Source organism: Eptesicus fuscus, chromosome 4 (genome assembly GCF_027574615.1).
Source record: "Eptesicus fuscus isolate TK198812 chromosome 4, DD_ASM_mEF_20220401, whole genome shotgun sequence".
NCBI lineage: Eukaryota > Metazoa > Chordata > Mammalia > Chiroptera > Vespertilionidae > Eptesicus > Eptesicus fuscus.
The window spans coordinates 86,620,050-86,764,228 of NC_072476.1; the positions used below are offsets into that span (position 1 = coordinate 86,620,050).

The 144,179-nt window shown below is 41.5% G+C and overlaps 1 protein-coding gene across 1 annotated transcript; it reads left to right on the forward strand.

The window, feature by feature from the left end:
- The first annotated feature begins 725 nt into the window (after window positions 1–725).
- On the forward strand, window positions 726–102,652 carry ADAMTS16 (ADAM metallopeptidase with thrombospondin type 1 motif 16). Its single transcript, XM_054714312.1, has 23 exons — window positions 726–785; window positions 875–977; window positions 7,609–7,934; window positions 28,460–28,742; window positions 30,550–30,749; window positions 34,171–34,254; window positions 36,374–36,533; window positions 38,037–38,142; window positions 45,870–46,007; window positions 56,198–56,351; window positions 59,871–59,966; window positions 61,489–61,637; window positions 62,889–63,061; window positions 64,832–64,962; window positions 66,890–67,013; window positions 67,443–67,687; window positions 69,371–69,509; window positions 72,085–72,211; window positions 92,759–92,960; window positions 93,128–93,322; window positions 95,986–96,210; window positions 101,647–101,794; window positions 102,537–102,652. The coding sequence occupies exons 1-23, from the start codon at window positions 726–728 to the stop codon at window positions 102,650–102,652; spliced, it is 3,684 nt and encodes a 1,227-aa protein (XP_054570287.1).
- The last annotated feature ends 41,527 nt before the right edge of the window (window positions 102,653–144,179 follow it).

Consider the following 144,179-nt stretch of genomic DNA (forward strand, 5'->3'; position numbering starts at 1 on the left):
CAGGTGTCTGCGCCTTCCTCTGCGCAGGCAAAGCCCTCGGGAAGGGGGTCCGGAGAAGCGGTGCTCAGCGCAGCTAAGCCCGGCCAGGCCAGCAGCCAGACAGTAGGTCTGGAGGGCAACGGGGGGCCATTCAACCTGCTCCCTGCCCAGCGTCTCCAGGCCCCTCTCCACCCTCGTGACCACCGGCGCCCTTTGAGGATCTGACTTCGGACAGGCGAGCATCCCGATCCTCCCAGCCCTCAGTGCTCTCCTTCTCCACCCCTTTTTCCCTGCCTCTTCCCTCCCCCTCTTCCCTGCCCTCCTGCCCTCCTCCTTCTCTCCCCTCCTCTCCAACTCCCCTTTCTCCCCCCTCTGCTCCCCTCCTCCGTCCTCTTCGCTTCTCCCTCCCCTCTCCTGTCCTCTCCTGCCTTCCTTCCAACACCCTCCCCCATTCTCCCACGATGCGGGCGGGTGCTCCGCACCGCCCCCGTCGAGCCGCGGTCGCCACTCCGCCCCCCGCGCGGTGCGGAGCCGCAGTAAAAGCCCCTCGCGGGTGGCGGAGTCACGGAGGGGAAGGCTCCTGCACTCCAGTCGGATCGGGTCCTGGGTGCCCACTTGCACGCCGCCCGGCTGGGGACCACCCCGCGGTCCAGGACCCTTCCGAGCTTCCCCGAGCGAAGCCGTGCTTTCTCCCCTCGGGGGCGCTGCTTGGGCGACGGGCGTGGGGCGCGCTGGGCGGTGAGGCCATGTGGGGCCCCGGCTGCGCGGCGCTCTGGGTGCTGCTGCTGGTGCAGGTGGGTGTGCAGGTGAGTCCCCGACGGCGGGGCAGGGTCCCCCGCGGCTCCCCTCGCGCAGCCCCCAGTCTGACCGAGGTGTCGCCGCTGTTTTCCAGCAGGCACCTGCGTGCGCCTGGAGACCCCCAGCGGCCTCACCTGGGAGCCCGAGCAGCCGGCGTCCTCCAGGGCCTGCGGAGTGGCCCGCCTGGCTGAAAAAGGGCGGTAAGTCCGCGAGCGGGGTTCCAGTCCTGGCAGGGTAGCCGCTGGTGACCCCTAACGCTGTTTTAGAAGGCGCCGCGAACGTTCATCACTTAGGAACTCTCCTAAGATACCTCTGCTTCCTGTGAGGGAGCACCTGTGTCCACTCTCACCAAGATGTACGTGATATTTCCGTGTGAACCAGCAAGAACTCACCAGCGTTATTACCACCAACACTAGAGGGAAAGGCAAGGGGATATATATTTTATTTTAAAACATGAAAGAGCCAAGGAGGAATCTAGAGGTTGCATCAATGTGAGCATTGGAGAATTTTTATAAAGAGCCTATTACTCAATTCTCCACTCCGCCTCTCCGCACCCCCTCCTGCTTTTTAACCTGAGCTCTATCCTAGACTCAGAACCCGAGGCAGAGGTAGTCATTTCTGCTCAGCACTTACCATCTTAGTATCACAGTTGGTGCTCTTCAAGAGCGTAGTGTGGCATCATAAGCAAGGTCCACACCTTGTGCCACCACCTGTCATAAAAACAAATCTGATCCTTTCGCAATGCGTGGCTTTACTTCCGCGGCTCAAAAGCAGCATTTCACAAACAGCGTTTGGGAATTTCACATTTCCTGGGTGAATGGGAAAGCAGGTATGGAACATCAGTGGCTAGATGGTTATTATTTGAACCCAATCCATTGGGTATTATTCAATGTTGGTACTTCACATCATTTCCAACAATGAACGGTCATCTTAAATGTGAAAAAAAAAATGACTTTTAGAGGAGAGAACAAGCTTTGATTTTCACAGCATAATTTCAGAAAATTAAAGGGGCAATAATTCAAAATACCTGAATGTTATTTCTTCACCTTGATAAAATTACATAAAGATAATAATTTAATGTCTGCATTTACTGTTGAAATTATCTCCTTTTGGCCCTGGACAGTGCGCCTCAGTTGGTTGGAGCCTCCTCTCCATGTAACAAAGGGTCACAGGTCTGGTTCCTGGTCTCGGGACACACCCAGGTCTGGGTTCAATCCCCAGTTGGGGCACTATAGAAAGCAACCAATCGATGTATCTCTCTCTCTCTCTCTCTTCTCTCTTTCTCTCTCTCTCAAATCAATTAAAAAACATATCCTCGGGTCAGAATTAATTTTATTTTTAAATGACACCTTCTGAACGAAGATGTAAATCATATATAAAGTGATAAAACAGATGAATGCGGGAACAGAGGACCTTTTCCGGGACCACCAGAGGGCGCTAGATGTAAATGATATAAACTATTTAAAGCTCAGTTTTCACTGTGTATTTAAAGCTCACCTACTTGGGGTTGCCCTAGTCGTCTCTTACCATGCATTATGCAATATCCTTACCCACATTAGAAGTTAATTGGCCCCCCACACTTAAAAAAAAAAGATTTTTGTAAAAACTTTAGTTCTCTAAAATTATGAAAATTCCTAAAGGTCTCGGGAGATTTTCAGAGTACTTGATTACGTTTCCTTTAAGATAAGAGTTTTATAGACAGAGAACCATTTATTTCCAGGAGGAGCAGCCAAGGCATCCTGCCTAAGCGTGCTTTTCCAAACCCTGGGAGAATAGATCCCTGTGAGCTGGACTCCCGGCTGGCTGGCATGCAGCTCCCATCATGGGGCACCTTAGCGGGCGTCACAGCCCAGATTGTCCATGCCAGCCACTCACCTGGCTTGGTCAGAACCTGAAGGGGCAGGTGCAATCCATCATCAGTGAAGTCCAGCTTAGTGGACAAACCGCCCTCATCCTCATCTGCATTTGTTTTAGGTCCTTAATTATAACAGACTCAGCTGAGAGAGTGAGTGTCCAGGGGCGGCTTTCACAGAACCAGAGAAAGACTCTTTCTCCTCAGCAGTATTACCTGCTTCCATAGAGAACAGCAGAGCTAGAGTACACTTTGGGTGATGCTGGCTGGGGTCAGTTTACTGTTGGAAATCCAGGCATCCGTTATGTAAGTTGAAATAACTCTTTTGGTCATAATGTTTGTTTAAAACATATTTCAAACTACTGGTGTACTGCAAGTTTTGCTGGCTATGTGAAGTAATTATGCCTCCATACACACTTTGAGGCAACAAAGGGTAACTAAATTGAGATAAATTCTATTTTCAAACATTAGGAACACCCATTTTATTTTGGCTGATTTAGCATTGCTTTTCCTCCTATTATTGAATGATTTTTTCCTACAAATTTGCCACTGTAATAAAAATGGTGGCTCCTTTTAGAGCAGAGACATATCACAGATTTGCTAACTTTTTAATTCTAGAGTAAGTTAAGCTCCTAGGAAGGTTTAAAAGATCCTTAGAACTTTGTTTCATTGGGCATAATAGGTCTGTGCTTGTGCTGTGGAAGTTTATATTGATTTACATTCAAGCATTCACATCACGGGAGGCAGGGCAATGTCCTTCAGGTTGGCCCAGTGGTGTAAATGTTTAACAAGAGGCTCTTTGGAGCTCTGATTTGGAACGTTTGCTGGTTAACATGGGGTCATTACTCCCATCATGGCAGATCTCAGGCTAGCGATGGGACATCACTAAACACAGAATGAGGAGACAGTGTGCAAAATCAGCTCTCTGCAGCTGGTCAGCTCGGCCCTAGCACATGCACAGATGGTCCACACCCCATGCCCTGCGCTTGAAACCAGACTGTTCCTAGGCTGGCTGCTGTGGTCAAAAACCTTTTGACATCCAGTAGTTCAGGGTACTGACTGAAGCAGCCATGTGTATTTTTCCTTCTTAAAAAAAAAAAAAAAATCTGTATAGGACCAAGGTCTTATTTAAAGGTTTCTCAAAGGTCAGGAATCACATTGACTATTTCTCAAAATCACAAACCAATCGTTTGGGGGTTATAATCTTAAAACGTAAGATGAAAAGTTAGTTTAGAATTTTCAGTTTACTGCAATTACATATTAACTGCCCTCCAAATAATAATAAATGTATGATGAGATTCTATAGTTATTTTGTTCATTCATTGAATTCTTTAGCTATAACCTTTTTCACATTGATTTGCTTTTTTTCCTTTTTACTGAATTTAGTGGTGACACTGATTAACAAAATTATATAGGTTTCAGGTGCACTATTCCACAATACATCATATGTACACTGTATTGCATGTTCACCACCCCAAGTTAAGTCTCCTTCCATCACCATTTATCCCCCCTGTAACCTCCTCCACCTCCCACCACCACCTCTCCCCTCAGGAATCACCACACTATTGTCCATGTCCATGAGTTTTTTCTTTCTCTCTTATTTTTCTTTTTTGTTCAGTCCCTCCACCTACCCCAGCCCCTTAACACTCCCAGATAACTGTCAGCCTGCTCTCTATGAGTCTGTCTATGTTTATAAGGTTACTAGAGGCCCAGTGCATGAAAATCGTACACTCGGGGTGAGGGGGGCATCGCTCAGCCTGGCCTGCACCCTCTCGCAGTCCGGGAGCCCTCGGGGGATGTCCGACTGACGGCTTAGGCCTGCTCCCCATGGGGAGCCATCAGTCGGACATCCTTAGCACTGCTGCAGAGGTGGGAGAGGCTCCCGCCACTGCCACTGCACTCGCCAGCCATGAGCCCGGCTTCTGGCTGAGCGGCGCTCCCTGTGGGAGTGCACTGACCACCAGGGGGCAGCTCCTGCATTGAGCGGCTGTTCCCTGGTGGTCAGTGCGCATCATAGTGACTGGTTGTTTTGCTGTTCGGTTGATTTGCATATTAGCCTTTTATTATATAGGATTTGCTTGTATAGCATCAGTAAGGTGGAAATAGCATGTAACGGTCTGCTACTATGCATCTCTTCTAAACTCCATGTTCAGTGATTCACACACTGGTAATCAAAATCAGCCATGGTGGGAGTATTTACACCAGAGAAATTGGAAAAGGCTGCAAACCAGCCTGTTTTTCCCCCCAGACATCTGGTTGTCACACATTTATCAGCACAACATTGCATGTGTTCATGTAAAAGGGGCTTATCAGTCATCGTTTAAAAATATAGATAATATCTGCCATCCAAAATAAAGGTCGTGAGAATGTGGCTTATATCATCTGGAAACAATTTGATTTTTTTAAAATGGTAATCATCTTTTTACGTGCAATAAATTTGAGGGTTAGCCAGTGTTTGGAGCAGTCCACGTGCTTCTGTCCTCACTCCAGGGCCTCTGTTGTAATGGAGACAGACTAGTGGTGACTGGATAGTATACCCTGAGAGCCCTGGAGTACAGGATGACAGGTGATAACCGGGCCATGTCACACCAGCCTGTCCCCTTAGTCCAGAAATCCAGGGATGGGGAAAGCAGGTTGGGCATGCACTTTTCACTTTTGTCTTTCAGAATGGCTCAGGCTGTGATCACATACTTATGCCACACACACAATCCTGACATGTTTTCCCTTTCTGCATACAATTTAACTGGGTTTGTTTTACTCGCTCATTCTCCTAAAAATTATGAAATGATTCCATGTATTTTACCCTATGCCACAGTGCCCTGCTTTGACATATTTCAATGGTTGGTTATCATGTTGTCTGCTCGAACCTGCTGCCTGTCTAATCTGCATATAGCCCATCTCATCAGTCACCCTCAAAGTGCCTGTTCATTTATATAGGGCCAGGCCTGTGGGCCCAGCAATGGGCCTAGAGGGGTCGTACACCAAAGCTCTTGAGCAGAGGAAACAGAAACCTGGGGTCACAGAGACCACAGCCAAGGCCTCAGTTATTCTGCCTCTTGTTCAGATTGGCCCTCTGGCCTCAGACCCTCACCTGCCATGGGCTTCAGCACGGGAACTCCATCCTTGGCTTCTCTGCCTTCCCATCCTTGGCTTCCTCTGCCTCTCCCAAACCTGAGGCATGCCTTTTCTGACTGTCCCTGGCTGCCACCTTCTCTGCTCCATGTAACCACAGCTATCTGCCAGGACAGCACAGGGACATGTGGACAGTTTCATTTGTGAATAAAACCTTCTTTTTCCAGAAAATAAATAATTACTCGAGTACTGTTCAGTTGTGACCAAATGCCACTTCTGTAGGGAGATGTTTTATTTTATCTTATGACTCCAAGAACCGTGTTCAGTTCACATAAAGGCTGTATAGAGCCCCAGTTTTAAGCATCTAACAGAACAGCCTCCTAATGGCATATATTGGTAATCATATATACATACATATATATGTATATATATATATATATATATCTCATTAGAGTCTGTATGAGAATATTAATATTGGGGTCTCATTAGGCATGCAAGAGGTCTTTGAAGACTTTGCAGGGGTAGATCTTCCCATCCCTTCCTAGTGCTGCAGCCTAACATCTGTTTCAGGCCCGCTGGCATGCTAAGCTGCTATTTTCTGATCATTAGAAAAAATGTGGGGTAGGCAGCAGGCCCTCTTGGGGGGTGTGCAGGCCCATCACTAGCAGGCAGATGGAGGCACATATACCATTGTTTAAGTATCTGAAAGGTGTAAATCAAGCTAACACGTCATTAACTAAGAAAATTTTGACCCCAGCCTTGACAAATGCAGCTTCACGTGGTCTCAAAGCCCAGCTCCGAGTGTGGAGGATGGCCCCACAGGGAGAGCTGCCCCTGGCATGCAGCCACCCCTTCCTAGACAAAGACCTGTCCTGCTTGGGATAGCAACAACTTTCCCGACCTTTGGAGAGCAGAGATGATATCATTAATGATGATACTGAGAGAACAAATCCTGGCTATAAAATAAAAATAAGCAATTTTCTATAAGGGAGACACTCTGTGGAGAAGAAAACTACAACGTTTCTAGGAAGCCTCTCTCTGTACTTTTCACAGAGAGGCAGTGACTCAGGTGTACACGGAGTGCAATTGTAAGACTGTCCGTGATCAAAGCTCTGGAGACCTATGTGGATGCCCAGAAATCTTATAGCTCCTTGGAATTTTCTTGATTTAAAAAAAATCATTTATTTGAATTTGTTTTTGGCTAAATACTCTACATTCCAGTGGGAAGAGGAGTGTGGCACATGTCTTTGAAAGGCCCTGGAGTGTGAAACAGGATCAAGCACTAAGAGCCCAGGCCAACTGGAGGATCAACAGTGGTTTTCATTGGGAGCAAATACACAAATAAACATTTACAAATGTTCACATCTGGGAAAACTGCAAGTGTGCCTTCTGCCTTTTCTCCTAGATGTTCATTGATTTAGTAACCAAATATCAAAAAATAAGCAGCAAAGAATGCCCATCATATTTGTCTTTTGAACTGTTTTCTGAAAATTTGACAGTATGATTAAGCCAACATTTCTTAGCACAATGAAGATGTTTGTAAAAGACTGAAATATATGATGAAAGAAATGTTTACTGCTATAAAAATTACAGTAAAATTATTAAATATAATAACCAAAGTCAATTTTTTAATTTTATTCAGCTTACCATCTGTTTTCCTTTTGAAGTGTTACAGAATTTGCTGGATTGGTTCTAGGAATAGCAGTGACTTCCCTTTGAAAGGCCACTTTTAAAGTATTCCCTCATCTGTGATTTTTGTGCATTGTATAGTTGGGACTTGTGGATGGGTTGATATTGAAAATTCCTCCATCATTTTGTACTGAGTGAAAGTGTCATCTGGTAACAGGTTATATTTGAAAAATTTTGCGTTCTTTTTGAGAATTCTGAAATTACTCTTCCACTTTCAGAATATGACCTGGTGTCTCCCTATGAGGTTGACTACAGTGGCAACTACGTGTCCCACGAAATCACACACCCTCAGAGGAGGAAAAGGGCACTGGCCCAGCCTGGAGTGGACTCTCTTCACCTGCGGCTGAAAGGCTCCAGGCACGACTTCCACATGGAGTTGAAGACGTCCAGCAATTTGGTGGCTCCTGGATTCATTGTACAGACACTGGGAAAGGGCGGCATTAAGTCAGTGCAGGCTTTCCCACCTGAGGATTTCTGTTTTTATCAAGGCTCCTTACGATCCCACAAAAATTCCTCAGTGGCTCTTTCAACCTGCAAAGGTTTGGTGAGTACAGCTCTTGCTGCCTACAATGAGGTGGCGGAGACAGTGATGTGTGAAAGAGGAAAGATGACCCATTTCCCTTAAAATATTTGAGCTCGATCTTCTATTATTGCAGTGAAGACTTCTTTGATCTGAAAAGCTGGAGAAAAATAGCCAAATAATCAGTTTAAAATACATCATGCTGCCTTCTTTGGCCCATTTGAAAATAGCACACACATGTCTAGCCTTTTGTTGCCTCTGCTGTTCTAGAATAATTGTGGGAAAGCACTGCACCTTGAAAATTGTGCCTACGAATTTATGGCCACCTCTGAAGGCATTGACATCTGAGGATGGCTGCACTCTAACTGCTGGTCCATTATCAGTGTCCTAATTTTTAATAGAATGCAGTACTCAGCTGATTGGCCATGGCAATTATTTGATCAGTTGCTTGAAAGCACTTCTGTCATTCTGAAGAGGATAACATGCTTGCACACTTGGGCGTTCATTTCAAATGGGTTGATGAATTCATGTCAGGGCATTGCTGATCTTATCGGACTGATGGTTCTATGGATGCATCCCCCATTTTCTTAATATCAGATTGAGACATTAAGCATCATTTAGGTACTTCATGTGGTCCCCTTTGCTGGGACTCCTAGAGTGAGGGTCATCTGGGCAAGTTGAGAAGATACTGGGAAAGTATCCTTCAGGCTGACCTAAGCTGAAATATTAATGGTTTGTCTTTGACTTTCCTTAAAATATCTTAATATTTTTAGGAAAGAAAATATTATTAGATTCCTTAGCATAAGTTAATCAGTGACACACACAGAGATATAACTTAGAGTGAAAATGTGTGGTCCAAATACCTTAAGGTCTTGACCATATTAAAGGTTTGGCAAACAGGTTTTTGAACATTTATTACATATCTAGAAAGTGCTTTAAGTCTGCCTTGAATTTCTTTCCCTTTTTTTGAAAAAGGGAAATCAGACTCTATATATCAGAAGAATTTTGTCTATGTATGTGAATAGTGGCTGCTGAAAGAGCATTCATAACCAACTTCTTAAGTACTGAATATTTGCAAATGCTAAATCCTGTTCATATTTTTAAAAAATGTTAACTTCTGCTTTTTAGGGGAATTCGGTATGGGTTGGTCTCATGTCTCCTTTCATTTATAAAAGGCTTCTGGTTTGAGAATGGATACAGTAAGGAGTGGCCAAGGATAGGGTGGTGGTTATTTGGCAAACTTGTTAAGCATGAAGAGAGTGTGGCTGATTTCTTCCATGCTTTCCCAAGAAAAATAGATCTTAATTACTGGGCTAACCTCTTCACATAATGCACTAAAGGAAGATAACTCTTCCTTGGCTTTCTTCAACAAGGGTTCAGACCAGAAATGGAAGCCATCTGTGTGGTAGGGAGATGTGCCATGCCCTTCAGAGCTCAGTATGGTTGGATTCCTTTGCAGAGATTGGGCAAGGCGTTCCCAATAACCCAGCAGGGGTGCAGGCTCATTGGCTCTAGGGTCTCTGTGAGACCAGGCTCTCCCAGGACCTCTGAGCTGTGCCTGGAGTCTATCCCATGAATTGCCTTAGCTGGCAGCATTTTTGAGATTTCTGGCTCTCTTTAAACTCATTGAGAGTTAACAGTGAAAGTTGTAAATTGCAATTACATGAAAGATAAAGAATTGAAAAAGAATAGGGAAAAAAGCCTCTTCTGGATAATAAACACTGGAATTTAATATTTTGGTCACTAGAATAGATATCTGTATGATTTCACCATTAATCTTCCAAATACATTAATTCCGACTTCACTGACACTTTGTCTGTAGATGACCATTACAAACATGACCTCAAATAGACTTTCGAGTGTGAGGTTCAGGGGATTTTTGCCATATGATAAGACAAATCAAAGGCATATTTAAGGAAGAAAAAGGGAGGATAAAGAAGTCCTCTCTCTTTAGCCAGATTAAAAAAAATGTTGAATGGGAATGTCCCTCCTGTGGCTGCCAAGTCTGTTATCTGTTTTCTGATTGATGGTTACCCAGCCCTCATCTTCCAAATCTGTTAACATATAAAGAAAACTAGCATGTGTTTTAAGTTAGATGATGGGTCTTTTTTGTTATTGTTGTTGTTCTTGGTTCTTTCAGATTCTAATTAAGTCCCTGGTAGATCTCAGTTAAGTATTTGTTTATTTGTTTGTTTGTTTGTTTGTTTGTTTTAACAGGGTTTCGAGTTGACCCAGCCATCTTATGGGAGTCTGGAGTCAGTAGAATTCTCTTTTATCTGCTTTGTTGTAGCTTAACACACCTTTGTAGACCCTAGTAGAGAGCGCTTTGAAAACAAGATCCCTGATGATGGGAATTAACCAATAGTCCATTCTTCTGATTTCATCTGTAGTATGGAACTATTACCTTTAAGTGAAAATATATTGTTTAAATAAGAGTTTAATATGTTGTATCATTCAACTTGAAAAAGTAGTTTATAATTAGCAATTTCCAAACTGATAAATAGTTTTTCTTCCGGTTACCAGATATGGAGTTTGGGAACATATTGCTATAGTCCTCTAATAAGTGATTTGAGGAACACTGTGGAATATGTTTGGCTGTTGTGAGTAACGCTGTTATGAACATTTGTTTACAAGTTTTTGTGCAGATATATGTTTCATTTCTCTTGGGTTTATACCTAAGGATCATATGGGTCATATGGGAATTCTATGTTGAACATTTTGAGGAAATTCCAAACTGTTTTTCACAGTGGCTGTACCATTTTGCATCTTGCCCAGCAATGTACAAGGGTTCTAATTTCTGCCCGTTTTGGCCAATTCTTATAGTCCATCTTTTTTATCATAGCTGTCTTAGTGAGCATGAAGTGGTATCTCATTGTGGTTTTGACTTACTCGATAGGATAGAGAGTATTGGTTGACAGAATTGTTGTATTTGTGATGTTTTTTCCTCAGTACTTTGAATATGTCATCTTACTGCCCTCTGGATCCCATTGTTTCTAATTAGAAGTCAGCTGTTTGTCTCACTGTAGTTTTTATGTTGCTGTTTCAAGATTTTCTCTTTGTATTTCAGCATTTTTTACTATGATATGTATTGATATGGGTATCTTTGTGTCTATTCTTTGGCACTCCCATTATGCATATGTTGGTGTGCTAATATTTCCAACATTTCTCTGAAGCTCCATTTATTTTACTACATTATTTTTTCTCTGTCTTCAGATTGCATAATCTTTATAGATTTATCTTCAGGTGTACTCATTCTCTGCTGGCAGTTAAAATATATTGCTAAGTTTCTGTAGTAAATTTTCAACTTATATATTGTACCGTTCAACTCCATAATAATATCAAGTTCTTGGCACAAATCTGAATGAACTTTAGTTCCTCTTGCATAAAACATATTGTTAGTTATGGTATTAATGTATAGAATTATATTGAAGTGATATAGAAGTCTATCGGTACATCACTTCTCCTAATATGTAATTATAAACATTTTTAACAATTTTGGAATACTTGTAAATGCCACATTTCTCAGGTCTCTTTAAGAATTTCCTCACTTGGTTGGAGACTTACTTTGGACCCTGGTTTGAATTATACAAGGTTTTATTTCCAGCCACAAACTCCAGGGATTCTCTGGAAACTTTAGTCATTGAGAGTTTCTCTAAAGCACCCAATAAATCCTAGGAAACTATCTGAAATTTTGCCAAAATTTCAACTGATGCTGAAAAATATTCATGAGTTAGAAAAATAAAATGGGAGTACAAAGAAAGAATCAACATGAAGATTTTCAGAAGAGATAATATGAACTTTAAAAGAGAAGTGTCACTATCTGAAAAGGCTGGTGATAGTAAATCCAGTGGAAAATATGTCAGCCTTGAAAGACATGTGAGAGAGTTATAGAAAAAGTAAAGTTTTTAGGTAAAGTATGACCAAAATTTGTGGATATTAGGAAACATAAAAAGTGAGGGTGGAGAACTGAATAAAAATACTTGATAATTTAATAAATTTCTGCTAATTAAGAAAAATATAGTTAGAAATTTTAAATTTACAAAAATGAATTTATTAATCACTAGAAATAGATCAAAGGAACATTTTATAAGATAAACTTTTATACTTGAAAGGACCAAATATTTTTCCAATAGTTTACCATTAGTTGTAAACAAAAATTAGATGATTAGAGAAAATTAATTATAAAACTTATTATTTTGTTTCACTTTCCTTATAGATAGGAAGTAAAATGGAGATGATTAAAAGCCTATAGGAAGAAGACAGGAAGTCCAGAGGGCTGACAGAATGTCTACAGGTAACCAAAAGGAAATCCACAGGAAACAGGGAACAGGCAGAAAGTTTATAGGGATCAGACAAGAAGTTCACTGTGGGCAGACAGGAAGTTCACAAGGAGAAGGTAGGAAATTTATAGGGAGAAGATAAGAAGTCTATTGGTATAGTTAATTGACAGTAAATCGATGTATCCAATATGGCATTCACTGTCAATATATAAAGAAGTTACCAGAGAGATGCCCCAATGAAGGTTGAAAAGCAGAGTTCTGATCTTGTCATTATCCTACTCCTTATGCTCTCATTATACTCAGAGTAAACCCTTACATCCTCATATGGCTGACTATGCCCTGGAGGTTTGCCCTTACCTGCAACTCCAATCTAATAAGGAAAACTCTCTAGATTGAAGCAGCACCAACTTATTTCTTTCCAAATAAGGCTGAACTCCTCACCCTCTCTGGGCCTTAGAAAATGCTGTTCTCACTGCCTGGAGCACAATTCCCACCCCTCTTCAACTGGCTAAATGTCTCAATTGGAAAATTACTCCCAGAAGTCATACTTCTCTTCTAAGCAAGGGTAGGTTCCCTTGTAATACATTCATGACTCTCCTTGGGTTTCTCCTTGAAATTAATTATTATAATTTAGTTCTTAGGTTAGTATTTACCCCTCCCTCATAATATACAGTGAGCATCCTAAGGGCAGCACTATAACCTTAATGAACGATCCCTTCAGACCACCAGCACATAACAATATTCCTTGCCCATGGAAGTAACTGGGTAGATGGTAGAAGGAAGAGTGGTTGGATGAATGGATGATTGGATAAATGAATGGATGGACAGATGAAAGTTTATAGTTTCAAATACTAGTTTCATTAATGCTGGAGAGAATCCTTGTATCCAGACAGAGGGTGCAGTGATTGTAAATAGCCATGTCTAGAAATGGTGCTGTATAAGTTGTGTTTAGAAAGCATGTGTTTCCTAGACAACCACCACACAGATCCAAGCCAGTCTATTGAGGCCTTGGGAGCATATTTACACAGCCCAAGTGCTCTTCACATTAACATGGTCTCAGGAAAGGCCATCTGCAAGTGAGTACTTTTCCAGTCATAACCCTATAAGCAATTTTTTCAAAGGGTAGCTAGAATCTCTAAACAAAATTCTAAATAGCAAATGTTGCAATGAAAGGTTATGATGCAATTTATATAAAGTATGTTTCAAGAAACTAACTGGCATTTGTTCATTGCTTAGCCTTTTATACCTTAGTGTGTGCTCAGATACATTGTCTCCATTTCTTGGACATATTTCTTGATTCTCAAGCTTATGACAAGGGTGAGTTGTCTATTGCACATTCAGAATTCTGAGAAATGGCACTCTTACCACCCTAAATTCTTCACAAAAAGTGATGAAGCCAATTTATTCTGTACTAACTTTCAGAGATAAAAAGGTGTCACTTACTATAAAATAAGAAAAATAATATATTTATTTTACTTTATTTTATTAAGATAAACATATTAAGTAATTGTTTTTATCAAAATCCAGAACCAACTTAGTCAACAAGCATTTTGGAGCACCTATAATTTAAAGGCTGTGGTAGTTACCCTGATAAATAAAAGAACAGACATACATGAACTCTTTTCATGCAAAGAAAGGTGCCTATACATTCAAACAAGAAACAGAATAAAATAACTTCTTTTTTAAAAAATATATTTTATTGATTTTTTACAGAGAGGAAGAGAGAGGGATAGAGAGTTAGAAACATCCATGAGAGAGAAACATCGATCAGCTGCGTCCTGCACACCCCCTAGTGGGGATGTGCCCGCAACCAAGGTACATGCCCTTGACTGGAATCGAACCTGGGACCCTTGAGTCCGCAGGCCAATGCTCTATCCACTGAGCCAAACCAGTTTCAGCATAAAATAACTTCTTAAAATAAGCAAATGGAAAATACAATGGGGAAAAAATGGCCTTTAGAGTCAGACAAATCGAATGCCTCTCACTAGCCACGTGGCTCACCACTGTACAGTCCAGTTTTCTTAATTTGTAAATAACAATGGCCTCATATAGTTGCATAAGGATTAAATTAGACTATGGATATATATTTTTAAAAGCCCTTTGCACAGTGCTTGGTGCATACTAAGGGCTGAGCAAGTATCTGTCTTCTTCCTCCTACCCCCATTATTAAGCTATGTAATTTGGATTAAAAACTAATTAGAGAATAACTGTGCATGTTGTAATACAAGCAAGTTCAAGTAAAGTTAAAGAACCAAGAGATGGAGTTACACTGACCTTCAAAGAAGCTCCACAGACGAGGTAGGGAAAGGATTAGACCATATTTTGGTTACAATAGAAACTTTTAGGTGATTTATTGAAAGCACTTTAGAATGATAAAGAGACATAACATTTGAGCAAGCAATTTAAAATGCAAGAGCATTGTTTATGCAATTCTTAGAACCATTGCTTATGCCCACGTGGTTGATAGAAAATTTTCTATTCCCAACACCTGGGAGATTACTTTGTGCTTAGTGAAGTACCATAAATGAGGGAAGTGCCCAGAACAGCTGACATTTTGACTTTGTATTCCCCCTGCAGCAGCCAAAGGAGCTATAAACCTTGTTTTATGTGCATAGATTATCTCTAACTGCAGATTGGGAGTCTTAACTATTCCCTTTGCAGGTCATCATTAGGTAATAAAACAAAAAGTGATGGATTGCAGAATAATTAAGCCAAAAGAGAAGCTAGGATGTTTTATATCACAGTTCTGTTGAGATGTACAAGTATGTGTAGAAGAGTTGGGAGACTAAATATTAGATGTTGCAATATGCAAGGGCTGTGCCGTGTAAGTGTGCCATATGTATAAACATAAGTCAGTATGTGTTCTTTAAGAAGGTCTGTAATATAAGGCAGCCTTTTATTCACTATTCAGTATCATCACTATTAATTTTGACTATTGCTTTGATGCACACTGTAATTATTTGTTTACTACTTGAAAACTTTTTTTGGATCGAAATGCAATCATAATTTCTTACCTCTGCCTCTAATAATTTAATATGTTGTCTTTTATGAGTAGTTTATGAGTTTATACATTTAAATAAAGTTGAGCTCACTAACCCCCACCACTTTTGAGTTTCTTGTTATTAAACCTCTGAAAATATATAATAATACATGTGCCATACCCTCCACCAGTGGAGGAAGGACTAGATCCACTTGGTTTATTAAATTTTTGTAAGAAATACTGACACCCACGTATTTGCGGTGGGAACAAGTCTAAAGTCTTAGAATGACTGCAACCCAGACTGTGGTCAGTGCAATGACTTTATGGGAAACAAGTGTTTTCTCTGAAATTGGGTTCAAAATACTGACTGGGTCATGCAAAATTTTACATTTACTTAGAATAATGGATGCACTCCTTACTTAAACTAAGCATATCCAGCTTCACCTCAGGCCTGCGTCACATGTGTGCACTAGTGGCTGAAAGAAGGCAAATACAGCTTTTAGCATCACCAGAGTGGCTAACTGCTCCTGGATGCCTGTGTCCCTATTTGTATAAGGGGACACACAGTGTTTAAAATTACCTGTGTCTTAAAATATGAAGTAAATTAGTGAGAATAATTTGACAGTCTCACAGATTGCAATTTAAATGTAAAAATGTCCTAAGAATCATAACCTAAAATTATATTGTTGAATGGCAGTCCTCGGTTACATATATACCCAATAATTACATATCTTATTGTATATGTATGCTATAATAAAAGTATTACTATATACACTGTAATCAAGCATTAACATCCATTCTAGCCAATATCCTTACCCAACTATGAAGGCCAACCATATCAATTACATTTTGACATTGTATCATGTTCTATTGTATAGTTTGCAAGTTAATCATCTCATTTGGCAATTATTCACAGTTTAGATTTCACCCTCATCAATTTCACCCTCATGCAATTTAAAATGGATTCGATTTGGAAACTTCCAAGATGTCTCTTTTGTTTGATCTTAGTTTCAAAGTCAACCCAAACCAACTTCCTTCTCTGATTTCAGCCCTTTCATCTACCCTTGGTCAAAGGTGTGACCAGCTCCAGGCGATGCAGTGGCCATGACGTGGCTGTTGCACATACAATGCACATGTGCATGAAGTTATAGAGTAAGCATAATAGATCATTTATTCTTATATTTGGCTAGACATAGAGACAAAGATGCATGAGGGGAGTCTGGTTGTCATTGCCATAATTTTAGTTGGATCCTGTATGGAGAATTTCTTTTATGATGAGTTAACGTCCCAAATTCCTATAGTGCTTTGATTCACTTTCCATTCACATATTCTTTTTGCTGTTTTTTATGTCAATAATCTCACAGCACACATTTATAGCTCTTGCCCAGGAAGGTAGCCTGTAATAATATTTTTCTGTCATAAGAAAAGTAAACACATCCTTAAGGCTTTGACATGCTTCAGTTATGGTGGTTCTTTGGAAATGGTGGTTCCGCTATTCACTGTAACCAGACAATGAGGAGGTTTGTGACGGTTTCACGCAAATGTTGTTTATCTCACCTACCCATCGCTTTTCTCCAACACCTAAACCAGAGCTTTGGGGAAAAATTCTTAACCTAAAACTGCTCTAATGCTTAATGTACTCAAGTAATTGGAGTTAAAACTGTTCCAATGCTTAATGTACTGAATGTGTCATTATTTTGAAGACTTAGTTGCAATCTAGTCCATGTTTAGTTGTTACAAAACAAACATATGGTGAATTCTGCTTCTTTATCATAGGATGATATATGTTAAAGTATGTGTCAGTGATGCAGTTTGAATGATTTCAAGAAATATGAAAATATACCCATTATAAATAATGATGAACATTGGTATTAAAATGAGCACTTACTGTATGCCAGGCTGGGCATTTTTGTAAGCAAATTAATTGCATGCATTACTATTGCATTTCATTCTATTAGCAATACAAGCAGAGGTTCTGCTCCCGTTTTGTCAAAAGGAATCTGAGGCTCAGACAGATTATGTAGCCTGCCGAAAGCTGCCATCTAACAAGGGACAGAGGCCAGATTCCAAGGCACATCTATTGGATCTCAGAACAAATGATGAGCTTTCCACACAACACCCTTGTCTCCTTCCAGGGTCACTTGCCATCCGTATCCTTGGAGTCTAATTGATTGGTTGGACAACATTGAATCTTGTCAGTAAAAAACAAACATACAAAAAAACTTAGATGTACAAAACCTGTGCTTTTAATTACTTTGAGGCCTGCAAGGGGGACAACTGTGCAATAATTCAGTACCACCTCACTCAGAAAACTGTGATTCCTCCAGAAAATTTGTGGGGGAGGGCTTTTATAGCTCTGGGTTTATAGCTCTAATGGTTATCAGCTCACATGATGATAACATTTGGTGACAAAGGACCAGAAAGAGAGGACAAGACAGAGAACATATGTTTAAAATATTTTTTAAATCCCACACTAATCAAGGAAGGCTACAGAAATTTCCCATTGAAATAATGGTGGGTCTCTCTAATCACCCTAATTCTCACTAGCAGGCACTGTGCCTTCCTAATGGACAAGACAACAGTGTTTACAACAGCATTACTCCCTTTCATAGGGCTGAGTCAGAAATGAATGTGAGAATTGGCAGAAAGGCAACTTCAGAGAGCATTGTGATCTTAGCCATCATTGGCTGACCAAGAGAAGTGAATGTCTCACTTGGAAATGACTAGAAAACTGATTTTAGCATATTCGATTTTTATTTGAAGAAAATATGTAAGAAATCATGTAGATATCCCTTATCTATCTTTTGGGATATTTTGTAGTTGAATGGATTGAGGAGCCTAAATTAGCAGTAGCATCCAGTTAATATGGAACCGTGTATTTGCGTGATGCAGGATGGCTGTTTACCCCTCATGGGGCTGCACACTATTTTTATGGCCACAGAAGAGGAGGATGAAGCCGAGCCCAAGCTTATTAGGAATTGCTCTCTCTGAGCCACAGTGATAATCGAATTCTTTCCTTACTGGTGGGCAAAGGTAACAGCTGACTGCCAAGTGATGGTTTAGACAAACCAGCTGTGAATCACACTAAGGAACCAACCTTGCCTGTTCTTTTCATTATTTGTTTTGCTTTTGCTTCCTTTGTTTCCCTCTGGAAGTGATGGACCTGCCCGACACCTTTCCAACAGTGAGCTCTCTCCCCTTGTGCTGGTGTTGTTTTGAAGACCTCTACATTCTCCTGGACTGATTTATTTCTACAAACAAACAAACAAACAAACAAAAAAGATGGCATTTGCTTAATAGATTCTTCAGCACAGCGTGTTAAGAAGGCAATAAAAAATACACCATTTTGAATATGCATTGCCACATTATATAATGATCATAGGATTTGATCTGGCGGCCTGGGAATAGGACTGGTCATAACTTTTATAATCCCCTTGTGACTCTGGCATGTGTATGAGAGTAAATGCAGTCATATATATATATATAACTGAGGCTGGAATATTGTGAACGGTCCAATTTGGTATCCAGAGTAACAGATGTTTAAAGAAGCTGCCTGGAATGTTTCTTGCCTAACAGAGGTCATGTAGAACAGACAGTGTTGGTATAAATGACCATCCCCAGGCCCTATGTTACAACAGCAATTATTAGGCATCTTTTAAGTCTATTCCAGTGCACTTAATGGATAGTGTTGTACTTAGCACTGCTGTTGATATTTACTAACATACCATCAGGAAATATTGATGTCTACAGTCACACTTCATTGCTTGAACAGAAGGAAGCTTAGTAGTAACAAACTTTACACCAAGTCATATTGTGTCCTAGCAAGCCAGCCAATATGTGATAGACATTGACAAAAATGGAGGGGTTATGTGTGTCCTTCTTCCTGCGCTCTTGGCTGGGAAGTGAAAGATGACAGTTAAGCATAGGATGTGCGGGCCTTGGCCCTCAGGACTCATGCCCTGGTGTGTCTTGGTGGTGGTTTTGTGAATCTTATTAAACAAACCTGTTTTCACAAACTCCCTGCCCACCCCAGAGCTGCTGAGTCAGAACATCCAAGGGTTGAGGGTAGAAGGAGCATGAATTTCAATGAGCTGTTCAGATACTTCTCATGGGCAGAAAGTTTTGAGAATCATGGCTGGATATGCAAAGGTTATCAGACTCTGTGAATAATACTGTGATCTGTGGGCCCTTCTTCAGGGAGAATCCATGAAGTGCCTACTGTGTGCCCACACCTGGACACCCATAGGTGAAGTACATGTGTGGTCCTTTTCTTTTGGACTGCCCAGTTCAGTGGCAGTGGGAGGAGGAGATGAACAGATTTCAAATCTTAATCATCTTTTAGAGTTGCCTTGGTGGAAATGAGACTGGACAGATTACTTTTCTCAGCCTTGCAATTTTCCACGCAATCAAGGGGAAGGAAGCTCAGACAGCTGCCACGCTCCTGGGGCTTTAGGCATCCTCTTGGCTTCATTATTTGCCTCTGTTTTCTTTTGCAAGAAACCTGACCTTTAAATGGCCTTGCAGTCTGTGCTGCACTGTTTGTTAGGCTGTCGTTTCCAAGAACACATCTTCGAATGAACTTCATCCCACTGTGCACCTAGGAAGCACCCAGGTGTGGAGGGAATGACCATAAAAACTCAGCAGGTCTGGCCTCACGTCCTAGCTGTGCACCCTTGTTCCTGGAGCCTCCATCTTATTTTCTTAATGCTTTACTGAGGTGTAATTTACACAACAGAAACTCACCAATTTAAGTGAACAATTCAGTGATATTGTGCAGCCATCTCCACAGTCCAGCTTTAGACCACTCCCACCACTCCATGCCCAACTGCAGTATTCTCTGCTCCCAGCCCCAGCTTGCAGTCACTGTTCTGGTTCCTGCCTCTATAGTTTTGCCTCTTTTTCCTTGGCATGTAGTAGAAACAAAATCAGACAATATGGGGTCTTTTTCTCTGGCTTATTGTGCTTGTCATGATGGTTTGTTTTTTTTTTATTTAGCTATGTTCAGTAGTACTTCATTGCCTTCCTTGCTGAATGATATTCCATCATAAGGAACTACCATGTTTTCCTTATTCATTCACCAGTTGATGGGCATTTGGATTGTCCTTTTCCCCACAAAAATGTAGCTGTTACTCCCTACCTTGCAAATCTGTTTTCAGGATCATTGATAATAGGGTATTCAGCCCTAGAACAGAGGCAAAGCACATAGTAGGTGATCAATAAATGAATGCCATGATATTAATATGATTAACAGGAATATGATGTGACCTTCCTGGAACCTTCAGCTTAAAGAGCACTAGATAACAACACCAAAGAGACTAGATATCAACACCAAGACCAGTGGAGAAGGGAAATACCCAGTGGCATAACTAAATAGAAAAAACAGCTGACTCATGAGCTAAGTGTCAGCTTGATGATTTCATAGCCCAATTCGCCTCAAGCTGGTAACCTGCCACTGCCAGAGGGAAGGAAGCCATGGGCTTGCACACTGGGATGGATCGAGTGTGTGTGGAAAAAACATGATAATTTCAGCAATGACTTATAGATCCAGGTGACAACACCCTGGGGTCCCATGGCCTCTAATGAGAAACATGTGTGCCTGCCCACATCATGACTGTGACTTACTTCTCTCTCATGAGGACAATGGCTGTCCCAATCTGCTGTGACTCTCTCTGTCATGACACACTGGTAGTGGCTGTCTAGCTCTGTTGTGACTCATTGCCTTTGGCCTTTTGATCTTTTTCTTTTCAACCTGCACAGAGTCTTGTACTCACACAATCTCCTTTTTTTTTTTTTTTTTTTTTGCAGTTTTCTATATGCTTCCCTCATTTAAAAAAATATGTATATGTAATCTTCACAGCCATGCTAGGAAATAGCTGTAGATGTATCATCTGCTTACAAATATAGAAACTGGGTCTTAGGACACACACACACACACACACTCACGCACACATACACGAGTTCACCCTCTGAAGAGAGGCAGATCCAGGACTTGAACCAAATATTTTGCTTCAGGAGCCACTGCTTGCCGTTATACCACCACAGCTGTGCCACAAGGCCGAGACTAACATCTGATCCATCATTAAGAACAACATGATGGCAAGCAAGTCCCCATACCTCACATGTCACTCCAAACTGAGTGATGAGGAAGACCCAGGTCAGTGGAGGTCTGGTGGTGGTATGTACAGGAAGCAGGATGAGTGGGGGTGAAGGCTTTGAGGCTGCAGGGAGTTTGTGTGTTTCTGGAACAGGAGCAGTGGCTGGCAGAGCAGAAGCATCCTGAACCACAGGGCTTCCCTCTGGTGTCCTCACAGCCAGCTCATGTCATGTAGGGCTTTGCTGAAATGCCACCTTCTCAATGAGGCCACTGGCCACCTATCTAAAGCCGAAACCCCCTTTCCTCCACTCCTGGTGTCCTTTGTCATCCTGGGTTGTTTCATTTTTACTTATTTATTTTATTATGGTTTACATTCAGTATTATTTTGTATTGGTTCTGGGCATATAGCTTAGTAGTTAGATAATCATATACTTTACGAAGTGATCCCCCAAGTACCCACCTGGCACCATATATTATTACAATATTACTGACTATATAGCTGTATATTCCCTATACAATATAGGGAATGTAGTCTTTATTTCAAAATAGACTATACTTTTTAGAGCAGTTTTAGAGAAACAAAAATTGAGCAGAAGGTACAGATATTTGCCATTTTACACCCTGCCCCCCACACTTACAGCCTCCTCCATTATCAACATTCCCCACCAGAGTGATACATTTGTTACAACTGATGAACTTACATTGACACATCATAATCACCCGAAGTCCATAGATTACATTAGGGCTCACTTTTGGTGTTGTGCATTGTATAGGTTTAGACAAGTATATAATTACATGTACCCATCATTATAATATCACACAAAGTGTTTGACCTGCCCGAAAAATCCTCTATGCTCTGTCTAGTCATTCCTCTCTCTATATTAACCCCTAGTAACCACTTTTCTTTTCATTATCTCCATAGTTTTGCCTTTTCCAGAATGTCATATGGTGAAATCATAGAAGATATAACTTTTCATTTTGGTTTCCTTCATTTAGCAATGCTCATTTAAGTTTATTCCATGCCTTTTTATGGTGTGATGGCTCTTTTTTTTTTTTTTACCATGGAATAATATTCCATTGTCTGAATGTGCCATAGCTTATTCATCTATTCATTTACTAAAGGGCATCTAGGTTGCTTCCAAGTTTTGGCAATTATGAAGCTGCTATAAATATCCATGTGCAAAGGTTTTTGTGTGAATATAAATTTTAACTCATTTGCATAAATACAAAGGAGTGTGATTGCTGGATCTTATAGTAAGAGCTTGTTCAGTTTTTTGTAAGAAACAGCTAAACTGTCTTCCAAAGTGGCTGCACCATTTTGATTCTCACCGACAGTGAATGAAATTGATGTTGTCAGTTTGGCTATTCTAATAGGTATGTAGTGGTATCATTGTTTTAGTTTGCATTTTCCTGATGACATATGATGTGGAGCATCTTTTCATATGCTTATTTCCCCTCTGTATATCTTTCTGGTGAGGTGTCTACTAAGATCTTTGGACCATTTTTAAATTGAATTGTTTGTTTTCTTTTTTTAAAATGGGAATATTAATCCTCAGTTTACATGTTTGTTATTAGGATAAGAGTAATATATAGAGCAAATCACATAGCACATTATCTGCCACACAGATGGTGCCCAAGACAAAGTAACTGTTATTTTTATTCATATTTATATACATAAATAGAGGCCAGGTGCATGAAATTTGTGCACTCAAGGGGTTCCCTCAGCCCGGCCTGTGCCCTCTTGCAATCTGGGAGCCCTCAGGGGATGTCTGAATAACAACTTAGGCCCGCTCATGCAGGAAGCGGGCCTAAGCCATCAGTTGGACATCCTTAGCGCTGCAGCGGAGGTGGGAGAGGTTCCCGCCACTGTCACTGCCACTGTGCTCACCAGTCATGAGCCCAGCTCAGGGCTTCACACTGACCACCAGGGGGCAGCTCCTGCATTGAGTGTCTTCCCCCTGGTGGTGGTCAGTGTGCATCATAGCAATCGCTGTTCAGTCGATTTGCATATTAGCCTTTTATTATATAGGACTAGAGGCCCGGTGCATGAAAATCCATGCACTGGATGGGGGGTCCCTTAGCCTGGCCTGCCCCTCTCACAGTCTGGGAGCCCTCAGGGGTGGGAGGCAACCCGACGATCAGGGGAAGGTGACGCCCCCATCACACCTCTGCTGCTGCCATTGCCGGCAGCACAAGCCTCAGGTGGCCCTGGTTACCTGAGCCTCGGGTGGCCCTGGGTGGCTGGGTAGCCGCCATCAGCGGCTTGCGTGTGCCTCAAGCCTTGGGCAGCTGGGCAGCCGCCATCTGAGGTTTGCCTGTGCCTTGGGCGTTGGCTGGGCAGCCACCATCTAAGGCTTGCCTGTGCCTCGGGCTGGCCCTGTGTGGCTGGGGGGCCGAGGGGACTGGGGTACTCCAGAGGCAGGCATGCGGAGCGGCCAGGCCAGCCTGGCCTTGCCGTGTGCCTGCTGTCTCGGCGGGGCTGAGGGGACTGGGCACCACCATCTTGTGGCTGTGGGCGCCGTCATCTTTGAGGGTGTGGCAGTCAATTAGCATGTTCCCTCCTTATTGGCTGTGGGCACCACCATCTTTGAGGCCAGGACAGTCAATTAGCATATTCTTTCCTTATGGGCTGTGGGCGCTGCCATCTTTGTGATGGTGTGAGGGTCAATTAGCATATTCTCTCTTTATTAGATAGGATAGTATACATAATAATTAGTCTATTAATTCATAAACCTCTTGAGAGCAAAAAAAGAACATTGGGTTTTGAGATGGTCCAATACATAGCTTACTTTTTTTCTTACATTTTTCTTTCCCTTTTTGTTTTCCATATATCCTATATTCTCGGTTAATTATAAAATGTGAATAAAAAGAGTAACTTAGATGGTAGATCTATGTATTTTTAAATCATTTTTGGATAAAGTGGAATATTTATACAGATGAGTGGATTTCCTAAAACTAGGCTCCAGTTTAGACCTATGCACTGAGCTGCAGGAGGTGCTAGGTCCGTAGAAGTGACCATCCTGGGATAGCTTCTCACCTGTTCTGCCCATCTGGCAGCTAAGCTTATCCTATGATCAAGATCCATTGAGTAGTTGAGCTTCTCTGGGACACTGTTCATGAGAGGAAAGGGCTATACTACTCATGCCCAGTTTTGAGTTCAAATTTGCAGATAAGGCATTTCCTCCTTGGAGAGGAACCAGTGAGGGGCAAGGAGTGCAGTGCTCCTGGATCCCAACATGCTAAAGAAATGATAAAGTGGGGGAGAAGTATTTACCTCCAACAGTGGCTCACCCTTCACTCTAGGTTTGTTGTTCAGCCAGGCATGCTACTGGGAGTCACAAATGATCGTATTTATCTAAGCTCTAATCATAAGTTATGTCAGTACTAAGATTAGATCATAGGGTAAGGCAAGAAATGCTGATAATTTAATGTTCAAGTGAATTAAATTAATATGACAAACCAAAATATGAGAGCTTTTCAGATTTTAAGGAAAGGTGATGAAAGATGAGCATTCACTGTGCTGCACCCTTGAAGCTTCAGTTATGAGGTTTTAAGACAAAAATCATGTGTCAAACACCAGATGAAAGCATAGATTCCAGAATAGTCTTGAATAATTATTTGGAGTAGCCAGGGATCATTCTAGTGCAATGATTAATTGTACTCTAAAATTACAACTCTGCTTCCTCCTGCCATAAAATTTATTCAAAGCCTGATTGGCTAAAGGCTCAGGTGTGCTCAGCTCAGCTGTGCAGCCATTCATCTTGTGACGATGTGTGTTGGCACTTCATCCGAGTCCCACTTGTTGTCCATCCTCTGCTAGTGATTACACCAGTGATGGCGAACCTATAACACGCGTGTCAGCACTGACACGCATAGCCATTTCTGATGACACGAGGCCGCTGAGGCGGCCGCATGCCGAGGATGAAACATTTGCTGCTCCTGAGGATGAAACATTTGCGAAATAATGTTTTTTCCTCAAAGTGACACACTACCCGAGTTATGCTCAGTTTTTTGGCGAAGTTTGACACACCAAGCTCAAAAGGTTGCCCATCACTGGATTACACTGACCCAATTTGGCCAGGTCACACAGTCCAGGTAGAATTCAACAAAGTAAATGAATTTGTTTGAGTCATGCAAATGGGGAAAGGCATAGAAAAAGTCTTCCCCTTGGAAGACAAACCCTTCTGTGCCAACTCTCCAGTCAACCTCCAGCTGATTCCTTCTGCAGTTCTGCTTCTCTTGCCTCCAGCCCCACCTCTATTTTCCTTTCTTCCTCCCAGGTGCCAACAAATGCTCAGGTGTGACATGTATGTCCTGATAGCCCTGTGGTAGAAATTGGTATTTGTGAGAGACCTAGGCTCAATCCTCTTTGGTGGATTATGATGACTTGAATAATGCAATAAATAACAAAATTTACAGCATTTAACTTAATCCACAAACCTCATCCAAGTATCGAAATGTTAGCCTTTTCAAACTGTCGGTGAGCACTAGGAATGTGACCAGTGACCAACTTTGAAACTAAGCAAATGACTGAATTTTGAAGACTGGACTGATTTTGGTTTGTGATGATGGGTGATTCCTATGACCAGCACACGGCCCCATTATCCTTGAAGGCAAGAGGCCCAGTGCCCAAGCCAGGTGCAAGTAGGGACAGAAATAATAGGAATCAGATGCAAAATCTTCTGGGAAGGAGAGAACCTTTTGGTTATTTAACTTCTTAGGAGATTTTGGCTGAATTTTTATTTTCAAAGTATCACAAATAATCGTGCAACAAAACTTACTGTGATTTTGGGCACGTAGCAAGTGATGGACTGGCCTTGAGCCAGGTTCATGTTTGACCCTGAGGTATAAGGAAATAAAAAACAGAGTTTGGCTTTTATAAAAGTTCTATAAATGTTAAAATTGTCTTGTGTTTCTGAGACATCGTTAAGAAGACTAGAACAAGCAGAATATTCTCAAAACAAATAACACTTGGAGAGTAAAAATACAGTTACTAGGGAATTAAAATGCATTTTTCTCTTAATGAGCCCGATCGTGCTTTCACTGTGTTTATTGACAGCTAGTTGTCTTGAAAATAGCTTATGGTGTCATCTGAGACAATCTTGGAACCAGTTCAGTGAGGACTTCTTACACTGCAGGAGAAACAGACTCAGTGGTTGGGTATTTATCTATTTCTTCTTAATTTCCATTTTATTTTTTGATTCATGCAACTTTTATAGATAGTGTCTATAAATAGATACACAATAATAGAAATCTACCACTTTTAATTGTGGATAACCACACATAGATTACAATAAACATCCTACTTTCAAACTTCAACACTTTCTTTACTTACATTGCTCAAAAGCAGCATTTTCTCAGCGCTAACATGACACACATTTTTTCCTTCCTCATAAATGCAACATGAGTGTTTGGTAGGCTTCCCAGTGTGAAATGATTTACAGAATTGGCCATGCTAGAGATGCAGGCCCCAGGAGAGCTCCTTTGCAGAGCATGGAGGACATTAGCCTTTTCTGAAGCCTGGTTAATAATCCACCCAGCTGACATCCCAGTGGTTACTGTGGGCAGGCATACACTAGACATTTTATGAGTTTCCAAATAAATATGTTTGACTCAACAAGGAAAAACTTTGATAAAGAGAAAGCATTAATCTTCCACGATTTGCCTAATCTTTTAAATAAACTTGCAAACTAATAATGCAGCAAGATAATGAAGTAAACGTGTTCTGTGTTGTGGGTTTTTTTTTTTTTGGTAATTTTTATTACCTATTGATTATCAAGGAATGTCTTATCAGTTATTATGCTCTATGTATTTAATGAAATTGAAGATGGTTTAAACATAGAATATTGTAACAGACTAAATTACAAATGAAACAAGTACAATGCTTGACCACTTTGTTAATGAAAATTCAAAAATCCACCAGCTGTGACAGGTCACTCTTGCCTGAAGATCTTGTCCTTCTTAGCCTGGGCCACCCAGAATATAGCCTTGAACCCAGGGAAAAGCAGGGGATGGTTTTGGGTCTGGAACAGCTGTTACAGAACACAAGTGTTTTAGTTGAGGAAGCCAGAGAGAGTATAAAAATAACGGATCAGGCCAGAAGCAAAGATGTGTTTGGGGCTACTGTGGTCATGGGGTGCACCAACACTCGGGCTTTGAGACCTCATAGTCTACAGTGCAAAGTCCCCCCAAGCCTCCTGAATTGTCAGGGTGATGTATGGTATTTTACACTCTTTATTTTATTAATTCAGCAAATTTTGTTTGCACATTTATTGCAGGTCATAGGTTTAAAATATGTTATTGTTAAGTCTTACAAGCTCATAGAAAGTAGCTCTCCTTATATTCACTGCCTAGATGACAAAATGGCACAGAGAGGCTAAGTAAATATCCTCCAAGATCACACAGATGATATGTAGAATTAGTTGATAATTCTACCTGGGATGTTTGCCTTATCTGGCCAATCTCTCTGAGTCCACTTGGGCTTGCATGAGAGATGCTGAATGCCATCTACTCCAGAGAACCTAGAGGAGCTGGTAGTCTTCTAAGAGGTGATTTGAAAAGCAAGGAATTGTTTATATAGCAGACAACATTTTTTAAAAAACAATCACTTTCCTTTTTTTCTTTTTTAGTTTAATATTTAAACTAGTTACCTTCAATGAAGTGCAAAACCTCTTTGGGTAGTGTTATTACACAAGGTTGAACACATCCAAGATGGCTCTGCTACTCCTGGATTAGTTTAAATGCAAAAAGGATGAAACCCAACTGGTTTTGGCTATTATTTAATTTCAGACTTGGCTATTTCTTGATAGAACTACAAACTTTAAAGTATTATTGTACTCTAGTTTAGTTTGGAGAGTTCTAGGGGGCAAGAAAGATTTCCAAGTCACTCATGTGGAATATGGTGTGAGAGGCTGCTTCCTCTGTGATCCAGAGCATAAATTCCAAGTATTTCACTTTCCACTGTGAGGTGGCAGTTAGGCCCCAGGAGGTCTACCCCCCATGGTGCTGATAGCTTCATTGATAATTTACCAAGTTTACCTTTTCCCCACCAGCAGGAACACTAGTGCCAGAGCTTAACCTTAGAAGGTGGGAATGGTATGCTTGTAAGCAAAGATATAAAGGAATGCTTGGAGAGCTGGCTATGTCTCCAATTGGAAGTGTAATTGTGTTTTCTTTCTTTTCCCTATTTTTCCAGTCAGGCATGATAAGAACACAAGAAGCAGATTACTTCTTAAAGCCACTTCCTTCCCACCTAGCAGGGCGACTCAATGACTCTGCCGGGGGTGGGCCTCCCTCCCACATACTCTACAAGAGATCCACAGAGCCACAGGCTCAGAAGGGGCGCCAGGCAATGATGGTCCAGAGGCAGCGGGAGCTGGAAAATCACCACCTCTTCTACCACGAAAATCAACACCTGCAAGGTGGCTTTGACCTCAGGCACCCACAAAAGCAGCATTTCTGTGGAAGACGCAAGAAATGTATGTAAGGGCGATTCTCTTCACGTGTTTAGTGATTTTAACATTTACATAAGCCAATGGAATATTTTTAATTTTCATCAAAGTATGTCTGTTCCCAAAGTGACATGTATTAACCGTCATTACTAAACTTAAGTAGCAATTCCAAAGAGAGTCCATTATCTGCATGTTCAGTAAAAAAGCTCTCTCCATGATAGATGGATAGATAATGGTAGATGTTTTCATTTTTTTTTAAAAGCTGTTCCCTGGACAGATTAAATGATGCACTGCTGAGGAGTACTGAATCCACCAGACGTCTTCAAAAGAACTCTGGCATGTCTACTCAGTAATTCTATATTTTTGAGGTCTAGATTTATTAAAGCCCACATAGTTTTTCTGCTGAGGTCATTTATCTCTATACATATTTATGTACTTGACTCACCACATCAAAAGACAGACTATGCAAGACATAAATTTACCTACAATTTATCACCAAGCTTTATCAAAGTCTTTTTTTTGTCATGAACATTTAGGAGGTAATGTGTTATTTACATTTTATGTAGGAACCTCTCACAAATTCAAGAATAGGAGTTCAGTGTTCTCTGTTACTTCCCTCACTTCCTTCAGCTTCTCCCTCCACCATCACTTCATTAAGCCTTCCTACCGTGAGTCCATCTTCTCCCAGCCCCATCTTTCTCTGCTGTTTGGTTTCCTGTACTACTATACCCAGTGCCCTAAAATGGAGGTGGGCATGAGCAGGAGTTCCATATATGTTGTGGAATGGAGTGAACCACCCATACCCAGTGGGCACCTATAATGAAAGAATAAGTACCATAGTACCTGTGGATATTTTGAAGTCTACTTTGCCATGATACAATTCTAACCATGTTTTCTAAGGCATCCACTCAACCAAATTGTTTTTAACCTAGATTTAACTTACTGATTATAAATGCCAAAACTATTTTTTAAATTCAAATTCTTCTACTTTTTAAAAAAAAAAATTGATTTCAAAGAGGAAGGGAGGGAGAGAGAGATATGGAAACATCAATGATGAGAGAGAATCATTGATCAGCTGCCTCCTGCACATCCCCCTACTGGGGACTGTGCCCACAACCTGGGCATATGCCCTGACCAGGAATCAAACCCTGACCTCCTGATTCATAGGTCAATGCCCAACCGCTGAGCTCTGCTGGCCAGGCATCATAATTATTTTTAAATGGCTTGCTTCAAGAGGACAGAGTATATTTTGTCTTCTAATTAAGTTAGGTAAATATCTATGGTGCTTTCTAGGAAAGCCAGCTCTGCAGTGAGGTTGATCTGTCCCAAGTCATTTAGAACCTGTTTGAGACAAACTAGTCATGTGTACAGAAAAACTAGTCATGTGTACAGACATAGGACTCAGCTTTAAAACTGTCAAGTTATTAAAATCCTTCAAATAAGGAAATGATGCAAGATAACACTCGTTCTTGTAATGGTTAGTTTTATTGCTTTATCAATAATTCATTTGCACAGCCCATTCCATAAATTCTTATGCTAATAGTCTTTGAGCTTTATGTTTCTAGATGCTGGCACTACAGAGCAAAAATGACCTTCTCTTGTTTTAAATCAGGACAAAATTATACAAAGGTAAATAAAGCAATGATTTCCATGACATCTAGACTCTACGGACTTTATTTGAATTGTGTTCCACTTTAACACAAGTTTTGGATCACAAAGTTTTACGGGTTGTATGGTTCATATATAATGAACATGCAATTTCTATATAACAAGTTCCACCACTCATTTTGTGTGATTAATTTGCTCTAATTCACTCTCTGTACATCCCTCATAGACATGCCCAAGCCTCCCAAGGAAGACCTTTTCATCTTGCCCGATGAGTACAAGTCTTGCTCACGGCACAAGCGCTCTCTTCTGAAGTCCCATAGGAATAAAGAACTGAATGTGGAGACACTGGTGGTGGTCGACAAAAAGATGATGCAAAATCATGGCCATGAAAATATCACCACCTATGTGCTGACAATACTCAACATGGTAAGAACATTCATCGTGTTGAGGCTGAGTATATAGTTATACCTAATGGGGTATGTATGTGTATGTTTTTATATTCTGCTTTTTACTTATAGATTTATGTCTCATACATAGAAATATTTTATCTGTGCTAAGTCCTTCAGTTTTACTATGCTCGGATCAAAAGAGCCATTTTTAGAACTTCAGAGAACAAATTAAGGTGGATGAAGAATTTGATCCTCTCTATAAGCCAATAACCTGTTTTGATGTACTAGTGTCTCAGTTCAGAAATCTAAAAGTATATACTGAAACATTTTGGTGCAATAAATCTGTTTATCACCACTGTATGTGTGATTTTTTAGATGGATACATAGAAATACTCATTTTAGGAATATTAATGTCCAGCTATTGAGTATACATTATTTTGTCTAGAAAAGCAGAAAAACAATACAGCTTTTTAGACTGTCATCTCAGATAAGGAGTGTCTATCCCCATATTGGCAGCTATAGTAATTATGAAAGAGTGGTAAGAGGTATCTAAGGTTCATTTCACTTAAGTGACATCTATATAACAGTAGATAAAATCTTGGGTCACCAAAATGTATTTTAAAAAAATAGTTAAAATTGACATATAACATTCTGTAAGTTTAGGCTGTATAAAGTGATAATTTGACATACATAAATGTGGCATAATGATTACCAAAATAAAGTTACTTAGCACATCTATCACAACACATAGTTACTTGTGTTGGTGTATGTATGTGGTATGAACCTTTAAGACTTAAAAGCCCTAACCAGTTTGACTCAGTGGATAGAGTGTAGGTCTGTGGACTGAAGGGTCCCAGGTTCGATTTCAGTCAAGGGCATGTACCTCGGTTGCGGGCACATCCCCAGTAGGGGGTGTGCAGGAGGCAGCCGATCGATGTTTCTCTCTCATTGATGTTTCTAGTTCTCTATCCCTCTCCCTTCCTCTCTGTAAAAAAAAAAATCAATAAAATATATTTTTTAAAAAGACTTAAAAAAATAGTTATTCCCTGGCTGGTGTGGCTCAATTGATTGAGCATTGTCCCATGCACCTAGAGGTCACTTGTTTGATTCCTAGTCAGGGCACATGGCCAGATTCTGGGCTTAATCTCCAGTAGAGGGCATTCAGGAGATAACAGATCAATATTTCCCACTCTCTCTCTCTCCTCTCCCTTCCTCTGTCTCTAGAAAAAAAAATCAATAGAAACATATTTTAAAAAGATTTGTAATAACAATATTTTAAAAATCTACTTTAGGTTTTATCTTAATGAACAGAGTACTCCTAAGTGTGTTTTATATTCCATTATGCCACATGGCTATTATGGCTAGGGTCATTTTTGGTAGGTTGACCCACGTGGTTTATGACCTCATAGGGAACTGAGGGAGACAGTGACACTGAGGAACCTACAGCTACACAGCCACAGGGCTGAGGACAGCAGGACCCGGGATGCTCTGATTTGAGCAAGTGTCACCTCTATTCTGTATAACTTTTCTAATGTTTCTACACCTCAAGTGTAGAGTGGGGAGAGGTATATCAGTGCCAAGTCACCTCCCTATTGTATTTTCTGCCAATTGTCATCACTTATCACCCCAAATGCCATCTCAAATGTTTGTGATCATCATCTCAAATGTTTGTCTCTCTTTGATCATCTTTCCATGTTTTATTTCTCACTAAAGGCCCGGTACATGAAATTTGTGCGGGGGGCGGAGGGGAGGGGCGCAGGGGGTGTCCCTAGCCCAGTCTGCATCTTCTCCAATCTGGGATCCCTCTCACAATCCAGGACTGCTGGCTCCCAACTGCTTGCCTGCCTGCCTTCTTGATTGCCCCTAACCACTTCTGCCTGCCAGCCTGATCACCCCCAACCACTCCCCTGCCAGCTTGATTGATGCCTAACTGCTCCCCTGCCAGCCTGTTTGCCCCTAACTGCCCTCCCCTACCCTCCCCTGCAGGCCTGGTCAGCCCTAACTGCCCTCCCCTGCAGGCCTGGTCCCCACACCCCAACTGCTCTCCCCTGTAGGCCTGGGTCCCCCCAACTGCCCTTCCCTGCAGGCCCTGTTGCCCCCAACTTCCCTCCTCTGCTGGCCTGGTCACCCCTAACTGCCCTCCCCTGAAGGCTTGATCACCCCCAACTGCCCTCCCTTGCAGGCCTGGTCCCTCCCAACTGCTGGCCTGATTGCCCACAACTGCCCTCCCTTGCAGCCTGGTCCCTCCCAACTGCCCTCCCCTGCTGGCCACCTGTGGTGGCCATCTTGTGTCCACATGGGGGCAGGATCTTTGATCACATGGGGGCAGCCATCTTGTGTGTTAGAGTGATGGTCAATTTGCATATTACTCTTTTATTAGATAAGATAGAGGCCTGGTGCACAGGTGAGGGCCGGCTGCTTTGCCCTGAAGCGTGTCCTAGATCAGGGTGGGGGTTCCCTTGGGGCGTGGGCGAGGGGCCTGTGGTGATTTGCAGGCTAGCCACAACCCCCGGCGACCCAAGTGGAGGCCCTGGTATCTGGGATTTATCTTCTACAATTGAAACTTTGTAGCCTGGAGCGAAGCAAAGCCTTCTGCTTGCTCGGTGGTGGCAGCCATTTCTGTTGCTATTTATTTATCTTCTACATTTGAAACTTTGTATCCTTAAGTGGAGGCCTGGGCCGGCCAGGATGTGTGGGAATCTTGGCTTCCTCCATCGCCAGGGGGCAACCCTAGCCTCCTGCTCTCTCTAGCTCCGTGGCTGCCGCCATTTCTGTTGGGATTTATCTTCTATCATTGAAACTTTGTAGCCTTGAGTGGTAGCCTGGTCCGGCCAGGGTGTGTGGAAAGCTTGGCTTCATCCATCACCAGGGAAACCCAAGCCTCCCTCCTGCTCTCTCCGTGGCCGTAGCCATCTTGGTTGGGGTTAATTTGCATACTCACTCTTGATTGGCTGGTGGGCATGGTTTGTGGGCATGACTTGTGGGTGTAGCAGAGTGATGGTTAATTTGCATATTACTCTTTTATTAGATAGGATGCCCTCTTGGTCTTTTCCCAGCATTTGCTTTATGCTTCTGGAATCTCTTGCCAGGAGAGCTTGGGGAGTACTTACCTATGCAGTTATCACTATGAGTAAAAAATCCTCTATTCAATTCAATTGAGGACACTTTGCAATTCAGAGACCTAGTAATCCCTACATTGAGGTTTGAGAAGAAGTAGAACCTCCCCCCTAAAACTTCAGTTTTTCACTCCTAGCACCAATGACAGGGATTCAACAATTGGTCTTTTGGTGGATAGATATTCCTATACCTGTCTGTTGGGCAGTATAACATACATAATGTTACTACATTACTAGGGAACATGGGGATTGGCCTTCAGCATCAGAACTCCAGGCAGACTGAAGGCTGGGAGAAAATGGTGTCACATATGGAGACTGACATAGATTACCTGTCTTTTTCAGGTGTCTGCTTTATTCAAAGATGGAACAATAGGAGGAAACATCAACATTGCAATTGTAGGTCTGATTCTTCTAGAAGAAGAACAGGTATTCTGTCTTTAAAACAGCAACTTTTCTCCCAGAAAAATAAATGCAAAATAATGCTTTGTTTTCTTTAATATGGATTCTTTAATTCTCCTTCCCTTGTGGACGAAAAATGTTAATATTATGCAATGGGGTGCTTGTCAGTTCCTTTAATGATTATTTGGCATTTTGTGTTTTTGTGCAGAGGTAGTAAGAAGTACTCATGTAATTGCCTTATGAGAAAATGGAATAGAAAAGATGTCTTTAATATATGGGTGGGAAAGTGCAAACTGTGTCTTCAGCCACCGTGAGCTTTCAGGATGCCACATGGAACTGAGCCCCTTGTGTCTTTTGCTAGAAGACTAAGAATGTCCCATAGAGTAGAAGTTAAATTGTACTGTGTTGCATTGCATTGCTTTGCTCTGTTGTCTCCCAACTCCTAAGACTGATCCCACTAACCCTCACCACCTTTAATCCTAGGATTTTATTTTCATGAAGATTCTGAAGTATTGAGCACATTTCTTTCATTACATATAAAAAAAAAAATTATGCTGGATCTTAGTAGCATTTGGTAAAACCATCTCCTTTGCCTCCATTCCAGAGTCCCAGTCTAAATGTCAAGACATACATTTCAGTTCACAAGAGGATGCATATGAATATCTCGTGGCATAAGTAACAGGGGGGCATCTCAGCCATCAAAGGCTCTTGCTTCTATTATGGCCCAAGGTGATCATTGACTGGGCATGGAAGAGTGAGCCTGAGACCCGAGTCAGGCACTCTGCATCCAGTTCCACCATTGCTGATGTCTTAGCAGAATCTCCTGTTAGCCATAGTTTATTTGTTTATTTATAAAACAAAAGATTTTTAGATGAAATCTAAGATCTAAGATGCCTATGGGCTTTACTATTCTGGGACTCTGCTCTTTTCCTGGGCAGAGTGGGAGTAGCTAGGACATGCCTATTTCTAGCCTGAATAGTCAGGAAGATACAACCTCATTGTCTTTTGTGTAAGTATGTGTCTGGGGAGGGGGTGCTGAGCCAGCAGGGTTTCTCAGGTGACAGGTTAATTATTCCTTGTATTAAATTGTTTTCACCTTGGAATTCCTCCAAGCTGCAAAGAATAGGAGAGGTTATCTTTTGATCGTACACCTGTGTTAACTTTGATTAATGCAGTGTTCCTGGAAATCGCCAGCTGAAGAATGGAAGGCATGCCCCAGTTTTGATATACAACATCTAGCTCAGGTGTATTTGACTTTCTGGGAAAGACAAAAACTTGTAAAGAGAAAACATATTGCATGACTGAAGGACAAAAATTCCAACACAGCATTCCAGTCATGAAAGCCTACACAAGTTGTCCTAGAATTGAGGTATTTGATCTGGTTTTCTGTGACCATCATAGGAAAATAGAGCATTGCTATGAATGAGGTTCACACCACTCATTGCAGCCTGTTCTTCTGGATGTTCCTGCTGCTCCCAAATTCTTCATTTCCCAAGTGTTCACAAGTTCTTCTGATATTTCACAGTTACTTTACTAGACCTTGGTATATGCGAATAAGGTCACATGTTTTCTATGTGGTTTCCTTCCAGTTCCAGTCTATTTTCCAGAAATAAAGCTTTCCCAATTGACCTGCCTTTCTCATGAATATGATACCTCTGGGGTGACTTAGTAACACTGCAATAATAAATATTAAAAGGGCTATAAGTTGGAAATCCCACTTGCTCAAGTTGCTAATGAAGTAAACATTCAGTGACTAGGTGTGTTTTGTGTATGTGTTTAGTCACATGCAAATGATTCTATTGTCTTATATAATTTTGCAAACTGTTTTACAAAGAATTTAAACGCAAAAATTTGATACACAAAAATAATCTTTCATGGCTCACTGAAAATGCATTCAGGGTCAGCTAAATACATCCCAACTGTTTTAGCACAGAACTAGAGAAATGTACACTAAATCTCTATGGTTTTATGTAACATACTTTTTTGTGTTGTAATACATAAAATGGATGCATTAGCACATATGCTATTTGGATCCATCTATGTATTTGAAATCCAAGTTAATGAGAGTTTGCTGATACCAATGCTAGTAACAATTGCATTATACTCTGTTTTCTTTCTGTTCTCGTGGTGGTCTTGCTCTCTCTAGCCAGGGCTTGTGATAAGCCATCACGCAGATCACACCTTAAGTAGCTTCTGCCAGTGGCAGTCTGGTTTGATGGGGAAAGATGGAACTCGCCATGACCACGCCATCTTACTCACCGGTCTGGACATATGCTCCTGGAAGAATGAGCCCTGTGATACTTTGGGTAAGATCATCCAGCAGAGTTTTGAGGACCACATATGTGCTATGCACCTTCTGTGGCCGTATTTAGTGAATTTTTGCCCCTATTCCCAATCTATAAGTAGTAGCCACTGCTGAGTGCAATTTTAAAGAAGAAAATTGCATCCTTGTATGAACTTTGGCCAAAAATAAAAGTTTGAATTTATTCATCAAAAGTGATTACTTCACAAAGGAATGTTCCTAACATATTCAAGAGTTTTTGTCTCTTCTAACTTAAGAAATAATTTTTTTCATTTCATTTTCCAAGAGAATGGGGTCAATACAGCCAAGAGTGTCTTATTATGTGGCAGAAATGGTACATTTATGAATATTATAGAGATATTACAACTATATTATATTCCTGATTTTTAAAAATTCCTTTGTTAATGTCTCAATCATAACAATTTTATATATTTATAAGGCTGAGTAGATCTTAGAGGTAGCACTTTGATATTTTTTCCAAATAGTTAGTGTAAAGCATAGTGTGCTCCTGACCAGAACTCTCCTAAACATTTTTTCTCCATTTTCCCTAGGATTTTAGGAAGAAAGATCCTTTATTATAAAACCATTCAGAGAGGACTTAGTTTAATATAGGTTAACCTGACTTCTTATCCTAAGAAGATCTGCTTATGAGGTTGGCCCTTAGCTGGCCTCTGAGAACTTAGATTTCACAAAGGTTCCCACCATCTTACCTGACAAGTGTGGCTCACTTTGACAAAATTGTTTGTACAAATAATGTGAATTACGTGGAACACCTGCTTTCCTCTTAGGAGTCTGGAATTTGGGCCCATGCCAGGCAGAGGCTGCCTCTGTGATCAGCCCCAATAAAACGCCTGGGTCCTGAGTCTCTAATGAGCTTCCCTGGTGGACAACAGTCTACGCTGTTGTCATGACATTTTACTAGGGAAATCAATCCTGTCCTGTGTGGATTTACTGGAAGAGGGCTCTGGAAGCTCATGCCTGCTTCCCCCAAGCTTCTCATGTACTTGTTCCCTTTGCTAATTTTTCTCTCTATCCTTTTGCCATGCTAAATCATACCTGTGAATATAACAAATTCTGGGTCTATATGTGTCCTCCAGGCAAATCCTTGAACCTGTGTGGTCTTGGGACTGGGACTTCCTGACACACCCATTCCCCACAGCACTTTTTATTTCATCTTTTGAGAATACATATGATTATAGAAAAAGACAGAAATTCTCCTCCATCTGCAGTGAAACCCCTCTTCTACTGTGTCCAAGTCGTAGCCTGTGATATGAACATTTCATAGAGCCCTGAAGAGTTTTCCATGCAGAAAACAGATCCCCTACTCCCACATTGTTAAGAGCCCTTTTTGTTAAGAGTCTAAGTGTTTCCCATTTCATATTTCAGCAGATGAATATGAGAACCAAATTTCCCTAAAGGATGGAGGGTAAATTAGCCTGTATAATACACCCTCTTCCTTTATTTTATTGAAAACTTCTATATATCCTTTTTACTTTTATGCCCATAGGATTTGCGCCCATAAGTGGAATGTGTAGTAAATATCGCAGCTGTACGATTAATGAAGATACAGGTCTTGGACTGGCTTTCACCATCGCCCATGAGTCTGGACACAAGTAAGTACATGTGCATGGGAGGGTGGAGCCCAGGGTCCTTTCCCTCTTGGTTGGTTGCCATAGAAATACGGATTCATTAGGTCAAGTCTGTAAGGGGGATTCACATATATCCAAGGAGAATGTCTTTGACAGGCTGTAAATATTGTCACTTAGGTACTTCTTTTGTTTTTATTTTAATACCTTGTCCTGCACATTCAGTGCATGTGTTTATACTTTCTTTACCCTGTTCTCCCCTTACATTCCTGCTCATACATGCACCTGCCATTGCAGACACTTGTATCAGTCCTGCTCCTCTGTCCTGTATTAATCCTATTCCACGGTCAGCTCCTGTTAGGGGCTCCAGACAACAGAGGGCAGTAACAGGCCCTTCTATTGTTAACTTGTTACTCTTGAGTTCATGTTCTCATATCGCTTTTAGAATTTGGAGAGGTGTTTCATGATTGGTGTGCTGAGCAAAGTTTGAAGAGTGCAAGTATTACAGGATATTGGGAGATGAAATCTAAGATTTCATCCAGTAGATGGTTTGCTTCCCACGTTCCCATTTTCCAAGTGTTGCCAGTTTTGAAATGGGGCATCATCAGGGTGAGCAGTGAGCCTGGCAGCTTGGCACAGACAGATTCTGCTGCTGGACAAGCAGCTCTCAGCAATGGGTGGCATATTTTTATGTTAAAAGCTTATATTTATTCCTGTTGAATGAAAAATTTCTATCAATAGAAACTTATTATTAGACTAGTGGCCCTGCACACAAATCCGTGCGTGAGTAGCTCGCTGCTGCTTGCCTCAGCTGGCCGCCCCACCCACTGCCACTTGTAGCTCTCTGCCACACGTACCTTACTGCCCCACCCTCCTGTAGCTCTCTGCTGCTTGTAGCTCACTGCCCTGCCCTTCTGCTGATTGGTTGTTATGCGTCACGGCGTAATGACCATTTGCATATTACCTCTTTATTATATAAGATACTAGAGTCCCGGTGCACGAAATTCGTGCATGGAGGGGGGTTGTCCCTCAGCCCAGCCTGTACGCTCTCCAATATGGGACCCCTTGAGGGATGTCCGACTGCCTGTTTAGGCCCTAAACGGGCAGTCGGACATCCCTCTCACAATCCAGGACTGCTGGCTCCCAACTGCTTGCCTGTCTGCCTTCCTGATTGCCCCTAACCGCTTCTGCCTGCCAGCCTGATCACTCCCTAACCACTCTGCTGCCAGCCTGTTTGCCCCCAACTTCCCTCCTCTGCCGGCCTGGTTACCCCTAACTGCCCTCTCCTGCAGGGTTGATCACCTCCAACTGCCCTCCCTTGCAGGCTTGGTCCCTCTCAACTGCCCTCCCTTACAGGCCGGGTGCCTCCCAACTGCCCTCTCCTGCTGGCCATCTTGTGGTGGCCATCTTGTGTCCACATGGGGGCAGGATCTTTGACCACATGGGGGCAGCTATATTGTGTGTTGCAGTGATGATCAATCTGCATATTACTCTTTTATTAGATAGGATAGAGGCCTGGTACAGGGGTGGGGGCCAGCTGGTTTGCCCTGAAGGGTGTCCCGGATCAGGTGGGGGTTCCCTTGGGGTGTGGGGTGGCCTGAGTGAGGGGCCTGTGGTGGTTTGCAGGCTGGCCACGCCCCCTGGAAACCCAAGCAGAGGCCCTGGTATCTGGAATTTGTTTTCCTTCTACAATTGAAACTTTGTAGCCTGGAGCGGAGCCAAGCCTGGCCTGCTCTCTCAAGCTCCATTCTGCCACCATTTGTTTGAATTTGTTTACCTTCTATAATTGAAACTTTGTAGCTTGAGTGGAGGCTTAGGCCTGGCAAGGGCAGGCGGAAAGCTTGGCTTCCTCTGTTACCTAGGAAACCTTGCTCTCTGTGGCTGTAGCCATTTTGGTTTGGGTTAATTTGCATACTCGCTCTGATTGGATGGTGGGTGTTTCTTGTGGGCGTATCGGAGGTATGGTCAATTTGCATATTTGTCTATTATTAGATAGGAAGGTTTTTTGGACCTATAATGCTGTAAGCTTGCCTTACCTTGAGGCACCATCTATTAATTTTTTTTAACAGGCCCTTGCTAACTTCCTACAATTCATAGGAGCACTGACCGTATGAAGGTGTTTTCCTACTATACTGCAGCTGAACTTGAAATTTCTCCTAGAAAATGCACAACCAGGAAGTATAATTTTTCTCCTTTTTACATTAACCCCAATTTTACTTGCAAAATCAGAAAACTTGCAAAAGGCAGAGTTTGTGATTTGGTCTCCATCCCCTATTTAGAAAATGTACTGAGGTCACTTATTACCCCGACCTGTTCAAAGCATCTGTATATGCATGTTTGTGTGTGTATGTTCGTGTGTGCACCTTTGTGTGTAATGGAACCACACAGACGCTATGCAGACTTGGGCTGTGTATGAACTGATGACCTGAAAGTGAAACTGTATATCCCATTACTGATTCCTTCATCATTATAGGTAATGATTGACTTTTTCAGTGCCCAGAAAATTGCACCTACACTTCATAAAGCTTTCAGCAGTTACATCATAATTGTTTTTTTTTATAGACTACTAGAGTTAGAACTTCAAAAACTCTCATTACTTTAATGACACGGGGCTCTTGCTGTCCTCTGAACCATACCTGAATTTAATTAAACAATCAAGGTAAGAAACATTTAAGTCACCGAGGGCTGAGCAAATCGGCATTAGATAAGCAGTTGAGATATGGGCATTGGCAGTGCAAGCAGTTGCAGGTGGTGAATTAACGGAAGCTAAACTTGATACATCCAACACTGGGGTCTTCAATGTCAATGACTATCAGTGTTTGCTATTATTTTACCTTACAAGTCCATTGTTAATGTTTCCTCTTATCACTTGTGCTCGGTCTAGATGGAAAAAGAGTTTCTTCCAAACAAGAGATAAGTGCTTGTACTTGCCAAGAGGGAATATAGATGGAAGGAAGAACAGTGCTCTAGATTTGGATGAAGGGGAGTCCCACTCCCTATAGAATTAACCTCCAGAAAATTATCAACTCCTTAGTGAGCACCTGATGTTTAGAGGACATTGTGCAAGAGAGATACAGGAACTGGAAGCTCTAAAGAGACAATTTGCCCATGAAATAGCTTTTGATCTTATTGAAATAGGACATATCTGTAAGAGATTTGCAAATTAATTGCATGTGCTGAATGCCAAAATGAGTGATGATAATAGTTATAACAATAATGGCAATAATAATTGTAGTACCTTCTCTTTGTGGAGCACTTTTTATAAATGTGCAGAGCAATTTTTCATGTATCTCAAACCATATAAACCACTCAGAACAATCTCTCATCTTCCTTCACTAGCTTAGCAGACAGACTATACTGAATATTCAGCAAATCCAAATGAATGGCATGAGGGGAGTGAGTTGGGGAGTGAGCAAGTGAATAAATGAGGAGTATTTTAAAGTATATCAAATGAGAGAAGGTATGGCATAGAAGACTCAGTAATTAAACTCTGTGAATTTTATTTGAAGACAAGCACATTTATTCAGTTCATTTACTTAATAACTATTGTTCTTGAAAAAGGGATGTAGGTTTGCTATATGGATCAAACATCATAAATAAACAGCATGCCTTTATCTTATCCTTTGCAATGAGCTCCAAGCAAAGTCAATTTTAGAGTTTGGTACCTTAAGAATTAAAAGTCACCTTTAAATCTATTAGGTATGTATAAAAATCATATTTCACAGGTGACGCTTATCTCTTCAGTTTTGCTTACATTCAGAGGACATTGTTTAAGGTAGAGGAGTGCTTCCCCATGCTTTCAGCCATAGGCTTTCTAATCTTTAACTCGTAGAAAGATTTCAGTTAATGTCCAGACAGTTTCTTCTATTAAACTTAGTTGTTTTCATCTCCAAAACATCTTGAGGTTTATACTGGGGAATCTGACCTAAAAATAGAAATTGTTAATAACCAGCGTTTAGATTTGTGTTAGAAAATGGAGGAAGAACAACTGGAAGCAGAAGCGAGAATGTGTGTTCTTCGTATGTATGTGGGATTGAGTCAGGATTGCTTTTAAACAGGTGGGGAATGAAGAGTGTCCTGGTTATATTAAATCTCATGACACAGGATGTGCGGTTTGCTACATGCAAGTTTGGAAGAATTGGCTTAAACACATTGAGGAACAAGTTATACATTTTGGAGAATATGTAATTTATTTGAAAATCCCCGTTTGAAAAGGCAAGTCATGTCATTTAATGGTTAGCTCCCTGGGACTTGGATACATGGTAGTCCTCCTACAACCTGAGAGTGACCAGGGCACATTGCCTGGTCTTCCCTTACCTACCTTTATATCTGCCAAACCAGTGGAGCCTGTGGAATCCTTAGCAGGTATGTGCAGGCACAATTACAATGATATTATTTGAGCTGAACATCTCTATTATATACATATGCTGAAATATTTGATTTGCATGATCATTTCAGACCATTAAGACAATATTAAAACACATTTACTGTGCTCAGAAGTATGTATAATCTACCATTTTGTTTCCTGTTTTTGTCTGTTTGTTTAGTATTTATGGACCTATTCTCTGGGCACAATTTGCATCCTGCCAGCAAAGCATTGTTTAGGATTCTATAAAAGGACTAGTGATCCAAACCCCCCAAATATCTAACAGAAAGATAAAATAAACATGGCACACTAGAGAACAAAAGTGAGGGCTGTAGGCATTACAAGAGATACAGTCAGGGAAGATGAGGAAAGTGTTCTCGGAAGAAGCAGAATTGGCTTGCTAATATCATTCACTTTAAGCATACTCGGCTGGTGATGTTAGATGCCTTTTGAGCATTTGATGGTGATATGTATACACCACCAGTTTGTGGCTGTGCTCTGTCATTAACCAGAGCTCTTCTTGCTGGGTCAGGAGGCACTGGGTGATCTGAAGGATATGTACACTATCAGGGCAAGCCTGTGCCACAGAGATCATTGGTCTGGTGATTCTCAGACTGCACTCCAAGGAACTCCAGCAATTAGAGGGTCACTTCTTACCAATTATATTGATTGTCATTCTTCTTAAAATTATTTTGTTTGTTCCTGTGTCCAAAAGTATTTGAAACCCATTGACCTTTGGCCAAACCTACACATGCAAATACACACACACATACATCATATATATATATATGATGTATATATATATATATATATATATATATATATATATATATATGATGTATATATGATGTATATATGATATATGCATTTTATATATATATATATATATATATATATATATATATATATATATATGATACACACACACACAAATGGTGTCCTGGTGTTAAGTGATTTGTCCAAGATCCTGTTTGAATCAGAGAAATGGATAGAAATTTTGAAATTTAGTTTGTGACATGCAGGGTGCCAAGTATGCTGAGGAAACTTTTATTATCCCATATTATGTGAGGAAACTGAAACTCAGGGACTTAAGTAATTTGCCCAAAGTAAAACCATTTATGAATGACAGAGACTTTTTGAAAAACCTGCATCAGAGCTCTGGACATCTGGGTTCTACCAGCGGTTACCATCATCAGGCCAAGGTTGTGATTTATTATCCAAGATGATTTCTTTAGAGAGTTTCTCATTTCCTTAACCCCTTTTATCTAAACAGCCTGACATAATTGATACAACCTCTAAATATACTTGGCTGTTCATCTGGGTATGTCATTAATAATGAAGGAATACTTAATGTAATTGAATCACTCAAGAAAGTACTATAGAAGACATTAAAGGCATCTGACACTGAACATAATTCTCCAGTCTAATTTATTTTGAAATTATGTTTCTATGTGGATAATTGAGTTGGTGTTAAAGCTGGAAGGTTGTTCTTTATTCATTCAGCAAATATGAATAGAGAACCTGTTGTGGACTGGTGAGCCCACTGGCTCTGGGGTTATAAGCATGGATAATAAGAATCTCTGTTCTTTAGAAATTTATTAGATAGTAGGTAAAAAAGAAAAAATACATATGTATATATTTATTGCATTAATATATGGGGTGTAGTCACTTTGAATAAAGTACTATGGTTCATGGAAGCAAAAATTTATCCAACATGTATAACTTGAATATTAATCATATTTTTGGGTTGCCAAATACCAACCTTATCTTTAGAATGTGTTCTAGTCATTCTTCCATGACTATATTAATGTTAATATCAAATGTGATCATTGTGGCACTTTCATGCTAATGTGCTGGCATCCATCGCAGTACCATTTATGGGAGTTGTTCTACTTGGAAACACAACTCTTAAAATAGTGGTGCTCAGATTGGGTGGGTATCAGAATCAACTTGCTGTGTTAGAATACACCCAAGTGCCAGAACCAAACCCACAATCTACTAAATCAGAAAACTATCAGAGTGGGCTTTGCATAGACACACTATACAGTGTATTTCTCAGGTATTCTGATGCACAACAAAGTTTGAGATTAATGCTAGAAAGACTCATTGAAAATACCTTAGATGAAAATTTTAAGTCCAAGATTTTCTCAGACCTGGGATAGTGTGACTTTGAATTTCTTAGAAATGTAGGCAAAAGTGGTGACAAACTTATCTAGGGAACTTGATAATGTGTCTTCTCCACATTCAGATCAAGGGCCAGCCAGGGGTGGGTATGTTGGTATTCCATTTTGGTCACTTTCTCCCCAAAGCAGCCACCCATATGTGATTACATTCTGAATCCTTTCCATAACCATGACACATTTTCTCTACCGTATGGTTACTCTGGCCTTGATTGATTGTTTTAATAGAACTTTAGAGAATGGGTGGAGGCTGAAATGACTGCATATACATCACCCTTGGTACTGAGTAGGAATTTTGCAGAAATTGGACAATGTTTGCACACTAAAATTTCTTAGATACACCCTTCAATCATGCTTGGATTATACTATTGCATGGGTCCTGCCTGGGCTCTGACATTAGAGTGTCAGGTTCCAGTCCAGACTCTGAGACCCTGGGCAAGCCTCTCTCAAGTCCTCAGTCTTGCTGTCATTATATTATACCTATATTATAGGCTTCTAGTGAGGTTTACATTTAGAAAAATAGGTAGCATGCTTAATATTCTGCCTGTAGCAAGTTCACTGTCAAACAAGGCCCAGAAATAAAGGTAACCATAGCCACCCATTGGGGTTCCATAGAGACACTTCCTCCAAAGGGATGTAGGGAGTATTTGGGTCAATAAATGTCCAGTTGTCACAGCCTCTGGCAGTGTATACCTAGCCTTAGATGGAACAGTACTGGGTAGATGCAGGGACCAAGAGTTGCAGTAATTGGCTAGTAATTCTCAAATTGTGTTAGGTCTCAAACACACCTGGGGAGTCTGGCATCTGTATTTCTGACAAACACTGGAAATTCTGAGCAGAAGAGAGCATAGAGGGAATGAAGGAATATAGAACAGTTTTAGCTCTACCAAGATCAAACAAATGGCCCACCCATGCCACTTGAAATGCTTTTTTATAAAGAAAGCATGTGCCCTTAGCAACATCTGGACAGTGCTCTGTTTTGATATTTGTGAGTCCTTTCAAACAACTCAGTGAATGGTAGTTCTTCAGGAAAAGTCTATGAATCTGTGCCTCATCTCCACAATTTGGCTGTTAAAGCATAATTTCTCTGCCTGACTAGGACACAAAAGTAGGGGAGTCTCCACAATGTTTTTACATGTGCTTGCTAGAGTGTATTAGACAATTTAAACCATTCTTTGTTTTGAAAGAACCATTTCTCTCTCTCGTAGCTTTGGCATGATCCATGATGGAGAAGGGAACATGTGCAAAAAGTCTGAGGGCAACATAATGTCCCCTACATTAGCAGGACGCAATGGGGTCTTCTCTTGGTCACCCTGCAGCCGCCAGTACCTGCACAAATTTTTAAGGTATGAACTTTTGAAGCTGGTCGTATATCTCTTGGTGCTTTTGATGGTCAGTACCTGGTCAGCCTGATCCTGTCCAAGCAGCCCCAAGCTTGGGTGTGACTTCCCAAGGTAGATCCCATTTGAAAGTGTCTTGAGATATTTATTTGACTAAGGAGTTTGCCAAACACTTCCTTAGAGAATGGAGGCCTGTAGGCTTAATCCAACATCATTCAACCTTTAAACTCAAAAGAAGTCCATATGATACTTACCAAGCCAAAATATTTTGTCTACATTTAGTTTTTTTTTTTAAATTCTCTTGTCTATAACTAGACATTTCAGTCCTTGAATGGGAAGATCTGGCAAATATACATCAGTGCACACAATGGTAAAGCACACATAAATTTTTTTAACAAAATTCATTTCTTAATAGGAGGAAAAACTTGAATATATAAACCTTAACCTGCCTGTAAAAGCTTATTATTTTAATCATTATTTTTAGGAAATTTGATTATAGCACTAATTTATTTAGGGTATAGAATATTTGGAAGGTAGGATTTGACTTCCTGAACAATAGTCATTATATTTTAAAATTTTAGAGAAAGAATGGACCTTACGAAACATCATTAGATTATTCCCCAAATCTCAATGAATTTGCATGTATAGTTTGGCTTAAGCTTTAAACCATAACTATTTCTGACTTGCACCACATGCCAGTGTAGATTGGTGAGATTTCTGCTCCATGTAGTCATTCGGAGACCCAGGTTCCTTTCACCCTGAAGCTCTTTCCTCTTCTAGGATCTTGTTCTCTACTGAATCTAGCTGGTGGCTGGCAAAAGACAGTACTGGAGGATGTGCAGGAAAGGGCTGTATTTTTGGAACTGAGGGCCCTCCAAAGTGAAGTGGGCCTAAGAGATGTCTACTTGTGTGCTCTGGAGGAAAAGAACAAGGGGATTCATACAGAAAGGAACATGTGCTGTATCACCAGCACCAAATCACATTATAAGTAAAGTAGCTGAGATTGCAGGGACCAGCTAGTTAGTGGCAGAATTGAAAATAGAACCTAGGAATGCTGAACCTTAGACTGACTTTACTGACCCCAAGAACCATATATTTAAAGAGCCAAGGAAAAGCAATTCTGTTGAACTCATAACATTTATTTTTGTTTTTACATGTAGTTACTTAAAAAAATTACTTGGCTCAAATATAAAGATGAGGGAGAATTTTATTTGCTTAGCTCTTAACTCTCGATGACTTATATCTGATAATAAACATAGACAGCTGATTACATGGGCATAAGAATTTAGGTGCTGGATCCACCTGAACTTCTCACCATCCCTTTCTTCCCTTCTGAACACAACCTTTGAGGACCATGGTGATACCTGGATAAGACTATGGTTTGATATCTTTGCTCCTCCTGGAAGACACACCCAAAATGGGAACATTATTATTTCTTTAGCTCCCAGGAAGGAGAACTGCTCTTATTCAGGATGAAGGACATGTTTATTCATCAGAAATGTATTTTACCAGACACAGAAGAATTGTGTTTGTTTGCTAACAACCCACTGACTCACAATTATTTACAAATTCTAGCACTTCTCAACTAAACACATTCATATTTTTTAGATTTGTAAAAGAAAATATAAGAATTACCACTTCCATTTCAATTGTATATTCTTGTAGAAAGCTAACAAATGAAACCACCTTACCTTAAGAAATTGTAATAAAAAAATAATAAGGGAAAAAAATGACAGATGTATTTTAAGTCATTTTGACTCAATCTGATTTGCCTAGATAGTCAGAAGTAATTTTTTAACATTTTGTAAAAACTGTATTAAAATTACAGAGACTGTTGGAATTTTGGGATTGGTTAACTCATTTCCTGGTAAAGTGACCTAAAGCTAACCAATGTGTACTCTACTAGCTGACATACATTAGCTTATAAACACCTTGAATTTAAAGAATTTATTTTTTTTAATTTGAAAGATTTCTTTCTTCCAATTTATATTCTTTATTACATACACAAAATAAGAATGGAGTAGTTACAGATTTTTAAAAACAATTGTTTTCAAATAAAAAGTATCCAGAAAGAAAAATTCCTGGCCTAGGGAAATAAAGAGTTCTTTAGTAATTGAAAAGTACCTGTACAATAAGAAAGTTGGAAGTATCAGACACATCTTTTTCAACATAATTTCTCATTGCTCCAGAATATGTTTAAAGTGATGATTCCTATTTTTTGCTATAAAAACATTATGTGCTTAATTAGAAGGGCCTGCTCTAGCCCCTGCTGGAGTGGTTATATAATATACAGTATATGCACTGTATTAGTTTTCTAAAATCTGAACAATCCTAAAAACATGCTAACACCAGAGGTTTCAATAAAGAAGCATAGACCTGTGTGAATGTTCCTTTCTGGGTGGCTGAGTGAATATAAAACAATCATAATCTCCAAAGAATCATCCAGCACTAAGAGCTTAAGTGTTGAAAAATGAAACTATTCTATATATTTAAAATGCCTTGGCACCTACATCTTTTCTGTGAAGTAAAGATTAACAATTGCCGAAACCGGTTTGGCTCAGTGGATAGAGCATCGGCCTGTGGACTGAAAGGTGCCAGGTTCGATTCCGGTCAAGGGCATGTACCTTGGTTGTGGGCACATCCCCAGTAGGGGGTGTGCAGGAGGCAGCTGATCGATGTTTCTCTCTCATCGATGTTTCTAACTCTCTATCCCTCTCCCTTCCTCTCTGTAAAAAATCAATAAAATATATTTAAAAAAAAAAAAGACTAACAATAAATAGGAACACAATAAAAATTATTAAATAAAAAAGAAATTGGAATGGATTATCATACAAAAAAAATAGTATAATTCACAAGCAGATGCAGAGAAAAGCAAATGAAAAAAAAAAAAATGAAGACCAAGGAAAAAAAACAATTATATAGATCCTAAAGGACAATCTTTAGCTGTGATTGTGAAGCTTAAAATTGGTCTAGGATCTTTCTAGAAACCAAAGCAACAAAAAGGAGATATAATTTGTTCATATTAACATAAAATAGAGCAAATACCAATATTTCAAGGAAAGCAAAGCTCTTATCAGTACATAATTTTAAAAATAAATAGAACTGTGCATATCCTATCTAATATAGAGGGAATATGCTAATTGACTCACACCCTCACAAAGATGGCAGTGCCCACAGCCAATAAGGAGGTAATATGCTAATTAACTGCCATGCCCTCAGATATGGTGGCACCCATAGCCACAAGATGGTGGCACCCAGTCCCCTCAGCCCTGCTGGGGCGGCAGGCGTGTGGCACTGCCGAGCCCGCCTTCAGGCGGGTCCAGCCACACCGCATACCTGCCTCCAAAATCCCCTAGTCCTCTCAGCCCCCCAGCCACCCAGGACTGGCCCAAGGCACAGGCAAGCCTCGGATGTCGGCTGCCAAGCCACCCAGGGCCTCCCGAGGCTCAGGTAACCAGGGCCGGCCGAGACTTGCGCTGCTGGCAGTGGCAGCAGCAGAGGTGTGATAGGAGTATTGCCTTCCCCTGATCGCTGGGTCACCTCCCACCCCTGAGGGCTCCCGGACTGTGAGAGGGGTCAGGCCGGGCTGAGGGACCACTCCTCCAATGCATGAATTTTCATGCACTGGACCTCTAGTGTATATATAAAAATAGCTAAAGATTTACATATATGCATGCATTTATAAAATGTTTCTTTATACTTTATGAACATACTTTATGTTTATATAATACTTTATATATTATACATTTGACATATAAAATAAATTTTACAAATTTTTAACAATAAAATTATATTTATATGTTATATAGTGTGTATTCATAAATATTAACACAAACACATAAAAGAAAACCATTGATGTAAAGTTACCTGTCTGTACCCTTCCATACCTGATGACACACGTGTGATCTCCCACTTCTACCCTCCTCTAAACCCAACTCTGGAGTGATTCCATCCTGGGTCAGTCTACACAGCCACCAGGAACGCTTTTCTTATACTTTTATTGGCTTTACTACAATATGATGCCAGCAATTGAACAGGCAACACAACATGGAGAGGCAGCTGCAGAGCTCATGACTGGCATTGGCTTGATCAGAGGTGATGGAAGAAAAAACAGGTTGGCAGCACCCAAAAAGTGCCAGACTAGCAGGAAGCTAGCTGTCTTCCAAGTCTTTGTAACATATATTATTGTGGTCAAAACTAAGAACTAGTTACTCCAAGCTAAAAATTAAGGACAAAAGTATGCCATCCCTGTTTGCTTCTCTGGATACCATTCACAGTTCTACTGGCCTCTCTGGCCAGTTTCACTGAGGTCCTTACTTTGGGTTTTAGGTTTTCATTCTCTTTTTCTCTCTTTCTTTAATTTTTTTCAGTAGAGTTCCTTTTAATTATCTCTTCTTTCTTTCTTTCTTTCTTTCTTTCTTTCTTTCTTTCTTTCTTTCTTTCTTTCTTTCTTCTTTTTTTTTTCACAATTTACATTGTCTTGTTTCTAGAACACCATTCCAGCATGGTAATGAACTCTTTTAGTCAGCTTTACTAATATTTGTGTCTATTATTGATGGACTGCTCCTCCATGACCACCTGTATCAGTGAACCTATGGCTGGTTTACCTTGATTGCTGCCTCTTCCTTCAGTTCTCCTCATAACACATTTTCTGAGCCAGCATCCTGGCCACCAGCATGCATGGACTCCAGCCTTCAGTTTGTGGTCCCTTCCTCATAGCCCTAAGACTGCAGGCAAAATATTGACTGTGACTGCTTTTCATAGTTTATGCCACCCAGGAAGAGTGAGAATTTTGTGGACAATATCTGTATCCTGGTAATATAAGCCTATATACTAGGGATATACACTTGGTCATTTTTCTATTTCTATTATTTAAAAAGGCAATGTTAACATTATTCTACAATTGGCATGACACACACAGGAGTTCCTTTTAGCATTTGTTGTTCCCTACACAGTATTTTCATGAAAGCAAGTTGGGGATTGTTAGTATTATGTTTGCTTTTTTTCTTTGCAGCTGTTCAGTATGTGTGTGTGTATGTGGGTGTGTGAAGAATTCTGGTTACTATAATAAAGAACATTCATTTTAAGGCTCTAAGTACTCTTCTATTAATAAGAAAAATTAGGAATTTTCTATATCTCAAATTCTTTCTATAATTTTAGAGTCTTTTTTAAAAAATTGTATTGCTTTTTCATCCTCTTAGTTATGATGAAGATAACATAAATATTTTCAGCTTTTATAAGTGTTCACTGACATCTTGGGAAACAGGGGGGTGCCAAGTTCAGATGTGCAGTGAAAATCAGCATCATAAAAGTGTCCAGAAAAAGTGTTTTTACTACCAATAAATATAGGTAAATTCATGGAAAGAAAATACTTATATGCTTAGAGAATACTTATTTTGATGAGTTGTAATCTTCAAATCAGAATATGATTTTCAGAATGATTATTAAGGTTCTGGAATTCAAAGCCATTTTTTGTCCTGTGTTATTGGAACTGTTTAATGTAATCTGAAGTATCTTCATTTGTTTTTGTGCCAATCAGTAAAACCTTTCTATTGCAATTAGTAATGGGCCTTTATTTTTAGGGACTTTTCTAATTTCCTTGGACCCCATGATGATAAGTAAATATGCAAGAGTTTACATGCTCATAAGTTTGTTTTCTTGGAAGATTAAATTTTCAAAAAAAAAAAAGACATTCAATATCAAGTTCACTATGAAGGTTTACTTTACTTGAGATGACCAGTTATAAATTGGACATGTCTACAGCGTGTTAACACTGACTTTTCATCAGCTTAATGAATCTGACATGGTCTTCTTTGACATGTTTGCTGACTTCCTGATTTCCAAGGAATCAAAACACTGCTACATTCTCCACCAATTTAGGTGGCTCTCTGGATATGATCCCGACAATGAGTAAGGATAAATGCAAACTCTTAACGATGAATCTAGTTTCCTTTATTAGCAATTTAGCATGTGGTACACGGAAAAAACATATAATAAGGAACTCAATTGGCCTAAAGTTGTCAGCACAACTTTTCTCCCTACTTGGTAGAGTCAAGAAGGACAGATGCGTGTTAGGAGTACATTCATCAACCTAGTCAATAAAGTAATGTGTCATTTCCTATGAGCAGACACAGGCCTCATCACATTTACTCATGTCTGCATCCTGGAGGTCTAGGATTTAGGGAAAACTTAGCTCATTATTTTAAACTTAATGACAACATGGACTCATCTTCAATTTATTTTTTTTTTAATGTAAGTCATGTACTACTGATCATAGAACATGCCTCCCCTCTGACCACACCAGTCCAAATCAGTACATGAGAAAGGTGACCAGAACTGGAAGTTTGAGGGGTGCATGGGTCCCCTGTCATACCCTATACCCTGTCAATGAGAAATTGTGATTTGACTGTAGAGTTGATTATGCTTGCTTTAGGGTTTAATGGAAATAGTACAGTTCAGTGCACATTTTGCTCCACTGTATAATGTTCATCTTAAGAAAAACAAACTGGCAAGTCACAGCATGTTGCAGTTTCTGCAGAGCTCATGTGACGTGAAGACTGGAAAACAGGTACCACTATGTGATGGAAAGAGCAGCAGAGGGAAACAGAGTTTACATGCTGATCAGACCTTTATCACTTATATCTGGGAAGGTCCTGATGGTGGCAAGAGACATAACCTTTTCTGGGGGCCCTGGAGTTTTTACTTGGAAAAAGAAGAAATACAACTAAAAGATCTCTCAGGCTGTTTAATATTTTATCGTTCATGAATAAGAATGGGAAAAGGATATTGACATGTTGTGGTACCTTTGACCTTGCCTCATTTGCTTTAACACAAGTTTAATGGAGTCCACATTATCAATATTTCCCCTTCAGTAGAAGCACTTTTTGGTGCATTGCTGAAAAAACACTCTGCTTACCTTAAAGTCATGCATAAAGTCTGTCCCATGATCTCCTACAACAGCGGTTGCCAACCGGTGGTCTGTGGACCACTGGTGGTCCGTGAAGTCCGAAAGGTTGGCGACCGCTGTCCTACAATGTTTACTGTTTTGCTTGTCACATGCAAGCCACCTGATTTTGGTGCAGGGCATGCAAAAGAGTCAAAACCTCTTTTATCCTTGTAGATATTTTGGTAGGTTGTTTATAAAATGTCATGCTTTTCCTTCTTGCACTCACATCCTGGAGGATCCCTATACTTGCCTCACTGACTCTGGGCTTAGCTGTGTGACCTGATTTGGCCAATAGGGCAGGAGCAAGCAGGTCCAAGCATGAGCCTAACCAGATTTGAAAGGGATGAGCTCAACACATGGAGTTTCAGCTCTTCATATGTGACGCTAATAGGAGCTGACTTTTACATCCTGGCATTGATATGCATGTTCCTGCATCTTCCCCATCTATGGGGTTCTTCCAGGCTCCCAGTCTGTGCACTGTGTGTTTCTTGACCAGGCAGGGACCTCATCCTCACCACCATGTGCTTTTCTCTGTGGTTTTGTAACCAACATAATTACCCGTACGTTGCTCTTCATTGCTTCTAGCATTTCCATTTTCCATCTGAGAGCATTTCCTCTGTGTCTAAACCAGTCCCATTAGAGTGTTGTTTGTTTGTTTGTTTTATTGTGGGCTTCTTAGTGGCATATTCATGTTTGTCTTTATTTTACTCTTCTTTGTAACGGGTATTTTGGTTTTGAATAGAATTCTAGTTCAGCAGTTATCTTTCTCTTGTAATTTGGAGCTATCATTTCATTGTTTCCTGGCTTTTGTCATTTCTTTCGATAAAACAGCTGCCAGTCTTGTCTCTTTTTCTTCAGGTAGCTTTTGATTTTTTTGTGTGTGATTTTGGTTTTCTGTAGAATTCCTATATGTACCTATGTATGCTTTCTGTTTGGGATTTTAGAACTGCTTAAATCTGTGGTTTGCTGTGCCCATCAGTTTTTGAACATTCTTGGCCATTTTATTTACAAATATTTACTCTGTCCCATTATTCCTATCCTCTCTTTTTTTGGATTCCAACTTTGTTAATATTATGACTTTTTACAATACACCATATGCATATTTTTGTATGTATTATTTCTTTGGTGAAAGTTTTTATTTTCTTGAATCTATTAATGACAGTAATTTTGAATTCTATTTCTGATTATACTAGTAGCTGAATTTCCTATGAGTCTGCCTCTATTATGTGTATATTCTCTTGGATCATTTGGTCTTATCTCCTAGTAAGCGTACTAATTTTGATAAATGAGGACATTGTTTATGAGACCTTTAAAGACAAAGTAATGATTTTTTTTAGCAGATGGGGTGGTTGGAGTTTATCTTCATTCACTTTATAAACTGGCCTATTGAGGTTGTTCTCACTCCTGGAATTAGGCCTTTGTACTGTCAATGAAAATTCTGCGGTGTACCAGGGCCCCTCCTTTCCGGCAGAGCCTCCGTTCCAATGTTCATCTCCCAGCCCCACCAGATTGCCAAAAACTTTGCTCAGCTCCTCAGGCCCTCAACTTTCACTTTCTACTCTGCCACTTGTCTTCCTAGCAGATACTTATGACTCAACAAATTCCCTTTTTGAGGAGGAAAATAGAACTGGGTGTTTGACTCAGCTCTGTGCCTCCCTTTGCTCTGTACATTTTCATTCCTTGTGTCCTTTTTAGTTTAATAGTTTTCTGATGCCCACAGAAGGATCCATTTGATACATGCCAGTCCACCATATTTAAAAGGGGAAGTTCTCTTTGATTTCAATTTTAAGGCTGAATTATAAATAGCAAGTTACATTTACACAAACTATAAAAATTCCTGAACCTGTGAACCTCTTTATAATTTTTCAATCTCTCATATGAGCCAATCAGTATAGCTGACTTTACCTAGTTTCCTGCCCATGGACAGGGAATAATATTGCCAACCCTGATGTAAACTTTGGGAAATAATTTGAGACATCTTACTAGTATACAGAAATCATTTGAGATCCATTGGAGAGAGGGGCTGTGGAATTCACAATTTGACAAATCACTCCTGTCTTGAAGTGTTAATTATGCTTTTATTCATTTTTCTTTACTTATAAATATGCCTTTGCATCATGCTCAGAGTAACAGTAATAGACAAATCATTTATTGAGCTCATATAGTGAGCCAGTCACTACTCATAGCCCGTTCCTATCATTTAACATCATCTCTACTTCTTGTTTTGCTCTGAAAAACTTCTGACCTCATTGCATGTAGGATTAATGTCTCGTGCAGAGTGGCTTGTGCCATCCCTCATGTTTTTTGAGTGTGGTTATTAATTGAAGTCATGCATCAGTGGGCTCCAAGGCACAGGAACCTGGGACTAGGGCCCTGAAGACTGGGGCCAGAAAGATTCCAATCAAGGTGGACAAGCACACAAAGAAAAGGTTGGAGATGCATGAGCAGATCTGCTGTTGATTAATTTATTGTGATTACAGAGGGCTTTTTTCCCCCTTTTGGCTTATTGAAATTTACAAGTAGGATTTGGTTGCTATTTGCAAACACTTGTCCCTCCTCCCTCCAACGCAAACATTATACCGAAGTACAGCTCTGGTAGGGAAGGGGATACTGTATTTGTGGAGGAAGGAATTATTAGTTGGCCTTTAGCCATCTGCTAGTAAACTTAAGCAGAGTTATTTTCCTCCTGGACTTCGAAGTCTAGTAAGAAATTAGCATGAGTATAGAGCATTGCTGGTGGAAAGTGTTGCAATGGTTCATACAGAACCTTTGGAAGCTATAATCTGTTGTGCAGGTGTCCCCTAGCCTTGGAGAAGAAGGAAGAAAGAAAGGGAAACAGGCAGGGAGAGAAAATACATTTTAATCTTTGAAATTGGCAGATTGTGTTTTGCCTTTTACAATACCCATTTCCATCTTTTGATTGTTCCTGGCAAGAAGTGTACATAAAAGTGGTCTGTAATAGGAGCTTTTCACATTGAACATCTGGTTGTATTATTCCATTCCGCTTTTCCCCATGAAGATTTTGAGTAATCTAAGAAAAAACAAATTGCCTTCCTGGAAAAAGAAAAATGAACAGTTTCTGAAAATGTGGCCCCTATATTGAAATTTAATTAAGATAATGGTTATATTGGACCTTCAGGGAAAAATTTCCTCTTCTGTATATAATATATGTGATAAACTGTATGAGAAGAAATGGCATAACTGAATGTACCTCTTTGATAATTCTTTTGGCATCTCCTCTTTGATTTAGCACTGCCCAAGCGACATGCCTTGCTGATCAGCCAAAGCCTGTGAAAGAATACAAGTATCCTGAGAAATTGCCGGGACAGTTATACGATGCAAACACGCAGTGCAAGTGGCAATTTGGAGAGAAAGCCAAGCTCTGCATGCTGGATTTTAAAAAGGCAAGTGATTACTGGCCAGTGCTCAGTGCACTATTATTCATAAAACCATTTTATTCAGTGTAACTGACATTGATGTATTCTCCACTTATTGGGTACCTACCAAATGTCAAATCCTGTATGTTAAGGGCTGGCCCCATATAACAGGAAACACATGTTTTACTGGCAAAGAAAATGATGACTGATACTGTTGTGGGTATCAGTTTTCACTTGAGAACAACTTGGCCTGTTAGGTCACTTCTTTCTTTCTGATTTATCACGTGGGAGCTCAGCAATTACTTTTGGTTGGTGTAAGTTGGCAAACTAATACTCTGCATTTTTTAAAGTGGTATTAAAATAACAAGGTCCACCATTACCTTCCACCTCTATAAGCATAATTTACTATAAAGTAGCAGCTTATCTAGGGCTTCTGATTATTAAATTCTCCAAATAAAGTATATATAGACAAGTTTCTTGAAGGAGAGGCTAGGTAGTGCACCAACCCCGGGGACATCACCCGTATGTTCTCCTAATATAAATTCCTCATATAACACAGAGAGGTGTGTTCTTGCTGGACAGGGAAATGGAGATTTAGGAACTACTGAACCATAAGACCTACCCATAGATTAAATGAAAGTAACTCTTTTTGAGGTTTCTTTTATTCTAGTTTATAATAGAATTAAGATGAGGGTAGACAAAAAATATATAGTCCTCCAGAAACCTCCAATCATTTTAGAATGCACCGGAATATTCCCAATAACTAAACTCAAATAGAGCTCCCACAAAGGTCAAATATAGCCATGTGCCAGAACTGGGTTTTTATCTCCTCAGCTGAGTCATCTCAGCTTGGACCAAGAATAATAAATCAGTTCACATCAGTATATATTCCATGGGCACAATGTGAATTTTCTAAGAATTTTTTGAGAGTTACTCTTCTTTATGTTAAAAAAAAAAAAGTACTTAAAACGAATGTTTTATTTCAAACTAGAAACATACTTCTGGTTTCCACATTACTTTGCTCTGTGACCATGGATTATGTCATCCATGAAACCCTCATACCATTTGGAAAATATAGAAAATAAGTTAATGTGCATATTTTTTCCATTTTTTCATTACTGAAGAAATATTTGCATGCAATGAAATATTGCAGGGAGCTGAGGCAAATTTGTCACTCACCTGTGAGTTTCCCTTCTCCTCAGGATCATGTACTATGTTACTTGTCGTCAGGGTTCTAAAACAATTGGCCCCTATATTTTTTCTAGTTTTATAGTTTTCATATGCAAAAAAATAAGCCTATTATCAGTTATTTAATTATGACAGTAGAAGAAAAACCTTTTGAAATAAAAAAAAAAACCTTTTCAACAAAATGTCAGCTCATCATCATGTAAAATTGTTCTACAACACAAATAAACTTGATGTATTTTGTCTTTATAAGTTAAATTATATTTTTTGTGACCAGAATCTTTAATATATTGAATTCAAAATTACATATTATATGGCAATTAGAGATTTTTTTAAAATTTTTTAGGTGGACTGAATTATCTCAGCACATTTTCAATTATGAAATTTACCTTTTTTTAATTAACTTCTACTGAAATTTTATTAAAATGGTTCTATTTTGTTAGGTTGAAATGTAAAGGTTAGTAAGTCTTCTGACGGAAGAACATAAAAGAATAAATGGGAAGCAAATTACCCAGTGCCTCGGTCAACACCTATCACATAAGAGCCACTTAATTAAATTTGCTGAGCAGGGTGATAGATGGATGGATGATACTTTAGAAAGGGATGAACCTCTTTAAATACCACATGCTAATTAGTTTCAAAAGTTAATATACAGTGCAAATGCAAAGGCATCTTTGGATGCATGTGCATTTGGTATATATGTATGTATGTTTACATACTCATGTGTAAACTCCCATGCTTAAATGGCCATGGTTTACTGATGACTTATATAATGATAATCAAAATTAGTGGTAAAAACAGCCCACTGCTTGCAAAACAAATAATTGTAAAAGATTGTATACCCTATTATTACATCATTTGTAATTACATTTTCAGTTTATATTTTTGGAGAGCATAATACAGACAGTTTGAGAAAAATGAATCTGGTGACACTCTATTCACAATATAGAAACAATAAAGTTTCAATACAGTCACTGAAAATGGTTTTGTGGAGGTGTTAGGTTGTGATGTTAAAATGTACCAAGTCATTACTGAAGTTAGTTTTTGCAAGCATAGACCTTAAATTAGTGGATAGAATAGCAAGTGAGAACCTTCATTAAGGTAGTATTTCTTAGCTGCAAAAATAAAATCATGAGTGAACTGTCTACTTGGGCTTCAACTTGTTTTCTTCCTGAGTTAAATATTGATTATTATAAATGTTGTGTCTTCATCAAGTCCCTATATGCTTTGTCAACATTGCTTGCTGGCCTGACCCTGAAGTCTGAAATACAAGCTGCCAGAATACTTGGAAATTTGATCACCTTCGTGTCCTGGCTTCTGTTGAAATTGGGAGCTCCCCCCATGCCCAGAACATCTTACATTTCAACTCCCTGGCCCTGAGAACCATGATTTAAAAGGGTCTTTTTTCTAAGAGGACCTTGAAGTTTTATTAAGAATATAATGATGTGCAAAAATGATGCTGAATTTAATACAATAACTGTACATTATGTCCAGTGGTCAGCAGCTAAGTCAAAGTATGATAAAAGTAGTAATAGAATAGGAGTAATTATTTTTGGTTTGTTGGTTGTGTTTTAATTTTTACTGTATTATCTCACTCTTTGAAGTACTAGAAATTTTATTTGTTTTTCAGAATAGAGTGTCATGTTTTATCTGATGGCAGACAGTTACATCAATATGGTATCAAAGTATCAAATGATTTTTGATATGTTGAAAAACAGTAACAAGGATTGTATGATATTTCAAGGGTCTTCTAACTCTATGATTTATTTCTGGATGTATGGATGGATCAATGGACAATGCAGCAAGATTCATAATCCTCTTTAATTTGAAAATTGGGGATTCAGACTTGGAGAATTTAATGAAAGATGGGGTCAAGGATAAATTATAATATGTTAGGTTTTATTGTTTTGTTAATTTAATTTTTTTTTGGAGTTGTCTGCAATGTCTGGATTAGGCATATTATACTTATTAATTTTTTAACCTCAACCAAGGATTGATTTTAGAGAGAGAAGAAGGGAAAGAAAGAGAAAGAGAAACTGATCAGTTGCCTCCTGTATGACCCCAACCAGGGATCAAATACACAACCTTTTGGTATATGGGACTCGAACCAACTGAGCTACCAGGTCAGGGATATATTTAACTTATTAGTTTAGAAAATATAATTTTGTTAAATTTATGATGAAAAACGAAATTTCAGGGATGAACCAAATCTAGAACATGAGTCTTCAGGGTTCTCTATCTATGCATCTACTGCTAAGTAGATATCAGTTTTAATTTATATCAGTTGCTTCCCCTTAAAGTTTTCATTGATAAGTTATCATGGGTCATTTGTAATACTGATGACCTTTCTTCTCCTTTTAGGATATCTGTAAAGCCCTATGGTGTCATCGGATTGGAAGGAAGTGTGAGACTAAATTTATGCCAGCAGCAGAAGGCACCATTTGTGGGCATGACATGGTAGGATGCTGATCTTAGGCACATACATTGTCATATTTAGATGTCAGTCTTTCAGCCCATTCATCTCTCCTCATCTTGTCTTGGTATTTTTAAGCCATTCTTTCTCATAAATATGTGCAGACCTATACATGTCAAAAGATTGTGTTTATATTGATATTACGAAGAGGACTTTTTTTTTTCACTGTGTTCAATGATATAATTGATGAGCTAGCTGGAATTAAGAGATGTGAATGTTCAGGCAAAGGTGACAGCTGAACCTATTTAGTAAGGGGAAACATTAAACCCTTAACGACCATTTAACCACCTAGAGATCCAGCACTAAGTAGTAATGTTAAAGCCACAGAGCATAGATTTTCCCAGCCATGTGCCCCTTTTCCCAGCCATGTGCCCCTCATGGAGCTGAGAGGGGTCAGGGCTGTGGGACTTCATTTTTTCAGCTGGGGTGAGGGAAGGCAGTAATGAAAGAGAGACTTTTTTTTTTGCTTGTAGCAAAGAATCAAAGAATTCAATGGATGAGGTTTGAGTCCTCAGACTTACTTTTATTTTAAAATTTTAATTTTTCTTTCTTAAATAATAATGAATCAAACTATTTGAAATTGTCACTCCCGTGTGCCAACAATGATCAAATAGCAACAATACATCATTAATAATTGAAATATTTTTACTGGCTTCTTATAAAAACAGCATTTTTTTCTCTCAGAACAAATCAGGTGGCTCTAAATTGCCCTACCCCTTACCCCCAGCCCACAGGACAGGCTCTGCCAGCCACAAGAAACAAGGCAGTTACTTACCTCCTCTCAACAGAAGGCCTAGGTCTACACCAAGCTGTAGGTAGAAAATCCAACACCACTGAACACAATGTGAGATCTTGTGTAGCCTTTATGTAGGGTGGGAGTGAAGGAACCATGTAGATGTTAGCATGAATCCACATTGATGGGCCCTTCTCTTGAGAAAGGGGAGCTGATAGCATCTCCAGGGACAGACAAGCTCTGTGCAGATTATTTCATTTCAGAAAGCCCTGTGACCTCTGACGTGCATCAGTCATGACCTCCAGGCTCTGAGTCCAGGTGCCTTAGAGCAAAGTCACAGCCCACCCACTAGAAATGACAAGGTGTTGAGTCAAGTGGAACCTCCAGCTGGATTTCTCTACCTGAGACTCGGTCTCAGCCGAAAATGAGATGTGAAAAGCACATTGTTTTCAGGAGAGGTCAGCGTCCACTCACTTGAGAGCTGACCATCTATGCAACACTAGTTAATTAAATGTGTCAAGTTCCAGCAGCTCAGCTGGGGTTTTTTCTATTTATGTTCCATTTACATGGATTTATAGAGCAATGATAGGTTTGGAAAGACAAAAGAAGCATCCTTAAGTGTGTTTGTATGATGTGCTACTAATGGTTAGGGACAAGAATGTCTGCTTATGGTACCAGACTCCCCATGACTGAGCATTGAGCATTGCAAGAGTGCTGATCCACCTATCTATCCATGAGGTCTTATCTACTGGTTGTTTTTTTTTAACTTTTAGTGGTGCCGTGGAGGGCAGTGTGTGAAATACGGTGACGAAGGCCCTAAGCCTACCCATGGTCATTGGTCAGACTGGTCTCCCTGGTCACCATGCTCCAGGACCTGCGGAGGAGGGGTGTCCCACAGAGACCGCCTCTGCACTAATCCCAAGTAAGCAAGTCTGAATTTCCCAACTCACAGTGAGCATCTCTCTGCCACTAGCCTTTCAAACAGTGCCTGTACCTGATCTCAGTCGTACTCATTCTGTACTTCAAATTTTATTGTAAGAAACATTAAGTAGGAAAGCCTTTTCCCTCAAACATTTTTAAAACAATATTTCTTTGATATGAGATGCTTATAACTATCTAAACATAGCAAAAAGTAATAGATCCAACAGTGATATTCCAAAATTGGATTGTAACCATGTTTACTTGAAATGCCAAGGGCCTGCCTAAAGCAAAGAAAAAAATCATAAGAAAAGTATAGAGAATAAAAATGAATAAGAATCAATAAGAACAATTATTTTATTTGAAAAAAAATAATTTTTGGTTTTCATAAAAAATATTTACCTTTCCAGTATATGCTTTAAATGTGGTGGCCTCCTGTTATATGACAAGAATGTTAAATGCAGTATGTGATAAAAACAAATTTTTGGTTTTTCATCATATATATTCACCTTTCCAACATGTGCTTTAGTTGTGGCCTCCTGTTATATGACAAGAATGTTAAATGCAGTCACCAGTACAGTGGAGTGAATGGATTTCTAAATCCTCTTTTTGCGCCTAGGTTTGTTTAAGATATGTCATATTGCCATTATCTCAGGCCAGGCTGTAACATGTGAGATCCAATAGGTTCCTGCATGGACAGGATGCTCTCGTCCTGGTGGTCCACATGAATTCTGAGCGGGTAGCAGAGAACCTGGGGCATTTGCTGTCAGTGCCAACCAGTGGAAGGTGACTGTTACTTCTGACCCAATCGGGTGCCCTGGCCTTATCACAGGAAGCTAGTAGTGGAAAGAAGTGGTATAGTTCAATTTCACTCTCAGTTCTGCTTTCTATCAGCTGTGTAATTCTGGGAGAGCCACTGACCTCCCTTATTGCCCCCTCCTTTATGGAATTCGGAGCAATGCTGGCTCTATTCCCGCAGAAGGAGGCTGGGAGGCGGCCATTAACAAATACACACAAACCCGCTTACCACATTCTAACCTTTTCCGCCATCATTGTAAACTATACACTCAATAGAAAAGGAAACACCACCCATGTCGCTAATATATAAGAAACTATCAGTGACTACATAGTAAATGACTTAGCCCCTGTAAGTAATTTAACAAATCTGCTACATCTCTCTAATAAGCCCAATTTGAAGGAAGGGGCAAGTCCCTATTAAAATGTAAGGTTTCTAACAGCAAAATATGTGTTCCAGACCATCCCATGGCGGGAAGTTTTGTGAGGGCTCCACTCGCACTCTGAAGCTTTGCAACAGTCAGAAATGTCCCCACGGTAGTGTTGACTTCCGCGCCATGCAGTGTGCGGAATACAACAGCAAACGGTTCCGAGGGTGGCACTACAAGTGGAAGCCTTACACGCAAGTAGAAGGTAAATCCCAAACCCTACTCAGTAGTGATAGCCTCCTACTTTATTATCTTTCCTCCTGAAAGAACTACATGATAGATGGTGTGGTGTTCAGGTAGATCAGATACCCCTATATGAGGTCAGTGTCACAGATCCCTTTCTGGGGTAATTTGACATATGGCCACTGGCATCTTAATCTAAACTTGACCAGCTGTGTTGTCAGAAATTAACAAGCCAAACAGAGAGCACGTATATAATACCATTCAATTTGGTAAAAAATGCAAAGTAGATATCTTATTGTCAATGGATCAATGCTTATTTTAATTACAAATCCTTATAGTTGATGGTGATATTTCTATAAGCATATCACCCAATGAACACATAATTGCCAAATAATGAAAGAACAATTTTAGTATCTTTTGGAAAATCAGACAATTTTAAAGTATACTATATTCAGAAAGTCTTGATCTGTAATATAACTATAAACTGAGATGTTTATTTGTGACATATGTAAGATTTTACTCTTGGAGAAAAATATGCATTAGTCTTATGATAATTATAACTTGAGCTTGGTATCTTAAGTGGTATAATTTAAAAATAAGTCCAAAGAACATCTAATCATCTTATTCTTTGAAATTTGGAATATTGTCCAAGCAACACTCAAGAAATACATAAGTTGGAACTTCTCATGTGACATTTACTTACTTCATCACAATATATAATATTTTCATGCTGAGAGGTTTATGAAGTTAGTAGATTATGGAAAGAAAATTGTCAGCAATTTCACACAAAGCATTCCTGGTGGTATTTTCACTCTTAAACTCAGAGAAAATTAAGCCAGTGAGAAATAAGTAGGCAAGAGAAAAAAGTAGAAAGAACTTTGAAATTGGGGTCAAAAAATGTACGTGCTATTCCTGACCTTGCTAGTCTTCAGTAAATAAATTTATTAATCATGGGAGCACTAAATTTGATCTTAAAATTGTTCAAGTGGGTCTCATAAAATAAAGAAAATATTTGTAGATGAGTCTTGAGCCTATAAAAACTCCTAAGGCAGACAAAACGTTCATCATAAACAGTTCCCTTCTTACCAAGGAGAAAACAAAGGGATATAGTTTTTACAAAAGTTTGTATTTAACCATATAAATTATAAACCCTTGAAATGGAGTATTGAGAGAGGAAGTGAACTTTACCAGTCTTAAGGATATGATGATACCCATGTTCTTTATGTATCAGTATTTTTTTACAATTATATTTATAGAAACATTGTTTTCTGGAGATTTCATCTAAAAGTGATTCCCTCTATCAGTTTAAAAAATACTATGTAATTTTTCAACTGTATTAGCCATTAAGAAATTCAATTCTTTTAATTCTTGTGTTACCTTTTATTTGTGAGAATTTGACATATTGTTATAAAATGGTAGTGACTTTTTTGCATTTCTACAAGAGAGTAATTAATTATACTAGTGGAATAGTGAATAGTAATGTTGTAGTTCAAATCAACAAATGTTTATTGAATGCCTACTATGTGCCAATCACTGTGTAAAGAACCAAGACTAGTAAAGGAGAGAGTTGAGTAAAAAGTAACAGTGAACATTTAGATAATAATAAATTAAAGGGGAAAAAACAAGCCTAAAGAAACAACCATACAAAAATGTCTTTGCAATGTATTATTGTGTGAGAGTTTATTTTATGGGCAAAAAAGAAAAAAAAAAAGTCTATCTAAAATTTAGAGCAAAAATGATCAGAGCTTAAGTATCTTTCTTATTTGTGTTTGTGTGTGTATTTCTTTTTAAGATCAGGACTTATGCAAACTCTACTGTATCGCAGAAGGATTTGATTTCTTCTTTTCTTTGTCAAATAAAGTCAAAGATGGGACTCCATGCTCGGAGGATAGCCGTAATGTTTGTATAGATGGGATATGTGAGGTAATAATGATCGTTCATTCATTCAACAAACATCTCCAGACAGTCTGCTTTGTGCCAGGCATCCTATAAGAAGCTAGAGAGAACAGACAAAAAAACAAGCCCTTTCCTTCCAAGTCACAGCCCAGTGGGGGAGAAGCCAGATGTACACATGCTGAGACACAGTGGTTTGTGGCACTGAAGTTGCAGAGCACAGGGAGAAGGAAAGAGCTCATTCTCTCTTAGATGTGGATCTGGGAGATTTGCAGGGCTCCTTGGAGAAGAGAGCTTCCAAGCTAAATCTGAAAGGGTGAGTTGGAAGGGGCATGTTGGGGAGGCAGGCAGAGGAGCATGGGTTGGTAAGACCCAACTCAGTCATCAGAGTACCCAGAAGGCAGGCAGGGGTTGGGGTGCTGGGGGAGGTGAGGGGTGGGGAATGGGCTCTCATAAGAACAATCGCTGCTAGAATGAGGAGTCAGGTTTTGATCATTGTGTCTGTGTAGATCAGTCACCGGGATTGGGAACTAGAGGAATCATGGGATCAGATGCAGTGGCTGGAAGGTAGCGTGGAGAGTAATGAAGGGGTGGAGGCGGGGGACAACTCAGAGCCAAGAGCCACTCTGCAGCTGTTACAGGGGTCTCCAGAAGACCCAGTAGCCTCAACATCTATTAAAGAGGGACTTAGGTGACAGGCTGCGAAAGACACAGTAACTAAGTGGACATCACCCTTGGAGCTTGTTGCCACGTGTAGAAGTAAGTTATGGAAAGAATTTCATTATAAACAAAGTGATGGTGTGACCAGATCACATACAGAAGTTACTCAATATTCTTATTCACTGGAGTCCAACAACCTCAGTTCAAGTTCTAGTTATACCATGGTAAAGTAGAACCACCCACTAAGACCTTGGTGTAATTCTTTTTAATGCATGAAGATTAGGCTAGATGATTCTAATAAGATCTTTTTCAGCTTTAAAATGCTCAAGTCTCTACCTGTTTTGTCTAATTAGTAGTTGATTTGTTAAATATTTCAGTATTTTCAGGTATTCTTAATGATAATGTTGCAATCCCTTATTTGTAATTTTGAAATCTAAAAAATACTCTGAAATAGAAAGTTTGTTTGGATGGAAAATGTAAGCTGACCTGAATTTGTTTGGTGGTTAAAACCTGCCCTGACCAGATGTAAGACTATTTGATAGTTTTCTTTTAACCGCGTAGTATGAGGATGTCTGTGTTTTGTTATAGAAACATCATTGCTATCCTAGGCCCATCTGGGACTTTCACATTATATACACTATATGTCAATTTCTGTCCTAAAATCTCTGAAATGTATCCGTCCCTATGGATTACAAGCAAGGGATTGTGGACTATAGTTATTTCATTTCTGAATAGATTTTTTTTTTCACATCTATAGACTTTGTTAGGAAATATAAAACTAACAAGAATTGTACAAATAATGAGTTCCTAAGATTGTAAGAGGGTGAACAAATATGCCCTTTATATAATTTACTGCTGGGAATTACTTCCACATGGCATGTGCTACTTCTCTGCCATTGAACAAGGAGATTCAAAAGCACCAGGGCACATTCCAGTGGACCCTTGTGAGAACACATTGCTTGTCATTTGTATTAAGTGCTTTATGTCAGTCTGCACTTGACCCATGTTTCCAACATAACAGTTGGATAGATGCAATTCAGGGCTCAGGATACAATAGCTGTGAGCAATCCTGAAGAGTTCAGGTTATGTTTGACATTTAAAGTTTTCCAACTTTGGACCTGAAGAGTAGATTTGCAGTCTTGCTGTGCACATATTGGGTATCCAATAAATATTTGTTAATTTCCCTGTGTTGGAATTTTCAACTATAGCAGGGAGGAGGTTTCCTGCTTTAGGTTTGTGATGTTGCTCGTGTTATCTTTTCTTTCATGAATGACGTGTGACCTCATGAATATCCCAGAGAGTTGGATGTGACAACATCCTTGGATCCAATGCCGTGGAAGACTCTTGTGGTGTGTGCAAGGGGAATAACTCAGACTGCACAGTGCACAAGGGCCTCTATGCCAAGCACCACCGCACCAACCGTGAGTATGCCACAGCTGTCTGCGGCGGTTGAGAGACAAGATTGAAATGGGAGCTCTTTGGTGGGAAGAATTTGAGGTGTAGTGAATGCAGCAGGTGTTAAGACTCTTGACAGGGGGTGGAGGTGAGCAAATGGGGTTGGGGGACAGTCTGCAATAGTGTCAACAATAAAAATTAACAGGTCCCACAACTGCCTCCTTTTCTGCTTACTCTCAATCCTTTGTTTTGATAGAAAGTGGTTGCTAGGTTATTTGAATTAGAATCATCCTTAGGAATAGTGAATATTACAATAACTCACCTTCAATTACAAATAAGTCATTTATAGGATTCTCACGTTGTAGTTATGGAGTACTGAAGGTGCTGAGAGATTTGGCCTTGGCATAATTGAATGAAATACCCCATCCTCCCTGCTCCTGTCTGCTTTAATCTAGAGTATTATCAGATGGTTACCATTCCTTCTGGAGCCCGGAGTATTCGCATCTATGAAATGAATGTATCTACCTCCTACATTGCTGTGCGCAATGCCCTCAAAACATACTACCTGAATGGACACTGGACCGTGGACTGGCCCGGCCGCTACAAGTTTTCAGGCACTGCCTTTGACTACCGACGGACCCACAGAGAGCCAGAAAGCTTGACCTCTGCAGGGCCAACCAACGAAACACTGATCGTGGAGGTAGACTTTAGCCTCATTGTTTTGGGGCTTGATTTGGGGGTCTTATAGCATGTCTGTTGGTCCAAGGCTATTGGTGTAATTTTAAGTGCACAGAAGCATGCTTACAATTTGGTAATGCATCAGAAACAAGACTAATCAATGCGTAGGCTGAATGGGTCAGTGGACTTTTTTAATCATCTTCATTTCTTGGTGCATGATTAAATGTGTATTTATGCACATTTGTCAGTCTTTACAAATGTCTGCTTCTCTTCTGTAAGATCTATGGCTGGGAGAGGCTTTGTCTGTGCCTCCTGACCCTGAGCTGCTTCCTTCACCCTGTGGTAAACTTATTCACCTTGCATTCTTGCCTTGATTATTTCTCTCTCACCATCTCAGGCTATTAGCTTTAATAATCATAGAGAAAGAGCAATGGGTCAGGGTTGAAAATGAGTTCAGCTTATTAGGAACTGTGCCTATGGAAATAGAGTCACAGAGCCTCAGGGTGTCAGAAGGGGAGCAGCTCAATGGCGTTGCAGTACAGCCCACTCTCCAGGGTGCCAACCTGCCCTACACCAACAGAGACTTGAGCTGAGTTGTCAGGGAGGAGACTGTGGTGCCAGGGTGTCAGGGAAGGGCCAGCATCATTATCCACTGGAACATCACATCAAAGATGCATAATGGCTCTAAAGCTCAGAAATGCTGATGTCTATCAACAGGATAATGGTGATGTTGCTTTAAAAATAAATAAATAACTAACTAAATAAATAAATAAATAAATAAATAACATTTTCACTGAGATCAGTGGATCTGACACACTTATGAGAGAAAAGATGGTTACTGGTCCATGTGTTCAGGTTTTACACTGGAAGGTGAAGAGTTCAGATGCAATGTTATGCCCTAAACCAGTGATGGGCAACCTTTTGAGCTTGGTGTGTCAAACTTCGCCAAAAAACTGAGCATAACTCGGGTAGTGTGTCACTTTGAGGAAAAAACATTATTTCGCAAATGTTTCATCCTCAGGAGCAGCAAATGTTTCATCCTCGGCATGCGGCCGCCTCAGTGGCCGCGTGTCATCAGAAATGGCTACGCGTGTCAGTGCTGACACGCGTGTCATAGGTTCGCCATCACTGCCCTAAACCATGGCTCATAGATATGCTGGGCCTGAGAGATCATCCTGACTAGTAAGATATGTTTCTCCTGGAGCTCCTGGGTACACACCAACAGGCACCCAGTCACGTAGGAAGTCCTCTGACTTAGCTTTGGCAGTGGCATGAATGACATCACTTAGGCATCCTGGGTTGTTACTAGGAAGTGTGACAGTGCTTTTTAAATATCACTTTCTGATTCGCTCTCATGGGGAGGATTTGCAGGGAAATCAGAAGGAACATGGAGAGAAAGCAAGAAATAACCTAATACGCAAAGACATCTGAAGTCTTGTGTGGAAGAAACACTGAGTATATGGCAAGTCAGATGTCTATATAGTTACTAGATAGACTTGAGTCCAGTTGGGAGTTTATTCCTGTTCAGAGAGTTAATACAAATTTTGGAGACTGAACACTGTTTATTTTATCATTTTAAACAACGTTTTGTTGACATTGTTATTGTTTCATGTATTTAAAACAAATCATGTAGTTATTGGTTCCATTTTAACTAGTTATGTTCTCCCCACCACCACCCTCCTCCCATCCCTGTCTGATGTTGTAGCTTCTGCTCCAGGGCAGGAATCCAGGCATTGCCTGGGAATACTCGGTGCCTCGGCGGGGAGGTGAGCAGAAGCCCAGTGCCCAGCCCAGCTACACGTGGGTCATCGTCCGCTCCGAGTGCTCTGCTTCCTGTGGTGGGGGTAGGTCACTTCTCTGTCTCTCCTGCTGGTGGGCACAGAGGTGCCCGGAGCACAGTGAAGCAGTGACATGTACTACACTGGTCCTCATCATGTCCTAACGAGTCATCCAAGGTGTCTGCCTGAGGGAAGCAGTAATATTTCCAGAAGCAGAGGAGAGAACAGTGGTCCTGGGTATCACTTGAAAGCCTCAACTACTTTCTCTGGTTCATCTGCGTTAGCATGTAGCTTTGAGGAAATCCTTTAGTGAATTGGTTTCTGCTTTTCATCTAATTTAAGGGTTTTTTTGCAAAATTTTGTTATGAGATTATTCAAATGAAAGTCACTCAACTTATTATGTATATCATGTTCCCGATGAGAAATAGAAGCTTGCATGAAAAGCATAGTGATATAGAATGAGTTTTTTATCAAATGGTCTTGTTCAAAAAATTCAGTGGAAAGAAATTGGCTATAAAGTTGTACACTGAAACTCAAAGAGAAATTATAAGAATCTTATTAAAATTGCAGTGGAAGTGACAAGAAACAACATTTCAAAAGAATCTCACAAGACAATGGATGGCTTTTTAATGTTAATACTATAAGAATATTAAGCACAGGTTTAGATTGTTGAAGTTGATTCACTAGAAGACATTTTTAGCTTGAGCCAGTATGGACTATCTGGTAAAGAGTGGCAAGTAAATATTTGCAAATTTAGAAACAAAATAGTAAATACTGTCTGATATTTTAGAAACAAATTTCCACTCAAGCCAATGTATTTCATATTTGTGTATTCTCAGTTTTAATAATTAAGAAATTAATTGACAGTACTATATTTAAATATAAAACTGGTACACAAATGAGAACTTGCATAAAATAAGAATCTAATGAATGAATGAAGAAAAATAATAATGAACTCATATTCTTAATAAAGAAATGAAGAAAATGAAGAAAAGCTGAAAGATTCACAAAAATATCATGGTCTAAAAAGTTAACACTATGTACTTGACATATGTTAATTCTTTCCATTTTAAGCTAAGAATAAAATATTCAAATTATATTTAAATTCTGACATTAAGAAATCCTAAGGAAAAAAAATGTGATTCCCTCTGTACAGTTGGATAGCAAGCTAGTGGCTCTAATGGCAACTGAAAAGCTCCCCACCTCTTCTGTCATTCAAGAACCAATATCAGGGCCCTAGCTGGTAGCTCAACTCATAAGAGCATCGTCCTGATACACCAAGTTTGCAGGTTTGATTCCCTGTCAGAGCACATACGAGAATTAATCAATGAATGCACAAATAAGTGGAACAACAAATTAGGAATTCCCCCACTCTGGTGTACCTTCCCTCTTCTGATTTTTGGGTCTTCATGCTTGTGTATTGCAGGCCCACAGTATATCCAGCACTCCCTGTAGTAACGACGCATGTTTCGCATGGGACAATGTGCATTCATTTGTGTAATATTTTCTAGTTTTCTGTGTAATTTTGCTTAAATGATTGTTTTATAAGGCTTTTGGCAACAGCTGGAATTAATTCTCTAGTTAGAAATATTGAAAACTTGGAGATTTTGATAAAATTAGAGTCTTTTAAAGACTGGATACTCCTCTTCCCGATACTTTGGCAAAATGTGAAGATTTCAAAATGCTTTCCAAAGAACTGGCCAGGGCTGGTTTCTGAAAAGATAAAGGCAGAGTCTGGCCACATTGATCATGACACTCACCACCTCCCAGGCCAGGGTTCAGCTCTGGGCTTTCCAGTTAAAGGATATTTTCTCTGACTGTCTTTCTTTTGCCTTTGAATTGCATACTTTTCTCTCTTATCTATGAATATGGATCACTTTAGAAAATTGGCTTGATTCTGGCATTTCCACAGACTAGGTGATATTTCTTTCTGACAAACAGTTGAGTGATTGTGAGTGCTGTTGAGAAATTGCTTCACAGATGTGCCCTTAGTCAGAGAAATAATACCTATAAAAGTTCAGCAATATGGCTGAGCAGACCCCATTCCATCAAAAGAAACTCATCTGAAAGCATAGTTATCTACCACCTCCTGTAAAAACAGAACTTGGAAAACCTATGTTCTATTGGACATGTACTGTTTATGTATATTTTTATTTTCTCAGAATATTCAGATATTTGAAAAATGTCAAAGGAACATTTAATTTCATTTTTATGTCCATTATTGTTTATACGGGCTGAGGAAATAAAATTTAAATTAAAATCCCAAGTATCCTTCTATAAACAGATTTGACCTCAAAAATTAACTCACCAGAAATCAAGTATATACTTGTTGAATAAATGAACACAAGATCTTAACCACTTACTGATTTATCAATATGCAAGACCCATGTTGATTTTAAAGATGTTAAAATGTAATGGGGAAATGCATGTATCTTAAAACTGATGAAATTCACTAATAAAAGTCATGAGGAGTGGTCAGAAAAGTAGAATATCAACAGCTGGCCAATAGGTCAGTAACACAAAGACATGCAAATACAGTAAAGTGTGTTTTTTTCTCAATGAACTTCATTAGCTCTTCACCTGCCTTTTACCATGGGGCATGTCCCTGAGTCTTTATTATGCATCTCGCCCTTTCATACAGGGCAGATGACCACCCGAGAAGGCTGCTACAGAGACCTGAGGTTTCACGTAAATACGTCATTCTGCAATCCCAACACCCGGCCTGCCACAGGGGTGGTGCCTTGCAAAGTATCTGCCTGTCCTCCCAGGTAAGAACCACCAGCCCATCGGAACTAGTTTCATAGTTTTGCAAATATACTTGGGGAGTCCTAGGAGCTCCAGTGTCTAAAGGTACAAGCACTGAGTACCATCACATAATCCCTACTAGCAAAGAGTCCAAAGTCACCAGGACTGCCTGAACAAGCGAGCATTAAAACGTTTCTGGAAAATCTTGTGAATGTCAGTGGAAATTCTTAGAGTAGCATCCTTTTCGATTTTTACTTTAATCTGCATGCTGCCAGGGATGACAGTACACTGCAGTGATAGTGAAGTTTTAGCTCTCAGCTTTCTGTCTTCTTCCTACTATTTCTTTTTATTTTTATTTTTTTAAATGTTATTAGATGTATTGGGCTGACATTGGTTAATACAATTATATAGGTTTCAGGTGTACAATTCTATGTTATATCATCTTTATATTGTATTATGTATTCACCCCCCAAAGTCAAGTTTCCCTTTGTCACCATATAGTTGACCCCATTTACCTTTTTCTCCCCTCCAGCCCCCTTCCCCTCTGATAATCACCATACTGTTGTCTGTGTCTATGAGTTTTGTTTGTTTGTTTGTTGTTTTCAGTTTTATACCCCACATATTAGTGAAACCATATGGTTCTTGACTTTTTCCATCTGACATATATTTCATTTACTTTTTAAAAATATATCTTTATTGATTTTAGAGAGGAAGGGAGGAGAGAGATCTAGAAACATCCATGATGAGAGAGAACCATTGATTGGTGACCTCCTGCATGCCCCCTACTGGGGATCGAGCCTACAACCCAGGCATGTGCTCTTGACCAGAATTGAAACCAGAACCCTTCAGTCCACAGGCTGACACTCTATCCACTGAGCCAAACCAGCTAGGGCTGGATATTTCTAAATAAAGCTCAGGTTTACTGAGATGGTGGCTTGGGAAGGACCCAGGAGGCAGCTGTGGTCCTGCCCTGCTCTCATCAGCCATCACACTCTAGGCACATCCTTAGTCTCTCTGCTTCTCACTTTCTTCATCTTTTCGGGGCTATGTCACATGTAAAAATCATCTGAATAACAAATTTAATAAATTAAATTCTAACTCCAACTAGAGCTTCAGACAGACAAGGCACTACGTACAAAATAGTCTTATACATCTTGATTTTAAAAACCCATAAGCTGGGATATAGATCCCAGGTTTGCTGAACTGATCCTCCCAGCATAAAATTGATGCTTTTTCTGAAGATGGTAAAGTAGAGGAGGGTGAGAGGCACTGTCTGCTTTCGTCTCTGACTTGTGTGGTCCCTGATCACTTGCTCAGGATAGTGATGAGGCCACTTATCAACATTTAAGGGGCAAGAGACCTTTCTTCCTACTAGGATGCCTGGATGGGCATCCCTGGAAAGATCCTGTACTCCCAGCCCACCTGTCCCCTCAGGGGCCAGGGACTCACTACTTCAGATTCACTGACATTGCCTCAGCCAGGATCTCCTGTCCTCCCTCCCAGCAGGATGCCAACAGAAGAAGTGAATCAGGTCTTTCCATGTGTGTCCTGCAACAACTCTGCCTCCTCCTCCTCTTCCTCTCACCCCTCCATGGGCTGCAACAGGCTTGGCTGTAGTGAGCCAGCTCTAGTCACGTGGGCAAGGGCAACCTGCAAAGTGGGTGGAGTCCCAGGATGGAGGGTGTTGGAATGAGCAGAGCTACCACACCTTCCTACCAGTTCAGGCTTCCTCTTGAAAGGGACATGCCACCTCCCGGGGTTGAGCCCTGGTTACATGGTCTCTGTTGGTGCAGCTAAGCCACTCTCCTAACTCCTATGTGCCTCACCTGTGAAACCTGGGTCCCAGCACTCCATTCTGGCCACCGCCTCTGGTCATGGCAGCTCATGTGCTCCCGTATCCAATTGTCCTTATGTCTTCCTGGGACGCCAGTATTTCTACCCTCTCTGTCCATCATGTCACGTCCTCTCCCCAGTACAGAGTCCATGAGTAGTGCTGTCATCCTTCTCTGGAGAGCTGGCTTAACACTTTCTCCCAATTCTTCCTCCTTATCCTTCCCCAGAGACCCAACTTGGCTACATCCAATTTATCACCCATTCCACACATGGAGCTCAGTTGTTAAATACTGCCAGAAAATGTGCAAGCCCCTGTTCTCGCTCAAAAAGGTCACCATCTCACATAGCCACCCCAGGATGGCAGCCAATCCTAACACCCTTGACCAGTCATTTCCTCTCTCCCAGGACAGTGATTTGATATTCCCTTCAGCCTCCTCCAGCATTCTTCCTTCTCCCATTCTGCACTCTGGGCCACAGCCTCAGACCTCAGAGATGGGAACCAGGAAACGACCACCCTTCCTCCCATGAACAGCCCACCTGGGAGTCCAGCCCTCACATTGCCTTTGCCAGTGGGCTAATGTCCCGCCTCTTCCCGAAAGCTTTCCTAGAGCATGTCTCTGCTTCCCCTTTGGTTTCACACTTGTTGATTTATTCAAAGAAAGATTTTTAAATGGATGTTGGACTTCCCCTATACTCTGTTGTAAATATGTATATATGTGGAGGCACTAATTTTTCTTCTAAGTCACCTATTCTTCCCATTGATAGTCTCACTTGGCCTTCCCTGCAGTTTATCTTTCTGGTTTTGAGGGATCTAGAGCCGATGACATTTCTGTGTTCTTCCATGTCCTGTATTCTATACTTATCTCATTCAGGCCCAATGTTATAGGTAAATTCTGGTAAGAGCTCTGCATGCCGAAAGGAAAGGCATTGTTCCGGGAGGAAGGGTCTATCTGGGGAAGTTGAACCTGGTGTATGGGAGCAGCAGGTAGAAAACACACTGAGAGCTCGCCAGAGTCACCTAAGAAAAACCCAGAGGCCCCATCTTAACTCTTTGACTTATGTCTCACATTTTTGAATATGTGCATTTTCTCCTAAAAGAGAAAGTTTTGGAAGATGATATAAATCCCAGCTGGAAACCTACTGCTATGCTTTTCTGCTGGGAGAGAACTCAGGGGACACCCCAGCCAGTAGCAGGGGCTGGAGGACTAGTGGCCCCAGAGGTTCCTATGGTTCAGGTGGGACAAACATCCTGGCTCCCATCCCACACCTCTGCTTGGAGTGGACTTAGTGGGCCTGGGTGATGCCAAACAAAATATTGTATGTGCTAGGCAGATTGTGTGTGATTAAAGGTGTGGGCTGTGTAGTCACCAACCTAGGTGCAAACCCCCTTTGTCTGCACGTCTTCTACGTAATCCGGGAAATACAGGGAAGGATATGCTGAGGAAATCCACATAAATGCTCGTAGCACAGCACATGTGCTAAATACACAATAAATCTTGGCTGTTTTAATTTTGCTGTAAAAGGAGAAACAAATTCACATCAGTTACTTATTTAGTCTGTGAAGCAAAACTATCAATGACGAAGCACAGAAGAATGAACCTATATTATATATATTAATCCTCGTGGAGTTTTGTTTTAACAATTGAATTGGGAAAATAGATCTTAATTTTAAAAGTTGCTTTGTTTCCCTCTGAGATGTGAGATACATTTCTCTCTTGCCCAGAATACCGACAATATTTTGTTCCTGATTAAGTGGGCAGAAAGCCCCAGTTTTATATTTCAGAACATGAGAGCGTGCTTTTCTTATTAGAGCCTGTCTCCACTGAGGTGTGGGGCCCTCTCCAAGCCCTGGTGTCCTGTGGTGTCCCTCTAGTGGCCTCCCAAAGCCAGAGTGACTGCAATAGCTCATTCTCTCACATCGCTCAGCGGACAGGATGGCCGGATGCAGTGGGGTGCAATCTGGTGTTCCATGTCCCATGTGTAGGAGGGTCCCAAAAGGATTGGGGAGTGGGATCTTTAAAACATCTTAATCCACAGCCTTCTCATTTGTACTTTAAATAAAAAAGAAAAGCTGCTCTTCTGGTTCGAACCTCTGACCTCCTGCATCAGCGTCCAAATGGCATTCCTGGGCAGTGTCTAACGCTCATTCAGCTGGAGCGCTGGCAAGCTCCTGGGTCATTAGCAGGATGGGAGTCCCAGGACATGAATCTCTGCAGGGGGCAGAGTACGAGGAATCCAGGGGTCTCCTTGCTGGAGGAAGATGATCTTAAAAAGTCTGGTTGGCTCCAGCCTGCAGGAGCATCATGGCTCAATGACAGGGCTTAGGCAATTCCCAGCTGCTCCTCCGGAAGGCAGCTGAGTAGACACATAACCTCAGGTCTCTCCTCCTGGCACCAGGCAAGGCTGGCTGGGCAATGGCCTCGGAACAGACTAGCAGTGCACAGCACACCCCCTCCCTCTACCCATAGCTCAGCTGCCTCCATCTTCATTTTAGCATGAATCAGGCATTTTTATCTCTTGCTTTTGAAACACGAACTATAAATCACACAGATATTTATTTCCTTTCTCTTTCTCAGTTTATCTAAGTGGAGTGGCTCCTCGTGTCATTTATCTTAACTAGCTCGTTTTCAAAGCATAAACCCATAGGATGTGTGCTTTCCTGGACAGTGGATTGAAGATTCAAGAGGAAATGCTTTCCAGATGCTAAAAGGATACTCTTCCCCTCCCTGCAGTATTCTTCTAGGAATGCAGAGGAACAATTTAGATGAAAAATATTGCGATCAAAAGCCTTGTTTTCTCTTCTTAGGAATCCGTGCAAAGGTACCCTCTCTCTGTGATCCTCTGCACCTGATCTTTGGATGGTCATATTATCTTTGCCATTTCTGTGGTGACTCCTTACAAACCCCCTTCGCAGAATGGTTTCATTCTGTGGACTGAAACCTATCGGCAATGTTTCACTTGAGGCCAGTATTTTCATATTGTATTTTTAAGAGAAAGGAAAGATGTGGGTCAGGTATAGGGTGGCCGTTTGAATATTAATTCAATATTGAACAAGGATATGTAATCATTCTTAAACAATAATTAAAATTGTTTATTTAAAACTCTTCTTTAGACATCACCCTGAAAGGTGTTGATTTGCAAACATCTCTCCCATGTAGCCCCACCTGTGCTGAATGTCCATATTCAGTCATGTTTACCACCAGAGTCCTCCTCCTTTTTGTCCACCTCCCCACCCCGCCTTTATAAGAGTTTCACTAAATAAAAATTTTTAAATCTCTGACCTTACAGGACTAGGAAATGTGAGTAGATAAGTACAGTGACACATGTAACCTTGAAAGAGCTTTCGCTTAAGAAGGAAACCAAACTAATTGACTTCCAAACTTGATACAGGAGTTTAATAATTTATTTTGCAATTCACCTTAGCATTTATCAGGTGGTATGAGATTTTTCTGACAGGTCTGAATATGATTACTACATCTTAGAATTTTCTCATTCTCCCCCCTCCCTTGGGTTTCTGCTTAAGTAGTCATTTTTTTTGTGAAGTTTCCAATAAATGTTACATATCTTTTATTGCATTTTTATGGGCATGCATAGATTTTTGAACAATATTCCCAGAGCCAAAGATATTCTCAAACTCACTTGTTTAGATGAATTAAATTTCAATTAAAACACCACTTTTAAGACAAGACCTCATTTTGATAAAGGAGTAGTGTTGCAAAATAAAAAATATGACACATGAGAGTATAAAACTTTTTTATGTGCAACTTGATTTGTTTTCCTTTAGGTCCCATATAATTTCAGGGCAAAAAGACCTGAAGCAGAAAAAAATTCTTAATATGCTTCTGACTGTGGTCATCAGGAATGCAATGGTCACAAAGGAAAGACAACAGTCTCCTACAATATTTACATTTGTCTGGATCCAATGCAAAACAGGAATCCACGTGAAAATTCCACTTCCACCTCCAGCTGCCACATTACTGCAGTCTTGTTACACTTTTATGTCAAACAAAATTCCAACAATAAGAGATTTTTTAGTTTTGATGTGATATTACATATTTTCTTAATTTAAAAAAGAACTACAGAAAAGAATTCATATAAATTCTCAAAATTCAATACTTAATTCTAGGTGTTTGCTTCTGACATTTATTTTTTTGTTTTTATTTTATTTAGTAACAGCATGCATATCATCTTAAAAGGCATATTGTATTTTAAAGTTCACTATGAGAAATCATCATCCCTGCTGCAACTGTCATCCCACCCCCAGTCCCACTAACCCGTGGCAACAATTTCAGTTACTTTGTCTCTCTCCTCTGGTATGTGTTCTAATATTTCTAAATAGTATGCCTAATTATCATTTTCCTATTTAGTGGTTTTAGAGATTATTCTCTTAACCGTCATAGGGAGGATATAGCCCTTTTGCATCACTTTTTATGACTCACATCACTTTTAACACCAACTTCCTTGGCCTCCATTCTTCCAATATGGTGACATTCCATTATTATTCACTATTCACATCCTTATTATCAGTCCTTGCTGGCTAAGTAGGATATCCTGATTCTGTCTTTCTGTATATAAAATTTCATTGTTTCCAAAAGTTAACTGCCTGAATTTTGTCTGCTTGAGTTTCTTTATATATTTATAGTGTATGGATTCATTTAACCAATATCAGTTGGATGTCTCCTATGTGTCAGGCACTTGGTATACATTAGTGAGTGAACAAAGGTCCCTGTCCTTGAGCTGATTGGGGGAGAGACACACTCAGCAATAAGCACAAGATATTTTTAAATGATGGCCCATTTTGGAAGGTGATCAGAGCTGTGTGTTAAAAGAAAAAATAGGGAAAGACAGAGGAGGTGGGAGCAGGGAGAGCAGGGGGTGCAGAGTGTGGGTGCCCCTCATAGAGAACAGGCCAAGGAGGAGGTGAGAACTTCATAGGCTTCTCACAGCTCTCCCCCACAGTCAGACATGTCAGAGTACCTCTCAGTTGGTTTTTCTTTTGGGAACCTCATCCCTGGGGCCACCATTCTTATTCCACCTTGAACCTGTTGTGCTGTGACTCCCTCTGTTTCTCTGTGATATGGAATAGTGTTTCCTGTACCAGGCCATGGCCTGTCTTTGTTTACACCACAGTCAGGGAACAACCTCTTTCCACTGTCTGAGAAAGTTTCCCGGAGCTGAACTTTCTCAGCTTCACCGGTGACAGAGAGTCTGAGAACAGAGTTCAGGGGGAAAATTCTCTCTCCCTTGGAGTTTAATGGGCATGACATCATTGACTTCCATCTCCTGTGGCTGCCAAGGAGTCTGCTGCTATTCTGATTACATTTACCTCCTCCTTTTTGGAAGCCTTAGGGTCTTTTATTTATTCCTGGGTGACTAATGTGCTTTAATCTCATTGTATCTTCATTCATTTGCTGAGTCCATATGGGCCCTTTCAGTATAGTGGGAGAAAGGTTTTAATACTATTATCCTTCATTCTTTATATTCTTGCCTCTTGAATTCCTCATATATTAGATTCATGTTTTAATGTTCTTATGTTTTCTTTTCAAATTCCATCCCTTTATCTTTTTGTTTGGGCGGATTTTTATTATCTTACAAATTTCCTGCTCTTTGTTGCTCATTGTTTAATACCTGACAACAAATGTTTTCTTACTTTTGTGGTCTTTGATTGTAACCTTTCTTTTAAAGCATCTTGCTCCTCTCTTTATTTGAAAATATGATTATTATTCTTCCTTTACTTCTGTCGTTCTTTCTCTTTCTCTCTCTGTTTCTCTCTCCCCACCCCCCATTCTTCCTCTTTCCTCTTACCTGCAGAGTCTATTTCCTTCATTTTCCTTTTTCTACTAGTTGGTTGGTAGGCTTTTCTGTTGTCTTTCATTCTGAGATCTTCTTCCAAAGCCTAGCTGAGCTTATCTTCCAATTTGTTTCTAACTTTTGATTTATGTTTTTCTCCTCTTTTTTTATTCCTCTGATTATTTAGAAGACATACAGTATATTTCTAATCCTACTTTAGTTACCTATACAATTTTAAATAATGTGCTTAAGCTAATGTGATTTATCAACTTACAAATTAGCACATTTCTATTATCTTACAGATTTAAAATAGGCAACTAGCACATTTCTTCTTCTTTTATTCTCTACCAGAGGCTTGATGCACGAAATTCATGCAAGGGCCTTAGCCCTCGCAGCCCCGGCTTTGTCCAGAAGAACATCCAGAAGGTTGTTTGGCTGTCCGGTCTAATTAGCATAATATGCTTTTATTATTATAGATTTCTCACATTTCAGGCTCCAATCTTTATCATAAGTGCTTGCAGGTTTCTCATTTCAATTTACTTTAATATAATAATAATTATTATTATTTATATATTATATTATATTATATGTTATTTACCTGTATTCTTTCAATAATGATAGAATGGTATCCCGTGTTATAATCTTGACCACAGTTGTATAAGCTTAATTATCTATTTAAATGGATCCAGGGACCTTGCCAGTCTTCATACAATAGCATTCTCATTCTTGAGTTCAATAGTTTAAATCTTTTCCCCGTCAACAGGAGTATGTCTTGAGGAGATTTTTAAAGAAGGATCTGCTAACTCCTTGCATATCTGGGAATGTCTTTCTGTTGCTTCTCTTCTCACTTCCTTTAATGTCAATCTGTCATCTTATCTCCTCCTTGATGTCTTGCTTCATGGTATTTTTACTCTCTTTTAAATTTTCTGACAGTGTAATCTATTTTGTAAAATTGTATTTGATAAAGTAAGTCTTCTTCCAGAATATTTTATTATTTTCTTCATCTTTTGAGTGCTATATATCTTTTTTACATGTGTCTTTTAGTCAGGGGAGGGTTGCTCTATAATCTTCACATAGGTTCCACGTAAGGTTCCTTTTCCCAGTTCAGTTCTGACCTGGGCATTTGTATATAATCCTTTTATAGACCTAACTGAAGCTGGTCTCTTTCCTTCTGGCCTTGTTCCTACAGTGTACGCTTTTCAAGTGCTTTCTGGAGCAAATACAAATGATTTGTTATGTGAGTAGTCTTTGTTTTGATTCTTTTGATAACTTCACAACTTCTCAGCCATTTATTTGCTTTTGGGAAAAGGAATCTCTACACTCCCTCACTTTCGTCATCTTTCCCAAAATCTCTACCTTGATTTTTAAATTTAAAAAAGGATTTCAGAGAGAAGTGCTTTCTTTATGAAGCTATTGAAGAATGGCCCACACCCATCAATATTTGTATGGCCTACATGTGGTTACCAAAGACATTAACTTGGAATATGGTCTGCAGATCATCAACAGCATTATTTATCTTTGCAGAGGATTCTGCCATCTGTTTGTAGCAAAGAATGCTTATGAAGGGTTTCTTCAGAATTGGCAGTCAGTCACCCTGTCCTAGTGGCCATTGTGGCCCATATTTGTGGTTTGTCCCAAGTTTGCCTCTGAGTGGTGAGACTCAGATGGTCCAGAGCACAGGCGTCAGGTCAGGCCACCTGCACTGGAATCCTGGCTCCTCCATGTGCTCCTGCATATCCTTGTGCACATTACTTAGTATTTCTGCACCTCAGTTTTCATCTCATAAATGGATATAATAATAATACCTACCATGTAAATGTTTATGTGAATTAAAGAGTCAACAGAGATAAAGCACCTCATTAAGTACTAGCCATCCATCATTACTGGTATTGTTGGAACTCAGTAGACTAGAGGGATTTAGGATTGAATTCATCAGCCCGATTGTCTGACTGTAGATTGTTCAGGACTTGGAATATATGTATATTGGTTTCTCGAGGACAATGAGATTTTTTCAGAGCCTGTCCAATGTCATTTAATACATATTAGATTGTAATATACAATGAGCCATACACAGGACACCTGCATTCAGCCCTCCACTGGTCTCACTGTTTTCAGGTGCCTTCACTTGTTCTTCTTCAGGAGACCTTTTTATTTTGCTCAAAGAATTGGATTTCCCACAGATTTTTTTCTGTGTCTGTGAAGGCAAATGCAATTCTCTCATGGCTACTTGTGCAAATGTAGACCTTACATCATAGGGTCAGTTAGAGAAAGACATCATAGTACTGTCTAAACTACCAGACGGCGTTTTTATGTTCTACATATGATATTTTGGCATAAATTATTATAAATGCTACACTGGTTGGCTGATGTCCCAATTTGAGTCATTTAAAACAGCTGATCTAGAGAATGAGATCTTTAAATATGTTTTTTTCTCTCTCTCCCAACTCATTGTAAGAATATGGAGCATAGTACAAACTATTTAAATATAAAGAGTATTTTCTCATGTCAATGTACATTGGATCATTAGGTTCTTTTGCAACATAGGCTAATAAATTATACCAATTATAATACAGCAAATATGATTAATTAGATACCAGTATAGTACATTCCTTCTCACACCCCCTTTGTCTTCTTGTATCAGTGTTGTTAAGAGCAGTAGATAATATGACATTCACAACATGATTCATCTGATCGCTTTTGTGATTTAATATCTGAAGCTTTACAATGGGGAGTTGATGCCAAAGAATATGACAATATTTAACTAATTATTTAGTTAACTAAATAACTCACTACATTATTTAATTAACTATTTTTAAAAGCATCACAACCATTTAGTATTTACTAATACATAAGATCCACCAGATGGGAAAGAAATTCAAGAGAATGAAAAATAATCTGTGGATGTGTTGAAGAATAAATGCGACTGTAAAAGGTAGTTTCATAGGTATGGGGGCCAGAGGTTACAGAAATATTATTCTAGTTACTCTGTGTGCTCATTTTCTGGTTCTGATTAATCTCCTCCAAGTGCCACAGTGAGAACTCCTTCCTGCAGAGAATGGAATGTTCCAGCCTCACCAAGAAAGATGACCCCAGCATCAAATGTTAACTGTATATTTTTGGCAACCACCTGGCCTAATAGAATCAATTGGCCAGAAAAAAAAATCATCTACAGCATGTGGTGCCTTCACACCTGGACCTCAGTTTGGAAATTGTTTGTCAGCTTAAAAGAAAAAATGTAGAGGTTATTAGAAACCATTGTAAAAGATCAAGTTCTGCTGTCATTTTGTAGGAACTATGGTAAATATTCACGTTATGTCTCATGTTCCCCATCATTCATTTGTCATCAGTGCTTTCATGAGTTTAGGGGAAAAAATCAAGGAAATGAGATTCTAGTTTTATTTGGTTTTCGATGTGGCTAGCTCGTGGACTCAGGTAGTATAACCGCATGACCGTGATGTTCTTACTGTCTCTCTTTACTACTTGATAGCAAAGAATGTGTCTGAAACTTTGCGCAGGATACTGACCTTGAGTCTATCCATGGTGTCAATTTGCTTGCAGATCTGATCTGTGTAAAATATGGATTCAATATGTTTCTTTGAGTTCTCTCTTAAAACCAATTGGATTTATGGCAATTCCTGGTAACCTTGGTATATAAACCTTCCATTGATAGCCCTAAGTGACTAATCCCACTTTGGCTGGCTGAGTGCATAAGCCGCAGAAACTGAGGGGCTGCGGTCTGGGCTCAAACTGTCCAGATCCACTGGACAAGGCCACCTGGAAAGCATTCTTAGAAAACTGACTCATGAGCCTGGAGAAGCTCATTTCAAAGTATTTATCTAAGAATGAACATCCAAGAAACCCTAAAGCAAAATGCCAGAAAAGCCTGAAACTGTAGAAGGAGTGATGCCATCATTTTAAAATTCTTCTCCTAAAAGGAAGCCCCGGTGAGGAAAGTTCAACTCCTGTAATAGAAGAGGAAGCTGACATTCCTTCCAAAAGGAAAAAAAAAAATGAGGATCCAAAGAAAGTGAGTTGGAACACAGTGGTTAGTGAATCTTCCATGACTTAAATTACACTTTGCACTTTGAGAGATGCTTATTAAACCATCTCCTGTGGGAAGGTCATTTATTTTAAAAGAAAGGAAAATGAACCGCAGTTGTGAAATGTTTAAATTTGTGTTAGACACATAAGCTTTCCCTAGAGCACCACTAACAGGCTCTCTTGAGAGGCAGGAAAAGATATTTCAGATGTTATAGAAACTCTGGGTGACATGATGACTAAGGGAAAATCATTTGGAAAGAGCATGGCCCTACCGAAGTATTTTGACACTGATTCAATATTGAATCATTAAGGACTTTTCAAAACACTACTCTGTGTGGATATTTAGCCATAAAGTAGAAACACACAACTTTTACCTATAGTAATAAATTCTACACTTAGGTGCCTATGAAATAGAGACACATACCAAAATTTGCAACTATCTAATTAAGATACGTAATGCCCATAAAATTCCTAAATATATATATTTTTCCTAGGACATTTTAGAGCTAAGCAATATTAGATAACTATCTCACATTAGGTTTTCCCCCAGCTGAACAGCTAGCCTTGTAGAAGCACTAATTCATTGAACAGCACACAGCAGAGTGAGTCGTCCCTCTCCCCCCACCCCCCTCCAAACCCAGCAATGAGAGTCCAGGTCCCAAAGCTGCACTCACTGGGCTCAAATCCCAGCCCACACCTTTTCCATGACCTTTCTGCACGTCACTCCTGTCCTCTCTGAAGTGGAATAAAGAATAAGATCCACCTTATTGGTTTGTGGGGAGAATTAAACAAGTTTATAGCTCTCAAAGATGTAGAGCTCCAGCTTGGCTTTTACTTAATTGAATTTGCACTCTACCTGTGAGATGCTGGTTCCCTCCCTGGTGCTGCAGTGTGTGAAGCTTCATTCTGACTCTTTGATATTCGAACCGATTCTGTTAAAAAGTCAAGATTTGACATGTAGGGCTTTGTTGCTGGTTTTTGTTGTTGCTGTTGTTAACATCTGTCTCTGACAATGGGGTAGTGTGTTGTTTTTCTTCCTAATAATCTGCTTTGGCTGCACTCAAAATAGGCCTAACACTCCAATGGACCTACCTTGTTAAGACGTGCTGTCTACTGCCCACAAGCCCCTCGCTTCCCGGTTTCTGCAGATGTGTTTAATCCTATTATTTCTAAATGGAACTGGTTGTATCTGGGATTGGCAAACTGTAGCCTATGGTGATTCTGAAAATCAGGTCTTATTGGAACACGGGCATGCCATTGGTTCCCGCATTGTCTCTGGCTGCTCTCCCTCTGCCATGGCAGCGCTGAGTGGTTGCAGCAGAGAGCTTCTCGCCCACCAACCTAAAATATTTACTATCTGGCTGTTTAGTAAAATGTTTGCTAACTCCTGAGCTAGATGAAAATGTTTTCCCTGCAAAGTGAGTGTCTTAAGGAAAATGTTGTTTCTGTTATCTTTCACTCTTTTTAGGGCAAAATAACAGTGTTAATATTGTTACAGCAACATATTCCAAATAGTTCAGCAAACCTGAACCTGGTTTAGGTCCACAGTCTTTCTATCACTCATATTAAGTATATTTTACAGCGACTTACATGAGGAATTGATTAATATATTCATCTTCTCAGCAATTTGGGAAACCTGTTGTATCTTTCTCTATTAGGAAAATGATATCGTCAATCTAGGACATTTTAAAAAATAAAAATATAAATTAGTTTAGTAATCATTAAATCCATGTAATATGCAGCTTAGGTTTATATGGCTAGTTTTTACTTCAAGTGTAGCATTTCCTAGCCAGCTATCAGAATGTGTAGGCATTGTGGGCAGACCCATCCAAAATCTGTGGATGGGTCAGCAGGTTGGAGACTCAAGGAAGAGTTTATTCTGTAGTTCAATTTTGAAGGCCATTGGCTGGCAGAATTCCCTCTTCTTCTGGGATAGGTCAGTCTTTTTCTATTGAGGCCTGCAACTGATTGTACAAGGCCCATCTATGTTATGGAGGTCAGTCTGCTTTACTCACGTCTACTGATTTAAAATGTTAACCACTTCTAAAAAATACCTTTACAGAAATATCTAGAATAATGTTGGAGCAAATATCTGGGTACCATGGCCCAGCCAAGTTGACACATAAGATAAACCATCACCTAGATTCAGTCAGATGTACAGGAGGATGCAGCTTTGTTGGAGAATCAGGGAGTAGAATCTGTAATTTGGTGAAATATAGGATGGTCAGAGGAAAGGACACCTGGAGGGTTTCACTCCCTAATATGGGCACAAGGGCAGGAGGGCAGAGATGGGGACTATTGGCTCCAGTTTCCCATCACATGTCAGATGGACATGCTTTGTGGACAGGGGTTACATGGGTGAGTTCAATGGGGAAAATTTGGGGGTTCTCACAGGTAGAAGAGAAGCTCTCATTCAGCACACTGATGAAAAAGTAGATTAATGGGAAAAAAACTATTTAAACACACACACACAAATAATAATAAATAAATAAATAAAAATACACACATACACTTCGAATTTTTATTTTCATGCTAAGTTCATAAGTATGCATCCATTTGCTAATTTTTTTAGTTATGGCCAAAACCTACTTTGAGTAGGAATCTGATTAATAAAAATATAAGTGGACTATTTTGCATAAAATATACCCAATATCTATGATGTCCAGTTTGAGTTTCTTTAAAGAAGAGTGAAATTGGTCACATTCATTCATTATTCATTCAAGTATAAAATTATTTTTAGTTTTTAATTTTTCTCTATATTTTACTTGGTCTCAGCCACGCCTAAGCTGACAGGATTGATTTAATGACTAGTCTTCACTGAGTCATTCTAAAGATCCAAATTTGTTTTCTTAGAAATAAGCTTCTCATTTTTCATGCTCATATTTCATCAGGCTACACCAAATTTAATTTTATTACACAATTCCAATAACAAATTCAGCTGGGAGAAACAGATTAGAATGTAGGCTCAGCTGGTTCCATGTGCTCCTGCTTGTCAGTGGGTGGCAGCAGAAGGATGTTGACAACCATGGGCAAGACTGGCCCTGATGTGGTGTTCAGCATGGCCTGGGCAGGGGCTGGGTTGTTTCACAGAGAATGAAGAGGCCCAATGAGTCTGTTGGGTCAGTTCAGATGAGTAAAGAAGAGAGCTACTCCTGCAGTGGGATATGGACTAAAGGCAGAGAGGAGAGGCATGTCTGGTGTCCAGAGAAGAGCAGATCAGATCTAAAGGACCCACAGGACAAGTTGATTCAGGGAGTGTTCCCACTGCTCTGCCCTCCTGAAGACAAAACCAAGGAGTCTTATGTAGGAAGTTATATTGACCCTGCCCAGTGGAGAACCTCCTGTCTGCTTGGGCAGTAGGGTGATATAAGAGGGATCTTTGTAACCTAAATGATGTCCCTAGTTATAAATCCATACATTATCACAACCTTCTGTGTCCAAGCATAATGTAAGTTTACAAAGACCTTGCACCATGAAGCCACTCTTAGATAAGAATATCTCCCCAGCTCTGAAGTTGGGTGGTTTGGGAGACTTAGAAAAATGCTAGTATTGGGCAAAGTTAACTTTTACCTCTCAGTGTTCTTCATATCAAGGTTGGACTGGTCAGTATACAAGGAAGCAGCTCTGGTCCATACCAGCTCTTCAGCCACTTTGGTTCTGGGGTAGTCTTTCTTTGGGAAGGAGGCTAAGCTTGCATGACTTTACACTCCCAAAAGCTCAGTCTCTGGGTGTGGGTGCAGGAGCTGGCCCAGAGCACAGTCTTAAAAACCAAAAGGGCTGCACTGAACCAAGGCACTGGGCCACCTGAGTAGACTTGTCTAATTCACCAGTAACAAGGAATGAAGGTGTCTGCCTTCCTCCAGAAGAACCTATTCACCAGGCTTCCCACTGCAAGTTTATTAAATATCCTAGTTCTCATAACAGTTAAAAAATAACATCAATACAACTCGATTACTAGGGAGGGAGGGAAGATAGTGCCCATCTGCAGGGGCCCATGTCCTGGACTGTCCTGAAGAGCAGGATGTTGCATTTATTAACAGTCATGTTCCCAACCCTGCTGGTCATCTTAATCATCAGGCTGGGGAAGGGATGGCTTTGCCAACATTCAGATTCCTGACCCCAACCTCAGATTTGTGATTCCTACAGAATGAAGGAAAGACTAGGAACACCTGGGTATGTGAGAGCCCTGCCAGCCAGCTATGGTTTTGAGAACACTGTCTTAGCGCCATCTGGGTCACAGGAGCATAGACCAGGGTCCTCTCAGCCCCTTTGTACTATCCTTGGGCATGAAAATTTGGAATTTTAAACCTGGTAAAGTGGAGGAAGGTAGCTCCTACTCACTCAGTACTCGATTTCAGTTGCAATCTAGTCTAGATTGCTAATTTGTCTACTCTATGGAGTTACTGCCCCAGTATGTTGTACTCCAGAGCAAAGATGTTTGTAATCTGGTTGGGTGTTGAATGGGTATGCAAGAGGAGCAAGAGGAAGCTATCCTCCCCACTTTGAATGTGATGATGGAAAAGATGCTCATTCTTTTGAGTAGAGTAGGGTGGACACTGAGAGCAGCATTGTGGGGGGGCACTCCTGACCCCTCCTCTTATTTACATCTTCCAACTACCTTGGGGACTGTCCTTTCTTCTTGGGGCTCGGTTGCCCAAACATAAGACACAGTCGGTAAAATCCATCATTTCTGAGCTTCTTCCCAACTCTAACACTCAGCCTCTTTTTTTCCAATACTCTGAGTAAACTGTATAGAGGAGCAACCACACAAAGAAGCAGAACTTCATTCACACTTGAATCTAATGATTTTCCTTTTCCCTTTTATGACCTGAAGTCAGTCATTTGAGTTTATGGGATGCAAACACCCTCCATGGTCTACAGAAAGAAAAACCTCAGAAGAAGGATTTTTGCTGAAACAGGGAATTGTTGAGGCTGTTTTGAACAGTGAGGTCAAATTCTTTGGTCTCTGTGTCCCTCATAATTTTGTTTTCCCTGTCTCCCCATGTAAATGAAAGCTCTGTAGATCTTACTGATTCTTCCTAAGATAACATCTGATGACAGGATAGTGAGACAGGAAAATCTGGTAAAAATAGCATGTTGGCCCCCTAATAATAAAAATTCACATACCTCTGGCTTCTCACAGTCCATAAAATTAGCACCCACAGTGCTTCCTTTGTGGGGAGCTTTTGATGTCCTTCAGTTTGGCTTGGTGTGATTCAGAGAAGAAATGCTGCGTTTAAAGATGAAAACAGCTCAGTGCCTGTGTCTGTCTCATTATAAATCTCTTCGTCAGTCTCACAAGTCCACAAAGTGGTTTGCCTTTTGAGGCTGAACAAATGAAATAACAGTCAAGGTACATCTTCCAAGTGCTGACGGCAAAAGCCTACAATCCCCATCCAGGTCTCCAGTTTTCTGAAGTCTGCCCCTGTCCTTGCCACCCAGTGGTCAGTAATGGTCTCTTAGTTCTGAAGTGAAAATCAAGACCAATTCCAAGCATTGCCCCTAGAACATTCTGCAAACAGACCATGGTGGAGGGAATGAGTGGGTGTCCGCCTCTCGTTATTCTAATGTGCTTACTAGTGAGCTTTAGGTGGATTTGGAGACAAAGTGCATTGCTCCGGAAGGTAGAGCATGTGAGCAGAGCGCTATCTGTCCAATAACTCTGGCTATATCAACACCATTCACTTGCACATTTGGTTACCAAGATCATTGGCAGAGCTAGTTTTCTGCCTCTGTACTTGCCTGGAATGTAGCTGGTACCATTTGACACTGATGAAATGTCCTTTGACACAGACCAATAATGCATTCCAAATCAGCAGATAGGGAAGGCAGGTGAAGGGCCTCTGGCCATCTGCCAGATGGGCTCATAAAAGCAGTTTCTCTCCTTCCTCATCCTCCCACGTTCTCTGACCTCCACTGCCGTGCTGTCAGCTTACAGTTCTGCCAGGTCCTCTTTAAGTTAACTTACTGTTTCCCAATGGAAAAAGCAGACATTTCAAACTAGCATCTGTTTATTGTTGGATCAGCATTGTTATCTTTAAAACATTTCATGTAGAAGAAAAGTGTGGTAGAAATAGAACAATCGATGCTGTCTTGAAAGTTCAAAGAGAACAAGCAGAAAAATAAAACAACTGAAACTGAATTCTACAATGAAATTAGCAGTTACTTGCTCTCTGAGTGACTCACTAATGTGAGTCCGTGATACCCCTGACTGGCTCAGCTGGCGGCAGAGCGGGCACTGGTCCATGCCAAGAGGGGTGGCCTCTGAATCGGAGGGTAGTTACAGCCTGTGGCTGTCTGCGTGGTGCTTCATGACAAGGTATCTTACTAAAGCCAAACACTCTGGTTGGAAATTTGCATTTTTCAAAGGAAACTTTAAATAACCAAAACCAAAATGTTAGTATTATTTTAATGTAGAGGGGAAAGTCATTTTATTTAGAAACGACTAATGCCTGTGACAAATAGTGATATTGAATCTTGAACTAGTGGTGCCAGGAAACCCTGCACAAAATGTTGAGAGTGACAGCAGTCATATCCATCACCCCTCCCAGCAGCCCTCTCTGAAAGTGTGCCTGACAAGGGCCATCCTGAGCCGGGGAAGCACAGCCGGTGGCTGGGTGGCTGAGTCGTCTTGATCTGGGTAATTCCAGCTGCCTGCTTTGTTCTAGCTGGCAGGCAGACAGGAAGAACAGAACAAAGTGGAATAAGTGCGGCCCCTGGTTCGCTACTGAACACACCTGGCATCTGCTCTCAGAACCCTCGGAAAGCATGGGAGTTTGTGTGGATGTTGACTCTACCATGAGCTGAAATTAAGACTTTTCCCCAGAGCTCTGCCTGTGAAAGGAAACAGACACTTGGCGTTTCCATGTGCTCTGCGAACGATCTTGGTTCAGGAGGAGTTCTTAATGACGGGCAGTTAACAGAAGGGCAGAGAATGGATCGACCTAGTTGGAACAGCTTAAGGTGGTGGAGACAGAGGACTTAATGAGGGGGTGGTGAGAAAAGCCTGAGCGCAGCCAAGACGGCTTTGCAGCCCCTGTGTGGACACAGCAATTAGAATTTACAGGTCTGCAGGGCTGAGAGAGCAAACGCAAGAAATGGGAGAAAACATAAAAGCAATAGGAAACAACTGAGAAGCTCCAAAGGCAGAAGCATCACAGCCAAGAGGCTGAAAACCTAAGTTTCATAGCAAGGAAGGAGGCATAATTTACGTGATTTTAACATGAAATAAAAGACAGTCATTTTATTGACCCTAAAAAATGGAAGCATTTCCACAGTTGAAATGGAACAAAGCCTATAAGCCCAACATTGTTTTGTTTTTTTTTATGAGAATAAAACTTTGTATTATAGGGATTTTTTTGTAATTGTCTTAAACACATAATAGAATTTCTTCAGGAGAACCTTGGTATAAAAGAGTTCAAGACTTCTACAAATGAAAGTAAGTAAAAATGTCATGGCACAACTCAGCCTAAACGTGCAAGGGACCTGGCAGGGCTGCCGCATAGCTGGGGGGAGGTCACTTCTGCTTCCCATCCAGGAAGTGTCACCATCTTTCCTCTCCCTCCACCACTGGTTTGTCCTGAGAACTTTCACAGGAGCCAAAAACCTGGCTCTGAAAATGGGGCTCATTTGAGAACTTGAAGAATGGCCCCGCCATTCTGCTCTTGGCAGAACAGCGAATGTGGAGCTGGCACAGCCTTGGTGGTCAGGGCGCTCCTGTAACATGGACCCCAATCCTTCTGTCTGATTCCTTTTTTAGATATCATATATCTCGGCCCATACGTGAAATTAGAGACTCTGAAAATGTTTACAAAAGCTTTGTAGTATAGGAAAAATGCTTGTTCTAGACATTGAATTGTCAAAATGCTGAATGTAAATGTTGTATATACTGTCTGTCCTCAATCTTGTTACAAGGCAGAGAGGGAGAGAGAGAGAGAGAGAGAGAGAGAGAGAGAGAGAGAGAGAGAGAATGCACCGGAAGTGAATGAATGTGTGGGACTAAGTGCAATGGTTATCTCTGTGTGTTTCTGTCTTTCTCTTGTTGGCTTTCTCTGTATAACTCGGGTTCCCACACTTCAGTCCTCACAAAACGTCTCCCAATGGTATGAGTGTCTCTACCAAGTGTTCCAGCTGCTGCTTTGGATCCTCAGCCCGAGTGTGACTATTGGGTTCTGAGTCGGGGGAGAGGATACAAGGTCATGAAGCCCAAGGATGAATGGGGACATCGTCACAAATCCTCCATTTACCTCAAGACTCAGGAGAAAAATCACTGTTACATTAATTCTTACTCAGAAATGCTGAAGAACTGCAAAGTGGAGGCTTCATTTGGAGTCCGATTCAAACACTTATGACATTTAAACTATGACATTTATGACACAATCGGGATTGGAACTCTGAACATATAGTGATATAATATCATTGTCAATTTTTTAGATGTTATAATAGTTTTGTGGTTATATTAAAAAACAAAGAATCTGTATCTTTTAGAGATGCATATTGAAGTATTTACAGGTTGGAATTTGCTTCAAAATGCTATAGGGGGTAAAGCATAAGTTGATAATTGTTGAAGTTGGGTGGATGAAACACGGAGGGCCTTTACTTTTGTATATGTGTAAAGTTTTCCATTTTTAAAAAGGGAGCTAGAGGGAAAACAAAAAAAAACTGTGTTAAAGAAAGTTATTTCCCAGTGCAGGTGACCCTGAAAGCCAGGGCAGGGGGAAGAATGATAATCAGGAAAGCTAATCAGAAAGTGAGAAGCATCTACGATCAGGGTGACCTCTAAGAGTAACTCTGCACATGTAGATTGTAGGTGAGCAATAATGTCAGTGGCTTCCTGGACAGACATGCCCTCCCTTCCAGGAGAGGTGGCACCGTCCCTCACTGTAGATCTCTCTGTCCCCTCCCAGTTGGTCCGTGGGGAACTGGAGTTCCTGCAGCAGGACGTGTGGTGGAGGGACGCAGAGCCGAGTGGTCCAGTGCACGCAGCGAGCCCATTACAGAGCAGAGCGGGTCTCAGCCAGCCTGTGCCCACAGCCTGTCCCTGCCAGCCGACAGGCCTGCTGCCCCCAGAGCTGCCCACCCACTTGGAGTGCTGGGCCCTGGGCAGAGGTACCTTGGGCGGGGTTGATTTGGGGGGGAGGGGGTGGCAGCAGGGCTCCTCTTATGCAACACAGAGCTGCGTTTTCACCAGGCCTTGCAGGGCCTGTGGCCTAAGTACCCCCCAGCAAGGTTTGAGCATTCCTTGCTGGGAGCTGAGGCTTACTCTCCCTATGCAGTGCTCGCGAACCTGCGGGAAGGGATGGAGGAAGAGATCCGTGGCCTGTAAGAGCACCAACCCCTCAGCCAGGGCACAGCTGCTGCCTGACGCCCTCTGTAGCTTGGAGCCCAAGCCCAGGACTCACGAAGCCTGTCCACTTAAGCGCTGCTACAAGCACAAGAAGCTGCAATGGCTTGTGTCTGCCTGGTCCCAGGTAGGTGCGCCTGGTCTCAGAGAGATGCACCTGGTCCAGACAGAAGAAGGTTGACCAGCTCTCCCCTTGGGACCGCATCTCTTCACCTGGTTTCACTGCTTCCCTCTCCTCCCCTTACCTCCCAACCTCCGCTCCTCCTCCTTCTTCTCTTTTTGCTCCAACTCTGCACCCCCATTCAGGCCACCATCTGGACTTCAGCTAACATTAAGGCACTCCACTCCTAGACATGTCCTTTAGTTTCTGTGGGTGCTGTGGAAACACAGACAGACTGACTGAGTATAATTTGTGGGCATCCAGGTGGGCAGTCCTCATCCTGAATATTTAACAGTGTCCTTGAGCAGTGCCTCCACAAGGTCATCACACAGTTGGTGCTAAGATGAGGATGAGTGGGTGAATGAGGTACAAATGAGAGAGTAGGTGACATTCATCGTGCTCACAGTGGGGTCATGGGGACCCACCTAACCCCAGAACAGCTGCAGCCATTTCCCAGGAAAGGCTTACACAAAACAGAGCCAGAGGCGAGTGCATTACCATGGGAAATTCAGAGGACGTGGACTGTTTTCGGAGACCAGTGTCCATGGGCAGTTCTTATATTAGAGAAGACACTGCTCGTGTTGGGTTTGCTGGAATCAAAGCCTTGTGCTGCTGAAGTCCAGAAGCCCCCTTATTGGCATTATTTGGAGACTGCCCTGGCCCTACTATGCTGGAACTAACAGAAGTTTGGAGTGCTGAAGGCTTTATGACTAGCTTTGGCCTAATTGAGGGCTGGGACAGCCTGTAAGGGCACAGACAGAGCTGCCGCCACTGCCCAGCACAGCCTCCCACACTGGGGAGAGGGCATCAGAACAGGTGTGGGGGCTGCCTGAGGGGCATGCCAGGGCTCCTTAATTATGCTGTGGTGTCTGTCAACTCAGAGGTGGTGTCAGTAAACCCCAGAAGGACACCAGGAAGCTAACATGGCGCAGAATGACAGTAGCACCCCACCGAGTGGGAATGGGCATTGAGAGACCTCCTCCATAATCCCAGAGCTGTCTGTCTGCGTTTCCACAGCACCTGTGAAAGGAAAGCCCCTAGATTCTGACCCCAAGTGCCTCTGGGACAGGCAGTCTCCTCCCAGCCCACAACTGGACTGATGCCTTCATCAGGGTGGGGCATGAATCAATAAAAGGGTGGCTGTGCCAACCAGGGCTTTTAATCCCATTCAGACACTGTTTCAGTTTGCTACTGAAAAGTAAAAACACGGTCGTTCACTGAAGCAAGTGCCATGGCTAAGGGAGAACTCCAGGTTCTCTCACCTGGGACACAGGAATGTCAGCATATCCTAGGACAGAACGGCACTCCTTAGGAGGCTGAGTCCATAGGAAGGAAGTGACTGGGGCTGTATAATCTGTGGGCATCCAGGTGGGTAGTCCTCATCCTGAACATTTAACAGAGAGAGAGAGAGAAAGAGAGAGAGAGAGAGAGAGAGAGAGAGAGAGGCGCCCAGTGCCTTTCTTCAGCATAGCCACAGGAGGCAACTGAGTAGTCTCTAAGCTCTGCCTCCATATTGGCATCAGGATACCCACAAAGCACACCTGTAAGCCACACCTGACCTCAAAGAGTGCGAAGCCAGAACCTAGACAGGTATGGCCAACCAGGCTCCTCATATGCAACCTGCAGACACTGCAGAGTAGATGGAATCACTCAAGGCCTCAGCGTCATCCATTCCTCCAGCACAGCACAGCAACTTCAGACTCTGAGACCGCTCTCCTGAGACCCTCCAAGCCCGGCCAGCCCTCTGGTACAAACAACAGTGTGCCTTGGGCTTTTTTGTCCTCCCTGCACAACCTACAGATGCCGCCTCTGCCTAGCCCACTGGTTCGCCCAGGGCCCATTCTGCATGTGCCAGGTATCCCACAGTAGTGACAGCTCAGGCTTGGAGCACCCCTCCATGGGGAACAAGTGGACTTGCTCCTGTGCACTTGCTGTCTTCATGGGAAGCACTGGGATTTCAAGGGAAAATTGTTGAGCCCTGGGTTTCTGCTGCCTGCCCCTGCTTTAGGGTCCAGTGTCACACTGCAGTCAGTGTTAACCCATGGATCTCTGTGGTTCACCTCATGTCCTGTGTGTTAAATTTCAGTGCACTCTAATATCAGTTATAGCCCAACATTTTGACTTCCCAGTGAAATCATCACTTCTGAATTACTCCTTCCATAGTTTTGATTGTCTTCCTCCTACTTATGCCCCCAAACTCTAGGCCACTATAGTCTGAAGATATTCCTTTAAAAAAAAGAAGAGTTTCTTGATTTTTAGAGAGAGAGCAAAGGAGAAGAGAGAAATATCAATGTGAGAGGGATACATCAATTGATTTCCTCCTGCTCACCCCCTACCAGTTATTGAGCCTACAAACTAGGCATGTGCCCTGACTGGGAATCGAACCAACGACCTTTCGGTGCTCAAATCAATGCCCAACCAACTGAGCAACACTGGCCAGAGCCCTCCTTTTGTAATGATAGAGTCTGTAATGCCTTTGAAATGTCAATAAAGTTCATTGAATGTTTACACTCCTGTAAAACTTCAAATTGATATAATCAGGAGATAGTTTAACTCAATTATTTTGTAAGAGACAGCTGCCACAGAAGAAATATTTTTCACTCACATCTTTTGTTTACTTTTGTTTTTAGTGCTCTGTTACCTGTGAAAGGGGAACACAGAAACGATTCTTAAAATGTGCTGAAAAGTACATTTCTGGGAAGTACCGGGAGCTGACCTCAAAGAAGTGCTTGCATTTGCCACAGCCTGACCTGGAGCTGGAACGCGCCTGCGCCCAGTTCCCCTGCCCCAAGCACCCCTTGTTTCCTGCCACAGGCCCGCCAAGGGCCAGCTGGTTTACCTCGCCCTGGTCTCAGGTAGGGGCCCTGCTTCCCACCCTGGCATCTGGCACAGGCAGGAAGATTCTGGGAGGGTATTCAAAGCCCACTAAGCAGTTCCTGACCTCTCCAAGGTATGTGCAGGTGCCTGTGTTTCTTGGTGCCTGTGGCTTTCTGAAAAGGGTGCTCTAGAAAAGCTGCAGAATCTTTTAGGGCACGTGTGCTTTGTTCTTAACAGTCACCCAATTAAGCATTGAAAAATGTAATGTTTTGGGTGAACGCTAGGCAGAATTCCCAGAGGTGAGTGAATGAGGAAGAAATTGGGAATGAGTAGGTGGTTGTGAGATTATACTAGGTTTATTACAAATTAAGTGAGAATAGGGGTCTAGAAAGCCTGAAATGTCGTGTCTTGCCTAGGACTTCAGACTCAGGCAGCCTAGACCCAGAGAGGTCCACAGGATTGCTCTTGGGGCCTTTGGTGTGCCCAGCTCCCTGACCCTACCACACTTCTTCACCTTTAAGAAGAATTCTTTTATTATTCTTGTTAACTCACCCCCTTCCTCATCCTGTTTTCTGCCTAGGGCTCCTGGCAGCCCTCACACTGTTGAGCTCTGTCCCTTTTCTGCCTGAGGTTCTACTCCTCTGCCCTTAGTCTTGGATTCCTCCATGTCCCAGGGCCACGCCCTCACTCCTCTGGCTCCTGCTGCTATTTCTGTCTCAGCTCTGTGAAGTTGACCCTGACCAGTGGGGTTCCAGAGACTAACCCTACCTAACCCAACCTAGCTGGTCAAATCTGGAGCACCTGCACTACTTGCTTCTGCCCAGAAGGGAGCGCTTTTCTTTTTTTCAGTCACTGCAGGGAGGGGAAGGGAACATTTTTTTGTCTTTCTAATCTGTTGACCAGTGGACCAGCCTTCTTTGCAGAGTGGAGACCTCATCTCTGACTTTGTCCTTTCCGAAGAGATGAAGGTGGAGAAAGAGTGATGTAGTGTGCAGTGGTGACCAGCCTGTGTGAGCCTCTCTGCCAGACCCATCTTGTAGAGAGTCCTCAAAATCATACTCTCACACCCTGGGAGACACTCTTGGATTCTCTGCTGGGAGCCTCACTGCCATGGGCAGCAATAAAGTCAGTAGCAAGGACTAACACCTGCTGGGAGCCACGCCCCTCCTCTGTTGGCACTGTGCTAGGCATTGTGGGACTCCTAACTCATTTGTCCCTCCCAGCAACACCATCAGGGAGGTAACACTATCACCCCCATTTTACAGATGAAGAAATTGAGGCACAGAGATTCTGGTGTCAATTTCAGCTCACAGTCACCAGGTACCTCTCCATGGTCCTGACAGCTCAGCTTGGTCCAGGGGACACCCTACTCTATCTCACCTCCACTTTGGGCAGCAGAACACAGACCTGGTCAGAGCCCATGGTCATCATGGGCACATGGCGGAATGTTGGCTTTTAAAAGGCAAATTAAAATGATGTCATGCATGACCACAAACTTCTGGTTTTCCACCTTATAATCACCTTGGTCCTTGACCAGGATGTCAGAACCCTATCAGATAACATTTCCTCCAACACATCCAAGTTCAAATCCTAAATTTATCAGAAATACAGGAGTGTTACACCACCAAGTTGTCACAACACATGTATGCACTCAGGGCCCCCAAGCTGGGCCTTCGATAATTCTAGCAGCTGATCCCAAATAGCACTTGGCTGATGTCTGTCTTTTGTCACTTCCAAAGGAACTTTCACAGGTCTTTGTGTTTCTCCAAAAATATTTCTCAGAATATCAACTCAATGCCTGGTGCCATAGAAACGACCCAGCTGGCAGCATTATCACAGCTTTCCCTGTCCCCACAGTTGTTCTTGTTTGTTCTTGCCTGAACAGTGTCTGCTTGTCCTATCTGCCCATTTGCCCCTCACTCATTCATCATGCCAAACTCTCCCTAGGAGCCTGCACTGGCCACTGGATGGGGATGGCTCTGAGCTCTCAGCATAACTCACCCATCCCACTATGACTAGGGGTAACCCCCAGGTAATGTGCCCTACTCCCCAAGTTCACCGAGGGGAAAATTCTGGGGTCCTGTACTGGAAGGAAGCATGGAGAGAACGTAGACTTTGGAATGGAGACCCCTCTTGTGCTGAATCATGCTCTGTCCACCCTCCAGCCCAGTGACCGGCAGAGATCAAGGCTGCCCACATGAACATGAGCTGCTAGAAAATAGATATGGTCACAAAACAACCACTAAGACTGATGTTTGCCCAGAGATAGCTTTGTGACAGATGTTATACTAAGTATTTTATATGTGCATTTTATACAATTGTATGTGTGTATATACATTCATACATTATATGTATGTTTGCATGTATAGAAGCTCTCTTCCTCTCTGTCTCTCTGTCTCTCTGTCTCTCTGTCTCTCTCTCTCTCTCTCTCTCTCTCTCTCTCTCTATATATATATATATATATAGGCATCTAGCCCATACTAAGTATTCGGAGGGAATGTTTGCTGAATGTAAGAATTTTAAAGAAAAAACAAATTCAATGAGTGAGTCAGGGCAGCCACTTCTCATCCTTATTTAAAGATCTTTCTCAGCGCAGTCAAACCACACACTTTTCTCAGGGTTTTTGTTTACACTGTCCATTGACATTGTGTGCTCTATTGAAAGACCTACGTGTAGGAGTATAATCTTTAAAATACAAAGACAATACTTGCTTGCCAACCACCCATTTCCCCCTGTTTCTATGACTAAATTTTTAAAACAAACACCCATCTCACGTGGCTGGTGTATGATAGGCATGTGTGTGTGTGTGTGTGTGTGTGTGTGTGTGTGTGTGTGTGTGTGTAGGGAGGGAATGTGGCCAGACAAGTTCATTAAGAATTATCTATGGTTTACTTCCCAGTCAGGCTGCTGTGTCCCCATCCCAACAGAAACCAGTAACTAAGTTTGATTTGTGTAAAAATTTTGTTAAGGATTGAGAATTCCTGCTATTGATCTGAGTGGGAAACTCAAATGAACAAATGCGACAGAGCAAAAATCATACATAATTATTGTCTTTAAGTCCAAAGGAAATATTTATCAGAACCAATTTAATCTATCATGGAATCTATTTTAATATTATCTAAATTTTTACTAGAATAAAAATCAGTTCAAAACCTCCTCTAAATGATGTCCCCCTCCCAGCCATTGTGGCAGAGCTCTGGCTGTGTCAGAGCCCACATTTGGCTATTTGTCAGCCAGCTTCTTACAAAATCATAATATCCCAGCCTGGCCACTGCCCCTCCTCTTCTTCCTTGGTCATAATTCCTGGTCCTAGGCTCTGAGTTCTGCAGAAGCAACCATTCCCTCAGTCCTTGGAGAGGAAGAGGTACACCTTCCACAGACCTTTCATACTGACCTTGGCTTATGTTCCAGCTTCACTGTGGTTCTCGTTGTCTCCAAACTTGATAGCTTTTTCATTTAGAAATATATGAACTCCTCTCCAAAAGATATTCAATTTAGAAATAGTTTAACTTAAATTATTGGGGCAAGGGACATTTGAACTGTATTATTTTTAAGCATTCCCTGCTTTAAATCCACAAAAAAAGTATCAATAGCTACAAACGTTTCCCTTTAATTTTCTTCTGAGTGCACAGTCTGTCCAACAAGATGAAGCGGTAGGTGGGCTAAGGAGTAAAGTTGAGTTGTTTCCTCTTTTTAATTTTTTATTTATTGTCTAAAGTTTTACATATGTCTTGAGTTGTTTCTTGGGCAGGTGTATGCTTACTCTGTCCCTAGAGAATTGTTGTTGGGAGACAAATAGAGGTGTTTCCCCAAGATGGTTGTCTCTCTGTTAGTAGGGAAACTGAAACCGGTTCCCCACCCTTTACCTGGCAGTCCACTCTGCTCAATTTGGAGACTTATAGGCAAATTTACAAAGAGGGAAGCAACATTCATCAGTATTTAATTTAAACCAAAACAAAAAGCCTAAAACATGTCTGTAATAGCTTTTACCAGTCTGAAATACTCAGCCTGTTTGTCTAATAAGTTACTTTTATCATATCTTGCCTAATATTTATCCAATGTGGTTTTCATCTGTTATCTTCTGAGACTTTAACTTCTGGGGAGTGATAACTCTTACGGCTGTGTTTGCCATAAGCACTTGTAGCCAGGACTCTGGGACTCAGACTGTGGGAAATTGTCAGGCTGTGATGTATGGCCAGTGCCTGGCTGAACTTTGCCCCCAGACAGGTTTATTCTTGTAACAGTATAAAGATTGTGGTTCTATTAATTTCTGTTTATTTAAATGGCTTTGCTTTTCATCAAATTTAATGGCTTGTCGCCTGGTAGGACTGACTTAAATTATATGGTCATTTGGGCTTAGGGTGGTTCACATTCTAATTTGGTCTGGGAATGGCTTCAGTGGGAACACCTGTTGGACTCTCTGTCTGACTGAAGGACAACAGTGACTGCTAAGGCCACACACAAAATGTTTCAGGCCTTTGACGGGATGACTTGTTCAAATAAAACATCTGTAGTCATGACAAATATGGACTCTATGCACCACTGTTCTTAATTTTTGGAAAAGAGAAGTGGATATTTGCTGATGCAATTCTGTCATCTAGAGCAGTGGCCAGACCTAGAGCACTTGCAACATCTTGGTTAGATATAGTGTCAACTGGTGACTATTGGCATCCATTCAACACCCACAGGAAACCACAATTTGGAGTGCAGAGAAGAAGGAAACTCTATTCAGTGCAAACAGCTCAGTTGTGATACAGTCTAGAGTTTGAGTTGCTTTCTTTTGGACAGATGAATTGCTGCAGCTTGGAGTTCCTCTGTCTTTCTGAGCATCCCTCTCCCGATTTCTTGCCTGCAGTAGATCTTAGATGACCCAGTCATATATTCCCTGTGTGTGCATCCAGCCAGCTAGTGGAAGATGCTCTAGCCATGCCCATTGCATTCTCTAGCTCTGCTGTGCCCGTGCACCTTAGGGAACAGGGCCTTGGTGTCAAAGAACATTGCCCTTGGGAGGATGTAAATGCCATCACAAAATGAACCCAGGAAGCTGGTGTTGCCACTTCCAGGCATCCAGAGTCTATGAACTTGGGATGGAGAAGGGGCTTAGTGTTATCAAGCTTCTGTGGGAATTGGCTTGTTGAGAGTACCAGAAAGATGGCTTTGTGATGGCATCCATGAAGGGCACTGATTCCTTCATGGCAGACCCACAGCCTGGACAGGTTCAGGGAAAGGTGCTATATCCCCAGATGTGTGCCAGTTCCTGGTCCATCAGCCCATGGATGACTTAAGAACATTATAAACTTCTGGACACTTCTCCTCTATGTCCATACCTGGGATTAATCCAGAATCTGGTCAGCCACCCACCATCACAGAGAGAGACTCCTTGAGGAGTCTGGGTGGAGGGGGATGCTTGGAAGAGGGGAGCACCCTGAGAACTGAGCAGCTCTGGATGACTGTCATGAATGTGTTTCTCACAGTGCACAGCCAGCTGTGGGGGTGGCGTTCAGACCAGGTCCGTGCAGTGCCTGGCAGGGGGCCGGCCAGCCGTGGGCTGCTTCATTCACCAGAAGCCCGAAGCCACCCTGGCCTGCAACACTCACTTCTGCCCCATCGCAAAGAAGAAAGGTGAGTGCTAGGAGTCCCTAGGCTTGACCTTGGCATGTTGGAAGGGGCTGTCAAGTTTCTGGAGCCATTCCTTGGAGAGCCTGAGGAAGTTGGGGTTCCCACTGATGAGAGAGCCCTCAAGTTCAGTTCTTGTCTCTGCTACACCTTTTCTCTTTTCATCCACTCTCCAGTTTTCCCATGAAACAGTCCTCATTTCTCACACCTCCCTAGACATGGCATCTATGGTGGTGAATTTGAAGTCTAGCTTTAAGAAAGCATGATGTCTTTTCCTATGTCAGTGCTATCCACCTTATTCTTTAGGGACAAGCTACACAAAGGCCACCTTATTCATCTTAAACTCTATCTCTGTGCACAGAGCCTCCAATGCCTTTGCAGAGATCAACAGTCTGTCTCTGGAGGCTTCTCAGAGAGGAGATAGAGCTGGGGAGAGCAAGTGGGTCAGCTCGATCAGAAAATTAATGGTCGAACTCCATCCACAGAGTGCCTGTTGTCTCGGGTAGATGAGTGGTTGAGTGGGTGGGATTAGCACAAAAAGAAGAAAGTTCAGTTTTGCTGGGACCTTCTAAGAAAGGCCTTATAAAAACAGCAGGTTACACGTGGCCCCATTTGACCTGAAGAGCTGCTGTCCCTCAGCAGCTTCAAGACAATGACAAATTCACCTTGATTTGCCAGCAGAGTTACTAGCTTTTAGCACTGGACATGGTGTGGGGACACGGACTAAGGGGTGTTTGCTCGTTTCTAGATGCTGTCTGCAGAGACAACCTGCATTGGTGCTCCCTGGTGCCCCAGCACGGGATGTGCGGCCACCAGTTCTATGGCCAGCAGTGCTGCGAGACTTGCTCCAAATCCAACCTGTGAGAATGGGACCGCCTCCCAGGGCCGGAGAAATGCCTGTTTTCAGCACCAGCGAACTGTCCAGTTCACATGGGAATGCGTCCAAAGATGGAAACTGGAAGAAGAAAAACTGTTAGCTGTTGGGCTCTTTGTGCACAAACATGCAGGTGTGGGTGTGTGTAGGGTCACCTGTGCACACACAAGCATATAGAGTCATGCTGGGTTGACACCTGGAGGAGGCAGCAGGGCTCGCTCTTCAGAAACAGAGCAGTGCTCCCTACGTGTGTATTTCAGCTAAATCAAGTCTGAAAGACAGTGGAGCTGAAGTTTCTAAATGCTAATAAATGTTTGGTGCTTTGTAAAAAGAAGAAAGGCCACAAAATTAGGAACAAGTACAAAATATCTGCTGCTAAGTGTGCTGGCCTTTCTCCCACCTTAGGGTCCCCTCCAGAGGTTAGGAGTAACCAGCTTCCAACCAAGACAAGCAGGAGGCCTGGACAGATCCTGGCTGTGTTCCCAGGGCCCCCGCTTCATGCCCCAGCAACAGAGTTTCTCTTTGCAAGGACTTGGTGCTGTGACAAGAGCTGGTATTGTCTCTAAGGGGCACCTGCCTGCCCAGAGGGTTGGGACTCAGTCCTGCTTTCAGAGTTTGCCTCTGGAAACAGGAAAAATGAAATTCCTGTTAAGGTGCTCTATCTCTTACAGACTCGTGTGCTGAGGGAGAGGATTTTATATCTTAGGTTTTCTCTTTCACAGTTATTTACAAGTGAGTGTCTCTATTTAAACTGTTTCTTAGTGCTTTTCTTTTTTAGATGACAGAATTACAGGTAATACCATGATTAGCAAATTGTCGCCTGCACCACAACCCCACTGTCCTAGGAAGGGGTGTGGGTGGTTCTTCTCCAATGGATATGCCAACACGATAACCTTAGAAATCGGGTTTCATTTTTGTGCGTTGTGGGTTTTTAAACTGTTTTTCCATGAATGCTGGCTGTGTTTGCGAGGCCCATTCAGAGAGAAGGCACTGATTTCCCGGAGGGAAGCTGCCCCGCAGGCCCCAGCATCATCCGTCAGCATGGGTGCTGCTGTCATTCTCCCTTCCCGCACGCAGCTCTGTTCGGAATGGGCATCTGGATATTTATATTTGCTGAAGTTTTATAATAAATTTTATATTGTACAGTGTGATTCTGACTGCTCATGATTCTTCACAAGGGATTAAGTTTAAGGAATTGGCTCACATGATTAAGGGGGCTGACATGTCTCATATCTGTAAGGCAGGTGGCAGTCTGTGCACTGACCATGGGCTGGGTGAGGTCACCTCCTCCAGCTGCTCACTGCCCTGGAGCTCTGGGAGTGGCTTACAGGCATGTGGCCCAGGCAGTGCCTGGAGTTGCCTGCTCCCAAGTCCAGAGCCCTGCTCTGCCCACAGTTTTCCGGAAATATCCAGTGGGCAATCGCTTTCCATCTGGCTCCATATGGTGGGTTGGGGGGCAGAAAAACTCATGGCTGGTTCAGCGAAACCAGAAAGGCCAGGGTGTAGTTATCTTTACCTCTTAGTTTCCCTGCTTCCACAGGGAGGCCCCATATGACAGACGGCAGCAGTGGGGTGTATATGGCACTTAACCGGTAAGGGAATGAACCATCCAGAACAGCAACACCATTCACCACGCCTACCATGTGCCAGGCACTGTGCTTGCTTCTGTTCCAAACTAAACAAGGCCCCTCCCCTTCGGTCTGACTGTCTTTATACCATCTACCTGTGTGACCTTGGGCAAGTCACTTTACCTCTCTGGTTTTTGGATTTATCATCTATAAAGTAATTAGGTCTTTCAAGCTTCACCAAAATTCTAAGATGCTACTTTTTCACTTGACTTGCTACTATTAAACTAATACTTTTCTGGAAGTCATGAATCAACCATGAGAATGCATCTAGCTAGGTGGAGAATGTGTTCCTGCTCTGCATTAGAAGCCAGACAAAGAGGGCTCTGAGGTTTTAGGGATGACTTTGGCCTATTGAAATCCTTACACCTACACTCATATACTCAGACTCCAGGTGGTGGCAGAGCAGAACCTGCCTATAATTTTCCAAGAGGCCAGGTGGGTAGATTCCAGGCCAGGCTGTCCAGGAGTTTCTAACAGGAGCTGTGCCCAGGCCCCGGTGCCTGCAGACTCGCCTTCACAGTTCCTTGGCTCCCTTCCCTGGTCAGGGCCCCAGCAGAGCCGCCTGGGACTCCCACTGTGTCAGCATCCAGCCCGTGACTCACAGTGACAGGCATTTCTTCTTCTGACCCCAGGGGTTTTGATGGCTGGCCCAGGCAGCTGGCACCCGAGAGGGTCTGTGGTGGGATTACAAGTCATAAGAGCTTTAATCTGAAGTCTGGACAGAGACTCAGCCACACCTTGTGCCCTGGAACCAAGAGGCAAGTGAGCTTTGTGCCCTGGCTGGAGCCCAGGCCCCATGATCTTGCCAGGTGGACAGCCCGGAGCTGGGGAGGGCAGGGAAACTCATTTCTGCCCGCTTTGCTTGCTCATCTGATAGTTGCCGTCTTTTCAGGAGCCAAGGAGAGCAGACCAGCTTCCTGGGGAAATACGGCCCAAACCATCAAGATAGATGTGTGTGCTACATTTGTCTCCATGCTTTTTCGTCAGGACTCTGCACTGTAGAGAGCCATTAGCTTCTACATCTCCTTCAAGTGGAAAATCATGCCTTCCCATGGGGGCTTACAAAGCTGTCCTTCCCCTGAAGAGGGCTCCTACAAATGCAGATTAGTTCCAGCTGGTCCCTTTGTCTTCTATAGCTGGGCCACACCGAAATACCCCATCCTGACACGTGGGCCTGCCCCTTAAACCCCCCTCCTCCAGAACACTGCATGCTATGGACTGAATTGCGTACTCCCAAATTCGTATGTTAAAGCCCTTACCCCCAATGTGACTGTATTTGTAGACAAGGCCTGTAAGGAGGAAATTAAGATTAAATGAGGTCATATAGTGGGACCCTAACTGCATGGGACTGGTGTACTTAATACAAAAGGAAGAGACACCAGAGATAGCCCCTCCCCACTACCCCCACCACACACACATCTAGCTGGTATGCTGGAGCTGGCTTCCTCCTGAAAAGTAAATACATGAAAGTCATAAAAAGGCTTTAAGAAGTTGAAACCCTATAAAATGTAAGATACTGTTATGATAGTGTCCTCATGACTCAGGCATGAATAATGACCACTTTAGAAAGTAAACTCTATGCACACATCTCAGATCTCCTTAAATCACGCCCCAGTTGCTATCTTCTGAAAAAGGAAAACACAGCTAGTCATTGAAGATCCCTTTCTTCTCTCCTCCTCAACCGTGGCATCTTACTAACTATCTCGCCGGGCAGTGGGTCTGACAGAAGACACCGAGTAAGCATTCTCTCTTACCACAGAGAGGATTTCCAGGGAAAGGAAAGCCTGCTCTCCCGGTTTGCTTCAGTTGCTATGTGCCAGGGCTCTCAGCCTGCAGGTTGTACTTTGGTTTGGATTGCATGGGGCATTCTTTGTGGATGTTCTCAGATCACGGCCATCAGGGGGATGTGCACACATCCCCCAGCGGCTCAGCTGTCAATCCTTCACACCAGAACCACATAGTTTGTGGTTTCTAGGATCACAAAGCCCAAGAAATGTTCATTCCAGGAATTCCCTCTGATTTTTCTTTCTCTTAACAAACTCCCTTTCACCCAATTCTATCCACCCTAAGTTATGTGAGACATTCAAGTTTTGAAATGTCCAATAACATCATGTGACCACCAAATCTAAAAATGTCAGAGGTTTAATAAGCATTTATACAAATTTATTCAATCCAGTTCATCTGTAACTCATGTGAGCACCTACTGTGTGTATAGATGACATGGTTTTGTCCTTTGAAGATATAGGTTAAGTGTAAGATTCACTCCTGTCCTGAGCTGCTAATTTTATCGTGGACATGAGTTTGACAAATTGAAGCAATGAACATCTAACATAATAGCAGATATAAATAAACATTGAAATGAACATGCTGAGGTTATAACTGTGGTGTAGGCATTGGGTTTGGAGGGAGGATGAGAAAAAGAGGCACTTATAAGGTCCAGTGGAACATGCTGGAATCTGGAGGAAAGGGTAAAGGGTCTTCAGGCTGATGCAACAATATGGCAAAAGAAACAACATATCAAAAGTGTGCATAAGCGTGTGACACATGCACACTATCTCTGTACACAGCAGGCATGGGGCAGGGGAGGGGCTAGATAGGATGGGCACCTTCTCACACAGGTACTGTGTGAATGGAAGCTGGGCCAGAACTTACTCCAAAAGAAAACCCTAGACCTTGTCAGTCATTGAGCAAAGGCCAGACCTGTCAAAAAGCTGAGTCATGTGACTTGGCAAGGACAGCAAGGGTAAAACAATGAGTCCAGGCTCAATGATGTGGAATGGATCATCAGTAAGAGAATTAAGGAGAAAATTACCAAAAGTGGAGAACATAAAAGGGGCCACATGAACCTCCAACTTCCTGAGCCCCTGGGAAATTGAGGAACCACTCATGATCATAGAGGACCCAGGGCTGCCCTGGGCTGACCCTCATCTGACCATCTTTCTTCTGGAATCCTAATCCCCCTGAACTGATTATATGACTTATGGTTTCTCACACAGTATCAAATGAAATGTCCAAGGTTTCTCTTTAAGCTGATAATGCGTTTTCCTTTAGGAGTCAGGGTTTGCCTAAGTTGGTGCCTGCACTGGGGACAAGATAATGCTGCACCATGAATGATGATTCTGCCATTGTGGGATGGTTCGTGCTGTGTGCTGCTTATCCCAAACAGAATGTCGCTATGCCCTCCATCAGTTGTGAGTAATAAGAACACACCATACACTCCCAATGCTCCTGGGGGATGAGGCTTTGTTCTGCTAAAGGAACATGTGCGTGTTGCTAACATAAGTCTGGCCCAAGCCCAGATGTCCAGTTTAAGGGGCTTAATTTTCATCTGTTCAGAGGAAAAAAGGAGAGGAGGACTGTAAAATAAATCAGTAATTACACTTCAGTAGTGGAAGCTTGTAAAATATGGAGTTCAGAAGCCCGAAGGATGTACAGTGAAGGTGTGGGATGGCTCTATCCTCAGAGCAGAGACTGGAATTAAGTCTGACATGGTAAATAAGAGGCCAGTGCATTTTAGGGGTGGCACAGGGTTGTTGTAAAATATGTTTCCTTACAGAGGACACATGAGAATTTTTTAAACACACAGCATTTGTGTCAATTTTCAAATCCTTTTGAACATGACAGTTAAAATTAACAAAAAAGGTTAAAAGATATTTTTCAGTGAAAACCACCCCAAAATAACTCTAATGGAACTCGGAAATTAGGGGGAAAAAGTAAGTTAGATAATATTTCAGGTTTTCTATTTATTATGAAACTTCAACCAAGATAATACAATGGGGAAAGAATAATCTTTCTAACAAATGGTTCTGGGACAAGTGGATATCCACATGTGAAAGAATTAAGTTGGACCACTACCTCACACCATATGCAACAATTAACTCAAAATGCGTCAAATACCTAAATGTAAGAGCTAAAACTATACAACTACTAAAAGATATAAATCAGCAAGATCTTGAATTTAGCAATAGTTTCTTAAATATGACACAAAATCACAAGCAACCAAAGGGAAAAAAATAGATAAATTAGATGTCATCAAATTTATAAACATTTGTTCATTGAAAATACTATCAAGAAAGTGAAAAGATAGCCCAAAGAATGAGAGAAGTATTTTAATTCATATATTGGTAAAGGTCTAATGTTAAGGATAAAGACCTCTTAATAAGGAGTTAAAGAACTCTTAACAACTCAACTACTTAACAATAAAAAAGACAGATAACCTAATTTAAAAATTGGCAAAGGATTTGAATAGACTCCAAAGAAAGTATACAAGTGGCCAATAAGCACACACACAAAAAAAATGTTAATCATCAGTAATCATTAGGGAAATGAAAATCAAAACCACAATGCGCTAGTACTTCACACTCACTAGGATAGCTGTGATAAAAAATACCTCGAAATTACAAGTGAGGATATGGAGAACTTAGAACCCTCAGGCCTTGCTGGTGGGAATTTCAAGTATTGCAGCCACTGTGAAAAACAGTTGGGAGTTCAATCCAGCATCTCCACTTCTAGGTATAAACCCAAGAGAATTGAAAACTTGTTTACACAAAAACACATACACCAATGGTCGTTGCATCATTGTTCATAATAGCCACACCCAGACTGGAGGGCTGCTAAAATACTAGGTTCTGGGACAGTGATTCTCAACCTTTCTAATGCCTCGACCCTTTAATACAGTTCCTCATGTTGTGGTGACTCCCAACCATAAAATTAACAGCAGCGATTCTCAACCTGTGGGTCATGACCCACAGGTTGAGAACCACTAGCAGGGTCGCCTAAGACCATCAGAAAACACAGATATTTACATTACGATTCATAACAGTAGCAAAATTACAGTTATGAAGTAGCAACGAAAATAATTTTATGGTTGGGGGTCACCACAACATGAGAAACTGTATTAAAGGGTCGCGGCATTAGAAAGGTTGAGAACCACTGTTCTGGGAGATGGCTTTGGAGCCATCTGCCACAGCCTCAAGCTATCACGCTGTCTGAGGCTGCCCCAGTAAGCTGGTGCCTAGCTGAGTTCTGAACATCCACTCTCCCTCCACCTCTCTGGGTTCCTGAAAGCCATGGTTCCCACTGGCATAGATCTCTGTAGCAGGACAAGCTCTTACCCAGCCCAGGGAGAGAGGGGTGGGGTGGTGCACCCACGTTTCCTCCTTGATGCGGCAAACCCAAGACCTGAAATAAACTGGTCCAACTTTTCCTTTCATTTGTCCTGGGATATTTTGGTAAGCCACTTCCCAGAGTTGAGTTTAGAATTCTTTTCTTCTCAAAGGTATTAAACCATTTCTAGGACACAGCCTTTTATTGTTGCTTAATTACTGCCTTTGTCCACATTAAGTCTCTAAACAGTCCAAATGTATGAAGCAATGTTCATTTTGCCTCTTTGATTTCCATTAATACAATTTGCAGTAAAGTTGATTAAACTTGGCAGCTTCATCGTGGGACTTCCTTCTGCCCTGGAAGGATTTGAGGCCAGAAGAAAAATGCGTGGGTCTCCAGGGAGTCAAATCCTTGGCTAGGAGGTCAGGGATTTGGGGCAGGATCTCCAGGGTAAATAACTGAGGAAAGGGATTGATCTATCAATCTACTTAGACAAAATGTACTGTGATGCGACACTTCGAGGGGGTTGTAATGTGTGAGGAGGGAAAACCAGGAAAGCTGATCCTAAACATTAGCACACTTTTCCCAGACCTCCCACCACATTCTGTCCCACGGGCTCTGGCCAGGCCTCCCCGAGTTTGAGGAAGCCTCCATACATTTGTTTCCTCTTAGCATGACTCATCTCACAATTACTCAGCTTTCACACGGCATGGGACTCCCACACATCCCCAGCCAGCTAGCAGATCACCCCTGCCTCTCCTTTTTTCTTAATAGATTCTGATTGATTTATCCTCAAATATCTGAAAAATTGATAGCAGATGGACCTGTATGGCATTGCACCTCTTTCCCTCTGCGTGGGGTTTCCTAGAGTGTGTGTGGGATTTCTATAGACTCAGGTGCCCAGAAGAGTTCCAGCAAGGCGCTCACAAACAAGGGCTCTCCATCCTTTATCAATGCATTAGCCCTTCAAACTAACTGGTAAGTTGATTTTGAGGAATGTCGGATATTCTGCAGAACTGGAAATTGAGTTTGACATGTCAGAGTAACATTATGAGTTAATGGACCACAAAGCCACACTGTGACTCTTAAGTTTTTGCACTGAAAGGATGGTAGAATCATTCAGACACCCACCCACAATATATGCATTAAACTAGAGGAGTCAACCACAGTAACACAGCCCTGCTAAGGAATGTGAGCAGTACTGGGGGAGGGTGCTGGGAGAAGAGGGGAGTGTCTGCTCCTGCTTGAGTCTCCCCTGTTTGCTATTTGATTGCTCAAAGGCTGTGACTGAGCAGTAGGTCCAGGACCTACCCCCACCCCACCCCAGGCTAGATCTGAAACTCAGCTGAGTAACAGTCCCTGGAGCTTGGGCTCTCCCAGGACAGCGGGGCCAGGCCCATCCTCACTCTATGCCCCCTGCCTCACAGAATGACTCATCCAGGAAGCCACTGGTGGATGCTGGAATGGTTCAGCTGAGCCAAATGCATCAACCCATCACCCATAACACTCCTCCCAAAATGTTTGTAACACAAACACACACACGCTGAAATTTTGGTGAGCCAAAGCTTTGGTCTTTAAATAAGACTTCCACCATCTTATTTACAAACCAGAGGCCTGATGCAGAAATTCATGCAAGGGGCTCGGCCCCCTGCCTGCACTGCCTCCTCTGCCTCCTCTGCCTGGGCCATTGCCACCGCGGCTTAGTCTGGTCTAATTAGCATATTACACTTTTATTATTATAGATGGCTTATGCATGCACTATGTTGTCTTCCTCTTTGTTTTTTTAACTAAGACATAATTCACATGTGATAAAATTCACCCTTTTGAAGTGTAAATTTCAGTGTTTTTGAGCAGTGGTCGCCAACTGGTGGTCCGCAGACAGCACTGGTGGTCCATGAGGTCCAAAAGGTTGGCGACCGCTGTTTTAGGGTATATTCACAAAGCTATGCAACTATCAACATTATTTAAATCCAGAACATTTTCATCACCCCCCAAAAAAAACTCCATAGTATTAGCAGTCAGGTCTTTAGCCCCTGACAACCATTAATTTACTTCCTGTCTTTGTGACTTTGATGACTCTGGACACTTTCTGTAAAAGAAATCATACAATATGTAGCCATGTGACTGGCTTCTTTCACTTTGCATACTGTTTTCAAGGTTCATCCTTGTAGCATGCATCACTCCCTCGTTTCTTTTTATTGCAGACTAGAGGCCCGGTACACGAAATTCATTCACAGGTGGAGTCCCTAGGCCTGGCCGGCGATCAGGGCCAATCGGGGCCAGCCTGATCAAGGCCGAGCTGGAGGGGAGGCAACAGTCACTGGGCAAGGTGCAGAAGGAATGGATGCTGGACGCCGACACCGCCATCATCAATGCCCCGCCACCATGTAGTTTCCCGCCTCACCTCCTTCCTTCCCTTGCCACTGTGCTGCCACCAGGTTGATCAGGGCCTGCCAGCCAGGGGGAGGAACAAGGCACAGAGGTTGGCCACCGGCCCCAAGGAGGGAGTTGGCCCTTGGCACCCCTGGGAAAGGGGCCGTGTCTGCTGCCACCCACCCCTGGTTCCTAGTCCCTGATCAGGCAATCCCTGTGTTGAGCATCTGCCCCCCTGGTGGTCAGTGCACATCATAGCAACCTGTTGTTCCCGTCATTCCTGTCGCTATATCTGTATCTATACATATATATATATGTCGCTATATCTATATCTATACATATATATGTGTGTGTATATATATATATACACATATCTATACATATATGTATAGATATAGATATATGTATAGATATAGATATAGCTATAGCTATAGCTATAGATATATATAGATATATAGATATAGATATAGATATAGATATAGATATAGATATAGATATAGATATAGATATAGATATAGATAACAAAAGTACCACATTTTGTTTATCCACTCATCAGTTGATTGATATTTGGGTCATTTGCACCTTTTGGTTACTATTCAGAATGAATAATTGTACACAAGTGTTTTTATTTCTCTTAGACTTATTATTCCTAAAGGTAGTAACTATATGTTTAATATTTGAAGGCATTTACATAACTTACAAAATGATCCTTTGATAAGCCTGATACCATACATAGTTATTACTATATTATTGACTATATTCCCTATGCTATACTTTATATCCCCATGACTGCTTCTATAACTGCCAATTTGTACTTTAATTGGGCTACTTGTCTTTTTATTGATAGTGTCCTTGGAAGAACAAAAGTTAATTTTGTTAAAGTCTAATTTATTTATTTTTTCTTTTGTTGTTTGTGATTTTGGTGTCATGTCTAAGAAACTAATACCTAAGGTCATAAGGATTTATGCCTATGTTTTCTTCCAAGAATTTAATCCTTATTTGCTTTTGATAGCTCTAGTGATGATCTATGCTTTTCAAGCAAGACAAGAAAAAGAGGGAAGTATTCCAGAAAAAAATGAGTCAGTTCATTTTATTATTTTCTAAGTAATCCTAAAAGAGTAATGCCTGACATAATAGAGAACATCAATATTTAGGGCTAGATGGAAAGAGTTTCATTGTACATTTTTGGAAGACTCCTGATTTCTCCTCCAGTGTCCCTTCCTCACCTACTACTGATGTTCTTAGGATTTTCATTTGTGTGTGTGATTTAGTTGAGGAATGTTATCAGCTGAGGGGGATGGAGTCTCCCAGCCTTTTGATGATGCCAGTCTTCCTCCAATTATTCCTCTGAAGCTGAGCTTCCTCCTTCCCCTCTTTCCAGAAGCACCACCTGCTGCTGCATCCACTGCAGCATGACCCTGATGACTGGCTTTTCCAGTGTGTGCCTGGGCTGTGACATCCATGCATGCTTCTCAAGGTCACAGCAGATGAAGGGTGGTCATTTTATGCTGCATGTTCCATGATAAACTAGAAATCACTTTAAGGACTAATTAATCTTCTTCAGGTCCTCCTTAAATCATCCCACGTCATGCTTCTGCCCCTCAAGGTCCTTCCTTCCCAGTACGGGCTGCACAAATCTGAAAACTCTGTTTTTGTCATTCCTACAGAACAAGAGGCCTTCCAGCGAAGGTCTAGTTCTGGCTGCAGACAGACAGCACTTTCCAGCCACCTGATATAACGTGTCTACTGTGCTAGACCCTCTGCTGGAAGTGATTCCATCCTTCCCTCTCTCCCAGGCATGGAATTCAGCTCAGTTCTACAAAGTAACCCTCTTGAATCCTTTCCTCCTCTTCATTCTGTAATTCTCTGAGTGGGCTGCTACATGACTGCAGATCGACCCCCCACCCCAGGCCTTCAGGGCTCACAACTGTTGCCTACATATTCAGGAAATTAATAAAAAATAAAATAAAAAGCCATTCAACCCACACATCTAGTCCTGGAAAAACCCAAACATTGTTCTTAAACATTTAAGGCAGCATTCTTAAAGCCCCACATTGACACAGATTTTTATCTCATCTGTCCCTGGAGGTTGGAGTTTCTCATTAATACACAGTGATTCCTGGAGGGTGTTTGGTTTGGCTCACTGTTGCCAAACTGGGGGGAGTTAGCAGTTAAAGCCAAACCCTGGCATTCAATCACACTTTGCATTTCACCCATTGATCCTCCCTATCCATTTTACCAACTAAATTTGATAGGAAATAGAAGAAACTGATTTTAAACACACATATCATAGGGGTAGCAACATCTCAAATAGGTTCAGCCATAGGCTCAGAAATTATAGTTATAACGCGTGTTCATTTCAATCACTGCATGTTTCCAATCGCTTATTTAATATCAGCAGATTAGACAGTCTTCATCTCATGCCATTCCCTCCAGCAGCCGCACACTGTCTACCAGATGCTTCTTCCTGCCCAAACTCTCACGCTGTGCTTATTAGGTTTAAGATAATACAAATGATCCACCACCTCCTGGACACTAGTGTATGTCTAGGTTCTCCACATTTGACCCAAATTGTGACCTAAATCAATCAAATAATTTAAAAGTTAAAATGCAAAGTTGAGCTTTGTACAAGGTCCATAGTAATTGTGAGGTCTACTCAGAATTTGAGTACAAAATGACAAAAGTCCCCAAAGTGTCTGAAGAAAAAATGTTCCTAGTTCCTTTGGGAAATAGAGAATTAACATAATTTTTCATACAAGTACCCATCTCTAGTTTAAATAATAGGCTTTATTTTGACTTCATATTTAGGGTACATAAGTTATCAGAGGCATATAAATTGCTAATAATATGTGTTCATAACAGACTTCTAAATATGAGACAGACAAAATGTTTTATTCAAAAATTAACAGGAATTTGAAATGTATAAAATAGTATTAGTGTTTTAATTTATAACAAAGTAAGATTAAATTTAAAGAGTTTATTTAAGATGACAGAAGTCATGTTTATGGAGGTTTGCCTTCATTAGCGCAATCCTTGGTCTTCTCAGTGCCCTTATTCTTGCATTGGTTCAGCAGTTCTCGCGGAAGGAGAGCAAAGCTGTGCCCCTGCATGGGGTAAGCAGGCTTCCTCCACCTTTCCAGAGAATGTGCTCTGGCCATGCCCAGGTGTGCTACAGGAGACAGGGGGGGACCTACACATTTACCCCAGGCTGCTGTAGAACCCAGCATTATACCATGTCCTCTCAATGGGGACTCAGGGGAGAAATTTCTTCTCATCTCAATTACTGGAACATTCATATTCTTTCTGACTATCTCATTTAATTTTTTATTTTGTGGGTGTTATAACTAGTAACGATTCCTGTTTCTATCCTAATTTCATCCTAAAGTAAAATTGGGGCCTGTGTCCAACAGACCACCATATACTATGCACTTCATCGTCCTGGTTTCACTGTTTTCCTACGCTCATTGTTCTTTTTCCCAAATGCCCTTGGCTGCTGTTAGTTTTGTTATCGTGTATTTAATTTTATTAAGGTCTTCAAAGTCTTTGTTGATCTAAGTAAGCCTACCTAAATAGTTTTTTACTTGAGAAAACAAAACACTGTTAATTTTTCAGGGCTTCTTAAAGATGAGCATGCATCCTGGAGATCCTCTAGTGGTACATGACAACTTTTTCAATTGAGTAGATTTAAATATATACGTGAATAAATAAAATATGATATATAAAAAATATAATATTAAAAAGGTTTGAAAGGAGGCCAAAATCATGAAGGACGTGATGATGTGTATCTGAGCAAGTGGGAATGGAGGTCAGGAGCATGGTGGTGGGTAAGGAGGACTGCCATTGGGAAGGCCATTCTGCTGCTCTGAATGGAAGAGGTGAGGACACAGAAGACAGAAGTGGGGAGATGATTGAGAGGCGGCCTCTGCCATCTAGATGGGGGTGGTAGAGGTTATGAGAGAGAGGCTCAGCCTGGGTACATTCTGGGGATGGGACAGAAAACTTGCTGATGGATGGGATGTGGGTTTGAGCAGAGAAGGGGGCCAAGGATGACCCCAAGGTTTGGGCCCACACAGCTGGCAGGATGGGCTTGGGCTCCCTTCAGTGACTGAACAGGGATAAAAGGCAGAGCCAACCAGCTCAAAGCAATGTGGCAGCAGGACAACTTAGAATACAAAATTTTCATCTATATTTCTTAATTGACAAACAATTTCTTCCTGCACTGTTGGAACTTAAACAGCAACTCTTGGATGCCAGCTAAAAGGTTGATGATACACACTCTGGCTTCCACCACCCTCTTCGAAGCCCCAAGCCTCTTCTATCTATGCCTAGAGGCTAGGCGGTCCTCACGACTAAATTGATTGTCTGTCAGTTGACAGGCAATAACCTGGGTACACACAATGTTTTCTTCTCCCAGCTGCAACTTAGCCAATCATTTTTGGGACAACTCAAGCAACACGTAGGTGTCCACATGTGTAAATTAAAATCCAGCTGTGTGGTAGCTGCCCTTGGGACTGCAATGATAACTAAATGAACACATGCCTCCCTCCCACACACAGACAGATAATATATTGAGAAAATGAGGCCATGAGAATTGTGATGGTTTGGTATAAGTTGGTTGACTTTGTAAAAAGCAATTTATTTTATTAAAATTTAAAATAGAAACACTGTGTTTGGGAAGAAGAGCCAGTGTTCTGTGAAAGAACCCTACAAAGCAGAGTGAATGGAAACCACCCCTCCTCCACTATTTATTCTAATGATCACATAACTGAAAGCCCAGGAGTGTAAGTGATGTCCCAAGATCCAAAGACAAAGCAGGTTGGACTTCCTACAGTCCTAGATCTCTGTCCCTTGTTCCAGAAAGCAACCCATGTCTTTCTTACCAGCTGCTCTGCCTGTCCTCATGTAAAATTTTAGGGACCCCATTTCTTTGTTGTCAGTAGCACATGGACACCTGAGCTCTCTTGACCTCACAGAGGAGAAGAGCTCATATGATAAGATAAACTAAAACACAGACTGATAGTGCAAGGAGCCTTCCCTTCAGACACCTCCAGGGCATCTGTCTTGATGGTCCTTATCCACAGAGACTCACCTGTGCACCATGGTCAGCTCTCGGTAGGTTTATAGGCAGCTTCAACCCTCTGAAGGGTAAACTGGAGAAAATGTATTGAGAGACATTTAGAAGGGAAAAAATTATATGACAGCTCCTGAAAAAGTAGCTATTTGAAAGAGGGAAAGTGGATACTTTACTCAAGGTCTTTCCTGGGGCTACAGGGCACCTACATTGATTGGGTGGACTCTAGAGTTTGGGAGCGAGGGTAAGAAATGAGGGGAGCTAGGATGTAGAGAATGAATGCTACCAGACTCCATTGAATCCATGAGAGAGACACTTGGAGGTTTCCTGTCATCTCAGAGGAATAGTTCATTTTTCCCAAGCTTTATTTCACAAGTGGCCTTTCGAATTTCCAGAAGTCACTGTGCTGGAGCAGCCCACAGTTGTCTGCATGGTCGGGTTTGTTGATTTTTTTTCTCTTCTTTCTTTCTTTTTTTCTTTTCTATTTGCACCCATGATTCAATTCCCTGATCTTGTAACCTTTCTCAGGCACTTGGTTCTAAGATCCTAGCGACAAGCTATGGCAATTGTCAAGATGAGTGATAAATGGATTTGCCAGGCTGACATGATATTTATAAATCAGCACTAAATATCTCTGTCTGGGCTATAAACGTCTTAGGTCTCTTTCATCCTGCTGAGAGTAATGTAAACAGTGTGCTCGTCTGACCTCTTCAACATTCTGCTGATGCCAGGCTGGCGAGCCCTTTCTGGGGGCTGGGGTGGGGGCCGCTGGGGCAGTGGAATTCTTTGGTCACCAATCTTCTCTACTGCCCAGAGGACATTCAATGACTCATCTCACACCTGACTGCAGAGATCTCTCACCTGCAAGGTGAGCTCCTGTTCCCCTGGCTATCCTGTCCTCGGGCAGACAGACACAGGAGGGCTCACTCTGCAGTATTCCCCAGGGGATGGCACCCACCCTGCTGAAATGTGGGCAGCACAGCTCCATTCCTGGGCCGGCACTCATTGTTCTATCACTCTCAGAGCTCAAAGACATGCATTTTCACTTTGCTCTAATGGGAGTCCTGATGAAGGAGATCTTATAGAATTAAGTGAAAAGCAACTCTCACTTCAAAATTCATTAGTGATATTTTACATTTTTCTGTAAATTTTAACATTGTCTGAAAGGCCTCAGAAATAGAGCCTGGTGCTTCTAAAAGTGTCAGACTTTCCCGCTATGCTTTGTCTTATTCTCCCGGCAGCTGCCCTTAGTCCTCACTGGACCTCTCCTGATTTTCTGAGTCTGTAAACCCCCTTTTAGACACTGATACTCCTGTGCTCTGGACCTTCAGCATGTCCCGCCCACCAAGTAATCCTCAAAGCCCAAATGAGCCAAGTCCTCTGTTTTCTCTGCTCTTGCTCTTATTTCTCCACAACTACTTCAATAAATATAAAAACAAAATATACTTAAGTAATAATTATTATCAAAACATCTTAAGTGTGTTACTGAAATGTGAACATGAATAAGCATGGCTGCAGAACCCACAATTTACCCAAGAGAGGAACAAAGGCTAACTTTCTGTCTTCTTTCCTTGAAGAAATGTTCATTGGCTACCAATTAGGAGAAAGGCTCCTTGGAGAGTCCTTAAGACAAAATTCCCATTTGTTGGGAGTAAAACTAAACCATCATGAAAAGCCACAGTCACACAGGGAGGCCTCTCTCTCCAGGAGCATCAGCCTGGTGTAGCTGAGCCGCTCCCTCTGGTGCTTGCCCACAAGAAGGACAGCTGGCCAAATAATGCAGTCCACTTCATCATTTTCCTACTTATGAAATTACCACATGCTCACAATAGGTGAATTTGGAAAGAACTGGGGGTAAAAAGGTCACTGGCCTTACCAGCTAGAAGTAATCTTATTAGTAAACTTCTTGTGTATCTCCTTCCAGCCTTTTAAAAAGAAGTTTGTGATTGCAATCTTGTGTACGTTAAGACTCCCACTTCACTCTAAAATAAATTCACCAAGTTGCTATTGGATGTATAGGATCTCCCAGTGGCTTCAGAGAGGTGTTCCCTTGCCCAGAAGCTATCTGAGGAGGGATGAGGACCTGCTGGCTTCATCCTAACCCATCTATCTGGTCCATCTATTGGGTTTCCGTGTATGCTTATGTCTGGAAAAAAGAATCCCAGTGCTTTAAACACCTTTTTTTTTAACTCACTGCAGTAGAGTCATTAAAAAATGCTGTATGCTTTTTTCTGTAAAGGATAGAATTGCACTTTCTGTGATACCTTCATGGTGTACCTACCACTGTCCAGCCAAACCCACTTCCACTCATTTGTGAGCTGAGTCTCAAGGTCAAGCATTTGACAGCATGAGAGAAAGAGACTTCCTAGCTTTCTAGTAACTCAATTTTGCGGAAAGTGTATTTGTTTTGAATTTCAGATACTCTCAAATGTGCCAATAAAGCCTGGGGGTGAGTATGCAGGGGCTGTGGAATTTACGCAATACAACTCGGATCTTAAAAAATAGTTGTGGCTTTTTGCTAATACAATAATTATAACATTTCTCATCACAAAAAAAAATTATAACTATATGTGGTGATGGATGTCAATTAAATGTATTGTGGTGATCATTTCACTATATATACATATGTCAAATCATTGTTGTACACCTGAAACTAATGTAATGTCATGTCAATTATATCTCGATAAAAAATATGTGTTTTTTTTTTCTTTTTAGCTGAACTGAAGTCCTTCAAATGCCCATCATACTGCTGATGACAGAGAAAACTTGAGTTGACTAGTCAACTGTAACTCCGAGTTCTCTTACAGATACCTTTTTGAGGCATATGTTTAGTTGTGCTAGGGTTCAGGCTCTCTGACAAGGATAATCGCACCTCCAAAGGCACCCCACTTCCTCTTCTTCCATGACTTTGCTCCAACTGGTTCCCACTGCCTCTCTCTGACTCTGGGTCAGTCCCAAGTGTCCATGGCTGATGGGTCTCAAGGCCTGAGGATGTTTTGTCTGAGCCATCCTAATAGGAATGTACTGGTATCTAATCATGGTTTTGATTGTTGGTTCCCTGGTAACTGATGATATCATGTTCTTTTCTGTGAGCTTATTTGCCCTTCGCACATCTTCTTTGTCAAAGCATGTTTTCACATCTTTGGCCCATTTGTACCGCATTGCTTGTTTTCTTATTTTTAAGTTTTGATTTTTTTGGTAAAGGAATCCTTTACCAGACATGGGTTTTGCAACTATTTTCTCCCTATCTCTGGACTATCTATCAATTCTCTTAACAATGTCATTTACACAGCAAAACCTTTTAATTTTGATAAAGTCTAATTAACTATTTTTTTATTTTATGAATTATGCCTTGGTGTTGTATGTGAGAGATATCTAATTCAAGATCACAGATACTTTCCCTTCTGTCTTTTAGAAGTTTTATAGAAGTAGGTTTTCTCTTTAGGCCTATGATTCACTCTGAGATATTTTTTGTATAAGATGAGAGGTTCTCTTTTTAGCAAACAGATGTCCAATGGTTCCAACATCATTTGATGAAATAACTTTTATTTTTCATATTACATGTTACAGATATACAGCCTTGGAAAATGTTTACGTGAACATCCTCATTTAATCTTCAAAACCATCCTGTGATTAAGGAGGTTCGCTATCTATCCTCTCCCTCTGTGACAGACAGGGACCCAAGGCAGAGAATGTGTGAGTGTTTGCCCTACATCACCCAAGCCTTAAAGGCAGAGCTGAGAGCTGAAAGGTGCCTGATTGACCCCCAACCCTTGGCTCCCCTTTGGGGAGGAGAGAAATGTGGTCAGCCTGAGGCAGTCTCTTCCACCTTTGGGCAGCAGTTCCAAGCTTTGCACAGCACTGCATGCACGTCTTATTGCCACCTCACTATGGGGCTAAACATGACTCAACCTATACACTGCCAGTCCCAGTCGCCAAGACTGGCATAAGAGTGGCCTTCCTACAGGCCACTCAGGCTGTGGAGGTGGAGAGGAGTGGTTGGGACCTACAGGCTGCCCCTAGAGACCAAGTAACATCTTAAATAAAGAAAAAGGGTTGATTGCTTCAGACCAAATAAGAGATGGCCTCCTCTAGTGCCAACAAGGTTTTACTTTCAAAAGAAAGGAAATGCAATCCCACCCCAGATAAACATCTTAATATGGTCCCACCTGGTATAAACATCTTAATGAAAAAGCCAAGGAACTTGTATTTTGTTGCATTTTTGGATTTCCTTTATCCTATTCTAAACATTAGTTTTGGACATGTGCTAAAGCCCCACTCCCATTTGATCTTATCCTTTGTAAAATCCTGACCATCCCAAAGGTCTTGTGCTTCTTTTAAGTGTTCAATAAATAAACACAGTCAGCCATGGTTACCCCCCTGTGGGGTGACACATCAGTGCCCCGAATGCTTCTCATCAATCATTGGAGGGTGAAACGCCACTGATTGTTAAAAGGTCTTATGATTGTACATGTTTCTGATACTTCTTTATTTAAAAAATTATGGACTCAGCTATTTAAAAATTACTTTTCATCTTATATTACCCAAGAGAAATACTTGTGTCATGAAGCATGGAAATATGTGAGGCCTTTAATTTGAGATCTTTGATTATTGAAAGGAACTGTAACCTATCATTAACCACTAATATTCCCTGTCGGATTAAAGTGTGCATTGACATCAGCCTTAGCCCAAACACAGATTTGTTCTTTTCATTTGAGAAAACAAATTGCTTCATCTGATTGCTATGGTTGGTTCTAATGTCAGTGGCATTAATTTTGCCAATCAGTCCATTTGTTATACTATTGATCTCCATTCTGACTGTGACCATCACCAACAGTATTTGGTACATATATAACTTTCTCAGATGCCCTGGCTGTCTATAAGAATTGGTTTCCCCAAGTCCAATGCAGGCCACAACAGTTACACTAGTTGTTCTCACAGCCCCAACACAGGTGCCAGAAACTGTGAGATAGTTCTCAACACCCTGGGTGGAATGACACACTGCCAGTGGTTCTGGCCAGCCACGCACCTTCTCTCCAGATTGTGTTCTGACTCCAAGAGTCAAACTGCCAAAAAGCACTATTTGGACAACTTTCTCAGATACTCAAGCTGCTATAAATTACCATAGACCAGGGGACTAAGCAAAAAACACTAATTTCTCACAGTTCTGGAGGCTGGAAATCTGAGTTCAGAGTGCCAGCATGGCAGGTTCTGGTGAGGGCCCACTTCCTGGTTTACAGATAACTATCTTCTCACTGGGTCCAGACATGGCACAGACAGAACTAACTTGCTCTTTTCTGTCACCCACGTGACATCATTTAGCCCTAATCACCTCCAAAGCCCCACCTCCAAATACCATCACATTGGGAGCAGGACTTTTAATATATGAATTCCTAAAGGCTCCAACCCCAAGCCCAGTGGTGGCTTCAGACAACCTCCAAGACTCCCACCATTTTTCTAATTCTATATTTCTTCCAAACTCTTCAAAGTGAATTAACTTTGACATAAAAGAAGGAATGCGGTTGACATGAATGAGATAAGGTTTATGCTACATAATTCCCTGCATTATTTTCCACAGTGAAAAGAGAAGTCTACTCACCAAATTTCAAAATAAATACATGATTGAACGATGGGTGAGTGAATGGGTAGATGGGTAACTATATCAACAAAACTTGATATTATTAACAAATCAATTTTATTTTGTTTAATATGGCCAAAATATCTGGAAGTTAAGGTCACAGAAGTTTAAATTACTCAACTATGAGAAATTTGAGGCTGAAAATTATATTTTACTTTTCTGTGAAAATCATTTCACCAAATTCTACAATCATTCTTGTAATGATAAATGAAAGTTCATTGTGATCAAACTCTGGAGAACATACCATTCCTCATTCAGACACTGTAAAAAGCCCCTAATTTATATGTGTATTTGTAAAAATAAAAACTCAACTTTTCAACAATGAAGTAGAGATCATAGTTGTGAATATATTTGTGTTTGTTTTTGTATATGTGTGTGTTTCAACAGTCCAAGAAAAAACTTATAATAGTAATATTTAATATTTAACTCTTTGTAGGATCAAAATACAATCAGCTCTCTGTGTGTCCAGCCCATAGACTGGAGACATTTACCTTCAGAAAGATGTGATTGCTTTTGCCTTAAGTTTGTCACCTCTTAGGCATACCTACCAAAGAAAGCGTTCGGCCTTGTCTCAAGCTGGAGGCCATAAACATTATAGAGGACAAAGAGGATGGCATTTGTAAGGAACTGGAGTGAACTCTACTCATTGAAATTCTTTAAAATGCAAGCAGCCTACGATCATGAGAGGGAGACTCACTTTTGGACTTGGACTATTCCCACACTTAACAGGAAAATAAGCCAGCCCCAAATACACAAACATAAAGCACAGTGTCACCAAGGAGGCATTAACCCATGGTTTATCCTGTTGCAGATCATGAAAGAAATAGACATGTGGACACAACCTTATCTGCATTGGGCAGCCCCAGCTAGCCCCTGCAGCTGAAGGATCCGGGGAGGCACTGTGTTCCTGAAAAGACAGACACAGACTTGGAGAATCAAGATATCCAGACAATAAAGCATATTTTTATTATCCTGACTAATGCAATAATCCCTTTCAAGTCACATCGGATGAAATGTCCACATTCTTTGACGTTCTAAAGCGAAAAGAATGAAGGACATGCTATGAAATAAATATTTCTGGTTTTTTAATTTTTTGGGCAGCCTTTGGGGAAAAAACTTTGATTTGACTCATTAGGTCAGTTATAGCAGTTAAGTCACTGCTATAATTAGACACTGCCTGGGCTAATGTCCTTGGACTAACAGCCAGTGTGTTCACTGCTGTACCAGAGAGAGGAATTAATTGGTGGGAGGAAACTTTGTCACATTACTTTACCAGATGGACTCTCCCCTTTCCTCACACAAATGCATTTTTTCCCTGTGAATACCTATATTTCCAGATAAACATGAAAAATATTCTACTCACATGAACTCCTAAACTGTGACTTATAAACAACAGAAATTTATTTCTCACCATTCTGGGGGCTGGAAGTTCAAGATCAAGGTGCCAGCAGATTCAGTGCCTGGTGAGAGCCTGCTTCCTATTCAGATACCTGCCCTCTCACTGTGTCCTCAAGAGGTGCTAGGGAGCTCTTTGAGGTCTCTTTCATTAGGACAGTTATCTCAGCATTGGGGCTCCACCCTCATGATCTACACATCTTCCAAAGGCTCTACCTCCTAATATCATCACATTGGGGTTAGGTGTTGAGCACATGAATGGGAGTGGGAGACAAAAACATTCAGTCTCTAGCATCATAGGATTTTCTTAACAATACTCTTTTCTACACACAGAATTCATTGGTGGGAATGGTTCTGTTCTTGACAGGGTAAAGTGAAGTTACGGTTGTAAGTTATAATTTAAAGAATGCTAAGGCCATGAGGCCACTCTGGAGGGCTGGATAGAGCCAATTCTCTCATTTCACCTCCATTCTTCTCCCATCTCCCTGGTGTAGGTGCATGGATCTAGTTCTCCATTGTCTGGGATTTGCTAAGGCAGCAAAAATTCCAACATGGATTTCTCCTGGTGTTTGTGAGGCCCTTATGCCCTTCCTGGCTGAGACCTCAGCCAAGCATGGGGTAAACAGCAGTCCCCCTGTGTGATCCTCAGGGTCACATCATTTGTGTGCAGTGCCATCTCCAGACACATCACTGTTACACACTATTTGTGACATAAATGTTTATGCAGAAAAAGATGCTCTGTTATGCTGTGGCTTACTTAATACTAAAATATTTTTTGAGAAAAATTGGTGGATTCTGCTCTGAAAGATGTTATTGCTGTTGTTTCTATTGTTTCTTGGTTCTATCATTTTTATGTAAAATCAATTCTTTGGGAGACTCCATAGATAAACTTTGAAAATGCCAAGTTTTGTGCCAGGAGACATCTGTCTAAGTATTCATAAATCAAACATGTTACTAACAGTTAACCATTTACTAGGTGCTTAGTACCAAGTGTCACCAAGTAATTACATACATGATCTCACCAAAAACTTAGGAGTAGGGCCTATTGTCCCCAATTTACAGATGAAAAAATATTTTTCAAGGCATTCTAGTTATTGAGCAGAAGATGGAGCCAGAATTCAAAACCAGGTATATCTGGTCAACTGAGCCAACTCTCTGTTTGCCATCAGAGGAATATTTTTAGTGAAGTTAATAAAGCTTTGCTCTCCTCCATTTACTCCACATCCCCGAAACCCTGGACTGCTCTGGGTGGGTTGGGGAAGCTAGGATGTAGTTTGGGAGCAGTTCCAGGAAGCATTTCTGGTAAATCCCTTAACCAGTTATTAGAAGAAAGTGACATGAACCACCAAGGTTCTCAGTAGTTTGCTTGGCTTCTTTCTTTCTTTCTTTCTTTCTTTCTTTCTTTCTTTCTTTCTTTCTTTCTTTCTAAATAGGTGTCACTTTCATACCTTATTTGTATTATTTTTTACAGAGGATCCCTCAAGTTATAAAGCTTCTGGCCCCACAAAATATGAATCTGCCCCTATCAGTCACTATGTACTAATCTTACAGTAAACTCAGTTAGTAGATATGTTGGGAAAAGCAGGTCCTAAAGCAATGAGACAAGTGTGTTTGGATGGAGGGGATGAAGGCAGAAGAAGTTCATGCCTCTGAAGACATGTTCTGGGCTTGATGTGGGACCTGTTCAGTGGAAATATGTGTCATAAAGAGGTAGATGGAGAAAGCAAAGCAAGAGGAAGAGATTGCAAAGGAAAGACAGGGAAGGGCCCCAACCCAGGGATGACCTGATCCTCCTGCCCCAAGGTTCTTGCACTGAGGGAGAGAGAGGGGTTAGGGTTTGTAGTGGTAGCAACCACACCCCCAAATCAACAGAAGGTTCAGGAGTGTGCCAGCCAGGGGCTATTGGAGGGCTGAGAACTGCCTTAGAGGAGAGAGATGGTTAGAGATGAGCGACAGAGGGGCAGGCAATGTGGTGTGGGAAAGTTTTAATCACACATGTGCAGTCTATGGCAACAGAAACAATAAAGACTGCTTTGCTGTGCTTTGGTATTTTATAGTTGACTGTTGTAAATGCAGTAAGAACTTTAAATCTCTTAGTTTCTCATATTCTTACCCACTGAATCCTGCCTTGAAAGTGGGCTGCCTTGCCTTCTGAAGACTATAAAGGGAAGTGAAACAAGTGGCTTTGCAGTGGGCTCGTTCCCCACGTGTGTGGCTATTATGGACTTTTACGTGTTGGGCTTAAGGCCAGCTGTCATATTTGATGGAAAATGACCAATGGAATAAAGAACTTCCTGACAACCAGCACACCCCACCCAAAATCTTTGCATGAGGTCTCTACAAAACATAATCTCTACGTTTAGATGTTTAAAACACAACTTCTTTAAGTGAATAGCTTCATAGCTTTGGCTAAATACAGGGGTACATGTTTGAGCAGATTCAGAAGACGTAGATGCAATAACTAAGAAGTGGTGAAATGCTTTTTCTAATCTAAGCTGAAGAAATGTGAGATGTGTTGTCAGCTCATGTTGGCCTCAGTGAACTTTGAACATATGATGATTTTATGGGAAATAGAGGCAACTGGTGGCCCAGGTTGTCCCTCCCCATCTTGGACATCTGTTTCTCTGTTGCTAAAAGCACTTTTCTTCTGTGCAGGAGACAAAAGCATCACCAGGACACCAGACACATTTAGCAAACAGAGCTGGCTGGGTACAGAAAGTGCAGTCCCCTAAATCTTAATTTCTTTTCATCTGCCCAGAAGGATTAGGATAAATATCTGTGTTAGGGATGGTCACCTGGAAAATGAAGGCAGAGGCAGGACTGGGTGTCCAGGACCTGAGTTATTAACACAGGTCAGTGCAGGGTGTTAGCAGTGAAGGCAGTGTCTTAACTCCTGTTCAGTCCCTTTGTTTTCACCATGCTTGTCATGGATACATCAGATTCTTGGATCCCTGGCAATTAAAAGGCCACCCTCAAGAGGGGATCCACTTACTATATATGAATTTGAATTCAAAGAATAAGATTTGTCAAAAAACTCAATAAATGTGAGCTGGTCGATACTGGGGGTTTCCAGACTTAATTTTGGTCCTTGCTACTTAGATCTTCCAAAGCCTTTTCCTTGATGTCTGCATCCAAGTTCTGTAGAAATGAATGCCTGATGTTGGACGTGGCAGGGAACTGAGCAACTGGCATCTGAGCTTCTGAAGATTGCATCCACCTGTCCCACTTCACCATGCTTCACTGTCCTTATCTCTTTCCTTGTTGGCTGTGACCTTAGGGAGAAAGCAGAGTATTTATAGAAAGACCAGGAGCTCTAAAAAATGCCTATGGAGATATTTCTGGTTTATAGCTGAAGTTTTAGCATAAATGTTGCTTCTCCCATGGAAGCAGGATAACGGCCCTTTATCATTAATGCACTGATTCTCTCATCACAGTGTATTTACTGAGTATCACTGCACACCAGGCCATGAAATACAAGCGTTGCTCCTAGCCAGAGAGCCCCCCTCTCTCCAAGCACAGGCCCCACCAGACCCTGGGCGGGAAGGGGACCTGGGGGTTCCCTCTGTGTCAGCCTCTTCCCACGTGTCCTTCCACAAACAATCCATGAGTCCTTGTGCATTGAGAGACCAATAAAGAAATAAATTCTGACATGTCATTTGGCAGCAAGGCTGAGAACCCCTTTAAATTAGATAAATCCAGCTTGATGTAACTTTGAATAAACAAACTAACAAAAAAGGAGAAATAAAAAAATAAGTCTTGTGATCAAATTTCCTGAATTTACAATAAGGCCCAACAATTTGACTTGATCCACTCAAAGTTATTCAGAGTGATAGAGGTGGATTAAAACCTTCCTCCTCAAGCAATTGACATTCCAATGAAAATAAAAACTGAGAAATGAGATGAAACCCTGGCTCTCACACTGTAGTGGATATCAGGATCAGCCAAGGGCCTGCGAAAACACACTCAGAGTTCTGATTTGGCAGGTCTGGGCAGGGCCTGATCATCTGCATTGCTCAATTCCCGGGGGACGCTGATGCTTATTGGTTGGCCTCCCTACTCTGAGAATCATTGATGGTGTTCCTTTAGCTTGGCTGTGTGGCAATTGCATAGCCTCTGAGCTCTAGATGTTGCAGTGATTAAAGGAATGCAGGCATCAGCAGTGCCAATGAGTCTCCAGGACCTTGAGGACTTTCAGATATATGTTGATCCTGTTATTGTTCACTTAGAAATGAAGGTCACTGAAGTCTTGGGGTCTTAGACACTGAGTTGTTGTTGTTGTTGTTGTTGTTGTTTTATGTCTTCCTCCTACATTGGGGGCTTTAGTTTTTACCTGTGGTTTTCTTCCAATGGATGTCAGCTAATATTGGGCAGTATTGCATCCTCCAAATCACTCTTGGGGCCCTGTGGAACTTCAAATATTTTTTTGTTTCCACACCCTGGAATATTTAACTAACCCTTTTCCAGATCAAATGAAATTCCCTTGCATTTCGTTTATTTACAGTTTTTCCTAAGGCTGCAGCTCAAGAGCCAAGCCTTATTGTTGGTACACAGCTGGGCATTATTCAGCCTCTGCTCCCTGGAGGTTAATTGAAACAAACATCCTGGAAAGGAAAAAGTCACCTAAGGCAAGGCAGAAAAGTGAGCAGCCCAGCCTGTGGTGCCAATACTGAATTCAAATAACAAAACCTGAAACTGAGCCTGCCCTCCCTACCAGGGTGGGTCTGAGGGACCTGCTGCCAAAGTGGGTCTGGATTTCCCTTTTGGGGATGGATTGCACCACTTTTGCAATGTTATTAACATTTTATTTGGATAAAATTTCAAAAATGGAGAAAAATATTTAAAATAGAACAAGAACACCTGTATACCCTTTACTCAGAATCAACTATTGCTACCTTTTTATCCACCTGCTTTCTCATTTGTTTTCTTTCAAAATTACATATATATATTTAAGAACAGCTTGAATACTTCACGCCTCCTTACTCCCCAAAACAAATATGCATTTACATAATCATAGTACAGTTACTCACTGTAGTGAATTTAATAGTGATAAAATCCTTTTATCTAGTTCACTATCTATTTTCCAATTTTGACAATTGACCCAATAATGTCCCTTGTGGCATTTCCCCTCCAGTAAAGGGTGCAGTCTGGGATCATTTCCTGCATTCAGTTATCACATTTGTTTCACCTGAAATCCCATTCTTCCTGTTTCAGTGGAACATGTTCTTAGCATGTGTTTGCTCAGCTAGATTTAGTCTATGCACTGTGTGAGGGATATTACACATTACACATTATTTTACATCATACAGAGCACAGGGCGTTGGTCTGCCATCATTGCTGAGGTAGATTCTGATTTCCCCATCATGATGTGGTCCAAAACTGCCACTCCACAGTTACTCATTTTCCTAGCACACCCTCTACATTTGCTTGCCCTACCTGGCATTCTGCTATAAGCAAGAGCTCTCTACCCCATTCATTTCATGTATCTATTTATTATTGACATGGACCTGGGAATGTTTTTTGCAATAATTCATTATCATCCCTAATTATATTGGAATGAAAATTGTACCATATCTGGCTAGTAGGGAGCTCCTTCCAGTGGCTCCTGTGTCCTGGGACAAGCCTCTTCTTCCTCCTCCTTCTCCTTCTTCTTTGTTTGTTTTTTGTTTGTTTTAACTATTTCCTTACTGCCCTAGCTGGTTTGGCTCAGTGGATAGAGCGTTAGCCTGTGGACTGAAAAGGTCCCGGGTTTGATTCCAGTCAAGGGCACATGCCCAGTTGCGGGCTCAATCCCCAGTAGGGGGCATGCAGGAAGCTGCTGATCAGTGATTCTTTCTCATCATTGATGTTTCCACCTCTCTCTCTTCCTCTCCCTTCCTCTCTGAAATCAATAAAAAAAATATTTTTAAAAAATATTTCCTTACTTTCTGACACAATAAGATGTTCCAAGCTCACCTTCTACTTTGTTTATCCCTGGGATGTGCCATTTTTATCCTCAAACAGCTATTGACATATAGCCAATTTACTTTAACGCTATATAGAGAGTTTTCTTTAATAAGACTTATAACCCAGAATGGAAATCTACCAGTTAAATAGGACTCCTTTGGTGGCAAGAAACAGAAACCTGACTTTAATTAGCATCAGCAGAATGTTAATTAATTGGTTGACAGAACCCAAGGAAGGGTTGAACAACCATCACACAGGATTCAAAAGCACCTAGGGCATCTGAACTACAGATGCAGATGCTGTCAGACTTTCTCAGTTTTAGGACCTCTTCTTTGCTTCTCTCAGTGGGGCACTGTGACCCCAGACCTCTTCTCAAAATGGCCGGAAACATAACACCCACAGTACCCTTGGATTTTATGGTTTAGTTTACACCATCCGGGAATTCCTGTTCAAAAATCCAGGGGAAGAGACTCAACATGTTCTTATATGGGTCAGATTTCCATTTCTATATTCATCAAGAGGGCCGTGGAGATAGGCCCATAAAAGAACAGGGCAGCTTCTAAGCTGGTGAGAAGAGAAAAAGGAGAAGGAGGAGGCCAGGGAGGGTGGGCAGACCATCTAGTACACATCTGCACAGACACAATATTGGTCTGTGGATTTCCTGCTCGCTCTCCTCGGGTGCTGCAAATTTACTTTAATGCTATATAGAGTGTTTTATTTAATGTTTTATTCTAAGTGATGCCAGAATGCAAAATTTCTAACAACTACAAAACCATGTTATATCCTTGACAGGGTTTCATGGGTAATAGCAGCAAAGTATTTAGAGTAACAACCAGAATCACCTACTTGATTAACATTTGGTGTCTGCACTGTGGCATTAAAAGTAAAATAGTGAAAAGGCCCCTGGAAGGGAGGGAGACTTGGAGACTGGTCCGAAATGTTTGTGACCTTGGGCTACTGGTCTGACCTTATGAACCTTAAACTAGCTTTAAAGTCATGTCCTGCTCTGACATCCCATAATTGTGTGGTCTGTGTTCAAGCAGAGTCATTATTTTGACAACTTTGGCCTTGCCTTCAAGTAGACCTCTGCCAACCATGACTATTGGTGACCACAGATGAACTGAGAGCCCAATCATGGGCTAGCCCATTTCCCTCCCTATTACCTAATCCCCAATTCCCCTCTGGCATGCCTTTGACATTCTTCTGGTTTAGACCCAATCTATAGCTCCTGTTCCACCCACAAGTTTCAAATTAGGTGTGTCCAGTACCACATAAGAAGTGTCTAGCATGAGGCCAGAATGCCAGTCTCCTCCACCCCAAAGTAGTAGCCACTACCCTCATCATCCCAAGAATAGCCCCACCTCACACAGATAAATTCCCTGTTCCCAGATCTCACTACCACCAGCCATGGTGGTCTTAGCAGCCATGCCTACTACCAGTTGGCAGGGTCTCTCAATGAATCCAGGGTCCTGGCAGGCCTATGGAACCTGCAGGAAGTGGGTGCTGGGTTACAGGGCTAGGTGACTGGTGTTTATTATGAATGTGTCATGTTTCTAGGAGTATGAGCATGCCTGGGAAGTGGATCTGAGACTAAACTATTGGCTCCACCATGAGGGATGAGCTTAGTGATTCCAGTGCCCTGCCAGAAACACAGCTGTATAGACAAGCCACAGTGACATAATCTCTCCAACTGTGAGCCGGCCTTGTCCAGCTGCTATGGGGAAGTTCCGGTTGAAGAATGTGAGAGGGGATTTGAGTGGAGGGAAAAGGTATGTGAGTGTTTGTAGAGATGGGAAGAGAGAGGGAGATGGCTGTGTTAATGAGAAAGAAAAAGAAATATGTATTCTGATTGCAGGGACAGGCTATGTGAGTTGATGGTGAGCATTCCTAGAGTCAGGGAAAAGAGGAAAGGAAGCAGGGAAGACTGTATGAACGCTAGCAAAATAAAAAGACAGTGCCCCTGAGAGGAACAAGAAGCAACAGAGAAGGAGATAGACCACTTTTGTTCAAAGACAGTGAGTCATGTTTCATTTTCAGATAGGTAGCTAATAAAAGAAATTGTTGGTAAAATAAGTGAGTTTAAAAATATTTGGTTATTTCAAAGAAGAGATTAGTGAGATGTTGAGTCCTCATCATGGCAAGGTTTTTCTGGAAGAGAGGTGTGGACAAGTTCACATCTTTTCTTGATCCCAAGAGTCCTTGAGGTTTAATGAGTCAATAGTCTGGTGGGTATTCCTTCCATTCATTAGTTAACCTATTATGTGCTAAACTCAGTAGTAGACGCAGGAGACACAATGGTGGAGGAACCATTGCAGCCCAGCCTGGAAGAAGAATAGAGACAGACATGAACATATGAAGACCGGGAAGCAAGACATGTGCTGTATATGGTGTGGGTGAGAGTGGGCCATGTCCGTGGGCTATGGGAGCCCTGAAAAAGTAGCTAAAGCACACTGGGAGACCAGGAAACACGCAGCATTAACTAGTACCATGGCATCACTGCAGCATGTACACAGGATGGAGGCATGAGGGCCTGAGGAAATGGCTGGGATCCCAGCTAATTTCTAAATGGGTTGTTATGACATCAGGACACAACTATAATGAAAGCCATTCCCTGGCCTGGGAGACTCACCTCAACCCCTTATCCCTGTTTATTCCTCTCACACCTTTGCGATCAGCTCAAATATGTTCCTCAAAGAAGAGGGACCTACCTTCAAACCAGCTCAATCCCCCATGTGCACAATCCAAGAACACCCACACCTTCTCCTTCTCAGCTATTTCAATTATAGTTAAATCATTCATTGTGAAATCAGTTGATAGTCTAGTGTTCTCTCCTCTCTTCCCTTCTTCATTCGCTCCTGATAATTTTTTTTTTCAATCTAGTGGGAACAGCAACTAAAAGCAAGGAAGTATCATCAACTACTTAGTTAATTTTACCCATCTTTTCTATTTCTTTTTGGATGGTTAGAAAATCATTAAGGTATTATTAAAAGCATGTTTTCCCAGTCCTTTTGAACTAAAATTCATAAACAATATCTTAAGAAAAATATACAACTGAAACTTTTAGACAACAAACTTAAAACTTTTATATCTGTTTATAGCAAAACTAAACTGAATATTCCAACAAAAATGATAGAGCATGTAAATTCTGTAACTTGGTTATCAATCAGTCTAATAATACATTTAATTGATTCAATAAAGAGTGGATATTTTAAAAGGAAATAGAATAAATTATGATAGTTTATTAATGACTCAAATCAACTTGTTCAGGACATCAAAAAAATTATTCCAAAAGCTGGAAAGCAACTCCTGTAAAATTTGGTTCTTTCACGCAATTGAATAAGTCCAGTAAATAATAAGAGGTCTGTGTGTTCTCCCAAAGAACTCAACTTCCCCTTTTACCTTTGTGCCAGTGTTGGATCCATTGTGTTGTTAGGTAAGACACAGAAAAGTCACAGTGGCTTTGACGAGATGTGTGATCTCATTGTCCCCCTGCACATGGTTTTAGAGTTCTCCTACAGGTGAGTAGGGTCCTGGTTTAGACTTACTCAAAAGCAACTTGTTGCAAAGAAAAGTGCCAAATTAAGGTGTGCCCCTCTCTGAGGACTTGAATGATAACAGTCTCATAAAAAAAAAAAAAATCCTAGAGTAAAGCAAAACCCAGGACAGCTGCTCCAAAGAGCCATTCTTATCAGTCAAAGACACATTCCAGGGCATCTAAGCATGAATATAACCAAAGCAATTTTTTTCAGAAGGTGTTAAACCATGACAATAATCCAAGCACAATATAGGGAGGTAAATCTACTTTATCAAGACTGACTTAATGACCTGGGTTAGCACTGTATCACTTTCTATAGCTGTCCTACCCTGGGCTTGCTCCAAGATCCCAGGGTTTACATATATTCTCCCAAAATAATTATTTCTCATTTTATGCTCAAATGAATAAACTTTTAACAAAGTAAGCTATAATGAAAATTTCCCTTCCAGTCCAAATATTATGGGGTCATATCAGCTCATTGATATGAGTCAGTTGGATTCTGTCTACAGGTTATGGCTAACTCACGTTTGACAAGAAAGAATATTGTGTTTGCTTATGCCCACCAATCTGTTAGCAATACATACTATTTCCAAAGCAAGGTCTAAGGAAGTAGCAGGATGGTGGATGCAGGGGCCTGAGGCTCTAATCTCCTGAGAACCTAAGAATTAGCCTAATGAGAGGATTTAGTTCAACAGTCACCCCAACTCTTTACAACATATCATCAAGGCAGCCTGTCCTCACTCCAGTGAAGTCACAAATACATCTGAGGGGAGGAATCCCAATAATTGGATTAAATTTATTGTGAAAAAGCATTAAATACCTCCATCTTAATGAAACCTATTTGAGCATCTGAGTATCCTCTCCAGTTAGATTTCTGACCCTTGCAAATTGGGTGCTGAGACATAGATTGGCTTCCAGGAAGATGCACTGAATGGAACTTCTGCTTAGCATTCAAATTCCAAGGTAGGAATGCTGGGCCCCGGAGCACTCATAGTATTTTGGACAGCCATTCAGGAGAGAGGTCAGGCTTACTCACTGTGACATGTGGTTTCTCCTGGCCTCCAGAATCACCAACTTTGAAATAAAATAAATACCAGTCATCTCTCCTGTTTTAGGCTTCTCAGTAAAGGCAATACCTGGCTTCCTGGTTTAGTTTGCCAAAACCAGAACAATCTGAGGCTTTTTAATGAGCACTAGTGGGGGAAATGCAGAGGGCCAAGCTAACAGCTATCTGAGGCTGAGGTGGTGAGAGCAAACCCACTGGGACACATGATGACTTCAGCCATGGCAAGCGCTCTCTCCCGAGTAAGTGACAGCAGCTTGGAAAGACTTTACCTGGATGTATGTATTTAGGCTGTTTAACCTGGTTTTGGTGCATGATAACTTTCTTCATACGTGAACTTTTACAAAGCAAAAGCTCATACTCAGGGAAACAAAAAGAGAAACTGCTTTCCAGAGTGGGATCAAATCTGCAGCTGGATTCCATCCAGCTGGTATAATTAATTCAAAGGACCCACTGGGTCTGAAACTGTCTCAGATGGCCCTCCTTCCCATTGCCTGCTCTCTGTACCACAGTCCAGGGGCTTAGAAAGGAGCCAGATGCAACAGGGACAGACATTTAAGTAGAAAAATCCATTGTATTTAAAACTTCATTTTATTAAACTCAAGGAATTTAAGGGAGTTGATCTGATGACTCAGAGGTTTTGCGTTGGCCCCCTCTGAGGGCTTGGGGAAGTCTGCGTGCCCACAGAGGATGCAGCTGATAAAACAGAGGCAGCTGCTGACCGGACATCAATGGTACTTTCAGTTGACTCAGATGGGATAGAAATGCCCCATTTGCATGGAGTTCTAGGCTACAACAGTGTCCTGTTTCTTCTGCAGCACCATCCATGTCTGTTTTCAAATCTGAGAAAATTGACTTGATGCCGATGTGTGCAGATCTCATTCTATCCTACCTTCAAGTGGCAGATGTCCCAAAGGAACAGAATGGTAGACCAGCAGAGAATGACCTGCACCAATAGTAGGTGTGCTTTAGTGCAGAAAAGAGCTTCCTGCCCTAGGCATGGCCCACCCTCCCCATTACACCTCAGTGGTAAATGGGTGCTTTAGGAGGAGGAGTTGTCAGGCAGCTGAATGTCCATAATCACCAGGAGAGATGCATTCCCCACAACAAGCTCTGAGAAGTGCCAGGATGTGTGAAACCACTTTCCTGCCAGGATTGAGGACAGATGTTGACACTTGTGTGAAATCTTGTACAATGGACTCAATTATTGAGGTTTCCTGTCATCCTTAATCACAGAGCCGCCCTTGAAGAATATGTATGCCTTTTCTCAGTCCAGAAATTGCTGAGTGATGCCTGAATTAGAGGGGTGGATGGGACCAGATGCCTCTGTATAATGGGGGAAGCAATATGTCTTTCTTCCTAAAATGACCCCACAGGAGTGACTGGAGGTCACTTCATTAGATAGTTTAGTGTGAAACAAGGCAAAACATTTTACCCACCATACATACACATATACCATTCAAATATCCATCTTTAATTATTATAATGACTTAAGAGAGTAGATTTCACTTCAGAGGAGCTTAGTTGAGGCATTTGTTTGTAAGAGCATTTCCCCCTCTATGGAGCTAGAAATACTGTGAATGTGGCGATGAACAACCCCTCTATCTCCAGCTCCCAAAGTGTTGACACAGATGTTTGGCCAATCATTCATAGCAAACAGCTATTCCCATAAAGGCTCAGATTAGTTGGAATTGGCACACATTTATTTCTTCTGTGAGCCTCAGTTGATTATAGATGATGTTTTGTTAGAGTGTATCCATGCAACCTCATAAATGATGTCAAACCCAAGAAAAACAGAAACTCCACGCCAAAACCAAATTAAATACACATCATAAAAATGCAAGCTTGATTTGGGTTGAGGTACCATGATGCTTGCCTTAGTCTTATTGTTGCTAAAATCTTCAGGAAAACTATAAAAAGCAACCCTGACATTAATATCAATTTAAAGATGATGTGGTTGCCAACATTTATTCAACACGAAGCTCAGCCGGCTGTATCATCTCCAGCACGACCTATAGTGGACGCGATTGCAGCTCCACAAGCGATGAAAAATGGCCAATGCAGACAAGGCAAGAAGAACCTTCTTCTCTGTGTGAATGCACTGCAACTGCCACTATTTCTCTTGTGGGCAGGACAGACATGCCGGGAGTTGGATGCAGAGTTTGCTTTCTGGGCAAACAGTTTCAAAGTTTTTTGCTGCTCTTTCTTCCTTTCTCCTTCCATCTATGGACACCAGAGATGCATTCACTCCTCACACAGATCCCTGGAAATCATGTTGAATTACGTAAGATTAGTTCAGTAGCTTCTTTGGAATCTGACCCCCTTTGTCTTATTTCCCTGCTCCCCACAATCCTGGGAATGAGGTTCAGGAGAACCAGAGCAAGACCGAAGCCCATCTGAGTATTGGGTACTCAACCTGGAAGGAGGTCACTCATTTACCATTATAAAAGGCAGGCATCCACTTGTAAATGCCTGCTACTGAGAAGGAACTTGCCTGATGCTGGGGAGGGAGAAAGACCAGCATGTGAAATGGTGGCATATTCTTTGCCCATAGACATGGATGCCAGGAAACAACGTCACAGCAGAAAAGCAGATGGATAATTTGGAGAGTTGAAACTCAGGCCAATAACCACTTCCCTGGCAAGAAAATAATTGACATCAGGTGAATAGAGAAAAGGCTGAAGGTGCTTCCTCCATTGGGGAGGCTAATCCAGCAACACTGTGTGAACAGAGGACCCATCCATTCTATAGCCGTGGTCACTGCTCATCACAGAAGGTGCGACTGTCAACCACCCTCATGGTCTTACGTTGAGAATTTTATCCACATGACAATGTGGCACCTTGCAGAATCTTAGGCTACCTCTTCTGTTTCACAAACACTAATCAAGCTGCTTCCACACAGAGTAATTTGGTCCACTACCCTTAACATTTCTACTGTGATATATCCATATATGTTACCCTCGCCAAGAAAAAAGAGTAACATGGATCTTTTATTTTAAACAAAATGCATCAGGAAGTGAAGAGAGGCGAATAGGCAAGCCTGTAGGTATTGAAATGAACTGAACTTATGAATGAGAACCTGTCTTAGCTCTTTGCTTAAATGGTTAAGCCTTCTGAGATATTAGGGAAGTTACTCATTCATTCATTAAGTTTCCAAAAATTTGAGGGACTACCCCAGGCCCACACAGATGCCCCTTTTTGCCTTGGGGACTCCTGCCCCACCAGACTTACCACCTGTGGTGGAGGGAAGCCTCTCGGGAGGAGGCATTTGAACAGAGACCTGTGCACACAGGAGGACCTGGAGGGGCGTGCTCCAGGTGGGGAGCCAGGACCTGGGAAGGGAAGTGGCATATTCCATGACCAGAAGGAGAGGGGTGCTCTAGTGGCCAAGAGTAAGAAGAGGCAGCATCTGCGAATGCAGGTCTACAGGCTGTCATAATATGATTTTTTTACTTTAAGCAAAATGGTAAGCTTTTGGAGGTGTTTGAGTAGGGGCATAGCATGATATTATTTAGGTTTTGAACTCATTCCTCAGGCACCTGTGAGGAGACTAGATATTAGATATTAGTGGGGGGGGGGGTAGGAAAGGCAGAAATGCTGGGAGTGCATCTTCTCCCAGTGGTCTGGGGAGAAGAAGTGGCCTGGCCAGAAAGGGGGGCCAGAGGAGGGGAAGTCCATAGAAACATTCTGCCACTGGATTTGAGCTCTGAGGACATGAGAGACCCACAGCTACCTCTCGAGCGAGGTCTGAAGAGGGCAGAGCTACTGACTAAAGGGCAAGATTTCAGGAATGCTCAGGTAGACGTGGGAAAGACATGTTTGTGACGCTCCTGGGACATCTTCGTGGGCATGTTGAAGGCTAAAACAAACAGGAAAGTGCCCGAAATAGCTGACCTCAGAGCCCCACCTGTTCTCAAAAATCTGAAGCTGTCAACAGGATGAGACATCGCATTTGAGGTGGACCAGCAAAGTGTCTGCTTTCTCTCTCTCAGAGCATTTCTACAGGTTCTGGTCAGTGACTGAGCGCAGGTCTGAACAGCCTGTCATTACAGGGCTGGCACATGTACTGAAGGGCAAGGGGACCACTGAAGCCCCTGAAACCACCCCCACGTTCTTTCCCACACACTGAACTGTTGGATAAAGTTGTTGAGAAGAACTGGAATGCCCCCCAGATATTCTACAATTTTATTTCTCACAGTGGACTCTCAGCAGTATGATCAATTTAGAGTCCCTCTTAAACCAAGCCCTAACATGGTAATTGTACTAGTACGATGTTTTCAATTACACATTTATGAGCTGGCGTTTCTCTTCCAACTTACAATTCTTCTCTCTCATCACTCTCCAGTTGTTCCTGATCTGCATCCCTTTCTCCTCCTCACAAGACAATCATTAAACTGTTCCAATCACCAGGAAATGGTGGAAAGAATGAATGAGTTTGGCTTTCATCATGCCTAAGTAGACAGTTGGGAAGTGGCTGAAAATTAAAACCAGGCAGCTTAATGATACTAGCGTGGCCTGCTTGAGAAAATGAGCCCAGCCCCCAGTCCCGGGGTGTTGAATCTATGACATCAGAGCTCAGCGAGAATGGCTGGAGACTGGTGTCCTTGGTGACAGCCCTGACGCAGAGGGAGCCATGCAGTGGGGCTTATCTCTCTAGCCTCAAAGGAACCCAGCTTGGTGCCTGGTGGCAGCTCTCTCCAGTCACAGGGAAAGTGGGTGGTTCCTGCAGAGAGGAATTTGGTGTTAAGATAGAGCAGGATGGTCCTTTAGCATCTGCCCAGGGTTCCCCTCTCTCCCCAACACTGGCTGAAAATGCAGAGCTGCAACCAACCCATAGACAGGGAGTCTAGTTTGGGTAATTTTTTTTTCACCTGATAGATTTCATTGAAAACTTTACAGAGTGACTTTTATAGACTTGTAATCAGGAACTCAGAAAGTGAGGTCAGGTGTAGCTGGGGAAACCATGGCTTGGAATGCAACGATGTGGCAGTCACATTAAAAAATTTCAATCTGGGGGTCTGGTGTTGGTAGTTTCTTTCAATTTATCATCAAGGGCAAACAATGTATTTATATTAACATCTCATAAAGAACATTGTGCCATGATAGTTAGTTATTTTATTGCCCCAAATGTGAGCATTATAGCAACCATGGACAATAAGGAAGCTTAGAATGGACTCTATTTAAAATATTCATTAAAAGGGAACCATGGAGACACCATACAGATTCTTTCCATTGCAAGCAACAGCAAGGAAAGCAATTGTCCCAGACATGGGAAGAATTTTGCCTGGTTGTCAGCATCAGCATCTTTGGGATGGCTTTGGGGTTCTTGTGCATTTTACTAACTAAAATCAAATCTCTTATGATTTATTTTTTATTTCCATAAGCACACATGGGCCATCTTAGCAGTACAGAAATGTTTAAAGCCAGTGCAACCCAACAGGAGTGACTGTGGGAACAGAGTTCTAAGATGACCCCTAGATTTCCACCGCTTCCCCAGAGCCCATGGTGTGCACAAATCATCCCCCAGTTATTCAATCACACTAACCTAAGTACTGCTGAGATTGAGTTTTGCAGATGAAAATAGGTTCAAAATAAAGTGGCTTCAAGTTGATTATTCTTGGTGAATCTGACCTAATTAGGTGAGCTGCTAAAGAAAGAGATTTGAAGCATAAGGAAAATTCAACATGAGGGAGGTTCTCTGTTCCTGGTTTTGAAGATGAGGGGACTACATGGTAAGGAATGTGAACAACCTCCAGCGCCTAAGGTTCTCAGTCTTACAACCATGAAAAGAAATGAATTCTACCAACAACCAGCCTAAGTTGGAAGCAGATTCTTTTCTTGAGTCTCCAGATAGGAAGAAAGCCTGGCCAATACCACAGTTTCACTGTGTGAGACCCTGAGCCGAGAATCCGGCCTCACTGTGCCTGGACTTCTGACCTAGAGGTTTGTGTGGTAATGCATGTCTATTGGTTTACACCTCTAAGTTCTCGGTAACTTTTACATAGCAAAGGAAAGCTAGCAAAATCTGTTATGCAATCAATAGATGCAGATTTCCTGAGCAGGCTCCACCATCCCACAGCCCCAAACACCAACATTCTCAGCAAAACGGGTCAATAATGCTGATCCTCCATTCCTCTTCTGGGAATGGTGAGGACTGCTGAGAAAAATACATAAAACTCACTTGGAAAAATAGAAAGCGCCCTCTAAGACAGAGTGGATTATGTTCCTGTTGTTAATGATTATATTTAACTAGAGGCCTGGTGCACGAAATTCCTTCACCCTCTCCAATCCAGGGCCCCTTGGGGGATGTTTAGGCCCAATTGGGCCTAAACCAGCAGTCAGACATCCCTCTCACAATCCGGGACCATTGGCTCCTAACCACTTGCCTGCCTGCCTGCCTGCCCGATCACCCCTAACTGCCTCTGCCTGCTGGCCTGATGCCCCTAACTGCTCCCCTGCCTGCCTGATCATCCCTAATAGCCTCTGCCTGCCTGCCTGATTGCCCCTAACCACTCTGCTTGCCTGCCTGATCACCCCTAAACCCTCTGCCTGCCTGCCTGACCACTCTGCTCCCCTGCTGGCCTAATTGCCCCTAACTGCTCCACTGCCTGCCTGATCACCCCTAATCGCCTCTGCCGTTGCCTCTGCCACCACGGCTTTGTCCAGAAGGACGTCCAGAAGGTCTTTCAGTCTAATTAGCATATTATGCTTTTATTACCGTAGTATAGATTATAGCTGTCTTCATTTTAGCTTTTGAAGATTTTTTGTCCTTTTCACAATTTTGCTTGAAAAATAATAGTATCAGGAAAATAGTCTTTCTGGCTGCAGGGCTTAGAAAGCTGGTGTTCACTGGCTGTTGATTGTTGATTCCTGGAGAAGGTCTAGTAACCATCACACTCTTGGAGAGTCACAGGGTGGTAGCAGGTTGAAGGCCTGGAGAAGTTCTGCTACAGGGAGACTTGCTTAACCAGGCTTTACTGGGTATTTCCCAACACTGCTGTTCCAAAAAGCGCTCTCCTCCATTCTAATAAATCTCACAGGACTCAAGACTGAGAAGACTGGTTCAGAGTTTAATAAAAAACAACAACAAAAACAAAAAAACACACACAACAAATAAATGAAGATCTGCCCACTCTCCACAGCAATCTGGCCATTCTGTGTCCTGAGCATATGAGAGCCTGCACCCTCATGAGTGTGGCAGGTGCTTTTGGCCAACACTTGGATGTCCCTCTATGACCTTGGGCCTAAACGTTACAGACATTCCAGGCACAGCAAAAGTAGGTCTGGTAAGAATAGTTAAGACAAGTAGCTTCACTACACAGAGGGAAATTTCATACCTTCAAAATGCTCGGTAAGAACGGAAAATAACTTTTGAATAGGAAATACTTGGCCTGATAGGAGAATGAAAAGTCACTGTTCTAAAAAAATGAACACCTTTTCACTTATCTAAATGCTACATAAATAGACTCTCAACCATTTGCACATAAAAGCTGTGACTTTTTAAATGAGATCTGGGCAGCCAGATAAAGTGTATTACATATCAACAGTGATTTACATTTTATGACCTGGGGCCAAGACAAGAGGCAGATCAAGAGAATAGAACAGACAGTCCAGAAACATATATATATATATATATATATATATATATATATATATATATATACTAGAGGCTCCTAACCGCTCGCCTGCCTGCCTGCCTGATCACCCCTAACTGCCTCTGCCTGCCTGCCTGATTGCCCCTAACTGCTCGCCTGCCTGCCTGATCACCCCTAACCGCCTCTGCCTCGACTCCCGCCACCACAGCTTTGTCCAGAATGATGTCCAGAAGGTCGTTCGGCTGTCCAGTCTAATTAGCATGTTATGCTTTTATTATTATAGATTTCTCTTATAAAGAAAAACTAAATGAAAAGATAAAGGGACCTTTAGAAAAATATTTCCAACATTTATAAAAGACAAATGATTGGTATTCTAAATGGATAAGTGAATGAGAAAAAGTTGAATTCCCTCAAAGGAAAATGGGCAAAGTGCATGAGTAGGCAAATTAAATTGGGGCATGAATGGCCAATAAACATGTGAGAACATATTTGACCTCATAGGCAGTGGAATAAGTTGAAACAAAGTAATAAAATACCTGTCTGATAGGACAGAATGAAAAAGAGTGAGAATCCTCCATGCTGGTTATGGTGATGGGAGGTGTGTCAATCGAACAGAGTAAATTTTACAAAATTTCAGGAAAACAATGTTAAAAGGAAAAAAAAATAGTACTCAGACATAGGCAATGGATGATTCTATCTTTTCAAGGATACTCTGGGTGTTGGCCAACTGTTACTTAATATCTATCTGAATCATTCGAAGTAAGCACCTTGGATTAACAGATTATTTTCTATTGATGAGGATACTTCACAAGCTGTGAGAGTCCATGTTAACATACAGGAAACTGAGAGCAATGCAAGTGATTCCTGTCTGGTGTCAGCGTAAATGAGTGATGTCCTGTAGCCTTGGAAAGGCTTAGAGCCCAAAGGTCAGCGCTCCGTTATGGGCACCACTGAACACCCTCTTCCCAGCGTTTTTGCAGTACTTTTGGGCCCTTCTCCACTTCTTTCTGAACCTGCCCTACCATCTTGCTGGTTGTCTCACTCAATGAGACAAGGAACCCTTGGACAGAGGCTTGCTCTATATTTTCATGAGAGTTGTGTTTTAACTTTTAAAAAATGATACTTGGACCGAAATTTGGCAAAACTATATCAAAGTTCTCGAAGAGATGCCTCTTCTCTGCAACAGTAATTGAACATCTAGGAATGTCCACAGTGTATATGCTTGGAGAGAGGAGGGCAAAAAGCTCTAAGGAAGTTTGGGCAGCTCTCTGTAATGTAGTCAAAAAAAGTGAGTTAGAGAGAGAAAGAGAGAGGGAGAAAAGACAAAAGGAAATGAATTACTGATTCTCAACCTGGAGTGGTTCTGGCCTCAGGGAGAGTTTTGATTGTCCCAACTGGAAGGAGCTTCTGCTGTCATCTAGTGGGCAGAGGCCAGGATTGCTGCTCAGCCTCCTACAGGGCACAGGACAGCCCCCACCCCCACCCCCGCCCACACACACACATAGAGAGAATGAACATCCCAAATGCCAATAGTGCAAGGTTGAGAAACCCTGACCAAAATGTACAAGTATAGGGATTAGGTTGAACAAACTAAAGTGGAAAGTTTTGCAATCCATAAGATAAAACCATGATCTTGTCAGTATAGATTCATTCATATTTATGTTCAGAATTCATTGTTAAGTAAAGAAATTGTTATAAAAGTATATTTACAATGGTCATATAGCTAGAAAAATCAAAACATATTAATAAAATATACACATATTTATTTTTTTCATGCGTTTTTTAATAATGTTTTTCTTTATTGATTAAGGTATTACATGTGTTCTTATTGCCCCCCACCCCCAACTCATGCCCTCACCCCCCTGTTGTCTGTGTGCATTGGTTAGACTTATATGCATGCATACAAGTCCTTTGGTTTATCTCTCCCCCTTACCCCGCTGCCCTACCTTCCCTCTGAGGTTTGACAGTCTAATCCAGTGATGGCGAACCTCTGACACGCGTGTCAGTGCCATTTCTGATGACACACGGCCGCTGAGGCGGCTGCATGCCGAGGATGAAACATTTATGTTATTTAAACTATAAATATCGCGAAATAATGTTTTTTTCCTCAAAGGGACACACTACCCGAGTTATGCTCAGTTTTTTGGCGAAGTTTGAAACACCAAGCTCA

Excerpts from the sequence above, each read along its gene's own strand:
- ADAMTS16 (XM_054714312.1), top strand. The coding sequence starts at position 726 with ATGTGGGGCCCCGGCTGCGCGGCGCTCTGGGTGCTGCTGCTGGTGCAG. Across the intron at positions 36,534-38,036 it reads TGAGCCCTGTGATACTTTGG|GATTTGCGCCCATAAGTGGA; the intron begins GTAAGATCATCC and ends TTATGCCCATAG. Across the intron at positions 92,961-93,127 it reads GTGCTGGGCCCTGGGCAGAG|TGCTCGCGAACCTGCGGGAA; the intron begins GTACCTTGGGCG and ends CTCCCTATGCAG.